At 39.9% G+C, this 144,179-nt stretch overlaps 1 protein-coding gene across 6 annotated transcripts; it reads left to right on the top strand.

The window, feature by feature from the left end:
• The first annotated feature begins 32,755 nt into the window (after positions 1 to 32,755).
• LRCH1 (leucine rich repeats and calponin homology domain containing 1) lies at positions 32,756 to 142,113 on the top strand. Of its 6 annotated transcripts, none has more exons than XR_015913176.1 (21): positions 32,756 to 32,993; positions 84,586 to 84,730; positions 88,630 to 88,756; positions 94,260 to 94,365; positions 94,915 to 95,051; positions 96,124 to 96,251; positions 98,030 to 98,114; positions 99,505 to 99,610; positions 100,707 to 100,822; positions 103,117 to 103,184; positions 104,167 to 104,250; positions 105,291 to 105,327; positions 106,030 to 106,143; positions 107,794 to 107,841; positions 109,087 to 109,159; positions 115,032 to 115,136; positions 122,372 to 122,481; positions 124,339 to 124,476; positions 126,368 to 126,445; positions 132,578 to 132,835; positions 141,987 to 142,113. XR_015913176.1 is itself a non-coding variant. In XM_088521027.1 (20 exons), exons 1-20 carry the CDS (start codon positions 32,756 to 32,758, stop codon positions 142,098 to 142,100), a joined length of 2,160 nt encoding a protein of 719 aa, XP_088377153.1. In that variant the 3' UTR covers positions 142,101 to 142,113. The 6 variants fall into 6 exon arrangements, 3 of the variants coding, with proteins under 3 accessions (XP_088377153.1, XP_088377152.1, XP_088377154.1); XR_015913175.1 differs by having other exon boundaries at positions 115,029 to 115,136; XR_015913177.1 differs by lacking the exon at positions 115,032 to 115,136.
• The last annotated feature ends 2,066 nt before the right edge of the window (positions 142,114 to 144,179 follow it).

Raw genomic sequence — 144,179 nt, 5'->3', positions numbered from 1 at the left:
GAGTACTCTGCCCACATCCATTCTGAAAAGTTCTAGCAGACTCCTGATTAACTCAAGGTTCTCATAGGAAAAGAATTCCCTGTGCAGTTTGAATCTTGTTTCTTAGATGTTTTACTGGAAACTTGTGATGTAAGAACAGGAATATCAGCATTACAACCATTTATATCTCCTTTGATGTTCCTAACACTCTAGCTGTGTATGCATCGTGCCCTGAAAGCAAGCAAAACTGAGAAGTAAATGTAAGACAAAATGCATCCTGACAAGAAAGAGTTACAGCAAGAAATACCATGATTATGAATGCAGTGAGACATGGGGTTTTCTTTTATTGCATCAGTGAGATTGCATTAGGTCTGGACTCTGCGTTCAACCTGCCCAAGGCAAAGGCCATTTATACACATATAGGGAAACATTAGTGACGAGCTGGAGGAATATTTTTCTGGAAGAGCACCAGCATAAACACTGGAATGACAGATCTATTTAACATCAGGCCCAAAGGAAGAATGAGTTTCTTCTGCTTCTGTTGTGCTGAGCCCTCAGTTTACATAGTCACAACACTGCTGAGGGAAACACAAATACGTAAATGTACCTTGAAGACAGACCACAGATGATCTTCTCATCATAAAATGACCCAGCAGGATCTTTTGGTCTGCTGCACCGTTTGGGGCAGCTGAAAACAGTCCCAGATCCCTTTTTATTCCCCAAATGCTTCAAGAGAGGATCATCACTCTAATGAGAGGGTCCCTACAACAAGAAAATGCTGTCCATTCTTGTCGCCACTTTCCCAGGATACTGGTTTATGGTTTCTCTCTTATGGTGAGGTTATTTATAATGCAGCATTCTTTTGCTCCTGCTGCTTTGGCTCTGAGGACCACAAATCCAGCCCTGAGCCCTTGCTCCTCCATGGTTCCAGGCAGTCTCCATGTGGCTAATCTCTTGTCCAGAGAGATTGTCCCAGGAGGCAGCAGGCTACTGGGTCAACAAGTCTTGCATGCAAGTGGATCTTAGTGATGAGTCAAATATGTCTCCATGGACTTTGACAGGGAATTTGGGTGGTGGGCAGGTAGCCAAGTCACATCCCAGCTCTGGCAATGCTGTTCCCTAATTAGTTTGTCCCAGGTCAAGTGCCCTCGACCTGATCCTCCTTCCCCTTTCAGCTGTACCACCCACGGCAGCAACCACCCAGGGACCATCCCGTGTCTCTTTCCCTGATGCTGACAAGAGGAGAAAGCGTGATGCATCCACAGAGCCTCAGCATAGGTTGGTGCTCAACATCATCCAACTGTTGGGGCCATTTTACAGTGTGATTCCCTCCAGTGAGTGCTAATCGTGCACAAAATAACCAGGGAGCTTTGAAAAGCTCCTCCTGTCAAGTTACCCTGAGGTGGCATGGGGTAACACGGGCGAAATGAAAGCCAGGGGCTTGGCTGTATGTTAGATGTGGTGCCTGTTACAATCCAAAGCGAGCACCTCTTTTTTCATTTGTGAGCCAGAAAAGAAATGGCCTGCGAGGAGGAAGACTTTGGCCAGGTCACTACAAACACGCGCTTGTGACTTTCAAGAAACAATCTGTTTTATTGCAGCACTCCCATGAGCACAGAAATGCAAAGGGAACTAAACTGAAAGGTTTTGAAGTTGAATGGTTTATTGCCATCAGCATCTGATAAACAAATGTTAACTTTGGCAGATATCTCTAGCTACAGATAAGCAGAAAAAGAAAAGCATTTTCTTCTAACTATTCCCACCTCATATACAACATAATACAGTAAAGTATGTTATAGAGGTCATCATTTGATTTTAAAAGCTGCTTAAAATATTTTCAAAGACCTTTTCTCAGTTCTCTAGCGTTTTAAAAATGCAGGAGAGATTTCATTTTTTGTTAACTTTGGATACATGGAAATGTCAAGGTATATCTCCAGATAACATTTTTTTTCTCCATAAGCTTGCATTAAAAGGCCTTTTAAAATATTTTCCTTTTTTAAAAATTACTTTGAACATTAGATAAAGATTTCCCAGTTGCACTTTCCGCTTCTTGAAGGATTGCTTTGATGTGGCTGACAGAGGGATATTATCAAAATTTATCAGAAGTTTAATGTTACTTGTATTTCTTCCACAGTGCGCCACAACATAGTCTTGATGATAACCTTAAAAATGAAATGACCTTATAATGTATGTGCTGAAATTAATTATAGCATGCATTCATTGAGAGGTAAGTCACAAGACAGAATTGACAATTCTTCAGTCATAAATCTAGCTTTTATCTAAAGCACATCTTAAAGAAGGGGAAGAAAAGCATTTGGTCACATGCTTAGCTACTTCACATCCTAATTTCAGTGAAAATAAGTCCTCTGACTGATTAAAAATGTTGACTTTGGCTCAGAAAAAAAAATACTGACTTTCAGGACACCGTAAGTACTCCTGAGTTGCTTCAGTCTGCAGAAAGCCGGATATGCCACATTTGCCTAAGGATTAATGTACGCTGAGAGATTCAGTACAGCCGTTTGAGCAAGTTTCAGGGATTTTGTATCAGGAAAGAGAGTGAATCCTGCTGCTATCATGATCCTAGACCTTTGAAAATTCATTATGTCTGTTCCTGCTTCATACGCAAACTAAACGGCATATATTTTCTTTACATGTGAACCTGTTAAAAGTTGGCTGCATTAAGACCGGGTTTCAATCTGAAGCTCTCCTGGGAGAAGCTATATTAGCCAGTGTCAAGACACAAATGATAAGCCGAAATGTCTCAAATCTAATCAGAAAGAATTGCTGCAGCAAGGGCTGGGCTGGGGCTTGGCTGAATTTCTCTGGCAGGATGAGGGCGGCCCTAGGGCACCAGGGGCTCATGTGGGACCTCTGCTATCACGGAGGTGGCCAGCGGGGACGTGCCTCGCTCTGCATGCAGCATTGCTTGTCAAGCCATGGGAATTCAACAGCTTGCCACTGCGGGAGCTGTTCCTGAAACAGAGAGGAGCTAGGGTGCTTTTTTGCATGTTTATGCAAATATGGGATGGCACTTGGTTTGCAGTTGGGTTTTTTGATGGGTGTAGTTGGCTTCCTTGGTGTGTGTGCGGATTTTTTCCCATAGGAAAAGAAAAAAATAAAGAAAAAAAAAGACATTGGTAAAATGTCATTTCTAAACAAAGCTTACAAGGGATTCTGGATAAAATACAGTGGCACTCAGTCTTTTTTTTTTTTTCTTTTCTGAAAGACTGAATTTTAAATCAATTACCCTTAAAACGCACTTACTGGCTCCATAGGAATCTACTTTGGAGTCCAGGGACAGGAAGCAACTACTGCTAATATTTTAGTGGAGCCTGAGGGTTGTCTGCAAGCCCAGGTCCTTCTATAGGCAAGGGCTGTGCTGCTTGCAGTATGACTTTGTCCTCATGTCGACATGTGACTTCTCTGACCAAGCCAAAGCATGATAAGACTCACAACGTGATTTAGCAGCGCAGGAAGAGGGAAAACAATGACTGTTTGTGAGAGTGTCAGGAAAAGAACTACAGCTCCACGGAACTTTTAATTATTATTATTATTGTTTTTCCAGAGTAAATCAAGATTATAAAATAAGAGCTTGTTCTCAGGGTAACTTTTTTCCTGTGGGTAATTATTTGGACATAGATAAAACTAGGTCAGTGGTTCCCACCCTTTCCAGTCCATGTTTGCACTTACTGGATTTTTGCCAAAATGTTCAGCAACTCTCATTACCTTCAAGTGGACATGAACTGTGACAAATCAGACCTACGTAGCTCTGTCACTTCAGCAGCAGTCATACCAAGAGCACAACTGTCTTGGTGACAATCCAGATAATTTTTACTGATCTACAGTTGCTGGGACATGGCTGAAAGCTTGGCCTCCAGTCTCCACATCTGTCAGGGTGACTTAAAATACATATATATAAGTGATGTTTTAAATGCTGAATGATAGGTGCTTGCAGAACCCAGTGAACATCCAGAATAAAACATTGAACTCTCTTTGCTTTGACGGATCTTGTCCCTCAATGACCTTGCAGTGCTGATGTCTTACGAAACTCTAACAGGGGGATATTTGAGTATTTCTCTGGACAAAAAGAGTAGTTTTTTACCTGTGATTGGACATATTCGATGCCAGCTGAGGTTGTGATCATTCTTGTTAAAACCCTTTGGGCTCATTACACCTCAGGAAAGATGGGCAACATTCACAAGAAGAAGCACTTGCCAAAGGATGAAATTAGCCTAGGCACAGCGTTATTGCAAAAGTGTATGTATGTACCTATCTATCTATTGCAGGGATATAAGTAACTAACAACAGCATTGTAAGGTGACAGTAGATATATCCCAGACTGTATATCTAAATTTGATAGAGCAAATCCCCTAATGGAAAACAGTATCAGTTTAGAGATGGATGAAAAGTAATATGGGGAAACCTAGTTCCACTCCAGCTTCAAGGCTAGTTTTTCCATCAGTAGCCATTGCCCTGTGTGCCTTTCTGTTTCTCACTCATTCAAAGAAGTGACCCAGATAAGACTATATGTGTCCATATTGTGCCATCTGCAACATGAAACAACCTTGGAAAGATAAGAAAAAGTACCCAGGCTTTTTACAACTCTGCCATGGATATTTTCCAGCTCTGACAGCCCATGGGGGCCACCTTGCAGAGAAACAGTCCCTTATCTAGCATGTTCTGTAGGATTTGACCAGAGGGGAAAGTTGGATTCCCTTTGCCACCCGACACAATGCATCGCTCTCATGCAACTGCTGCGTTTCTAACTCTCCAGGCATACACAGAGCTTCATTAATAGGGGTTAATACCTTTGAAGTCATGAATTGAAACATACTGCTGCCAGCAAAAGTCAGATGTGGGAGGCAAGACCGTGGGACACAAGCACCCTACAACCAGTAGGTCACTTCCTATGAACAGTAGGGTTAGCTCCTACAGGCAAAGTCATAAATCATGAAACTCAGCAAACACCAAGTTGAGAAAGCCACATCTAAACTTAGAAATTGAGTCTTGGGCTATGCCATCTATCACTATTTGCTCTGTTTGAATTTGTAGAATTTTTTTTTTTTTTTTTTTTGCTCATCTCACAAAAAACAATGTCCTAGGTGATCAAAGCTCTACTTTGATCTGCAGAACCTTTTCCTTTGTCTCAAGGTACCAGCCTCAAACAACTCAAGGACATCTGTTAATGGACTGAAATTAGTCTGCACTTCCTGTGCTGAGCAGAAGTAGATGGAAGAGAACAGACAACCCACAAGCCAGCTTCTGTAACGGCATGCCGGACAGTTTTTTGTCCATTTCAGGTGTTGCAAGACATCCTTTCTTCTGCTGACCTATCCAAATTAGAATTGTTTGATTTAGGATTTCATCAGTTATTTTTAGTCAATTGAAAACTCCAGTTAATGTTGCAGGAAACATTTCACAGAACAACTCCCTGGGCAGCTAACCTTGGAGAACCCTTTTTCCTCACAGCCAGAAAGACCTCAGAGTGTCCTCTTTTTCAAGAAAGATCTTAACAGTCCTCGGGCACAAGTTTCTGCAAATCTTCACCTTATTCAGGTGGAGAATGTTTGGACTTCAGGTAACCTGTGCCACTATGTGCAGTGTGGATGCTCTGGGAATGCTTTGTCTGCCTTAGATACTCTCACTGCTGTCCTGGTTGCACGTCACATAGTGATGGGAAAAACCCGATCTTTCTGGAAAGGATCCTGATATTGCCAGCCACAGGGATAGCTAGGACTTATAGACCCACGAATGCAAACTACTCTTGTGCAGGAGAGTCCCTACTGCCACGTCTAATGCATGATAGGAGTATACATGGACTGTGTGTGAGGAAGCACATCAGGTTTTTCTAATCTGACCAGTTCAACTTGCTTTTGGACTTGCCAAAAACTACTGGGCCTTGCTGCAAAATGTCACCACCTTGGTGTCTCTCCCATCAACCCATGATGGCTTGAAGAGCACCTGGGACTTAAGAAGATAAGAACAAAAGAGGAGGGTATTTCTGTAGAAAGAAATGGGTCAGGGAAAGAACTCAAAAGATGGGAGATTCCCATGCTGTCTAATGCTTTAAAAAGTAAGTAGGATCATGGTGCAAACTCTTAGCTGTGTAGGGGGAAAAAAAGTAGAGGGGTGGAGAGCTGCATGGCTGGTAAGTTCCCAGATTTGCAAATCTAATAAGTTTGAAAACTTAAATGAGGAAATAAAACTGAAGCTCAGAAGAAACCAAGAGCTAGAATACCATGCCAATAATGTAGAGTTTTTTGTTTTGTTTATTTGTGTTTCTGGTGCACAAGCTAAAAGAACTACCATTTGGGGCTTTAGAGAGCTCTGAAATATCCTAAATGTCCACTAGGAGAAGATGTATGGCCTCATGGAAGTGTGTCCATGCACAGGCTCATGACCAGCAGGATGTCAGCAAATTAAGAAGGCACACAGGTCATACAGAGGCAAAAAGCAGGCAGATCCAGTGATTCTTGTGGCTCTCAAGCTAGCAGAGAGAAAAAAAGAAAAGAGCTGGGTTATAAAGGCCAAAGTCAAAGCACTACCTTGCTTTGATGCAGAGGTGCATATTGCAGCGCACTGCAGAGGAACAGCTGGACATTAGCAGTTAACTCTCCGCTACCAAATCTGATGGGTGTCCAGGGTTTCGCTCCCCATGCCCAAGGTCTGCCCAGCACCAGAGGGTCATGTTTTTGACACAACGATCTCCAGTGTATTGTCAGACTTTTATCACTGAGGTTTGTGTTGCAGGTACCATGGAGAGAAGAGTTTTGCTGGGAAGTAGAGAGGGAGTTAAATACAGGCTAAACACACAGCAAGGATCTGCACAGTATTTGTGCTACATTTGCAAGCAGTTTGTTTGGCTCTCCTTGATTAAATATGCTTTTTTTTTCCCCAGACCAATCATCGGGTTAATCCATTCACTTTGCCTTATCCACTTTGGTATGAGCACATCTATGTGCGTGTGTGTATTTACATTCAAAGGAGCACCTGCTTTAACTTCTTATGGAACCTTTTTGTCACATCAATCTACATGCAGATTCCCAGTTCAAGACAGGTTGATATAATCCAAATTTTTAATGTTTAATGTAATGCTCAAACATTAGACAGTATTAGGAAATGGATAAAAGGCACAGTGGATATAGGCAGTATTTCTCTGACAGCATATTAAATGCTGAGGGGATTTTTTTTGCTGTTGAAGGGTACTGACTTGGAGGCATAAAATGATAATACAGGAACTGCACAGGTGTCCGGGGGCACGGAGGCTGGAACATCAGAAAGACACAGCAATCTCTGTATGTCTTTAAAAGCTTCCTGGGCCAAAGGCAGGTGTCTATGTAGGAAATGGGCCTCAAGAGGCTTCCTTTACAGTCAGTGGAGAGAAATGGGCACTTCAATGGCACAATTTCGGACCTATCTTGGGATGAGGTGACTCACTCTCTAAAAACATGTGGTTCTCTCCACTGGACATAGAGGGAAGTGGAGGTGACTAGCTCAGGCGGTGACTAGTTACATTTGATTTGGAGATGTCTACTTTTCATCAGACGAGTGAGAAGTCTGTGGTGTTCTCTAAACAACTGCTGGCTTCCAACTGTGCCCCATATCTTGAGAAAACAGCTGGAGAAAAGTGATATAATTTGGAAGTGCATAACTGATAAGGCCAGTCTGATCATTTCATTTCTGCATCCATCAATGTAAAAATAGATCCACAGAGCTGAATCAGAACTAAAACCATCAATCAAACAATTTATGTTTCATTTTATTCTTCATTCATATACATAATCCCCTGGAAGATATGCCATTTTAATCCTCTGTCAGCTCTGGCTTTATGCTCTAAGACGTTATATCCTAGCAACACCAGATTTAAGCGAGCTGTGGTGAAACAGGAAAGCTCCAGGAATAAGAAATACAAGAATATATAAGAAATAGAAGAAATACAGCTGCTCTCAGTTTCAGACAGCCCTGTGGCCAAAAGAAGCATCTGAGCAGTGGCATCAATCAAACAAGGCTTAGACCATTCTTTATCATCACATTTCCATATCTCTAAATTTGCCTTTGTTACCTTATTTTACTACCTTAATTGCCAGAGACACTGGCACACACTTATACAGTTGTGCATGACACGGACCTGTCTCCCATTGCTGTCCTCTCCCACCAACCCTCCTTCACCTCCAGGGCTACAGAGGACCTCATTCTCCATTACCATTTTGAGTTATTTTTGTGCACCCCTGCTTTGCCCTCCTGCCATCCTTCCACCTCCACAGGTCTTTTCCCTGCTCCCTCTTTCCTTCTCCTCTTGCTCTCATTGATTTTTATTCAATGCAAAAATTATGCCAACATCATCTGGCAGAGCTGAGTTAAGACAGAGGGGTCCATTTCGTAACTTAATAACCATTAATAGCTTTATTAAAACAGATAGTTATGTTGAGCAGACATCACGTCACACTGTAGTTGTCCTCCACTTCTCACCTTGCTCCCTGATTCCCACCTAAATCAATGGGCTCTGCCCATGGTTGCCTAGAAGAGACCATCTAACTCTGCAATTCATTGGCTTCTCCGGCATCTTCTATCCCAATAAAAGACTTGTCCATTGAATAAAGGGTTTTGCTTTGTCCTGAAAAAAACAGAAAGCTTAATCATTTATTAGATGAAGTTTCCCAGAGGTTCGAGTTCACCTTTGTCCATGCAGTCTGAGCTGACACCCACCATATGGGTACTCTCTTCTCTGCCTGATGTCTTCTTACGGGGGATCTCAAACTGAAATAAATGAAATAAAGAAAGGCTGCATAAGAAGCAGCTCATCCAATTGGACCATCCATTCTTCAGCATATCGCGAACTCTCAGTAATTAATATATTAAATATATTAATACACTTGTGGATAATAAACTGCTATATCTGCAACATTAGGGGGCCATGCTTATAGCACTGCCCAAATAGTGTCCTTGTCCAGAAGTGTTTGATTGTTTGTATTAATGATTAGTATTATCACTTTGCTAACTACTTGTTCTTCAGCAGAAAATTCTTACCAAATTTAAGTTTTCCCAGCTTGCTAGCTTATAATTGCCATCAAAATATCTGGCATTTGGCCACTTTTGGAATGATTTGAGCCTGAGAAAATTAGAGCTTTTATTTAAAAAGAGCATTTTAAAAGGCTTGAACTGTTATGAAGTAAGACTTGAAAATGCAAATTAAATAAATAAATAAATAAAAATGTCAAGCTTTCAAGATTTTAAAGCTGCTTTGCTACTACCCTAGGGTCTGTGGTTTGAAACTCTGAGCCTGGCAATGTTGCTAAACTCAGCAACTTCTCAAAAATAGAGATTTTCTTAAATATCCTTTCACGGGGACCCTGCATGCCGTGTGAGCTCTTTCTTCACAGATGCAGGACAGCTCCCCGTGCGCTCACGGTCCTTCGCTCGGTTCCTCAGTGTGAGGCCCCCCTGGCTCCGTCCCATTCGCTTTGGCTCTGCTCGCTCAGACTTTCCCCACGTCCCTTGCACATAGCTGCAAGGGAACGGCCACCTGCACAATGACACTGAGGCAGCCCAAAGGGGAAGGCGCACTGGCTGGCCAGAGGCGCCAAGGGACCACGGCCACCCCTGCCAGCTTCTCCTGCATGCAAGGGATATGTGCAGGCAGTCAGCGCAACAACCCTCCTGTTCATATTTGTCCTATTTTGTTTTTTAAGGGAGTGGCTTTGGTAATATCAATATCCCTTCCTGTAACCAGTCAAACTATGCTGGCAAAAAAGTATTCAGGGGATAAGAAGTGCTGGCCATGTGAGACAAACTCGCTCACCCTGAGTGCCCTGAGAATCATAATTTGATAGACACCATGTGAAATAATTGCCGTGTCACTGTGATGACTCCTTGGAGCCTTTGCTGCAAATTTTTACAGTGCTGTTCCTGCCAGCATACACTTATCACCAAGATGCTGCTTTCCTCTGATTTTCAGCTTTCCAAAGGAGGGCAAGAATATCCTGCTGTGAGTGGGAGTACACATTAAATCCACACACAACTTCCTGAAATGAGACTTGAGGACAAAACCAGGTCTGACTATGCACTATAGCAGAGCTGGCTTGTCAGCACAAATTTCTGCAGCTAAGCCTGCCTGGTATGCCCTGCAATGCCGTGGTGAAGGTACTGTTATGGAGATGCTGGTTAAAAGTGCATCTTCACTACTCCAGACCAAGCCTATTTCAAGTAAATTGAACCAATCCATCAGTCAGCAAGAAGTGGGGCTAGAACCACATGTTCATCTCCTGTGTGAATGACAACCCACTGCTATTCCCATTTCAGCGTTTGAGAAACATCCAAATTATTCCTTGGCATATTCAGTGCATGACAGTGAAGCTGTACTACCACGGATATTGGGTTAGTGCTTCTACTTCGATTGTCCCAGTGGCAAAACAACAACAACAACAACAACAACAAAAATCATCTCTGAAAACCTCCCCCTGTGATAAATTGTTGTCTTCTGTAAAAGGGAGATCAGCAAGTCATTTGTTCATCCTCACATGTCTCTCAGCCAGCTGATAGGAAAGAGCAAGAGAGAGTTTGGCGCTGAGTGGCTCGAGGAAGCTCCATCAGAGAAACCTTGGGAGGGTTTTCTGTTTTGTGTTCTGCAGATGGACCTGATACACTTCACACAGGGTTAATAATTCTCTTCCAAAGGAGAAGTCTTCTCTTGTTTATGTCTTTCTTGCAATGATTTCACTTGAATGGTTCATTTTTAGTGCTGTGAGAAGGCTGATGGAACAGATTTTGTCTTTGGTCCTGGTAGTCAATGGCAAAACTCTAGGGGGTATCGAGGACAAACTAGATGCTGGCCTTGCCTCTGCCTTTCCCTTTGCTCCTGTGTGTTGAGCTGAGGTCGTGCTCTGCTCAGGGCTCCACGCTGAGGCTGCCTTAGAGCTCTCCCTCCGGCACTGAACAGTCCTACCTGCTTCATACAGACACTGGAGTGCTGGTACATTTGTGCCAGCCTCTAGCTTATCTGTAGTGTCATGTGAATTTTCTTTCCAATGTCTTTCCCTGAAAGGGAGGTTGTCATTTCGTCGCAGATCTCCACACCAGAAAGAGCCTCTGTTCAGTGGTGGGAAGTTTTCTGCCTGGGTATTGAGAAATCTCTAGAAGTTAAAGGCAGCACTAAACTACAGTGTTATTTTCTATCTAAAATGCCTAAGAGGAACTAAAATATCCTATCTCTCTGCACTGCAGATCTGTTTAATATTCCTCCCTTACCCGCAAGCAGAACTTCTACAGACATTAATTGGAACTTTAGATGCAAAATACAGTAAATTGCAGAGGCCTTAATGCAAGCAGAAGAGGAAAATAAAAATCAAACATAAGAGAAAACTCTGCATGTTAAGCACCCAAGATGAGAAGTCACCACTGAAAACTTTGGGGTGATCCTCCTGGACTTCTTTTTTCTTTTTTTTTTCCACCATTAAATGGGGCTGCAGCACTGTGTGGCTAAATTCATTTGTGTCTGGCTCATTCAGATACGGTAGAGCATCAGATGATGGCTTATGAATAAATACATAAACTTATCTTGATAGAAAGTCCCAACAGATGGCAGAGCTTTGAATGCATGCCTGACACTCAAAAGAGCATCCCGTGTGATTTTACTTGTGTTGACTCATGGTCCAAGCGAGGATGCACATATATGGGAAAAGACATTAGGTCATGACAGCGTGCATCATGCGTCCTAGTGCACAACCAGCATGACTCGTGTGTGCATAAATAGCGGGAAAACTTTAGTCTGCTTGTGAGCAGGTGAATCAGGAGCTTTCTACGAGGGGGATGGGGAACCATGTCGCTTGGGGACCACTCTATGCAAGCTGCATAGGAAGATGCCCTCCAGGGACTAAGCGGTTCCCAGAGGCTGCTCTGCACTTGCTGGCCTTGGAAGGCCTGTAACCTGTCCAGGCAAGCTTTTCCATGTGGAATGCAGACTGGTTTGTGTCAGCAGGAGCAAAATGTGATGAGAAGATAGATGCACAAGGTAGGGGCACAGCAAGCCCTCCCTGGAACTGTGATTCTGGCCTCCCCTCCAAGCCCGAACTGGTTCCACCGAGCCCTCACAAGTGTGAGGAGAGGAGGGATGATTTCTATTCTTGCACTGAATTGCCACAGGGACATTCCTGTCCGCATGTCACTATCTCCCAGACATCGCACAGCATCCCTTCCAAGTGGGACCTCAGGTGTCTCCGTGTCAAACTGTGGAGTGGGTGATGCAGCTACGGCCTTTTCTGAGACACATTGCTCTCCACTTGGCTAGCTAGGTCGCTTTAGCCTCATCTATTCTGGTGAAGGAGCTGCGGGATGGTATCCGCACAGCTGACTCATTCTGACAAAAGAGAGGTCTTGCAGCTGTAGCAGCCTAGCTCCAAGAGGGAAAATTGCCTGGCCACTTCCCAGCATGTCCAAGTGTGCCCTCCATCCCAGTAGCCGTCACAGCCTGATTCTAATCGACGAGGCAGGTTTGGCAGCTCTGGGGCAGCAACGACATGCCTGGAGTTCTGCTGTTTCTGTCCTGGAAACCCATGATTGCTACCGCGTCCAGCTCTCTTTAGTTGGGGGGAAAAAAGGAGAGAGAGAGGGAAACTTTTTTTTTTTTTTTTCCATAAGCTTGTTCCTTTGCACCCAAGGTCGTCAAAGGAGGAAGCCACTTTTTTTTTTTTTTTTTTTTTTTTTTGCCTGGCATGAGAGGGCAGGTAAGAATATTCTTTTGAGGAAAGCACAGAGTCAGGATTTTCCTAACCAGATCAGGCAGGTTGAGTCTGGGCAAGATAAAAGTTTGCTTTGAAAATGGGATGGAGAGCTAGGGAAAACTCCCATTTTCTACAGGGAAAACTCCCATGGACTTCAGAGGCAGTTTTGCTTAAACGTAGCCATCAGGATGTGGCCCAAAGCAAATGAAAGGTGCATGCAAATGAACGTCAGAGTGGCCGGGAGGTCCAGGAAGGCTTCGGATGTCACGGATGGAGGTGGCGCTGAGCAGGACACCGAGGCCCTGGGTTCACGGACCGATGCGACAGAGCTTGCTGCAACGCCTGCTGCGATTATCGAGCTCCTGGCGAGAATGCAACAGAACTGGAAGAACCGGGCTGAGCCCAGGCAGGGAGGCGAGGAGCCGCGTGCCTCTCGGAGCCAGCAGCGCTGGAGACGGGCTCCAGAGGGAGGGCGCAGCCTGGGAAGCCGTGCGGCTTGGGATGCCAGCCCTGAGCTGCAGCAGCCCGCACGGGCTGCACGAGGAGCTCCTGCTGCCGAGGACTGACAGGATGCTCCAGCTTTGCCCTGCTGGCTTCCGTGTCCTACCAGTATGGGATGGGCCATGGTCCTACGGCTGGGACTGAAGTGTTCCCCAAAGGGTCTATATTCCCCCAAATCTAGCTGTGAGGTATCTGCGGTGCCAGGTGAACACAGACCCTGCACCATTTCCACAGTGAAGACCCCAGCTGTTCTGTTCACAGCTACTTCTGTAAAACATACCTCTCCAATCTGATCCAAGCACGGGCAAGATCACATCACCCTAGCGCTGAATGAAGCAGGAGGTGAAGTGTCTCCATAGCTGTGAGAGCCACTTGCTCTTTGGCCTGACCTCAGGAAAATACTCTTCCCCTAAAAACCCTTTTGGATGCTTTCTCAGCTTCAGAGGGGGATCAGCTGGCTGTGGCATTGATCCCTTTCGATTTAATTATTTACAGGCCTTTCAAAATCCATTACTGGGTGGAAAAGCGAGCAGTTGTAGGAGCAGCAATAAGCCAAGCCTTCCATACTTCTCTGGGGCAATTTAGGAACATCCTGGGAGTACCTTGGATTTCACAGAGCACCAAACCCTCTCATGTTTCTTCTCACCCTCTGTGGATGGGGTGAGCTTTACACGCAAAGACAAGAGCTTTTCTTGCAGTTTCATCCAAGGCATTGCTCAAGACAAGCAATATAAATGTAAGGTCAGGAGGAACGATCTGGGAAGGGAGTCACCAAAGACGCCCTCAGAAGATAAACAGGCTGTCAGCGAGAGCCCGGAGCACAACCAGCTCTCACCAGGCATCAACAGCTGCCAAGAAACAGCAAGAGAAAAAGCTGAAGAAGGCAGAGGGATGTAGGAGGATAAGAAGAGCCGGGTGGGATAGGTGGAGCTGGAATCTATCAGTAAATATTTAGCACTTTCTGATGGTCATCAGGTGCAAGGGTGTTGTTACAGAACGTATTTCATGTTCATTCCATGATTAACCCTTACAGTTGCCAGGTAAACCTTGGAGCTCTGGCAACCTGGCTTGGCAGAGGTGAAAGGATGGTGAAAGCTGGAGGGCAAGTCATGAAGAGGCAGAAATCAGTAGGTAAAATGAGATAAGCTGCATCTTAGATAGGCCTTATTTTCTCCTTTCCTTACAGATGTGGCTGTTCAAGATAGGCACATCCTCCTGGACATCTCAAATTAGGTGACATGAACCTGCCCCAAGCCTCTCGCACATTCCCTGCCATGGAGGCAGCAGTGGCCCTGGTCTTTTGATGCACAAAACGCTTCTGCCTTGCTTTTGGCATCAAGGGAGACTTCTAGCTCCTGCCATGTCCTTGCCACTTCCCTGTCAGCATCAGACAGTTCGGTCAGTTGCCTGACCTTTCACTTCCAAACCTCTTTCAGGTGAAATGTGTGATGTTCAATAGGAAATGCCTCTTAATGAGACTTTTAAAGCTAATCATGGAGTCACAGAATGCTTAAGGTTGGAAGGGACCTCTAGAGGTCATGTAGTCCAACCCCCCTGCACACACAGGGTCACCTAGAGCCCGTGGCACAGAGCAGATCATTTGGACTGAATGGGGAACAATCTTATGGGCAGTGCACTCCTCTCTCCCAGAAGGAGAGAGTGGGCAGCAAGTATACTGAAAAGGGTGGTCACTTGGGGTCCAGGTCAATAAGGGACTTACTTAAAATACTTGGCTGGGCTTAAAAAAAAAAAAAAAAAAAGAGTGTCATCTCCGCCAGGTTTTGTGTGGAAGGCTTCCCATGTTCTTGTGCCAGTAAGGAGGTCTTCAAGCCTCGGTTGCTTGCGAGGATTAGGGGAATTTCCCTGCTCCAGGCTGAGAAAGGGACGCGGGGAAGGGAGGCGGATCTCCTGCAAGTGTCTGTGGGACAAAAATGTGTTTTTTTCTGCTCACACAGACATAAAACCTCCGTTAGCCCCGGGTGTTTTGAAGTTGCTAACTGCCTATGTAGGCTGGGATGCTTCCAGAGTAAGTGGGGACTGGCCCCACTTTTCAGCGTGGATATTTTCAGCAATGCTGGTCTGGATTTGCATGTCCAAATGCTGCCGAAGGCCAGCTTCAGCCATCTGTGTCTCCTTCAGATCCACCCCTTGGTGAACTTCATAGTAATGCAGCGCCAAGGGATCTGACCTTTGAGGTCTGCTCCTGAGCTCTCACAGCAGCACATTTCTCACTTTCGTGTCTTTGTTAAGCCAACAAGAGAATGTTTCTACAGTAACATGCAAATTTTAGAGAGTTTTTAGCAAGGAAATTTTAATTTGCACTGCACTAAGATTAAGTAAATCCCTTGCAACAAGTAATTTAAATTCTCTGTGCTGTTTTGCCACTTAACAAATGTAAATAAACTTCCAAATCCTTGAGCTTTCTCAGCGCATATGCAGCCAGCAGTAGGAAAAAAACAGAGGTCTTGACAACTAAACTTCATCAACATTTTAGTGTGACACAAGCTATTGCCTAAATAAAACTGCCCAAAGCACTAAGATATAGAAAAAATGGGGAGTGGACAATGATTATCTTTATCACTTATGATCTAGAATTTTTTAAAGCATTCTCATTGCATTTTATAGGCTGGAATGTATTTTCAGTGTCTTCTAAACTTACACACTGAAGTGGTGACATTTTGTGGGGGTGAGGAAATCACAGTGAATATCAGAAATACAGCTCATAGTGAATGAACTGGGACCTGGCCTGCTGTCATCAGCTGACCTCTCTGATTAGAGACGCAGTTTATTTTACATTGATAGCAATGTAAATTCATGGAGGTCAATGGAGTTCAGTGAGAGGAAGCGAGGGGAGACCTGAGCCCTCTGAGTATCCGACAGCTAGGCAGCCCTTTTATATGACGGAGGCATAATAATATCATGACACATTCTCACTTTTTATATGCTTTTTTTTTCAAGCAGATGAAAACTTTCCCATAGCAGTCTGTAAAACTAAGGTGTGAACCCATGTATCTTCCAGTTTAGTTCAGATTCAGGTTGAGCTGTGACTATGAAGGCACACAGTGTTTTAATAACCACATTGGTACACCACAACCTGGTCAAGTTAACTTATGGTTGGCTTTAGAAGGGCAAGCTGAAGGGAAGAAAAAGGCAAAATTCTCTGTCAAAACATATCATCTGTGTTGCATCACTGCTTTGAACTGATGTCTAGATACAATTTTTTTTTTTTGGTAATAGCTCCAGTTCTGATTCCAGGAAGACTTTGGAAAAAAAAAAAAAAAGACTCAGGTTTAAATCCAACTTGCAAAAGGATCAAGCTTTTTGATCAAGACACCGTTTTACTCTTAGCTCTGAGATTTATTGCTCTTGAAAATTTATGAGCTAGAATATATATTTATTTTTAGATGCAAATCTAGTGTGCAAGAAGGCTCTTTCTTCTTTTGGCCATGGCCACATTTCCCAGCTAATGAATTGCGTATATGGGACAACTTGCTGGAAGTGCTTGGAGCTGACACCATCCTGGAGTCTAGAGAGAAATCTCTGCGTCAAAGATTCCCGATGTCAAACTAGAGTCCTGCCTCTGAGGACTGATGCTAACTAAAACAAGGTAATTTGTTCTTTCTGCTACTTTTTTTTTTTTTCCTTACTGCCATGTTCATAGGCAGTGAACAGTGAACAAGGCCCAAAAAGCCTTTCACAACTTGTCAGACCATCTTTATGGGAGGGAAGCTGACACATCCCCCTGTCCCTAGTGAATACGTACAGGACAGTGTTCACCCAGGCAGAGTCCTTAGCCAGCATTTAGTGAGCTGGAACATTTCTAAGCAGTCATTTTTATTTAACAAAAAAACTGAGCATTCTTTGGAAAACTGAAGCCAAGTGGAAGACTTAGAAATACATACATTTGGGGCAATGGTTGGGAATGAAAATGAATTACTAAGAGGTAAAGTAAATGGCAGAAATAATTTCCTTATGGCAAAACTGCACATAGCAAGGCAAGAAAATGCTTGCTAAGCTTGCCAGAAAACAAAGCAAAACAAAACCTAATAAAATGTGGTACCATATGGAAATGCACAGCTGAGGCACCTAATCGATCTTACCTTTGTCCTTGTAGTGGAACTTGGCATTCCCTGTGCTTATGAATTATAAATGCAGCTATGTTTACTACAGATCAGTATCTTTGGTCCAAATAACATTAAGCAGGTTGTTAAAATAGACTGCTCTCCTTATCCGGGAAGAAACAAAAATGCTAAGTTAAGGTAGTTTTACCTACAGATCTTTAGGTTTTAATGTGCCGTAAATATCCCAGTTTTAGAAATCCACAAATCCTACCGTATAATGAGTCTGTTAGGGGGACCACAGGGCATTGCCTCCAGCAAAGCCAGGCTCTTTTGCGCGACGTGGGTGCTTTGGGAAATGCTGGGGAGCAGGCGGCTGTCTAACCCCGTCTGATGGCTCTTTGCTCTTCCCCAAACCACTTATTCCATCTTCTCCCCCAGAGCAAACACTCCCCCTGGAAGAAGAAAAATAAAGTGATTACCTGAAATCTCAATCAGTTCCCTTGTCTGCTTCACTGCATGGCTGCTTAGATAACCTGGAGGAGGAGGCAGAGCAAACAGGAGCACCTAAGCTGTCACCAACACTGGGAAGGAGCTGCTCCACAAGTGACTCCATCGGTGGAGTGGCTCTCTGCAGAGCTGCAGCAGAATGCAACTATTAGAGGCCTTTATCCCTCCAAGGAACTGGAATTTCTGTGTGTCTTGGTGATGCTTGCAGTGCCTTGCACTAAATTTGGGGGTGGATTGCATGGTGTAGTTGCAGCCTTGGTCTGCCTCGATATGAAGAGGGTCCACCTGAGGACCAAGTCCTACCTTCCTGCTCTTCCTCCCAAGGAGCTACCAAAATGAGCCTCGGGAGAAATACTTGGGAGAAAGATTTGAGGAATGAGCATTTAAACTCTGACCAACACTCCTGTTATTAGCTCTGAACTTAGCAAAGCTGAAGGCAAGGCAGATCCCCTTCCCATAGGGATATTTTTGCTTGGTTCTCAGTCCTGCCATTCACATCGTGAAGCCTCCCTTACGCACCCTTGGTGGCACTGAGGAGGAGGTCCCGTGGCTCGGAGAGGGCAGAGCGTCCTGTGCTCCTTACAGCTGAACCACACTGCAACATTCAGAAGGTTATAAAACTCCAGTTTGTTGCAACATACTGGAGACATGCAAGGTTGGCCTAAGAGGCTTGTGCAAGAAAGATAGAGAGAGCTGCATGCAACTGTGAAATGTAATGAGGGGGAAGAACTCGAAGCTGTTCTGTTCTCTGCCTTCCTGACTGTGTTTGATTCATGCAGCGTGTGGCAAGTTTTCCACAGATTCATTGCACGAAGTGGAATCTTACCCAAATTTCTACTTCATGACTAAGTCCTTTACTTCTCTTTAAATGTATAATTTCCTTCCTGAAAGTTCTTTACTACTTGCATCTGATACTAATAGGGAGGTATTTTCATACTTTTATTTGCATTACTTATTCGCTAAACTGAAGGCTGCAAGGTCCATGAACTACTGAAAGTATTTCTTGTTGGATGCCTTTAGCTTGAATTTCAAGCTGATTTTTTGCACAATGTGGATATCATCAAGAAAAGAAAGTTTATTGCTGTCTTGGACCTTGAAAAATGTACTAAGCAATAATAAAAATTAACCCTTTTATGACTTTTCTTCTAGAGGATGCAGTACAAAAAAATAATAAAACTGCATTCTTTAGACTAGCACTGAGTCCTTTAGTTATAGACCATGGTTATTTCTTGCATAGACAGAAACATGGAAATGATGTTCTAGGTCTCTGAGCTGGAAGCAGTACTGTTGATTCTGGTGAACAACAGCACCCATGTCCTTTTTTTTTTTTTTAATCATGTATTATTTGCTTTTACCTCTCCCTCATTTCCTCAGGAGGCAAACACAACTACTTTTTTCCTCAAAGCACATTATAAAAAATACTTGAAGAAATTTTTTTTATCAGCATAATAGGTAAAGAATAGCCTAGTCATTCAGATCTCATAACTTTGCAGTAGCAAAGCTTATGCAAAGTATAGATTTTAAAGATCCAAAGGATGACAGGAGATCGGTGGCTTTTAAGATTGCCAAATTTCTGCCATCATTTTCAAATTCTACTGCATTCAGCTGTAACCAAGCACACGCATAATCCACCTTTTGCAAGATGCTGAATGTTGGAACATCTATTTCTATTATATCCTTTAAACTGCCTCACTGGAAACAAATGGGGACTGAGTCATTTTCATTGAGGAGTTAAATGCCGTGCTGCTGTCTCTGTTAAAAATTAACAAGAGATTATCAGTACCCAGACTCACATTTCTATTGTTCTGAGTCTATCTGTACTCATAATCTACATTACTGATAAAAGGCCTAGACGGTGGAATTAAATATTATGGAAATACAAATGTTGAACATTGTTTCCATGTATTTTGGCAGTAATGACTCAGAACTAAGCTGCTAGATGTATCCTGCTTGTACACTCTAAACTATGCCCTGCAGCTCTGCCACGTTAAATGTCCGGATCCTCGACCTGCTGTTCTGCAGGAGACATCCAAGTCAAGCATGGGAACACTCCCAGGAAAAGTGGACATAGCCAGGCTCCGGAGCTCCAGAAGGAAGCGGGTGGAAGTGTAATGAGAGTGGAATTACGACTGTGGGAGGGATGTTGTAAACCACCACGTCCCTGTGTTGCCAGGGCTGGGAGCAGTGGGATGACACCAGCTGATGGCAGAAGGTGTCTCACAGTCCTGGTAAGCAGTGGCTCATCCGCTCAGACACATCCAGCAGAACTGGACATCACTGCAGAACTGTGCCTGACTATTTGTCAAACCAGAAACGTGCCTTCAAAGTATAATTATTAACAATGCCTTCACTAAGAGCTGCAGATTGGGTGGCTCTGGAAGATTGAGCTAAAAATAATTGCATTGGGACTATATAAAGTAGGAATCCTTTTGAATTAGCATTACATAGTCTTCAGTATTATACTTGCGTACCTCTTATTCCTGCCTAAACAGCCTCATTTTTACGTGTCAAAGTGCAATGAGAGCCTTAGCTTAACAAGTTAGATCCTGAGCATAATTGCTATGTGATTTAGCTTTCATCACGCCTATCACCATGACACACTTTTGGAGCATCTGCCTTCACTGCGTTCGGGGCCTTCAGGGCAACAGAGATGCACCCAACTGGCCTTGGACAGAAGTGCTGGGGTGTGAAGGAGCCTGCAGTCACCTGGCTGAGGCGGCAGCCAGCCCGAGCCCAAACGCTTTGATCCCTGAGCGGGATTTGCAGCTCCTCACGAGGGAGGACATTAGGCTGGGGCATCCCAGAGGCGGGATCTGGCACCTGTTCTGTGATCTGGGGATTCCAGGCCAGATTAAACAAAATACGTGAATGATTGCCTGACTTCTGCTGAAGGCCTCCCCACTCACGGGTCTAACTCCAGGTACAGTATCTTGGCCTTGGTCTATTACATTCCCAGCTGCAAAATGAGACTTCCCAATGTCTCTGAGACAGGCTGCTGTCAAGAAAAATAGTGTGATGTGGGCTAAAGGGAAGAAGGTAGCTGAATTCCTAAGGCAGATAAATACAGTAGGCTGGATCATGCAGGAATAACCAGGTAAGTATACTTGAGATTATAGCTCTCTGAGAAGACACTGAGAGCCCTGTTTGATAAATTTGTGGAAAAAGTAACCCTTGTCTATAATCTTCTGGCTATTTACAGCTCAGAGACTTCCTGAGAAGCAAGTTTTCATATATGATAAGCATTGCATTTACACGTTTTCTCTGTGATTCTTAACCATTGGTGGACTTCTCTTCCATGAGAGCGTTGGTCAAGCAGCCCGCTTTCAGGTTTTCCTACTGAAGGAACCTTCTACAAGCAGCTTTATTCTTCTGGAAAAGCATCTGAGCTTCAGACAGAGAGGAGAAAGCGTTTGAAAGAAGTAAAACATCTTTACAAAGAGATGCGCAGAAGAACCAGTGACAACATGTGAGTCTGTTTTGCTTAGGATCTAGGGAAGATGGAATATGCAACTTAGAAAAAAAAGCAGTCCCTCGTGCTCAGCTTGCACAGAGTGAGGCCAGGGCTGCGTTTGGCCGCGACTGGCGCAACTCTCGGCGGGCTGCACAGCCCTGATCCGACGCAGCGGAGCTCGCAAGAGAACTGCATCGGTGCACATCTGCTGCGGCTTAACGCTCCATTATTTAGCAATTACTGGAACATGGAAAGTGAATGTCCCAACCCTTCTTCTCTTCTTTTTGCTAAGCCTCTCTCCATCTGGGTAATTACTTTAGTGTATCTCTTAGGGTACAAGGCTCTCTCCCAAGTTGGTCATTCCTATAAATTTCTCTTATTATTCGCTATTCCTTGTTAGCTCTTTCTGTTCATATCCTTATAGTATTCTCATTTTTATTCTTTTTTTTTAATATGCATATATGCATTAAAATAGATCTTCAGTTACCATAATGGGGAGTTATATGTGAATCTAACTAAAACAAAAGTATTGAGGTTTTACTTCCCTTAGATTTCTCGTGTGTTTTATCTTTCCTTTAAGTAATTTTTAATCAGTAAGCACTATTTCAAATTTTCAAAAAAGCTCCTGGTTTTTATAAAGTGCAAAAGCTCCTTGTCCTCTTTCTACTGCAGCAGTTGTTTTGCACTTTATTGATACTATTTGCTCTCACTGATTTCCCATTTATTCGATTAAAGGTCTCATGTAAATCAGGGGAAATGGAAATATTTAGCTCTATGTGGAACATGGAAATAAATAAAAAAAAATCATAAACCTTTTCATACTTTATAAGGATTTTATAGGAATCCTAAAAATAAAATATTTGTATTAATAGTGTCACTGTCTATTGTTCTTTGTCCAGCGCTTTCCATGATGGGCTCCTGGGCATTTACTTATAGCTTTGCCAAATTGTAACAATTGGGGATTAAATTTTCCCTGCTGGGCATCTACTAATTTAGCTGAAATTTAAACGAGTAAATAAAAAAGCTCAGTTACTTCCAAGAATGTGGCTAGAAAAAAATAAGTATTGTTTTGGTGATGCTGATTTCTGTCTTTCATTTTGGGAGCTCCAGCCTGCTCCCATAGACTGAAAGAGTGAAGAAAGACAGACTAAACGCTAATGGTAGATGATCTTTGTGCATTTTTTTTTTATTTATCTCCAGAAAAAATAAATCTAAACATGACCCTCTTTTAGGGGAAAAGGCAGTTAGCACAGGCTCTGTAGATGATCACTGCAGCTGTGAGCTGAATACCTTAGAGAGTCCACCCGAACTGGACACGACTTAGGTATCGGAAAGTGCGATCACAGTTCTGGGCTCCCCTGGCCTTGAGTCCTGAATTTCTTGGCCTCTCTATGTCCCCTTTCTCCCCCAGCTGGTGGCAGCAAGGAGGGGGAAGTTGTCTGGTTTAACACGGGGGAGGAAAGAGCTAGGGATGGAGGGTGCACATTTTCTCTGCCCTCCTACCATGGCTCCATAGCACCACTTTGAAAGAACACCGTGTCTTGTTGTAAAATCAGATATCCAAAAGGTAGGAACTTCTGGAATTAATATCATTTGTGTGACTTGAATTTAGCTGTTGGCTTTGGCATTATATTGCAGTCTCTGTTTATGAAAAGGGAACCAATGGCTACATGGGAAAGCTTTGGTTGCCTAAGGGCCAGTGATCTGATTATGTTCGATACAGGCAAGCACTGTGTGCTGGCCACCAATAACACTTGCATTGGTTCTCCTGAAAGTTAATTTCCTGAAGCAGGAGGAAATTATGAGCAAAGTGTATGGGAGGTAAAACAGAAGTGGAGAAGTGAAAATAAATATGGGAATTTATTTCAGAAAAGTTTATTTAGATGGAAAAAAAACCCCCTTTTGTCAAGGAGGGAGCATTTGGCTGAACATCCCTTTGATTTAGTAGGGAAGGAAATCAGCCTTTGGAAGGACCTGGTTTCTGCAGTGAACAAAAACAGGGAAAGACCAATCAGTATAAGTAGGAAAGCATTAATTGCTGAAAACAGGTAAATAAGGATTTCAGAGAAAAAACGGCAAATGGCAGAGCTATGAATAATATGAAAGCACTCAAAGCATACTGGGAACAAAAGAAATTGTGGCCATGCTTCAGGTCTACCGCTAAATGCAGTAGGCAAAACTGATAACAGTGATGTAGAAAAGGCAGAAATATTTTAAAATACACTCTTTATTCAGAGTGGAGCTGGATTTGTATTTGCATGAAAGGAGAATAAAACAGGACTTGCAGTGCATTAGCAATTAAAATAGATGTTAAGAAAATGCCTTGGAATCAGGGCTAAATTCCAGGAGACTAGAAGAATAATGAGGCTGTGCCAGAATTTGGAGGGTAAGTGAGATGATCCCCTAATGATAGGCTTGTTAGCCTGACATCAGTTGCAGGCAGAATGACAGAAAAATGACATGGGGTTTCAAAGGAACTGACATCTTCAAATATAATTAATACCTTACAATATAAATTAATGAAAATTAGTTCTTGTAAGGCAAGCCTGATTGCCTTCCTTGAGGAACTTCTACACTTGCCTGATATAAAGTACTACATTATATTTAGATTTAGTAAGACCTTTGACTTAATACTCGCCGGTATTCGGGTTAGCACATGAGCATCTCTCTGCCATCTCTCTGAGTTTTTATTGCAGTGGAGTTGCAAATGTGAGGCAGACCTGGCAATTTGCCTTTACTATCTGACTTGATGGCGATCCTACATACTGATCTGGTTGGATATCTACTAAAGTCAGGATGTGTTTGAAGAACTAGATAATTTGGAGATAACATGAATGAAATATGCAGGCCAGCTGTCAACAAGTGCCTGTCATACATAAATAGGTAACTCCAGGACAGCTCTAGAAATTTATTTTATATTTTTCCATTGTATCTTTCTTCATTGTAGTTTTTTCTCCCTGAATCCCAATTTTAACAAACTTCATAAATGAAATGAACTGCACTGACTAAAATCAGGCAGGCGTCTCAGAGAAGACATCCAGATGGAGACAGCCCACGGAAGACCTGTGGAGACGCAGAAGGTTGCCCCATGCAAGCCAACCCCCCTATGCCACATGTTTCTGCGTGCCAGCGTTAAGGGTAGTGCTTGCATGAGAGCTGTGGCTCGTGTGAGGTGACACCTAGACCACCTCGGGTGGACAACGTGCCTCTCATCTCAGCTGCCCACCCTCCCTGGAAAGGTGCGCTCAGAGACGCGACTGTCTGCAGCTCCAAGTCAGAAAGCAAAAAGCATCCCACAGCTTCCTAAAGGGAAAGAAGGGGATGGAGGAGGAAGACCCCAAGTGGAACAAACCTCTTCCTCGCTTTCTCTTGTCAGGGTAAAGGCACAAAAATCCTGAAGCTTTCTGGTCCCCTGCTCCCTTTGTGTCACCATGTGAGCCCTGTACTCTTTTCTCAGGTACCAAGAGCCTCCCCAGAGCATTTGGTCATCACTGAACCCAAAGGCAGGTAACCCAGCACCTCACAAGTCTGCAGTCATAATGTCCATGTTCTAGGACTGAATGGCTAAAATATGTGTAAAGGAAGGCTTTTAACAGCGAGAATGAAAACACGGCCACACAGGCTGCTAAAGCACGGCGAGGTAGGCATAACTTCACCACATGGGGCTTGCTGGGAAAACCCAGTTCTGATCAGCACTGCGACTAGCAGGCCTGAAGGACAACCAAGTGGCCACAGGTGGAAGACAGGAGCAGGTTGCTGTTGGGCTGCAGATGTTTGAAGAAGTGGCTTGTACACAAACTAAGAAAGGTGATTTGTGACTTCAAAACAGAACTTCTGAAATGGTTTATGAAGCACGTCTCGTTAATACAGACCTGAATTAGACAGAGGGGAGACTTTTCAGAACAGAAGGTATTTGCATTGCAGTTGCAATTACTCTGGCAATTTTCCAGTTAAGTATGTTGGAAAAATCAATTGCTTCTTTGCAAACATGCTGAATGGAGAATGTTTTGAAAAAAAAAATCATTAAATTGCTGATTACCATCTCTTAATTTCTCTCTCCATTTTTACTAAAAAATAATCTGTATTCTCTGGCTGTCTGTCATGCAAGACCTTGAATGTTTTACCTGCTGACTTCCTACTTCTTATTTTCTTTGGAGTATTAGGAACACTTATTTCACTTTGTTTGCTAGCTGTCTTCCCCCTCCCTGGACAGCTATATAGGCTCCCATGAAACTGGTAAAGGACATATCCTCCTTCCTGGCCTATATACCCAAAGGCATTCAGGGAACGGCAGCAAGATCCCCGAAAGCTTTTCCTCAGGGATTGCTGCTGTTTCTCTTTCATTTATTTTGAAACACTGAGGAGCAGTGATTTGCACTCCTGCTTGAGTGTGTTAATAATAACAGCATTTTCAGGGCCATAGGCGACACATGGAAAACAATTCTTATTCTAACTGCTCCATGCAATGCAGGCAGTGCTGGCTGCACTGTGTTTTACATATTAACAAAGATGTACAGCTCATGGACGGGGGGATGGGTGGAAAATTGCTTTTCCTTCCCCTTCCCTCCACATACACTTCACTTAGCTGTGCCATTGCAGCGTGCAGCCTCCACCATTAAAAATAGAGAGCAAAAAAATCAATTCAGAGCAAGCATTTGAAAGTGCAAGGGGGAAGGTTCAAACACCATCATCCTCAGAGAGAAAACACAAAGGGACATTGAGGTGAGAGTGTCCTTAACCAGATGCGCATTGAGAATACAGCGATTTGCACCCACCTGGGTGGGCTTTGTGTAAAGGTGAGCACTTTCCCCCACTCCAAGCAGCTTCTGGAGTGAGAAATCCTCCCACTGCTCCTTGCCTTCCTGGCCCTGCTGTGAGCAGGATATGGAACACTGCAGCGCACCGCGTTGCCTTCGCTTCGACGTGTCAAAGATCGGGCTGCAACGTTGCTTGCCAGCGAGAGGGAGAAGCAACCTGCAGCATTGCACTGGGGGAAGAGCAGGAGGGGAGGGAGGAAGGAGTTGTGCCGGCCCCAGCACCGCAAGGCGCTGGCTTTGCCTCGTGTAAACAGATCTGGAGCTGTCTTTTGCAGTCAGTTGCTAGAAACACTGCATGCCATTTCCTCCCAAGGGAAGCTATTATTGTGCTCCTTTGAATTATGCCTCTTACTTTGCCATGTGTGCAAGCCTGGTTGTATGAAAAATGAGTTGCTACCTGCCTGCCGTGGAAGAGATCCTGCCCAACTGCTCTCCTACTGCACATGGTGCAAGGAGGCCTTCGTCTCCTGATGGGCTCCCCAGGCCCTGCTTTAACAAATGCAAGAGGAACTTGCCCTGAACAACAGTCAGCTACTGCAGTCATCTCAAGTATCTCTGTTGCAGAAGAGTGAGACACGGTCACGTTGCTGTGTGATTTGGGAAAGGACGGTGACAAGTTGTATCCTGCTGTTTCTGGGCAGCAGTCCCCATGCTCTCCCTGCAGTGCCCTGGCAACATTATCCCTTGCAAAGTGTTGCTTTGGGGATACAGCCTTTCCAATACAGCCTAAAAAAACTGCTGTCTTAAGAGACCTAAGCCCCTTCTGGAACACAACACTACAGGCACCATGTCGATATAGAAAGTATTTCTGTTTCTGGTCTTACCTTCACTGTTGAGGTTTAAGGCTAAGCAAGTTTTGGCATAATGGAGACTTTGTTAGGTGCTACAAGAAGATAAGACTGCTCTAAACAAAGTCCTGTATTCTGCAGCTAACTTGGAGTAAAGTGTCTCTAAAATATTGTTTATGTGCTTAATTGGTGCAGGGTTATTATAGTCGTTCAGGATGTGTTAGTGGCTTTTGGTCAAACAAGCTGAACCTTTGTCTCTCAAAGCAAGCAAGAGTGATATTTCTTGGTAGTTATGTCAAAATTGTTGTGGGATGTTTAATATGAACTGCTCAGCATCTTGATCTTTATGAAAGGCCATGAGGACATAAAATTTCAGTTAAACTGGAAAATTTGATCTTGATTCTTTGCTTCTCTTTTCCAAGATCTGTCCCATTAAGACATGTAAGATATCAGGGGAAGGATGAACATAAATTTGTTTTCGAGCAGCCCGGGATCTGCAGAATGCTATTGCCTGCTCCAGCATCATGTATTAATTAGAAGAGATTTGGAGGCTGCCCTTAGACATGCTTTTTATTTTCCTGTCATGCAGCCCATAGTTCTTGAAATATGAAGTGTACTGGGTACCCCCCCTCCTAGTCGAGCACATTCCTTGGCGGTGCATCAAGGCAATGTTCCCCCACAGGCCAAAATCTGCCTCTCTGCAACAAATGCAGCTTCACTTCCATGAAAAGTGATGGACTTAAAATTGAGGCTCCGTGTGACTTGAATGGCAAGACTTGGTCTTCAGTGAAATGTTATGCACTGGCCTCCTTACTGATGCATGGGGTGTTGCCGGGACATCCAGGGAGGAGATTACTTCTTGCTGGTAAAAGCTGAATTCTGCTGCTTCTGTTGTAGCAAATAATCCTTGTTCTGGTGACAACAGTGACAATGTGACAGGACAGCTACCCCAATGGGACTGCAGGCAGCTCAGAAAGCAAAGTTGTCCCTTAGGGGTGAGATACCTTTCGATAATGAGGTACTGGTGCTAGCAAAAATCCGCATTCGTGTGTATGATCAAAGCATTATATCTGGCTATTAACTTGCTCTGTGGATGCAATTCCCTCTTTGGGGGTTGCATGTGTGCCTTATTTCCCAATGGCTGGGAGCTGATACCCGCTTTGCAATTTCACCTCCCAGTTTATTGTTACCATCCCAGCTGGTGACAGCAATGCAGCTGGAGAGAGGGAAAAGCATAAACACGGAGCCGGCAAACTAAAATTACTTACCTGAATCAAGTCAGGTAAGTGGTTTTAAACCACTGGGGTGGCCTTGGCTCACTGCTTTTAGTGAGTAGCCAGGTGTCTCAAGAAGTTGTTTATACCAGAGAGGTTGTTTGTGTGGTTTGCAAGGGAAAAGAGTTGGAATTCAACTGAGGCTGTATTTCATTTCCACTGCAGATTTTGGATGTTAGGCCTTCACTTTCCCCATATTTTTCACAACTGGTTGCCAGGTCGTAGTTATCTTTGATCTCACTATTCCTGCTGTTCTTAGAGGAATATGGAATTCTGTCTTTCCCAAAGCCATAAATATGGGATTTACAAAATCTCTGTCTTGTGTGCCCCTAACACTTTCTAGGCTCTGTCTAGAAACTGGTGGTTTACTTGATACCTTCTATCTTCTTGCATCTTCTGGATTTTGCAATAGGTGGAGGATTCTGTATTCCCACCCAGTTCTGTATGTCTGTGCTGGTAGTCTGCTTGGGGTAGGAAATCAGATCTGCATAGTTTTCTCACCAAGCAGACATATTAACTGTAGCATTTCAATAGCATACACTGCAGGCATTGTGCGACTGCCAGCAGCATCTTTACATAAATGCTGTCTCATAGTCCAATGACAGTAACCAATTGTCTTCTCTATTTTATGAGAAAATAGATGATCTCTTACTCTGATATTTCTTCTCCTTGCAGATGCTGTTGCAAACGTTCATGAATGCAGACTCCTTCCTGTGAGACATCCCTTCCCCACCTTAACTAGGCCTTTGTTCTGTTGCTCTTGGTGCAAAAAAAAATATTAGCTTTTGCTTTTCTGAGAGCAAATCTTGTACCCTGGTTACAACCCCAGGAATCCTTAATGACGCTCTGTGGAAGCTGTATTTCAGGACTGGATCCAAGATCAGCTTGGATGTAATTACCTCTCTATCAGGTTCCACATTTGTCATCTGGAAAGTTTGGAAGAAGCTCTTTAAGCTCACAGCTGCTAATAGTCTTTGAACTAAATTATTATCTTAGCTATGGACATGTTATTAGGTTGCCTTACATGTTCAGTCAGGTCAGATGTTTCAGGGATACTAAGGCACTCAGCTTCATTTTGGTTTTAGTTTACCCTCAGGTCTATCTTTACGACTTCTGGGTTGAGAGCTGAGGTTTTGGCCATGCTCTCTCGCAGCTGCCGGCGCTGTTAGCGCACGCTGTGCTGTTTGGGATCAACAGTGCTGAGCTGACCCGCACTGACAACCACTCAACGTGGGTTTTGTGACTACTGCCCACTGGGACCAGCGAGGGTGCTGCTTTCCTCAGACCCCAACGCTTGCCATGAGGAGTCCTTAGCACCAAGACGTGAGGTAGTAACTAATTCTGGTGGTGCTAATTCTGCACCACTTAACGTGGTGCTTCCAGTTGCTTGGATGCACCAAGCAACCTTGCATGTCTTCCTAAATTTTTTTAATTGTTGTTGTTGTTATCTTGTGATGCAGGTGCTATATAAATGGACTGATTTGAGCTCCCTCCTCATATGCCTGGTCTGACAGATATTCCGGTTCTTCAAAGGCATGATGACACTCTCTTTAGCAGTTTTGCTGCAAGGAAGCTAGAGCGCACTGTCAGTTCTGAGCAGGCTATTCATATTGCCGGTGTCTATTTATGACCCATTTGTCCTAGGTGGAGTGTAAGCAGGTACAGGAGTTAAAAAAGATGCTCGTTACAATTAAATCATTATGTGCCCCATCTGAAGCTTCAATTTGTGCGATTTTACTCTTGGAATTTGTCTGGTAATTTTCTTTGTCCTGGTGCTTTTTGCAACCGTTCTGTCCAGGATCTGTAACGTGGCTTTCCTTCCTTGTGGCTGCTGACCTGTGTTGCGCTGACCTGAGCTGCTCTTGCAACTCGTGTGATGCCCACTCTACATTTGGCACTTGACTTATTGTGTGTGCTGTTTCTCATCTACCTGGGATATTCCTGCAGAGTAAATCTTGCTGTAGCCTGACTCTATATGAGCTACTCCCTGCTAATGCCTCTTGAGCATTGTCTTAGTGCATATGGAGCAGGAGGTTAATTTCCATGTTTTTAAGCAAAGTTTGGTCTCTTGCTGCACACTGAAAAAGTCCTGTAGCAGCTTAACACTGAATAGCTGTTGTTTGGTAAATTTATATGCCACCCTGCGATGCACCAGCTCCCTCCGGATAAGATAAACTCTGATCTTCACAAACAATATGGGCGTTTCTTTTTTTCCTCTGCTAATTTAGAGCCCCAGATAGGTAGGTTCTTGCTCTGTGTCTCTAAGGCTCACAGTCTTACTCAACTATGATGCTTTCTGTACATCTCTGAGAGGATTATTTTTCGTCACAGTCATTATGTATGATTGGATTAGCAGAACAATCATCACCACAATGTTTTTCTTCTTATACACCCTTAGGTCTACCTTCTGCAGTTTTTTTTCTGTGTGCACTTGCTAAAGAGAATCCCCTTTTTCTTTTTATTTTTTTTCAGCTGCTTTAACTCTCCATAGTGGTTCACTGAAGAGTTAGACAAGTGCAAATACCATCATATACAAAATGGCCAGACTACATAGCTGGAGGCAAGGAATGGACCGGTCCCTTTCAGTGACAGCTTGCCATTAGGTCAGCTTAGCTGCAGTATCAGACCGTACCCACTTTTTGATTCAAAGAAAGTCAATATATAGAGTGACCTTCTACATGCATCTGCATGGGAGCAGGAATTCAGTGTTGCTGTGATTGATTTCTTTTTTGTTTGGTTGTATTTTTTCCCTGGTGTTTTCCTCTGACCCTCTGTATCTCAGGGAACTGAGTTACATTTGCTGCAGTGTTCAAGCATAGAAAGAGAGACTCAATTTATCTTCAGTGCTGTATTTTTTTTCTCAACAATCTTGGTAAGTGTAACATCTTTTAAAATGCTGCTTTCAAGAGTTCCTATGCAATATTTAACAAGCATAGGTCATGCTTGCATTGTAGCTCAGCAGCTTGGAAAAAAAGAAGTTTAAGCAGATCTGCTCCTTGATGACAGCCTTGTGTCCTCGTGTTGCTGTAAGGGGGAGCCTAGACCTTCACCCCAGCTACAACGTGTGCCAGGAGAGCCCAGGGTGCCTCTACACCCTTGCTCTCCTCATCCTGGGAGCATAAAGAAGACAAGAAATAGAGAGCACAAGAAAAAAAGCCTTTTGGTTTTAAAATCAGTACCAGAAATCACTTTGTCTTATCAGAAGTGCAGGAGGAAGGAACACAGTGTTCCTCGGATGGGAAGGCCTGAGGGACAGTCCTCTTTCTTACCTCCGTGTAAGTAGCTGCTGCTGGAAGATGATTTCTTTCTTCATATCAATCAGGTTCAAAATAAAGTTTCATGAGGATGGATGATTTAATACATAGGAAGTCTCCCAGGCAAGGTCATATACTGAGTCATAAAACCTCTGAATCTTTTAGACCTCTGCAACTCTTCATGTAAAAGAAGATAATGTTTAATTTATTAGATTTGCATTTTTTCGGTAAATTTCCATTACAGCAGCTGCTCTTATTCTCAGTTTACCTCAACTTGAACTACTGTTTGACGCTCTCTTTTTAAACACTGTAGAGATGTAGCATTCATCTGTCTCCTTATGCTTTCCAGCAGCAATGAAGAGGCTGCATGCAAGCGGGAAGCCTCTTGGAAAACCCGGAACGTGCCATGACTCGTGGAAATTGGTGGGAAATACTATCCTACAGCCTGCTAACAAGCTAAAGTGACAAGCTTTGTCTAAAGTAATGTGATATGTGGATGTAAGTACCTGAATACCTTTCAAGTATCTTTCAAGTACCTGAGGGGTGATTGTAGGGAGGATGGGGCCAGGCTCTTCTCTGTGGTGGCTGATGACAGGATGAGGGGTAACAGCTATAAGCTGAGATACAGGAAGTTCCATCTCCATGTGAGGAAGAACTTCTTTCCTGTGAGGGTGACAGAGCCCTGGAACAGGCTGCCCAGAGAGGTTGTGGAGTCTCCTTCTCTGGAGATCTCCCAAACCCACCTGGATGCCACCCTGTGCCACGTGCTCTAGGTGTCCCTGCTGGAGCAGGGGGTTGGACTAGATGATCTCCAGAGGTCCTTTCCAACCTCAACCATTCTGTGATTCTGTAACTGATAATGTAGCGCCTGTTGTTTTCCTTGGGGAAGCTTCCTGCCGCATCCCAAGGTTGCTCAAGGAAGTGGCATTGAGAATTGCTCCCTGATGCCCCTGAAATTGCCTGAAAAAAACACCGGACGCTGGAGCGGTCATGATGAAAACTCGAGGTCTCTGGGCACAACCTGAAGAGCAGGTGTGCAGGGAGCACAGACTCGAGCTCAGCCGGGGCCTGTATCCCACATGCAGTTCGGGTGACTGGGACAGCCCTCCTGCCGTGCGGCCGGGGCAGACGGGCTGGCCCCCACGCGGGCCCACGAGCGCGGCCCGCGCGGGACGACCCACGGAGCCCGGCTGCTGCGCCGCGCCAGGCCGCGCCGCCAGGCGGCGCCGCAGTGCGCGGCGGGGCATGCGCAGTGCGCGCGGCGCGCCCGTTGGCCGCCTCCCTCCGCCCGTGCGCCCGCCCCGCCCTCGCTGCTCCGTCGCGCTGCGGGCGGCGGCGCCGCCACCGGCCCGGCGAGCGGCGGAGGCGGCGGAAGGGGCGCGCGCGGCGGCGGCTCCGCGCGGGAAGATGGCGGCGCTGGGAGGCGAGTCGCAGCCCTTCGCCGCCGCCGCCCTGGCGCTGTCGGCGGCGGCGGCGGGCGGCCCCGGCTCGCTGGGCTCGGCGGCGCCGCTGGCGCGCGGGCTGGAGCGGGCGCTGGAGGAGGCGGCGCACTCGGGCGCGCTCAGCCTCAGCGGCAGGAAGCTCAAGGAGTTCCCGCGCGGCGCCGCCGCCCTCGGGCACGACCTCGGCGACACGGTGCGCGCAGGTGAGGCCGCCGCGGGCAGCGGGCCGGGGCCGCGGCCCCCGCCGCGCCGGGACGGGGGTCCCTGCCCGCCTCCGCGCGGACCCTCCCTTCCCTCCACCCCCGCTTCTTCTCCCCTTGTTTTTTTCTTATTTTTTTTCTGCCTTTTTTTTGTCTTTTTCCCCTTTTTTCCTTTTTTTTCCTTTTCCCTTTTAAATTATTTTTCCTTTTTTCCCTTTATTTTCTTTCATTTTTTTCTTATTTTTCCCTTCTTTTCCTTTTTGTTTTTCCCCTTCCTTTTTTTCCCCTTATTTTCTCCTCCCCCCGCCCCTTACTTTCTTCTTTCCTGTTCCTTGCGTTTTCGTTGCCCTCTGAGGTAGCTGCCCGGTGGCTCCGCAGTCCTTCTCCCCGCTGCTCACTTTTGCACATCCTTATAGTGGCTGCAGGGGCAGAGCTGCCCTGCTCCAGCGGCACTCGTGTACTTTTCTGGGGGCTTAATAACTCGCGCCCATCCTGCCCGCCCCCCGGGGTGTCCCCTCTGTGTCCCCCGGCCCTGGGTGCCCACTGGTGCCACTTTCCTACCTGAAGGACCGGCCTTTTGCAGCGGGTTCTGGCTATTTCTCCTTCCCTCGCCCCGTCCTTACGTTGCGTGTCCAGGTGGAGCAGTGCAAGCCCTCCCCAGAGGAGCGTCTCGCGTATCCCCGAGCTCCCGAGCGCGCTGCCTGCCGAGACAGCCGTGCTGTGAGCGAGCGGGAGCCGGCGCGACCCGCGTGCTGCTGCCCTGGCCCCACGGAGCAGCGGGCGCGGCACCCACGGGTGACAACGCGCGCCCGAAGCCTCGGTGTGTGGGGACGGCCCCACTTGCTCCTGGGGGCTGCGGAGTGTTCCCTTCCCACGGGGAACGGGGCGCATCGCTGGTGCGCCTTGGGTTTCACGTTTAACTGCCCTTCAGCTCTGTCACTCAATGGATTTCAGGGTTCTGTCTGAGCACCCATTTCGTATCAATCAAAGAGGAAATGTGAAGGAAACCACATGAGCTGCCATGCGAACAGGTCCCTCGGTTGCAGGTTTGACAGTGACAGGGGTAAAGCCTGTCAGTGGAACAGTGTGCACTCGCAAGAGCAACTTCCAGCTTGTCTCCAGGAGCATGAGATATTCTCCCTTTCGTTTTTGAAAAGCAGCAGTTTAATGAGGACATCCTGTGATACCAGATAGGTACTTTAGAGATTTGCAAAGTTAGCTTGTTTGGTCTAAGCTAATACCAATCCAGGCTGTTGGCAAACAAGCTTACGTACTGCAAGGCATTTCTTTGATGGGTTTCGAACGCGTGCTGGTGTCTACGTTGTGTAAGCGCGTGTTGTATAAGCTTGGGCTGGGTGTTTTGTGTGGGTAGTACACCCTTACTGTGGCTTCACTTGCTGGAATAAGTCTTCTATTTTGAGGAGCGCTCAGGAAAAAAGCTGGCTTCACCTTCAAGCTTTAGAGTGCTCTTGTCAGAGCTCATGTAGGAGACGTTTGGTTGGAGATTAAATAGAGAATGGGATTTTTGTTCTATTTTTGCTTGGTATAGAAGGCATCGTGGAGCAGCTTGTATCTCAGTTTTATAGCAACCACAATCCTTTACCCCCTTTTAGGAGGGCTGGGTGTGTGTTAATCTGCAGTTAGTTTGTATTTTTATATGTAACTGCTTATTTTAACCCGTTAAGGTGAATTGTGAGTTAAGCCATATGATGATATATTTCTGAAAGATCTGTGTTCCTTTCCACTTACTACATTACATGAGTAGACTATATAAACAGAAGATACACTTGGCTTAAGCTCAGATTTCTGAAACCCAGGACAAAGTCTTGTTGGGAATCTGTGCTCTCGCTCCCTTTCCATAAATGTACATGGTGTAAAACCAGAGCTTTTCTTTGCACTGCTTGGAGTATGTTCTTGCGATGGGGTGGCTCTTGCTTTCAGATCTGATGTACAGACGTGTCTCTGAGACTTTGATGTTTGGGGAAGGGGTAATCATTCACTTTGTTGTTATTATTTTGCTAAGGAAGGCTAATCTCTATGAAAAATAAGGACAATCCCTGGTTTAAAGAAGACTAGTCTGGGGGATTGAGTTGAGGGATCTGAGAAGCAGGGGACTTCCAGAAAGCAGAAACCCTGTCTGCATTTTGACAGTGTTTTAGTATTAGATTCTGACAGTGCTCTTGGACTGAGAAGACTGAGTGTGGATATTTTGGAATAAAATACTGTATAGGCTGTTTTCTGGGAAAATTCTGAGTGCTAAATGTGTGTGAGGAAGATAGTAGGGTTAGACTTAAAGTTCTCTCTCATAGACTTATCTCTCTCATAGACTTGTGTTTCTGAAGTTAGAAATCAGATTCTTATGTATCAATAGATGCCTTTAGCAAAGGGACAGAACTAATAATGGAGACTGGCTTGCTCATCTTTGCTAGTTTCTATTGCAGTTATTAGTAATGATAGTTTTAACTGTACTTGTTCACTTCCTGTGTATGCAGCTTTTCATAAGCTTTTCCTTTCCATGACCCTTCTGTGCATTGAGTGCACCTTCGTTACACAGCTCAATCCTATAATTCGAGGCCCAGCTTTCCAATGTTCAAACACTTCTTACTCATTCACTTTTGAGCAAAGCTCTCCAAAGTTTGCATGGTGCACAGTGCTGTTAGAAGAAAATATAGCCTCTATGTAAAGTGTCTTGAGTTTAGTCAGATGCTTTAAACCACATCAGTGTGGATGCCTTGCAAAAGCCAATTCAGAAATAATAAATGCTATTCTTATCACTTTTATTACAGGCTGGGTTATGCAGAAGGCAGTGGCACAGTAATCATATAGTTCTTAAGTAATTGTATGCAATTATATTCCTCAAAACCACAGGGAATGCTAGAAGCATATTAGTTTATAAAAGAGGAAGAAAAAGCCCCAAAGCTGTTACTTAAATGCGTAACCATGGCTGCTTGTTTCACTCCAGATCTTTCTGGAGGCTTTGACTCTATTTCTGATGACAGATCCTGGGCGCTGTCTCCACTGAATATCTCTTTTATCCATTTTAACTGTGCGAGCACAAGAGAAAAAGTTACTTGCGGCTTCTTTTTGCTTTTACATGCAAGAGAGGTAAATATTTTTCAATTAGATATTTGTTAGGCTGTTCGAAAAGTAATTGAATTATCTGAAGATTAGTTTGGCTAGTATGAATTTCTGGATTTTTTTTTTTTTCCTAATCCTTTGTAATACTCCCTATGACCATGAACTCCCAATGCTCTTTTTAAAAATGTTTGCATCTGGTCTGTGCTCTCTGAATCGCTCTGTTTTAAAGAAACCTGTAGCTCAGCAGCATCTTTGAAATAGTTTTTGCACCATATGACTGTGGCTAACTGTGGCCATGGATTTGTTTTCAATATGGTCCAAAAATCACTGTTTCATCTGAATAAACATCTCTGCATACGTAAAACTTAAAATTTAGTTTTGGGGGTACTTCAGGTTGAAGTATCCTAGTGTTTCCTGCTGGATTATGTTACAGGAGAGAAAACAAATGAACAAGTTCAAAGTTGTTATTTCCATTGGAGTTTAATCTGGGAATGCACTTGTTTATACCCAGTAGTATGAAGTGTTTTTCTGTTCGTCTCTCCGAAAAATATGTCTGTTCTGGTGATTGTTATCAGTTATTTCTAATCTTCTTGGTTAATAAAAGCTTTTTTTCCTACAAGATCAGTTATCCTTGTTCTATTTTTTTTCTTTTTTCTTTTTCCTTTTTTTTTTTTTTTGTAAACAGATACCTATATTAGATAACCATAATTAAATATCACTAGTTTTCTTCAGGCCCTTTATGAGCTTAGCTCTTCCCCCACTTCTGGGAATTCTCATGATTACAACAGTAGATGCTCCCTTGGTTTAGCTTGCAAATGCAGTTTGCTCTAGGGAGAGTGACACGGACACAGACTAGTTCTTCTGTTCTACCACGTGCATAATCAAACCAAAAAAGAACCCCCAAAGACTCTCTTCTTTAGGGAGCTGGTCATTATTAGTATGAAAATGGGAGATTTCATATGTCTTTTTCCATTTGAGATTTTTCTCTGTTATGGACTCGAATTGGTTAAATTAATCAGTTTGAATTTATAATGTGCTTACATAGAAATTTTGGGAATGAGCCTTCTTGAGAAGCCCATTGGGCTCATTTTATCCTAACTTCATGTCAGTAAAAATAATCATAAAGCTGAAGAAAAAAAAAAACATGTTCTTTTTTTCTGCTTCGTGTTCAACAGCCGGTTCCCTTTTGCAACCTCACTGTGTTTGTTGAAGATTTCTAACACTACTTATTTTGTATTGTACAAAAAATACTGCACTAAGTCTATTGGTATGGGGGAGAGGAGGATGTGAGTATTATCCGACAGCCAAAACTTACGGATGTAGGACATAAAATGCAACAGCTCCAGGTGGTACCTTTCCTGGGTACTGTGTCTCAGGCAGTGCCATAGGAGGTGTGCGTGCTGCTGTGGTGGCAATTTGTCCCTCTTTCTCACAGTATTTTTTCCTCCCTTTCCTCCTTTTTTTTTGGGCTGGCTGCTCTCGCTTGGCAAATCCTGCCCCAAAGCTGATGGAAGGACGAGGGGGCAGCAGGGATGGCAGCCTGGTTATCACAGCGCGGGTGGGAGGATGGAGCCTCCCAGCAGCAGCAAGCTCAGCAGATCCTGGACCTTTCCCCTTAATGCTAATTCCCAGTTTATTTAGGGTGGCTGCTTATCACAGGGCTCCATGCAGAACTGCCAGAAGAGCACGTTTGGCCGTGCCGTGCGTGTGAGGGCTGCAAACCCCTTGGCCTTGTGGAAATCCTGTTGCCTTGTGGGTGCTCGGCCGCCTTGGAAAGAGACTCAGAGCTGCAAGGCTGCTCTTAGCGTCGTGGAGGTGCCACAGGTTTTTTCAGCTGTGCTTCCAGCTGAACAGCTTTGGTTTTTGGAGGCCCACTAGGCTGTCATCGGAAGCGGTGTGGGAAGCAGAACCCGAATGTTCCGGTGTGGTTTGTGCGTCTTCCTCTTCCGCTGGGCTGGCTAGTTTGTGTCCTTGGCGTAAGAGGCGTCTTGGTTTAGGGCCCTGGAACACAGGAGGGGCAGTGTGGACGTGAACACGGTCGCTGAGTGTGGAGTGCTGAATCCTCCAGAGAAGTCGAAAAGCACAAGGGTGGGATCAGCTGTGACGCAGTCTGATAAGTACCTGCCCCTTGGAAGTGGAAGGGGGCGAGTGCCTGTGTGACATAGGATCGAAGGAGGAAACGGAGGAAAACAGGCAGGGAGAGGTATTATTCCAAGTCAGAAGGTAAAGAGTTGTACAAAATGAAGGGAACCCTCTGAAGTACTAAGGGGAAGATGCGTGAGGAGAGAAAGAATGAATATAAAGATGGTAGGTGAGCGAGAGCTGTACATTCTTAGTTGAATATTTATATATATTTTGTCCCCAAAAGTGAGGGAAAATGAGTTTCTTGATCAGCTACACATTAATGATGGTGATTGGAGTTTTGTGAACAGTGGATTCCCCCCTCAAAAAAGGACAAAAATATTTGACTATAAGATGCATGGCACAGGTCTTGCACTTCAGATCATGGTTAACGGTTGGATTTTGGTCTGGGAAGCTTAGCGCACGTCTGCTTGCAGCGGGGAGAGACTGTGGCTTTCTGGCAACTTTCAAAGAGCTGCAATAGCAACCAAGACCCAAGGACTGATATTCTGCATGTTAGAATAACCATCCCGGAAAGCATGGAATTGGGGACTTCCTCAGGCCCATAAACTGTGTTTTTTGGTGACTCTGTTAGCAGACCTCTCTGAGGATTTATGAGCATCCCTAAGCAGATTAGATTTAGTTAAAATCAATATGATTTAAATACTTCACACTGCACTTTTAAAACCAAATAGATGCTGATCTTTGCTTCATTCCGGTGAGACCAGAATACAAAAATAACAAAACCAATTTGTCATTCTCCTATCAGATCAGTGGCACAAGTGGAAATGCAAGTTATAGCTTCTGCCTTCAGAGTCCCCTCTGCCGACCGTATTTTGTGGCACATCATATACACATCAGGATGGTTCCCGTCCCTGCAGGATCCCTTTGGAAAGGCACTGAGGAGTTAAGCTTCTGGAGCAGCAGTTACTTTGTGCTGAGTTTGTGGGTAGAGACGTCCCTGTGGGAGGAATGCAGCTCTGAGCTGCTCCCACCCTGTGCCCTCAAGGGTGTCTTGCTGGCCAGCTTGCCTTTTTGTCCCTTTCTTTCCTTGTATGGTGCAGAACGCCATAATATCTGCAAACCTCCTAAGTATTTAAAAATAGAAGTAACAGTGCAATCTCCCTTTATTCTATCCCAGTTCATTGGACAAATACATTCTAGGGGAAAAACAAAGAAATTGAGTTAAATGATGATCTTGGCAGAGCCAAGTGAGTTAGTTTTGCATTTAATTTGGAACCTGTGGCTTGGGCACACTTCTGAATCTGCATGAAACATTTCAGGTTAGCTGAACTTGAATGTTTAATATCAGGATAGAGCCCTTGAATTGGGCTTTTCAAGAAGCAGGACAGCAGCAAAGCATCTGTCTGTGTTAACATGACCTTTGCTGCTGCTGGGTTGTGTTTTCTGCTGGTTTTCTGTGGTTTCATCCCTCGCTGTGACTTGCAGGAATAGCAGTATCTGAGTGTGGAGGAGGCAGATTCGTGTGGAGGTTTTCTTTTTCTTGGTTTGGAAATGCTCGAGGTAGTTCGTTGGAGGGAGTTCTTTGTATTCAATAAATATGACGATATATCAGAAGATACTTGTTACCAGTTACCTTTTTTATCTTATAATAAGCCGAGATACGGAAATACACCAACGCCTTGTATTTTTTGAATTAAACCCTAAATTTAGCAGAAAAATTCTTCCAAGTATATTTAAACATAGTGTATTCATTGATTTTTTTTAATATTGAGAATTATAATAGTGTATTTCACAAGCAGTCAAGTAACTACAAATGCGAAACCTTCACTTTGGCTTATCATTGTGTGGTTTTAATATTTTCATTTCTTTTGTTTTGACCTACAAAGTCTTCATCTGGGGCTGCTTTGTGTGTAGTGGCATTGTGCTCTTTGTAGCATTGTATCAGACAGGCAGGAGGAAAAAATATAGAAAAGCAGGTAAGAGAAACAATGAAAAAGAACATTCTGCTGTGATGAAGAGGAAGGCATAAGTGACACGCTGGATCTGCTGTCCAGCGAACAGGAGAAAAAGTTCTGTAAAATATGTACAAAGATAACTTCATAATCACTGAAACTGATGGAAAAGTTTTAGAAGGGAAGCAGAAAGTAAGTTAGGAGAAGAAAGCTAAATCAGGGTTTAATCTGAGGAAAGGGCTGGGGAAAATACCTGCCTAATTAAGAAAATGCCTGCCAGCAAGTAAGACAAGATGCTAAGAACGTGAATGTATAATAAAATTCATGTTCATGTATAATAAAAGCTTTGATTCAAAATTTAATGACAGAACTGCTGTAGCGGTAAGGGCAGATATTATTAAAATTACTTTTTTTTGTAGTTAACTGTATATAAATGCAATGGCATATGGGATAAATAGGGGCTAAAACATTTGAAAAATTGCCATGTAGTACCAGTGCTGTCTTTGCATTAATGTACTTTGAAACCAGTGAGGATTAGCTGAATGTGCTCAATTCAGCCTTTTTAAGGCAAAGCAAGTGCAGCAGCAGCAGAGCTGTCTTTATGCAGTGGAGGAGGAGGAGGAGGAACACAGTGTCATTCATATGCCCTATAATTAAAAAAAGGCAGTGATAAAGATTTCTCAGATGGAATATATGGTCAAAGATGAAGGGAGAAAGAAAAGCAGGCTTCTTGGAGCAGAAACCTAAATCCAGGTTTCTCATGCTTGTTGGATGCTGCATTGGTGGCACATGAATTTTTCTGGGGTTTCTTGGTGGTAGTGGTGGTGGTGAGTTCATCCCAGTTCAAGAGGTTTTTATTTATTTATTTTGTTGCTTTCTACTGTGCACACAGTGTTGTTTCCCTACTTGGTCAATGTTGCCTGCATGCTCTTTTCCAAGATCCAAGTTTGAGTTTGGCCAAAAGCCTGTGGTTTGCCTGGGTTCCCCCCTCCAGGCAGCTCAGCTGGCTCCGTGTTAATGAGCTGGGTTTTGTTTCTCTCTTCTCACTTGCAGGTTTTATCAGAGCTGTTATTTCCCCCACTTAGTGGTTAAGGAAACATTTACTACCAAGAATTTGTTCACAGGGTCCATCTAAAATGATGTTTCCTACTTACAGATGTATTTCAAGATCTATCGTACTGCTATGTAACTTCTATACATTATCAAAATACTTGGCTGTCATGTTCAGTGCCTGGCATTTGAGCTCTTAATCTCTAGGCAGAAGATGACTATGTAGTTTCTCAATCTGAATATGCAGAAATGAGATGTATTATAATGGACCTTTTCATTCACCTGAAATTTCAAATTTGATCAAACGCTACCATGCTAATTTGACAGTATCTAGTTTCATATGCTATTTTGCAGTGGTCTTTTGGGGGGGTGTGAGGCTGGGAGAAATTGTTTGTTTTCCTTTCTGCCTCTTTTTTTTTTTTTTTAATTTTTGCAAAAATGCCCATGTTTCACATCTTTGGAACTGCTTTTTTTCTTTCTTTTTTTTTCCTCTTCTTTCTCCCTATGTACATATTAAAATTAAACATTAAAAAGTGCAGAAGAATCTAAGGCAAGCTCTTTAAAGAAAATCTTTCATGTAGGTTATGTGGACCTTTTGATTCAAATGAAAAGATGAGCTAATGCAAACCTCAATTTGTCAAAATCTTAAGGGAATTTGAGGACAAGGCATCTGCTCCCTGGTAAATCTTTTTTTTTTTTTAGCACAGTATTGCAGCTTTTACTTTATGTGAAAATATGCTTGCGTTCAGCTTTTAAAAGTTCCTGGTTTGCTGCCTGAATCTAAGGGGAGAAAAACTAGTCTTCTTAATTCGTTATATTTTGATTAATTGCAAAATGTTTTATGAATTATATTGAGTGTTAGTTAAAAATTTAAAATATGGAATTAATATATATGGAACTAAATAGAACTAATTTCTAGTTTTAGTTGATCTAGCCATCTTGAGGCATTTTAAATATAACCATCTTGGGAAGATGATGGGATAGGAGTAAAGGCAAAAGCTCTGAAGCTTTCGTTGTGATCTTAAGTCCTGCGAGTGCATTAATGCAATGCAGAATCAAGGAGCTTGCTTTATAGTAATACCTGGTACAAAAATGTGATGTTAAGATTCAGAAATGTTCAATCCATTTAAAACTCTCGCTACAGAAATGCTAGCAGCTAAGATCAGGTAATATAAATAAGTATGAATTTAGGGGGTGAAAATCACTCTTTTGGCAAGAAGTACTGTAGTCCCTTCTTCCGTTTTCCTATCTTTGTACATTTAGCTTCCTAGAGAGCTGAAAAAATTATTTTTGGCCTTGTGCCCAAGGCTAAAAATGGCTTCTGGAATCTTATAGCTCAGTTTGCTGTTGAGCAGTCCTGGGTGGTAGTGCAGTAACTGCAGTTACTGGTAGTCTGGCTGAAGCATTTTAGTTATGCGCTCAAATGTTAAGCTGTGGGAGCTGTAGCCATGGGATGCTTCCAAGATCCAGTTTATCAGAAAAAAAAATGTGAGCTATGTTTATCTATGAAGCAATGGTAGCCTGAAGAGAAGGGCTTCTCTGCAAGGCCTCTTCAAAGGGGAATGGGAATGAGTGTCGAGTTTAGCCTCTACAAGGAAGGGCTTTCAAGTGAAGAAATGCTGCATGGTGTTAGGACGATACTGAGCAAAAAAGCCTTACGTTAGCAAAGGTCTGAAAAAAGGAGGACTGTTCTGAAGGTGTTGCGTATAGCTTCCCTCCCAAATCAGAGCATTTTTCCCCAAACTTGTTTCGATCTGAACAACTGGGAGCCACAGTTGGTGCTGCATGAAAGCAGAGCTCTTGTAATTGAAACCTTTGATAAAAAGTAGCGTGATATCCCTGTTTTTTGTGACATCTACATGAGCTTAATTTTGCATGAGAATCATTACTTAAAATAGCAATAGCTCATAAGTGCCCATAAACCATTTGCTCTGAATCTCTTGAGAAATTAGTACTGTTTTTAATAGACTAATTTTGTAGTATATGACTTTGTTAGCACAGCGCTGTGCAAATTCACCGAAATAAAATGAGGTTTTAGTCAAAGTTGGGTTGCACAGATTGGAAATGGCCAAACCAGTGGTTGGCTCTACAAAGACCATCTACCTTCAACTTTACTGGTTTTAAATGACCAATCCTTTTCTTCTAAATGGTCTAAGAAAATGGCTCATTCCATATGAGCTTCTGTAGCATACCTTTTGGTATATCTTAAAATAAAGGTTGAGTTTTGCTTACCTGGACTCATCAGAAATCTCATTAGTTGTGCCTTGCAGGGACAGAGGTATTGGAGACAGTATTTTATTAGTTTTGATGACTCAGTAGGCTTAAGGGTACGTTCCTTGCTGGCAACCTCAAGCCAAATAGGTTTATAGAGTTTGTTTGTTGGCTATGTTCAAAAAATACTTTTTCCATGGTAATTAGTGAAGGTCAACTAGCTCGTCAGTTAACTGTATTTGAAGGAGTTAATGACGTTTTTAAAAAAAATCTTCCATCTCTGCCTTCGTAACAAAACCATATTATTTTTCAATATTCTTATGGTAGAGAAATAAAAATACTTACAGTTAGTAGATATTCTGCTGCTTGTAATCAATTCAGCTTGGAAAAAAATCGTGTACCTTTTGTGTTCAGTCTTAGTAGTTACCATATTGCACTGTATTTGCATGTGTTTTAAATACACTTATATTTTTAAAAGGGTTCCATTCCATCTGTTCTTTATACATGGTACAATTTACTTTTTCGTGTATTTCTAAATCCTTCCTTGCTACATGGAATAGCAGTGATCTGAGAACAGACCAGTTGCACGTATGTAAAGGAGGTTTTGACATGAAGAGAAATAGATTACTTTGGGCATTTTTTTCTGCTTATGCTATTAAATGAAGAATATGTGAGTGTAACACTGTGTCTTTTGCTGAAATAGTATAATTAAATTCCAATTAAAACAAGAAACTGGTAGGGAGCGGTAATGCTTAACAGAAACTGTTTTCTTTTAGAGAAATTTCTTTAATACTTTAAGTCAATTCTGTCATTCTATACCAGATGTATCTTGGCATATTTTGTGCAGCTGTTTTTATTCTGGAGTTTTTGGACTGTCCATGTTGAAGCACGGAGTAATTGATATATCCTAATACTAAAAGAGACTTTTATGTTGATATTGTTTGACCCTTTCCCTAATGCTGGTCATAAATTTTACTCGCCGAGTCTTTCTATCTAGACCAAAAATTTATGGCTGTTATGGACTGTCTTGATTGTAAAGTATGCGAGTGATATTAGCATGATTAATTACATGTTTCCTTTAAAAATAAATACAAGAAATTGCACACACTCCTCTGTATTTTAACGTCAACTTCTGACTGTTTGTTCCTGTTTTTTCTTTAACTGCTAGATCAGTTAATCCACTATATCAGATATTTATTCTGCAGTTGTTTATAAATTACTTTTTAACTTTTTCCTTAGTAAGCTAATGGCTCTGGCTAGTGAGGGGTAGTCCCTATTGCTGTAATTCTGGATGCAGCTGCAGTTGTTGGCGTAGCCATCGCACGGAGGACACTGCCCATCCAGCAAGGGTGACAACGAAAGGGGCCCAGCCTTTAGGGCCTTCATGTGATGGGGTCCATCATGTGTTTGGCTGTGTCCAGCCTGCGAGCGTCCCCGACCCTCACGTATCTAGAACTCGTCCTTGCTGTTGTTTCTTGCACCACAAACGTCTGTCACCTTCAGATGTCGTCAGCAGTGGCTTTGATTTCTAGGGAAATCTTGAATGGTGTTGGATTGAAAACAAGTATGTCTAATATTTCCGTAATACTGTATGCTTAATGACCTGCTTTCATGAGAATGTTGTGCAGTTTCTCTGACTAGACATTGGATTAACACACTACACCCAAGTCAAAATGACTAATATTCTAGTGGGAACACAAAAAAAGTCTCATTTTTAGGAGACAGAATATTAATGTCAAATTACAGAATCTGTTTTGTTTCAGTGTTATATGAATTTAAACTTCTGTTGGTATTTTTAAGCTATACAAGTATTTTTTCTTGTTATATCCTTATTTTAAGTTTTTGTGACGTGGTAACAAGAGAACAATGATTTTAACTGGTCATACCATAATTTGAGCTGTTGACCTCTACGCGCTTCATTGTGTTTAACTCTCCTGTTAAGATAAATGAAACCAGGAATGTTTTTAGAAGACCCTTAAATTCATTTTGGGGTTAAAATGTGACAGATCACCTGTCTCCAAAAAGCATGCGTAGTGTAAGAAAGAAATGTAGTCCATGGGTTGCTTTCTAAAGCCCTGTAAGTTGTTGGCCTTGATTCAGCAAACACTTCAGCTTGTCCTTTTGTGTTTTGCTGTATGAGCTAGGGATGTACAAGAAGGGTTGTTTCTCAGTGCTGAAGAAAGTTTTAAAACAAATAAAAGCTACTTTTTTTAGTTGAAATACAAATTCCTCCTTGAGCGCCTACTCTAGGACATAGTGGCATGGCGATTCTGTTTATAGAAACAGGATGTTTTGGTTTCGTGAAACGTGGATTTCCTGGGAACTCGCTTTGAGAAAGTGCCTGCCTGCCTCCGCCCTCGGTGGAATGCAGATGACATCAGATTATTGTATGTGCTGCGGCTGTGGCCAGTGCATGAAGAGCAGCTTTAGAGGTGTCCGTAGCCCAGAAGGGCCTGGACACCGAGCTGGGTGACGGCTCAGGCAGAATCGGTGGGGGTGGTAGTCGGGTGGTCGTGTCTGAGGCAATAGATAGTGAGATGGGAGGTTTCTTCAGGATGATTAGAGAACATCTCTCCCAGAAAGCACGCTGGGGATAAAGGGTGTCTTGGTGTATCGTAATACAGATGTTGGGATCAATGGAGATGCCAGTATGTGCTGGTATGTGACAGTTGCACCCAAACTGTCACAGTTTGGTTCAGCTAATGGTTATTCCATACTAATTTTTTATACTAGAATGTGTTCAGTTGGCTTGTTTTTGAGCACATCTCCTGAGGAAAAGCCTACTTGGGGGGTTAGCGAAGAACCCTTACTCAGTACTGTAGGCAGTTTGCATTTTTACCTGTGACACTTTTAGTTGAATGAGTGCAGCATGGGTTGCACTTTACACCACTTGGGGATCTTTCTGAAGCCTGTCCCTAATGCTTTGCTTGGATGGCAAAGCTCTGTGATTCAGTTCACTTAATCTGCATCTCTCTGCTGTTTTCTGTCACTTCTTGTAATTTTGGTTAAACTGGTGTTTGATTTTTAACAGTAACTTTTTCCCTTTGGGACCTTTTGGTTAAGACCTCTTAGTAGCTTCACGGACAGAGCTCATTTGAGAGGAGTGCCTGTTAGTTAATCTGAAGGCACGTATGAGTTAAAATACAGGATTCAAGTAATAGACACCTCCAGGCTGGCTCAATTTCTTGGGAGGGAAGGGAGGAGGGAGGTTGGAAGGGGTGCCTGGAGGTCTCCTCCAACCCCTTGTGCAAAGCAGGGTCAGCTCCGAACCCGTTTAACCTGGCTCTAACCCAGTTAGAGCCTATTTAGTTTAGCTCAGGTTTTGCCCCTTATCAGGAACTCCGAAAATTTCTTTCCACAAGTGCTGCACAAGAGACTACCTGGAGCGCTCCTTCTCAGCATCTTCTTTTTTTTTTTCTTTTTTTTTCCCCTTTAAATCAGAGATTTTGGTTTGTTTGTACGTCTTTATAAACTCTTTCTGTGGTTTCAGGATAAGATTTTGAATGGGGCAGCTGAATTTTGTCCACCCTCCATTGTATAGCACAGATGTGAAGCTCTATATCCACTGCTGTAGTGGAGTCCTAATATTTTCTTTGGGAACCCAAGGTGAATAAATTCTGTTTATAACTTTTTTATATTTGTTTTTATATTTATATATATGTAGTTTTTATATTTTATATTTGTTTTGTATTTATGAAAAATTTATTACTTGGACACTTTCCCCACTCATAAACCTAGTTGTAAAAGTTTTTCCTAATGTTAAGTGTCACCATAAGTTCTCATACTCTTTGAATACTCTTTGCATATTGTCATATGCAAAATCTCATAGTTTGTCACTGGAGGAGGGCTCAAGGGAATATCTGGGAAGTGCTGAACAAAGCACTTTGGGAACTCTAGAAGAGACTTTACAACATTTTAGGCAGAAAGTGGGCTTAGTAATCATTTTGAACTTGGTACGGTGGCCCCAGTATTTGCAAATGTTCATTAAGGACTTCGAACACTCGAGTGATGAAACACTTATTAAGGATGTTAAGAAACACAGCTCTAGTAGTTTTGTAGTAGCATTTTTAAAGTTCTGATAGCAACTATGCAAGAAAACATGTGTTTATGATAATATACTGAAGTGTTTAAGTGGTATGGTTATAAATTTTAAATATTATAGCAGATCCTTTAAAATGTCTCGGGGGACGATTGAATCATCCTTACTCATTTTGAGCCAGTAATGATTTTTTACTGCCCTACTTACTCTGTTCTAAGGAGTTAATAATACTTTTTGTTTCTGTTAATTTATTTTAATGCATGTTTTGGGGCTTACTGTTGTTTGGAGGAAAAAAATGTGGGGGAACCCAGACAGAACAACAAAAATAAAAGGTAAATACTTGTTTTCCTTGGGTTTCTTCTCTTTGGTTGATCAGAAATCAGAAATGCAGCTGTTAAAACCAAGACGTAAAGCTAAAGAGTTGGTTTAAAGACAGAGTCAGAGGCCAAGTTAAAATGCTTCCCGAGTCTACCAGCTGCAAATCAGCAGGAAAATTTGTCTGTGGCAAACTGCTACTAGACTACCCCTATGATTCAGTCATGGAATAGTGTAAAATTCATTATGTAATCAAATAGACTAGAGGCTCCATGCAAACTCCTCTGTGGGTTGTTTCTTTGGTGCAGGGTATTACTAGCCTGAACAGCAACATTTAATCAAGTGATGTCTTAGAATGTAATTCTCACAAAACTCTATTTGTGGTGAACACTTAAATCACAAAGAGGTATTTTAAATTTGTTTGAGCATTTCCTCTTTTAAAACCACATCAGCTTTTGGTATTAAATTGTTTTATTTTATAAATACATGTGGGTTACCTTGCAGTTTTTTTTCTGTGTGGAGTTCTCCAAAACTCTTGTCTGAGGTTTTAAACATTGTGGAAAAAATTGCGAATGATCAGAGAGAATGGCTTTTAAAACTGAATTAGGAGTGTGATGCCTTAATTCAGTTTTTATATTCCAGATGAAAAACTGCTATAGTGAGAATCACATTTCTAATACTGTACACTTCTAAAATCTTTCTGCAGAATTATGTGCTAGCTTTAACTGAGGAAAAACTGCATTTGTAAATGAGCTTTAACTCTTATGCCAGTAATTGTGCACTTATCAGCAGGACATATCATTGGAAGAACATTTAAAATACGCTGAGGATTGCACGGGGTAGCATAGGTTTGCAACTTTTCAACTCTTTATGATGATTTTATTCAGTATTAGTGTTTTCCATTTTAATATCTTAGGACAAAGTCTGCTACTTCATGATGATAAAATCCTTCTCTGATGTAGCAGGTGAAATTATTAGAAACATAGAACTTGAAAATGCCCTTATTTGCTTTCTCCTTAGGTGCTGGCAGACTTGAAGTGAGCAAACAAACAAAAACCTCTTGTGTTTTATTGTACTTTGGACTTGTTTGTCTGCTTGGCAAGCAGGGTGGATGTTCAGATGTTGAAATAGAGATAGAGCATCTATGGTAATTGTTTGGACTGCTTTTAGGTGTTTAGTCTCCTTAAGTAATATCTAAAATAGAGCAGCAGAATCATGCTCTAAAAAAGTTATGTTTCTCAACTATAAAAGGATCCTATGTTGATAAGATGTGGATGTCGAGGGCGGTATCACTCCAACCTCTGCTCCCACGGGAGGGTACCTGACACAGTTAGCTGTGATAAACTAGGTTTAAAGGTGCCTTCGATGGCAACTTTGATCTCCTCAGGTTTGCCCACCCTTGGGATGCAACAGTTTTTCTTGGTCTTGGAGATGGATTTGTCTTCCTTGCTGTTTTCTGTAGCTGAATTTCATGCCTCCTTCCTCAGTCTGGATCCTGGGCCTTGGGTTGATACCAGCCATGGCTGCAGGGAATCTTCTTTCTTCTCCGATTTTGGGCTTTTTCTTACCCTGAGTGACTCGGGATGTGTTCAAGATAGTAGCAACATCTATAAACCTTATGTCTTAAGTATTCACAGTTCAGACATTTAATCAAACTTGGTCCCCAGTTCTCCTGCATTTTTTTTTCTTTAAAAAATTCCCATGAGGCAAAATAATGTAGGTAACAAAACTGAAATTTTAATTATTAACAAAAAAAATATCTTTTGGAGCTGCAGGTTACTAGGCAGCTGAAAGGATTTGTTCGCTGAAGTCTTAGTTATTTCCCAAGATACTATTTCTTGATGCCAATAAAATAAAGGCATCTGGACTCCTTAAACTACTTCAAAAATCTGGCTAGCTTATCAAAGCTGTTGCTGATTGCAAATATAACCTCTTATGTTAGAACAGATAAAATGTGATGATTGTGCCTTTAAATACCCATTGCCTTTCCAGCCTCCATCGCTTTGGCAGTGCCAAATGTCGGATGGTTTTCCAGATTGTCCACCTTCCTGGACACAGCAGCTTTGAACCCCCTGCTCTGCCTTGGTCTTTGGGGAAAGCTCTGAGTGGGGGGAGCTCTTTAGAAAGGAAGAGCATCTCAGGAATGAAGGCTACAAAAGTCAAGCATTTCCTCTTCTCCTTGTGAAACCATCGATGCCTCCTGAGAACTCTATAGCCTGAAAAATATGTAGGTGCCCAAGCTGAGTCCCTGCTGGTTTTGAAGTTATCTGGTCTCTGGGCTGTTGTCACTCTGTGCAGGAATAAAAAGCTGATTGGGGCATTGGCTCATAAATGTTTGTCAGCTGAGAGGGCTACAGATTTTTGGTTCTCTTGGGTACGTCTCAAAATCACTCTCTTTAGAGCCGCTGTCAAAAGGGAAGGCAGGTGAGATGGAAATGTGAATTACGACCAGAAGTGGTTAAAGATTATCTACTTCTTAAATACTTAAGAAAAACCCATGGCACTCTGCAATGTGAAGTACTGAATTATCCATTCAGTACTTTGTATCTTTTTATTATGCATGTTATTTTTGTACACTGTTCGCATGTATTAGAATCCTGAAGTATTTTTTCTCTAAAAAAAATACTTCAATTCATTGGATTTGCTATTCTAAAACATGCTTGCCAAAATGATTTCTACCTCAAATATTAATGTAACCTTTAACAGTTTCTAATGTTATCTTTTGGTTTTTAATTCCTGTAATAGTGAGCCATAAAGGCTGTAGACTTGAGGAAAAGTTTCTGAAAGGTGGATTTGAACTGGTGAGAGCTTTAATGTTATATAGGAAGAAGCAGATGAGGATTGGAAAGGAACAGGCAGCATTTACATAGGAGGATTTACTTACTCCTGAATAAGGTTTCACTGTAGCCCTTCGCATGCCAAAGGGAATGGGGATCCAGGAGAAGGCTGTGTTGTGCTTCATGGTAACCTTTATGGCTAATAGACTGGAAGCAAGGAGGAAGAAGGGTGCATTAGGCCCCTGACCAAAACAGTAAATAGAGTTATGATTTATTGCCATTTTCAATATTGAATGTGTTTAACATGGTTATGGTTTCATCTCCTTTGATTGTCCCTGGTACTGTCCTCATAAATATAGTAATACGCAGTTATAAAGAAAACGTAGTGAAGCTACTCACCTACTTAATGCCTTATTACTATGTATTTCTGCACTTCATCAATATGTAATTGCTCTTTGCTTTCCAGAGTGCTTTGTGTTCCTTAACTTGAACTGAAAGAAGTGTTTGTCCATCAGTTCATCTTGCAGGGGATTATCTGGAAGAGGTCAAGGTTTAAATAACGATACTTGGCTGCATCGCATGAAATATTTTTTAGGGACTTTCCACTGGATTTTCGCTGTTGTAAATAGTTTTTTTTTTTTTTAGAGAGTGGGTTTTGCCTTTTGTTTCACTTCTTAGGAGATTTTGCCTTTTGTGCATAAAACCACTATGTAAACACTGTCCTGCGAGTGCCCCATTAGTTAGACATTTGGACCGTAGCTTCCTAGTTTGGAGCGCGTTTTATGGGTCCGTTCTGCATGGTGTTTGAGTGCCTGGAAGGGCACGGGGAGCACAGCTGTAAAATGAAATGCAAGCAGAGTGACAGGCCGTGCCTCGGGGCACCTGTTGGAAACGAGCTCTTCCCCCCTTCTGTTTCAACCTTCATTTTCCAGGAATGAAACTAGTTAATTCGCAGAAGAGTCGGGTCTTGGTGCAAATGCCTGATGGCCTCTTTGTGACTCTGAGCAAGGAAAAAGATGATCAGGCCGATCTTGTCTTTTTGTGGAAAAAGGAGTTTTGAAACATAATCCCTTGAAAAGGGACCAATTTCTAAAGAGATCAGCTGCAATTTTCTAGTTGTTCTTTCTTGCACAACATGGCTAGAAAAGAAAGCAAACATAATCCTTAACTCAGAATGTTCTGTCTGATAAAAGGAAGTTTATGAAAATGAATGCATGACAAGCTTGTTTTTGCCAACTTTGTTTTAAATAGCCTCTGTTCCTAAGAAGTCAATCTTGCAAAAAAAAATAAGTACTGAACAGTAGCTTTTGATTCCTAGCAGAGGATGGTTTGCATAGGTATCAAACACGTTGCATGCTCACTGGCTTTAGTAATTTAAGACTGTATGAAAAAAATGGTTTGCTACTTCTGTGTCCTGTTTGTACAGAGGGCACCAACTGATGCATATTTGGCTTCCTAGTACCTCTTTTAGATTTATGAAATAATAATGGAAATCCAAAACGAATTAATTCAAGGAAAAAAAGCAGAATGAGTAGACTTACTTGGGATAATATAGGCCCAATATCACTCTTGACAGATGATTCACGATGCCACAAGTTTTTAGAAAACGGCGAGAGTTGCCACATAATTGTGTTTTCCAAGGTGCTAAATTCAATTTCAGAGTATCTCAATGGGCGTGCTGTGAAGCCAGAGCTCATCTTTTTGCTATAGTGAAAGCTTATCCTGCCAGGGTTAAGCGAGTCACAATTTCTGAAGTCCTACTTAGTAATTTTGTGGGGTCCGATACGTTTCTCCCTTGCATTGGTGGGGTTTGCTCTTTCTGCCTGGCTCCTTTTTAGTTGCTGTGAATGGAGGCATCAATGCTTCTGTATTTGCTCTGAAAATCGTATTTACCACTTAGCTCAATGGCCTGTTGCACAAATTTATTGGTATATTAACTCCTAACACTGGTAAGGTTGGATATTCCTCTAGTAAGCCACTGTTTTGGGTTTTTTGAGTGTGGGTGTATATATGTTTTATTCAAGTACAGTCTCTTAAAGCCATTGAAGGGGAGGTAGGATACTTATATGCCAGATAAAGGCACAGTTAAATCCTGAAAATGTATTTCAGTAAAAGTCTATTCCCTGGGGTAACTACTTGTATAAAAACACATTTGGTTTTAGTTTTGTAATTATACGCAGGCAAAATATTTTCAGTTTCAGTGGCCATGGAAATTACTGTTTACCAGCTTCTTGTACAGCAGTTTCTCAAGAAGGGATGTACTGGACAAAACTGCCTCATTCTGTGTGGTGTTACCTTCTGCACTGGGGTGTGCAAGCAAGCACAAGTATGGTAGGCCTGAGAGACAGTCTATACACTAACTTTAAGCTTTTGCCATCTGGATTTTCTTGTAGTTATGAGGAAGAAGGGAAATTTCATGTGAGTGATTTCAAAACCGGAGGTCTTTCTGGTCTAGTTGTAGGAGTCTCTTTTGGGGAAGAGTTTTATGACAAAACTTTGCTCTTATTTGCACACTTTGTTAAAGAAGTTGTGCTGTATAGGTTGCATTCTGGACTTTTTGGCCATAGCGTATGTACATTCTGTGCTATTTCTGCTGTAGTTTCTGCATGGTAACACTTTTGTATTGTCAGATAGCAAACTTCTTATATAAAGGTTGCCTACTTATTTAAGGTGGGCTATTTACTCCTCGTTTAAAATCCTGTACTTTATTTTTGCACAAAAAGTAAATTTCAGCAGATTATTAGTGTCTCAAAACACTCATAATCAAAAAGCTTTTTATTTGCGTCCTGCAAAAAATTTATTTGAAAAAAAAAAAAAGTATCATTATTGTATCATTATTTCCAAGACTGCTGAGAGTTGGAGAGTCGGAGAGGAATTAGTTACCCATGTCTCAAATGCGTGCTGAGATATTTATAGCTATTTTCCTATTCCTCTTTTGATGATTAGCATAATATTTCGCTTTTCTTAGGCAAAATAAATCTCTTCTTGCCTTTCAGATACTTGATTGCTTTCTGTTCTTGTGTGTGATGGGAGATATTAAAAGACAGTATTTTGAGTGGATTTTATTTTTAATGCATACAAATGTTAATGATTTTTTTCATCTTCTGTGGTCTTTTAAAAAAAAATCATAGTTGCATTCCTTAAAAATCATGCGCTACAGCCATGAAACCTTGCTTGCGTGCACACCGAATAATTCACTTTTGAGTGTCAGGAGATCAGTGTTGCTTCCCGCGTGCAAGATTTACACGAGCTTCAAGTCTCTGTATCCTACAGGAAAAAAAAAAAAAAAACACGGATGGTTTGAGAAGCTGGAGTAACCTTGTGATCTGCTAAATGGTGAGGTCTTACCAGAGATGGATTTTACTTTTGGATATTACATACTGAGACACTGGTAGTGGATGAAATTAAGAATAAAAGCTTATTTTAAAAAAGTTTTTTTATTTTTTTCCCCCCCTCACCTGAATAAAACTCTATCAGTTAAAGAGATCTGGATATGTGTGCATTAGCATTGGCACAAGCTGTGAGAGTGGATCCAGGAGGCAAAAGAGGAGCTGCTGGCGCTGCAGTCACTGTGCTGTGACACACTTTGTGGGATTGGACTTTACAGAAAAAAAAAAGCGACTTCCTATTTGGTAGAGACAGGAAATAACTATCCTTGTCACTGCTTTAAGGAACAGAATAATTCCTAGGGTAATTCTTTAGCACATTTTTTGATTTGATTTTTTTTTAGCACATTTGGAAGAAAATACCTCCGGAATCTCGTGGTTTTGGAGCTGCAGTTGAGTAGCTCACGTTTGGCCGTTGTCTGTATTTTATTAGCTAGTACCATCTTGGTGCTTTGTCGTCTTTAGTGTGTAGGCATCTCATGAAAGGGGATGTGGACACCTAGGGCCATGGTTTAGCATACGTGGTGGTGATGAGTTTGCAGTGGGACTAGGTGGTCTTGAGGGTCTTTTTCCAACCATTATGAAGAAATAATTAAAATAATTAAAGAAATAGAGACAGGTGTGCCCGGAAGAGTTTAAAAAAGACTGTTGGCCTTTCTTTCAAAGTTAATTCGATAGGAGGAGATAAATCAATGTGTGATGATTTAATGCAATTCCAGAAATACTGTGTTGGCTCCAACAGGAATCAAGTTGAACATAGGCAAAAAGATAATTTATAGATTAAGTGCTAATGAAATTGTGATACAAATTAAAATTGCATTGTAGTCACCTTTTAAAAAGATGCTGTTTGTGACAGAATTGCTTGAAGAAGATGGGCATGTTTCTAATTCTTCTGTTTATGGGGGATGTTTTTGGTTTGATGCTCTGTGGAGACATGATATTAAAAGCCAGGCAATGTGTAAAAAGAATGTCTTAATTAACACCTCTTTATGGCTTACTCCAATATCCTTTATGATAAACTGGTTTTGATGCTTCAATGTTGTTTCTTTCTAAGATATTTTGATATGGAAATTGGTGAACAGTTATTTTTATGGATGCAAAGTATTTCACAAAGCCTCTTCTGTACTGGTGCTTATTTCAAACAAACAAAAAAAACAAACATGAATCGTTGAGTGAAAACAGTAACTTGATGGCAAACCCTTTTTTAAAAACAAGACCAAACGCCTGTAGCCCTGAGCCTGCAAGAGCGCAGCCCCGTCTGCCCTTCAGTGAGCAGGAAGCGTCACCGTGAATTCCCCGTTGTCACACGACAGGGTAACACCAGTGTCACCCGGACTGTGTGACATCCTTCCCCCTTACTACAATGACTGGAAACTGCATGTTTGTCAAAGAACTTATCGGAGAAAGCTTTTGCCTTTCCAAGGCTAACCTTTGCTTACATAATTTACATTTTTAAAAAATATCATTTAAGCAATTATAGCGAATGTTGTTGAAAATATGGGTAGGAGGATGCTGATGGTGTCCCCACCTGTGCTGGCTCTATTCGCTTGTGGTCCTTTTAGATGGCCCTGATGTCTTGGAGCTGCCAGAACGGGGGTGCAAGAGCCAGGACATCCCTGTGTCTGTGTAGAACCAGGGTGTGAGATGTCAGTACTCCAATGTTTGCCTAAATATGTGTAAACATGTTTCAAGCTCCTGGTAGTGCCGACTTTAAAGCCATCGGTCTGGCTGCAATGACTGCCTTCGTGCTCTGTTATTGCACCAGCAATTGAACATCCTTTGTGCAGAGTGGTAAAGGGTGAAGTTAGGGTTGTCTGGGGTGTTATGGAAGCAGTTTGTCTCTGCTGGGCTGTTATTCCTTCCTTTGCATTTGTAACAGCTCACTAAGAGTCAGTAAATAGAGGTGTCTGCCTTGTGTGGATGTTGGCAGCTTGAAGACAAGTCAGGGTTGTAAGTTGGACCTGAGAGTTAAGAGTGTTTCTCATTAACCTCAGAACTTCTGTGGCCTTTTTATTATCATCGTTGTTGTTTGTAGTAGCAAAGGATAAGGTCAGCAGGACCTTTCTTGGAGTTGCTTGCAAGGTTGTCAGCAAGCAGGAGGGAGCAGAGAAGGTTGAGGAAGGTGCCTCTGTGGGACAAGCAGAAGGCAGCTGGGATGCAGAATGGAAGCAGATGAATTTAAACAATGCTTTTCAGCAGGGGAAAACGCGTTATGTTTTGGAGGTGAAGATAAGTAGAGTAAGCAGCCCTTCCATCCAGCCCTTCCTCCGAGTAGAAGGGACTTAAACTTCCTATGTGTGACGTTGAGGCTGGGTGCTGAGTTGCAGTCAGCTTTTGAAATGTGCAAGGGAACTTCTGCATCCTCGCACACGTTGCAAGCGGTTGGTCTTAGACCCCGAAGCAGTATTTAAGTTTCTTTTCTTTTTTTTTTTAAAAAAAAAGCAACTTATTTTTCTTTTGTGATTCTCAGTGTTTTCTTAGCTCATAACTATTTTTATTAATGTGATTGAATGCAGGTTACGTTTGTTTTTCCTGCATCATTGAGCCTGGTCCATCCACTCCTATTCTTTGCACATGTGTAAAAGCAACCGATCATTTGGAATCTGACACTGTGTTAAACTGTGTTTTCAGATTCTTAATTTTCATTTTCTTTATTTTATTACTCAAAATGCTTGTCAGGATGTTTTTCTGGAAGAAGTTCAAGGAGAATATCCTAGAGGATGGCCTCAGGCTTAAACAAGATTTTTAGTGTTTTTACTATCTGCTTGACTTTCTGTAAGTTAACGCATTAAAATCTTCCTGGCATCACTTCAGTTAACGTAGGTATGTACATAGATGTATTGGCTTCGTGATGTTAGCCCTGTTTGCTCCTTGTGTTTGCAGTTAGTTTGCATTCTCACCTGTGGAATTTGTTCTTTGTTTGCTAATGCGTTTCATGTTAAAATATTTTATTTAATGTACTCAGTGCATTTCTTCCTCCCCCCTTTTCTTTTTCCATCTAGTAAAAATAACATATTTGAATATGGAACTTCAATTGAGAAATCCTTAATAGTGGGGCCTGGTGACTGATGGGTGCTCCTCCCTGGGCTTGGCCATGTTGAGGTTTCCTTTGTCCCTGAAATTTTCAGGTGTAAGATGGGGAACATATTACTACCACGTCAATTCGTCTGACCTTCATTAGTCCTCTGAGAATTTTCTTTATTTGGTTTCCTCCACAGTTTTATATAGTTAAGGGTTCACTAATCTTGTCAGCAGTCGTCACTTTTCCATAATTTGAGTAGTAAACTGGGAGTTTGAATATCTTAGTTCCCGAGCTTAAGGTAAATAAATATGGTTGATTTCAAAAGTTCGTAAGAAATTGAATTTATGAGTGGTGATGTTAACAAAACATATTAAACTTATGAGTAGATTATTCTTATATAAACTTATGAGTAGATATACTCAAAAGTATATAATGATTTTATGTTGTTAGAAGTATTGTGTTTATACTGAAGTTAATATGAATTTCATTTTATGATACAAAGAAAGTTAGTCTATTGGTGCCACCCTATCTTTACTTGCATCTTTATTGGTCTGAGAAAAATTTTACTCTTTGTGTGACTGTTTCAAATCCTCAGGCAAGATGCTTTGTTCAAATACGTCATATATATTTAAGTTCAAAACTACTTTGTGTGGAAGAAGCTGTTTATGTTCCTTAAATGCAATCAGATTTTTTTTTCCTGGACTTTTTATTTGAGAATGGAAAAAGTTCAGAAATCCCTGTTTGTTTTCATCCTGGCTTCTGAGGCATTTGCCCGAGTTGTCGTGGTTGCAATGCTTCATTTGCAGGGTTTTGCACCAAAAACAGGGAAAGGAGGGAGTTTCCTGCGAATGAAGTGAATGTCAGTGGAGATGGGACCGCTGCAGGAAGAGGAAAAAGGGGGAGAAAAGTTCTCCATTGAAAAAAAGGCAACATTTTGAGGCAACATTTCAAAAACATAACAAATTAGTGGCCTGCAGTTGGCGATAATGCACAGACTAAGCACTGCAGAGAAACAACTTCTGGCTGACGCCTTTAGCTAGGGCTAGGCCTGAAGAAAGCCTGGTTTTCTGATACATTATGATTCAATGCGAAATCTAAATTCTTGGTAGAACTGAGCCTTTTTTTTATTGTTGGCTGCCATTTAAAAGAGAAAGGCAAACATTATTACTAATTAAGTGTAGTTTAATTAGTCTGGCCTTTGCTTGTAAGTAAAGCAATGAAAAACACTTTTAATTGTAACAGAATTAATAAATAGTGTAATTTTAAAGCTTTTTGGCCTTATGTACACTTAGAAAAATGATGAGCAAATGCAAGCTAAGCGAGGGAGGTGTTTATTTCCAAACTCTGTGTGCAATTACCCACCGGGAAAGTATCTATATTGGTGCTTATTTATGATCTGCAGTGTTACTGCTCTTGATGGATTAGTCCCAGTGAAAAATAAGAATCGAACTTTGCCACTTTGCCTTTGCTCGACGTATTCTGCAAACATTAGATTTTCCTTTTGCATCGAATGAGCGCTGGGCAGCGTAGCTCTGCAGCAAAGCAGAAACGAGCTGTGCTTGGGCCGTGCAGACAAGCCTGGCTCCCTGCGCTGGCGTTTCGAACAGCCCGTCTGGGAAGGAGGGGGGTATTTCTGTTCTCTTCTCCCCCCTCATCCTCCCCAGACACTTTCAGTAGTTACTGCCATTCACTTTTTTATTTCCTCCCCGGACTCTGTTTGCAGCCTCTGACTGATAATTCTCCGTTAGGAAAATAAGATGTCACGTCAGAGCAGACGCTGGCAAGTTGAGCCAAGTCTGGCTTTGCTGGCTTGCAGTGCCTGCTAAGGATGGGGAGCTGATTCCCTCGGCACTCACAGCAACAAATTAAACGTTCGGTGTCTTTGGAAAACTGCTTCTGAGTACTTTTGGTGGAGTAAAAACACACAGTTCCGCTCGGAGTCAGACTTTGGTTTGCCGCTGGGTGCCAAGAAAAGTATCTCTGTCCCAGACTTTGTAAATTCTGAAGGATTTTCTGAAAAAGCAATAGTGCCAGTTGAACGTTGGCCTGAGAAGAGTTGTCTTGCCTTCACAAAGGGGCTTTTTCATTAATTATAGTAGCGAGCAGGAGCACCTGCCAGGAGCTGTGTAGGAATTGCATAAAATCAGTACCTGCAAAAGCTTCTCGGGGAACTGCCTTGTTTTAGGTCGTGTAGTTTAATAGAAATATCTGCTCCAGCTGAGATAGTTTTTGAAAGGGCTTTCTAACAGTGCAGCAGGGGATCCTGCTAATGCTGCTGTGCTACTCGGTGAGCCCCACAGAGCAGCAAAGGTTCAAGAGCTTTTACTAGTCCTACGTAGCTGTAGAGCAGGGAAGAATGACCCTGCACTTATGGCAGTAGCAGGAGCCTCTAAGGACACGATCCCAGCTCCTCTTTGGAGCTAAGCAAGGCAGTCCCTGTCTGTATCACAGACATAATACTCATTTTCGCCCAGTAGCAGTGTAATGAGGACAAGCATGATAAAGGAGGGCCCCCTGGTATCTCAAGACCCATGAAAATGTGTTGGCAAGATACAAGAACAAGGGGTGGCATGAGTAGGGATGGTGGAAGGAGGAGTGGAAACGGCCACGGAGAAAAAGGAGGTCTGTAGTTTGTTGAAAGGAGGTCTGTAGTTTGTTGAAAGAGGAGCATTTTTGCTTTATCCCCCAACAACAGTTCAGTAATGATCAAAACTTTTAATGTTAATGATGAAAATGCTGAAGAAGTCAGGGAAATAACTGAGCTGTCTCAAAACTGTTGTTTTTTGAGATCTTATGTGCAAGGAAGTATGACTACTCGGATAGAAAGGTGGTGACTGGAGGGACGGTGGCAAGGTGGGAAACTGAGCTGTCCTGATGGCCTCCGCAGCAGGTCCTGCAGCAGTGAGATTTCAGCTGTTATCCGGGTTATCCCCCCCAAAGGATAAGGTTTTGCTGCTTGAGTTTCCAGTCGGCTGCGGGAGGTGGGTGTCTCCTCCGCGGCGCTTGGCGCTGCTCCCGAGGCCGGCTGCTCCGCGCCGGGATGGTGCCCGGAGCCGGGCGCAGACCGTCCCGATGGGGAGCGGGTGACACCCTTAGCTCTGCTGGGAGCTGATACGGCCTCCGGGAGCCCCTCAGCGTCCCTCAAACACAGCCCCAAGGTGTTCCGGGGTTGTTTGCCTTCAGCAATGCTCTGCCTTGCCTTAGCGCCGCACACACGGAGCAAGCGTCCCGCGGGAGAGGAGCCGAGCGGGTTTTAGATGAGAGCATGAGAGACTATTAGGAAACTATAATGTAAACTCAGGTAAACGTGGAAACAGGGCCAGAGATAAGAAATCTGTCTCCTGCTTTCCCCCCATTCCTAACCCTCATTTCCCAACCATTTCCAGAAGGGCTGTCAATGTACAGTTTGCTTTCTGCTGAAAACCAGCAACAGACAAATTTTCACTTATCCTTCTGATCCAAGTTCAGCGAAATGAGGAGCTTGGCTTTCCCAAAGGGATCAAGCTGCAGCAGAGCTGGCTAAGGAAACACCATGCATCTCAACAGAAAGAGAATCCACAAGATATAATTGGATGTGAGGGTTTTTTTTTTTTAAATATGATTAGCTATTTAATATTTTGATTCTTCAGTGGCATCCCTGAAGATTGCTCATGATTAGCTTTGTTAGTAAAGATGATGGAGGAAGACGAGAGGCCCTCTAACATGACGCTTATCTTAGAAGCCCAGATGATGTATATTAGCTTTATGAAAACCAGTATTCGTAGAATAAATGTTATTCTAGGTAATCTACTCCTCTCTAGCTTAAAACATAATGCTTTCCAGCTCCATTCTGCTGTTTACTTGCTTGTTTTTGACTGGGTTTTTGTACATCGTGCAGTAATGAAGGGAGGTTGGCTCATATTAGTCCTTTAAGTGATTTATTTGTTATTTGTTACTATCGTGATCGAATAGTGTTTGAGGCATCAGGGTGCTTTCTTTGATTCTAGAGGTTCCTTGTAGCCTTCTAGTACTTCGTTTCTAGAATAATATTGCAAGAAGCCTGAGCTTTACCAGCTCCAATGAAGACTTTAAACACTCAGTTTATTATGAAGTTGACATAGAGCCTTTACATGATCTATAGACATAGCAAAACTCTGGGATTGCCGAGATCTATAGCCACCTCCTTGGCATTACCAACTTAAAGCAAGTGCCTGTGTCACAGGACACAACAAGCTTTACAACACTTAACAGCACAGCAAGGGCTGCTTGCAGTTGGAAGCAAAAACTTTTGAAGGATTTGCTTGTTTCCGAACACAACTTGATTGGCAGCTGTGCAGTGTTTGGGTGTCTGTGGGAGGTTCCTTCTGTGTTCTTGAAGCAATTTTAAGGGACTTGTCAAAATAAAATAAATAAATAAATAAATAAAAAACAAACAAAAAAACACCTTTACCTACCGAGGAGGTTGAAATTCGCAATATTTCGGCAGTTTTGTAGGAGACGTAGCTTCACTGCTACTTTGCTGTTCAATTTTTCCCAGCTGTGGGCATGCTAATTTATCCAGGTTTGTATTGCATGCTGTCCTGATTCCTGCATGATGAACAAGCTGCGTGTTATCCAGTGCCAGCAAGGAGTTCAAAAGCCTCGGTAAGACAGCACATTGAAAAACAAAAATCTAATAATACTTTCCCTGTTTGGCAGCCAGGCCATTTAAAGGTGGTAGGTTGGGAGGTTCAGTCACATTCTGTCACTTGCTTTGTATAAAGAGCATGAAAATTTACTGGTAGCAAAAGATACAGAATTCTTAGGTCTTTAAAAGATGGAATGTGGAAGTTAAAGGATGCAGTGTTTTCATAGGCACACAGAAACATAACGCTCAGGTTAGGAAAACGGCAGTGGAAGACGAATGGTGGTGGTTGAGTCACGGTGGCAGTGACTGCTATCCAGCCGCTGGGAAAAAGAGGTGACCCAAAAGACAATAAGCAAAAACAGAGCCTTTAAGTCAAGCTGACACTTGTTGCCATATTTAAGAAAAACCTTCTTCATAAAACGTGGATGTTACTTTTGCCTGGGTTCTCGCATGCCTGTAACACATTAGGGGTTGGCACTGACAGCAGTGAGCGATATGGGCTGGTTTTTTTCCCGTACGATTGGCATCATTTTTCCAAAAGGGAGCTCATTAGGGCACACTTGGGGCTCAGACTCACACTGAGTCTCGCTGTAGTCGGTGCAGGTTCACTGCAGTTCTGGGGGTGCAGTTTGAGTTGCAGTCTCAGCTTTCTCTTAAGTTCCCCTTCATGCAACTGGCCCTTGAGCCTCTCTTCTCTCATAAGGTTTGATCTCATTTCTGACTATTTTGGTCATGTTTTTGTAGCATTCTCTAAGTGAAAAGCAGTCCTCAGACCTCACACTGAAATACGGGATGTGATGCTCGTTTTATTACAGTGTTAAATTTTCTATTCAGCCAGGTAGAGCCATGAGGGCTGTAAAAAGATATTTCCAGGACTCTCTTGCCCCTTTTTGATTTGGTAAGTTTAAAATAGCATTTGATTTTAAGGAAAAATAGACAAGCTGTTTTAATTTTTACTGCATTTATGCTTGCATTTATGCTTGCTCTTTCAATAAATGTATAAATATTTTTATGGATTGATGGATATGTTTTATTTGGCCAAGAAGAGTAGAGATGATGCAGTATGCAAGTCTAGAGCAATTACTTTAACAGTGTCAAGGGAAAAATGTCCTTTTAGAAGGAGTAAAACTGTGACTATTCGGCTTTAGCAAAAAATTAGTTTACGGAAAAAGAATGGAAGACTCATAAAAGGGAAGTCTTATGGGAACATGAATTCAATCCTTAGTTTGTGATAACTGCATCCTGAAAAAGCCTCCTGAATGTTGTGTGCTTTGAATGAAGAGACTGATGCAAGCACAACATTTTAAAGTATTAGGAGCAGTGCACAAAGTTGTACTTGATCATTTGTTTTAAGCAAGTATGTATAATATAGAGCTGTTGTATATAATTAATTTCTTATCAAGGAAACCTAAACAGATTTTGGAAAGGTTTTTTAGTAGGTAGTTCTAAGTAGGTATGGAGGAAAAAACAGGCAAGAGATCACTAAATCTTCAATCTACAGGGAAATCCATGATGGTTGGCTGCTTTAATTCTTCATTTTTTTTGATCCAGGAGTTTTCAGTGGGGAGGATTTTACTTTATAGGCTGTTGCACAAATTGTCCATCCTGTTCCTCACTTATCCCCAAGCTCCCTCGCAAGAGCTCTAGAAGGTTCAGAGATGACTCTGGAGATCTTCCAAACCCTCCTGGATGCCACCCTGTGCCACGTGCTCTAGGTGTCCCTGCTGGAGCAGGGGGTTGGACTAGATGACCTCTAGAGGTCCCTTCCAACCTTAACCATTCTGTGATTGTGTGCCCCTTAGTTCACCGTGCACATTGGTGAGCTGGGTGGGTGTTTGAGGCTTCTCTGATGTGTACCAGTTTCTCTAAACCCCACTTGTAGGGCTTTTGTGGGTTTGGTGTGGACACAGAAGTATGCAAGATATTCTTTCTCCCCTTGCCTTTGCTTTTCCAGAGATAATAGCTGGTTCTTCTTTCTTTGTTTTACTGAAAGAAATTTAGTGGTGTTGGGGTTCTGTTTGTTTGCTTTTTCCTCAACTTCACAATGAGTTGAGATTGTGATTAAATTCATTTCCTTAGAGGAAATTATTTATAGGAGTTCAAATTGAGCTGATTTTTTTCAAAATACTTTCACATTCCACGCCATGTTCTCTGGTGGTTCCAGAACTGCAGATGTTACATTTAACCTTAATACTTTTTTTTCAGACACTAGGCAATTCTCCTTCTTGGTGGTTTGTTGGAATTGCAGCCAAGAAAAATGGAATAAGGCAGGCACATCAAAAGCACCACGTGTGCTGCTGCTTCGGAGGAAGACACAGTTTTCACTCATTATATTGTTGTGCTGCTTGTGAGGGATGGAAGCTTTCCCACACCGAATATTCTCCAGTTAATACCCCTCTTGAGATAGGCGACGGAATGCCACAGTCACATAATATTGCAGATAAGTAGGGAGACTCAAATTGTGCTCAAGTGTTCATGGGCACGCATGTGTTGGAAAATAGGGTTATTTTTTCATGTGCTGCTGGATACCTGCCATTCGCAATTTACCATCTGGTTCTTTGTCAAAATAGTTATAGCTGTATTGGTTCCATAACTGAATGTCTTGCCAGGGTGATAAATATTGAAAGCAGAAATAAAGGGGATGGTAACAAATGTTCTGTTGTGTCTGCTCTGATTTTGGTAGAGGATTTTGTTTTTTGGAGTCCTGAGCATTGCAATGCCAGGATTTACCTTGCTGTCAAATTAGGGCCCTGTCTGAGCTTCCAGAGTTTGGGTTTTTCTTTCTTTTTTTTTTTTTTTTTTAGCTGTAAAACAGAAGGAAAAAAAGCCTATTTATAAGTGTAAATTGTGTTGTTCTATGAGAAGGAAAAAAAAACCTAAGAGACTGTAGAAAACAACAGGAAAATTGTGAGTCTTCCAATTTAAATAGGTTGCTTATGAAATTACTGAATAACCTAATGCAGCTAAATTATGGGTTTAGTGTGCATGAACTAGTATAAAGAAGCAAGTCTGTTTAACTAAGGGATTGTGAACTTTTTTTTCTAACTATATTTTAATAACTTAATATTATGTTTGCAGAGGTGATTGCAAAATACTAGAAATTAGGCAATTGAAGTTTCCTATTGGCATTCTGTGTGGGGCTTTTTGCATGTATTGCCTTTTTATTATGTATATTGTATGCTTAATAGCTTAAATATAGTTTCTGTATTGAACAGTCAGCAAAGAGAATCAGTAGTAGAATGAGTAACCCTACTGGTCTCTTTTAAAACACTTTATTTTTGTCATAGCTTGGTCAAGTGTATTTGGAAAATAGTCCAAAGTTTGATGAATGAACATCTCTTGAGTTTGGCTGACATTGTGCGACATTACCCATGTCTTGAAATAGTCATGTTAATACCATGTTATCTTTTTTTACTTAGCAAAATAGAGGCTTGTTAGCCAGGTTGGAATTTCAGAATTCTTAGAGTTTATCCAAAAAAAAAATTGATAGAACATAGTTTTTTTAATTTTTTTTTTTACTTTTGTAAAAAAAAAAAAAAAAAAAACACACATATATATATATATATATAAAAATGTATTTGATCAAAACAAAAGCATAACCGCTTTTTCCTTGGAAGTAAGTAAGAACTCATGCCTGCTCCAAAGGAGATTCTGGAAACTACTGACTTTTCATCCTTTTGTGATATATAAACAGTTCATTTCTACAGTTTGGAACAGATTCTGTGTGATTTTTTTTTCTTTCTCTTTAATGAAAGAACTAAAAAGAATATTTCTCAGGAATTGCTTATCATTTTTAGAATGAGCACAGACCATCTCCTGTTAGAGAGAGACTTGGATTTTACGGAGGTCCAGCTTGCTCAGAACCGGTGAGTGAGGCCTCAGTCCCCAGGCACGTGTTGCGGTGTCCTGTGGTTGTTACAGGTGCCTTGTGCAGTAAATTTTACAGTTTAAATTCTCTTTCAGTTTTGGGATGTTTTTTTCCCCCCGATAAATGCAATTTGTCTCCAACTCCCAAAGCTAGAAGGAAGTAGTAAGTTTGATTCCTGCTTAGTGTTTGTTATGCAGCTGTTTTTGACGTATTGTCAAAAGCACTCGTGGATCTTTCCAGTACTATAGAGATTTTTTTCATCATCATTTCTGCAGTTTTGTTTATAGTTCTGTTAACTCGAGTTAACAGTCTGCCCTTGTCCCAGAATTCCACAACTTAATTACATTCCTCAGGAAATGAGGCTCTTAAACATGCAGAGAGGTCCAGTGCAAAGGAACTAAATCTTGACTTTCGTCGACCTCTCCTTCTTTTACCTTGCTTGGATCCTGGAATGCCAATGCCTTAAATACATTTGCAGTAAGATTATATTAGAAGATGAAGGAATTATTTTATATTTTTTATAAGGAGCACCGAGGCTGGCTGGTTTATATTCAGACAAGCCTTGCACTACTTGGAAGGAATTGAAAAAGGTCAAGATTTTCAGCTACACAAATGTTATTCTTCCAGCCCCCAACATTAAAACATTATAAAATAATGCATACATATGTTCTAGTAGATAATACACCTAGGATTGATACCTGTTTTGCAGATTTGCAAAGGAGGGGTAGGTTGTCAAAGTAAAGAATGTGCTTTTTGTGCAATATCAGCTTCTTTCCTTGCTTTCTGTCATTGCTTAGTCCAGGAAGGACTACACATCCTAATTTCTAAGCTGTTAATAGTTAACAGCAGCTGCTTAGGTTCTTTTGTTTCTTAAGGCTGACCAACCTGCTATACGGCTTGGAAATGCCTCCTTCCTTCCGACGTAAATGGAAATGTGTGCCTTGAGTGATTTTTTTTTCCTCTGTTTATACTTCATGCTAGAAATTACTAGAAATTCAGGTGATGCTTTATTTCATTTATTTGTTTATTTATTCCCTCTGTTCTTCTAGAAGAGTTTGAAAGCGGCTGTGGTCGTAGGATCATGAGGTTGGAAGTACAGAGATGGAACCCTGAGTAATTCGGAAGGGAGCTGGGCCGTTATTTTGGGGTTTCATGCACTTAAAATTGTTGTTGCAAAAAAAAATCGGAGCTTCATGTTGAGGGAGCAGGGCTTTTGACTTCTTTGAGTCAGGTACAACTGGCAGTATCAAAGATGCTCTGGGCATGGGATGTAAGGGAGAGGAGGACTTGATTGTTGCAGTTGAACCACAAGACACAAAGCCCTAGGAAGCCTGGGCTTATTTACTCTCCTTTGCTCTCCACCTTACAAGCAAAAACTAAGTTCAGAGGATATTGCTGAGTGCCATGGTGACAACCTGCTCTCGCTTGCTTTGGATGATGTTTTATTTCTGTATGCTGTATTTTTTTTTTCTTCCACACTTCTAATTTTGGTATGCTTTTGAGCTGTGCTGTCTGCTCCTGGCCAGCATTCCTCAGGTGGGAAAGCCGTGTGGAAAACGGCGATTGGTGTTGCTTGGGAGCTGTGGATGGTGCTTGCTTGCTCATATAGCCTTGTTTCCATTAATGAAGATCCTAAGTGCTAATTGGGGAAGATGTTGGTGGAGATCAAATACTCTTGTTCTGTACAGTCAAAAGCTTTATGTGGACAATGAACAAGTTCTTCAGTGGAGAGAAAGAGCCCCACTTTGAACTCGCTTTGAGATGGAAGAAATTGGAGGATTTATAAAGGTACCGACTGCGTCTTGGGCTCTGCTCTTCCAGGCTGAGCCGTGCAGGAAGTTGCATGTCCTGAGCTGATTCCCTGAGTTCCCTCAAGGAACTTTCTTTTTTATTCTTTTTTTCTACAAATGAGTATGTTTGTTCTTTCTTATCTTTGTACGCTTGCTAAGGAGTTTTAGAAACAAATGCAGAGTGACGTATTTGAAGACTTATATTAATGACTGTTACAGGGAAAATCCTCTCAGTTCTTGTGGTTTCATCCACAGGATGAAAAGCAGCTGATTAATATATTAATATGTTGTAATGAACCAGTGATTCATCATCAGCAGCAGAGCAGAGAAAACAGCTTATTAATTTTCTTCAAAAAGTTAATACACTTTATAACTAATCCTAAAAAGCTCTTATCCCCCCCCCCCCCCCCCCCCCCAGCATCCTTAATGCCCACCTCATGTGTATCTTGCATTTTAACTGCTGGGTTATTCTGTTTTAATGAGAAAATATTGACCCTGTAAAGCATCATGGACAGGGTAAGGAAGCCGTTTTGTAAAATATACCTGTCAGAGACCAGTTATAGCTGTGGTAATTGAACCATATTTGTTTTTTCCAGCTGCGAAGGTAGGAAGCATCTTCATTTACAATGAACTTGGAATTGATGATGTTGCAAGTCTTTTCCAGTCTCAACAATTTTATGATTCTATTTGTGATTCTGTTGTGAGAGAGAACTTCTTTCCTGTGAGGGTGACAGAGCCCTGGAACAAGCTGCCCAGAGAGGTTGTGGAGTCTCCTTCTCTGGAGATCTTCCAAACCCACCTGGATGCCACCCTGTGCCACGTGCTCTAGGTGTCCCTGCTGGAGCAGGGGGGTTAGACTGGATGATCTCCAAAGGTGCCTCTTAACCTTACTCATCCTGTGATTCTGTGATCCTCTTTCTTAGTGCGTTAAGTATATTGCCAATGAAGGTGCTATATTCCAAAATGTTAGCGAATAGTGTGTCTGTGTTCCTGTGTGTGTGTTTTAATCTAGATTTTCAATCCTGTGAAAATTGGAGGGTGGGTCTGGCTGTAGTAAAATGGTGATTTAATCCAGTTTGCTCCTTCATAAATGCCTTTATGATGAATTGGTCTGAGGCCCTCTTCACTCAGCATTCAACTTCCCATTCTGCTGCAGCCACGTCATTGTAACCTGTAGGGTTATTTGGAGTTGACGACAGTGTATGTATTAATGTCTTTTTTATTTTTTTTTCCTGAGATAGTTTCAGTGAAATTGAGTAAAAAAAAAATTCTCTATCAGGGCAGTCAATCTTTGAAACAGGCTGCCCAGGGAGGTTGCTCTGTGTCCATCCTTGGGGGTATTAAGGATATTATTGCTCTGTTCCCATACAGGCTCTTAGAGTTGGCCTTGCTGTGAGCAGGAGGCTGGCTCAGGTGACTCCCAGAGATCCTCTCCAAGCAAAAATATTCTGGGAATTCATGTAGCATATTGATGGCATTGTTATCAAGTTCTGTCTTTATTTAAAATTATGACATATTTGTTACTGGGTTTGAAAAGATCATGTTTGACCTCATTTATGTACAATATTTTATTCATATAAACCTTCAGAGTTTGTTGTTGTTTTTCCGGGTCAATTAAGTTGCATGCCAGGTAGCCTTAGTTTTTTTCCACTAAGTGGTTTCTTCTGTCAGTCTGCAATAAAATCATTATATGTTTTTTTAAAAAAATCAATAGTATAGATCTTACGGTAAGCAACAAATTGAGTTTAAAGAATTTTCTAGCTGGTCAGTAGCTGGCTTTGCTGGAAGTGCAGTTGCTGGTTCCAGAGCTTTGAAAATGTAGGGAGAATGGTGAAGAAAGCAGCTCAAACCTTGTAGAGGCCTCTCTGCCTTAACCACACTGCTCTGCAGATGCAGCCGTTCTCAACACCAGCATTCCCCAAACAACTGTATTTATTATCTGTTTAAATGCAGGTATGTTGGTGGGAAAAGAAACAGCTCTTTTCCAAATCTGTTCTTAGGAGACAGTGTATATGACAGTTTTGGCTTGAATGGGATTATATGGGCAAAGTGGCAACAAGCATTTTCCATCAGAAGTCCTTTTTTTCATTCGCCTGTCATCTTAAAATGTGAAGCTGTCATACATACGTGTGTGTCTTATGTAAGCAAAAGCTTGCAGTGATAAAGGCCTTGAGGAAGTTTATCGAGGCATATTAAATATATGCGTCAACTTTAAAAACATTTTAATTGTCATTTAATTAAAAATGCTGGATGCCAAGTTTACTGAACTTATGTAACACAGTGAAATGGGAAAAATATTATTGCAGTGAAATGTCAAGTAGTAGGTTCATTTTCCATTTTTGTGCAGCTAAGGAAGTATGGTAAATGAGTGACATTTAGTCCAAAATCTTGTTATACTACTGTTAATCAACAGCTTTAGCAAAATCATCACTCTGACTTTGAGCAGGCTTTTTAACTCGTGGCCTTTATGTTAGCTTTTTCTATCCTGATGATAGTATGCTTTATATAAATAACTGTCATTTAGCCCGTAACACGTCTCGGTGTGTGTGCCTAGGTTTTTAGTGTGTGCCTAGGCCTGGATTTGCACGGTGATGGCGTTGCTTCCAGCACAGTTGCTTCTTTCTTTGATTTGTGTTTGATTGATATTGAGCACTGGGTTGTTGTTTTCATGAACCTATTACAACCTCAAAATCTCTGTCCTCTGCAATCCCAGTTCAGAAAGGAACTGAAAGGCTTTTCCAGTCTGGCTCACTGTGTGCCTCCTCTTAGGCTACAGCCAAGCATTAAACAGGCTGCGGAGAGGGCAGATCTTCTGGCGATACTTTGTCTTTCTCCAGGAATTTTGGATTCCACTCTTGTATCCTGTGTTGTTAGGTGAAGGTTTTTACTTGCTGTGCTGTAGAACTCATCACTTTATATGTGAAATAACATTGCTTTCCCCCATATACAGTATCTTTACACTTAAGTTGTCTTCCAGTGTATCACCTGGTTATTCAGTGTCAAAAAGCAGTTTGACAGCATTTAAACTGGCCTTTGCAGCCATAAAAAATCAGTATCTTCAGCTGTATAACTGTAGTTGCGGGCCACTGTTCCACTTGAAGAATGACTGCAAAGAGAATTCCCAACTTAATAGGACTCCCCCGATATGTGCCGCTGAGGAGCTGCTTTTAGGTTTTCCCTTTGATGGGGTTTAGTTACTCCACAGCTTGCCAAGGAAACATTGAAGCTAAGGTAGTCTGAAAGCCTCCAAAGCCTCCTCAGTTAGACTGTGATGCCGTTATCATACCTACTAAAGATGCAGCTAATGCTGTTTTTGCGTTCGTGGTTCCCGAGGAGCAAGGCAGAGAGTGAGCGGTCTGCCCTTTCCAAGGCCCACGTGCAGCAAACATCATGCAGGCAAAAAATCCGGTTGCCAGTTTGAACAATTTAAAATGCTGCAGCAGCCCGAAATATTGACTGTTTTTGAACTAATATTCGTGGTGGATGAGCAATATTTTGTGGTTGTTAAAAATAAAACTTTAATAGTAAAGCTGTAGAGAGGGACTCCTCAACTGTAAGATTAGACCAAGCTGAAATGAGGTAAATCAGTTATTTTATATACCGTCCCTTCTCATAATGTTTACAAGTTAGTTTTATATATTAATTTTTATTTTCAAACCTTTCTACAATAATTCCATTTGGACTTTCAATATTGTTTCAGTTTTACTACATTTTTAAGTAAATTTTCAATTTTATATAGTCAATACAGTAACTCAGACACTTGTATTCATCTGAGGGCTCTCAGTAAAGCTGTTTGGATCGGGGAACAGTTCTGAAGCTAATTTATTTTTTAAAAAAATCATTTTACGGGAATCAGTCCTAACAGATGCTATGCCTCGAGAAGGCACAGGACAGCTTCCTCCCTTCTGCCAGGAAGGGGGGATTTGTTGGTTTCTGTTCTCCAGCGAATAAATGGGAGACTACAGTTTGTCCTCTGAAGCCTCTTGCTCAGTGTAGAATTAGAAGCAGGGCACTTTGGATGTGCATAGTACACTGTAGGCAATGACCTTGGAATACTGTGGAAGTGATGGTATAAAAACCAAGCTAGGCTTTTGTCGTGTCTCACGTACTGTGAAGTTCCAGATGTCTCTGCTGTTTTTCCTTTCCTATATTGGACTTCAGCTGTATCAAGAGCTTCTGTCTTCTTTCCTTCTCTTGAGCTGTTGATTAGCTGTGTTTGCTATAAATTATTCACTTAAACTTTCAAAGCAACAGCTGAGACCATTCACAATTCTGTCAATAAACATTTATATTATTAGTAATAATAGCATGGTTAATGTCTTTTTTTAATGCTTGTAAACTCCTGAGCCTGGGTAGGGCTTGGAATTCAGAATTCTGAATTCAGAAGAATTTCAGAAGTTTCATAGTTGAAGCCTCTATATTGCAATAGGCTTACCCATGGTTGAAGCTCATATACTTAAGTAGCCTTACCCATGGTTGAAGCCTCTTTATTGCAAGGGGCTTCCCCTGCTGCTTACGTGTCAGCTGCTGACTGTGATCCACAGCGAAAGCGTTTGGGCGCTGTCAGGACTCTGTTAATAGGGGCAGTTGCCTTTGACTAAATATGATTTAGCTCTTATGGGAACCATAAAATAGCCCAGTGAAGTTCTGGTTTTACTGAAAAGAGGAAGAAAAAGGTGGAATTAAAAAGCAGGCTGAAATGATTTAAAAATTCCTACTTTAAGCATATGCCCCTATCCTTTCGATTCAAATTAGCTTGCAGTGTTTTGGGAAAGCAAGAGTGGATTATGTTGCACTGTTGAAAAAGCTTGGGTAATTGGTAAATTAGTAAATTGTTTGGTGCTATTCACAGAATGGCACAGATACAGCCGCAGGGTTTTCCTGCAAGCCAGAATGGGGTGCAGTGGTCTATGACTGTGTGTATCAAAACACAGATTTTGTTTAGGCCATGAGTGGAGCTAAACTCGCTTGGCCTCTTGCCCTAGGCTAGGTGTCCAGCATAGCTGCGTTGCAGACCGAGTTTTGGAGTAAAGTAAGCATGAAAAAGAAACCCTGTGAGCTCTGTACGCTGGGCTTGAAAGTATACGTTCTTCTATACGATTCCTTCATAATATAGGCCTCTCTAAATTGCTTCAGTTCTCTTGGGCTTTTTGTTAGTTATCTTTGCTTAAATCTCCCCTTGAAAATGAGAAAAAAAATGCACGATTTTTTTCTCACTCGAGTTCACTGAAGCAAAATATTTTAATATTATATTTTGACTGCTAAGATGGGTAATTCTCAGTGGAGTCGGTGTAATTCTTCCCATGTTTATGCTGCACAGATAGTGCTTTCGGGAAGTTCTCGGTGAGCTTTGCAGTGGGTTAATGAGCTTCACAGTTCAGTAAACCTGGAACACTGTGAGAAATAATGTTTAGGATTTATAAGCAGTATATGGTTACTTGAACACTTCACAATTTAGGGAAAAATTAGGGATCTGCATTTATCAGTTTATAAGTTTACTCTAGATTTTTAAAAATCTGTATCTGATTTGCTGAAAAATGTATGAAAGATCCATAGAAATCTTAAAAGGCACACTGCAATACTACTGAGATAGCTAAAGTGGGCTAAAAAGCTTAGAATAGACTTTTGCTTGGTCAGAAATGGTCTGAAAGCTACTAAAAAACACTGAACGAGAGCTAATGAGTTGGGTTTAGTGGGATTTTCTCTTGTTTGCCCCTTAGAGAAAGGGCGTATTTGTGTAAGATGATATATAAAAATATGTATATTTAATGACACAGAGGTGGCTTTTGTGTTTGGTAGTGGTTTTGGGAAATACAGCTGCTCACTGCACGAGTGTCAGTTGAAAGGACGGAAAGTTGGGGCAAAACAGGAGCAAAGAACAGCTGGAAGTGGCATTTGTGCCCCATGTGCAAATCATCTGCTGGTATGGACACGGAGAATGCAGAAACCATTTAGAAAATGTAGGCTGCTCTGGCTGGCAATATACTCCCTTGTCTCCAACTCGTCGCAGCTTGAGGCGACAAAGCGGTACATTCTACCAGTTGCTTAATTGTCCCGTTTGAAAAGAAATATATTCACAAGAGACCTCCAGTATCTTAAAATCTTTTCATTTTGTGGTAATTATCTTTTGCATGTCTAAAAGATTAATATGTTACTGAGAATGGGGCTTTTGAGAGGTCTTTGCCCTCTCTTTGCGTGTTTAACATGCATAACATTTCCGTAGACCGAGATGTTTTCCCATTATGTTTCAGTCAAAATAAAAACGTTTTTGTAGCAGTTGCGTACTGTCCAAACTGGAACTTATTTTCCTTTAAAGAAAACCAAAGCACTTTGAGTATATCCAGGCTGTGGAAAGGGCTGCTGAAGCAAGGACTAATAACTATAAAAAGACTTTTTATAATCTTTAGTAACAGGTGTGCTCATAGTAAGCCATCAACTATCTGTGTGCAGCAGTCCTTACAATCTTTGATTCTTAAGGAACAATAAAAATGAAAGATTTTCAAGTAATGCCCTCTTATTTGTAGAAAGAGAACTACTTCTGTTTTATTCGAAAACAAATCTCTGCTATGTTTTGTAAACGTATTTTTTTGAGATTCGTCTAAAACAGGCATAGTTTACACAGTGACTTTAGGCCACCAAATTACTTATCCTTGAGAAGAAAATACTTTGCTGTTGGTGACAAGGAACTGCCTGCCAGCATTCGAGAGCTCAGCAATGGAGGGAGGTATTTACATTTTCCCCCTCAGGGCCAGTACTATGAAACAGTATAGTAGCATAAACTCTGCGTCCTGAAACCAAAGAACAGGAGCTGTGCACGTTGTGCGTCCGAAGTGGAACGAACAGAATTCAGTGGAGAAAATGCTCCTGCCCTGTTGCCTTCCTCAGAGGCTGCATTTTTTTTCCAGTTGCAAATGAAAAGCGAAACTGTGTTTTTATGTCCTGGGAAAAATAAGGAAAAACAAACAAACAAACCACAGTCTCCTCTTGAAGGCAAAGCACCCTGACTCTGCGTTCCCTTCCTTTCTCTTGTTACTTAAGTGTCATTTCACATAAGATGTTCGTTGCAAAACTCTCGTGACCACATACTTCATTAAAGTAAATGTAATTCTGACTATACTTAGTAAAAGTAGTTTTATGGCATACAAATTGTTCAAAAAAGGTTTATCTAAATCTTGTACTTCAAGTAAGGAAATAGTCTCGCTAGTGGACAATGGGAAGAACTGATTTTTCTGTTGGTAATCAGAGATGTCTGCATCAGGTGGTGAGGAGGAAGGGCCTGGGCCACATTCTTTTCAAGCACTTTGCAGCAGCAGAGCTACGAAAGTGCAGTGACAAATGGCAATAAACCTAAGAATCCAAATGACCCAAGTATTTCATACAAGTGCTCTGGTTTTTGGCTTAGCTTACCAATATGCTAAAGCTCTGCTCCTTTATAATGCTAGGTAGCACTTAAGGCAGTGTAACACTTTTATAAATTCATAATAAAAATGACCTTTGCTTGCCTTTTTACTTGCTAGCAAAATTCTTCATTTACCTTTTTTTCTTTAATTTCAACCATGGTACCTAACCTTGTTTCTGTAACCTCCTTTCTTAGAAAGATTACTGGTGTTAGGATTTTTTTTTTAAAGCTCACTATTGTGTTTCTTAGGTATTTTTACATTTTGTTGGTGAAAATAGAGACTTATGATACTGATGAGGGAATACTTGGTGTTAGAAACACTCGTTGGTCTGTGTAGAATGGTCCAGGGAAAAGGCAGTCAAAAAAAGTCAGGTACTTTAGAGTCAATAACTCAAGCCTGTACTGAAAGTCATGAATTTATCAGTTGCAAATAACAGAGGAAAAAATGTATATGACACTTGTAAAGATGTTCATAAGCCACCAATGCAGCAAATCTTAAAAGTCTAATGTGATGCTAAGACTATATCGGGAGATTTCAGTAGGAACAAGAAATTGTTAACAACGTTATACATGACAATAGTGAACCCTTGCATGGAGGATTGTTGTCATGCTTGTTTAAGAAAGATGAATTTATACTGCACAAGGGGCAGAAGAGCTTTACTTGGATTGTCAATCCTGCAATTTTGTTTTGGATAGGTGGCAGGTGGACAGGAGAACCTGTTGTAATCTGCCCTTGGATATAAGGCTTGGAGGAGAGATACAGGAGAATATGGTATCTACACACGATTCTGGAGAAAGACTTCAGGTGTAATATAGTAGACTTTGAAGGAATATATCTTAAGTTTGCTTAAACATGTTTAATTCTGTCATTTTTAAACATTGAGATGCTTGATTTATAGTCATAAGTCTTGCTAATCTCACCACCCTTTCAACCTTTCCCTTTGGAAAGAGCATAGCACATGATAGTTATTTCTATTCCCATTCAGCACTTAAAAATAACTTTCTGTGAAATCAAATACTGTTGTATTCAGAAGGCAGATCATCTGTGAAGAACAAGCCACAACAGCCCTGTACTGTCATGTATAGGGTATATAGCTGGGATGCAATAATGTGGCCTCTTGGGTAGCATCTCCCACAGGACTGCGGGTGATCCTGGTAGAGGACCCATCACAAGCCACAGTAGAAGCTTCTGGTGTTAGTTAAAATTGTTTTTCTGTTTTCTTTATCGATCTTGAATAAACAAAGTCCAGATGGGACTTTTCTTTAAGAAACATAGTAAATACATGAGGGTGTATGGTAATGCCATCTTTCAAGAGAAGGGTTTGCCAGTTGGATGCTCCACTTTATCATATCAGAATAGTTGGGCCTTTTTTTCCTCCCCATATAAGTCGTATTTATGTTTGTTTATGTACATATTAGCTGATAGAGAGTAAAGAATTGTGCTCTTATTCATCATGACCTTGTTTTGTAAGAAGTTCAAACCAAAACTGTAGAAATTCTAGGAAACTTTTGGGTATTGATTCTTAGAATAAGAAGAGGCTGGACCAAAAATGAATTATGTAGGGATGCAAGGCTGGAGAATGTGCTGTACACAAAAGAGTTGTAAGCTGATCAGAAGGCCATACAGTTTCCAAATTAAAACCACAATTCCCTCAGATGTGTCCTCTTCTTCCTGGGCATGACTAAAGAATCTGGTACTTAAGTATGGTACTTAAATATGAGTCATGAAAAGGCATTTGTGAAGAGTAAGTGTCTGCTGAGAATAATTATAATATTGAGGGAGATCAGAATGGTGACAAGATCTATTAAATCACCAGTGGATCATTTTAACTGCCTGCCTGTTGACCAAATTGTTATTAAAGAGACATTTAAAAAATGTCAGTTATTAAGCAAGGTAGTTTTGGAGGGCATTAACAACTTCACAATTGAGTTGAATCAAAATTGCTGATTTAGATTTCAAGATATTAATGAAAGTTCAGTCACTAATAGCAATGGTGCTCTCATTAGTTCAGTATCCCCCATGGAGCTGCGCAACTGAGAGTTAATATTTCAGCACTGTCTCCTAGTAGAGGTTTGTAAATGTATCTGCTTGTGAGACAGACCAAACTAACAGGTTAAGTACTTAAAAATCTTTCCTATTTTCCATGCCCAAAGTGCAAGGTGAACTCCCCAGATCTCCAGTTCTAGTTGGGAATCATTCAGTTTGGCTCCTCCTTTTGCAGGAGCTGCCCTGGGTTGCAGCTCTGTGTGTTTCACACTGTGACTTGTCACCAGTTTCCACAGGCTCACAGCTTGTGCGAGGAAGACTTTTTTTTTTTTTCTCCTCCTCCTCTTGGCCGGGGTAATTTAACTCGAACAGTTTCATGTGAAGTATTCTTTAATTTTCCTGGACTTTTAAAGTAGATCTGAATTGTACTTTTTCTCCTCATCAGGCTGGTAGCTAATGGGGAATAACACAGCCTGTTCTTCTCAGGACTCCATTTCATCCACCTGTAAATCTGGAGGGCTTATAGTCTATGGGGGAGCTCAGAGAAGGTGGTTCCTTGTATTTTGTTTTCATTATTGCTGAGAAGGATGTGTGTTGGTGGGCTTAGGGACAGCTTCCTGTCCTCTTTCCTGTTTTATATGCTGCCTGTCCCATGCCTGTGCTAATGCTGTTGTTACCACACCGGGAACACCTTAACCATCAAGGAAATGGGAAGACATTGGGTAAGGTACTCGTTAAATAGAGCAAAATTATCTCAGAAAGAAAACAGTCCAAAATGATTCTTATGGAGGAATATCACTTATTAGTAAGCATATGAAGTGGACACTAGGGCACCTGAAAGAGAATTTGAAGAGAAAATAATGAAGGCAGCAGAAATGACTCTATTGGAATCAGGGATTGCCAGGCAGCCTCAGTAACTTTGATGGCTGTATGGTTCAGCTTTTCTTTTTTCTTTTCTTTTTTCCTTTTTTAAGGATTTCATAAGATGGTCTGTGAGGCAATTCCAAAACAGAAAAAGAAGGAATGTCCCTTCAAAGTGCATACTGCCATGCAGCTGCTAACTAAATAGTGATGTTGTTGGTGCATCTAGTTGGAGCCTGAGCCCCAACTGCCACTGGCACCTGCTGCCTCGTTCCCACCTGTGTTCCCAAGAAGTATTAGGCAAGGATAAGCTGCTTTTCCCTGCCCACTCACCACCACTGAATTGATTATATGGGAGGGAAGGAAGGGGGTTTTGTCTTTTTTTTTTTTTTTCTTACAGTCTTTTTTTTTGCAGTCAACATATCTTATGTGTCTCTTGGTAAAAAGATACTCTTATCTCAGTTAAAGTATACGTTAAAATTGTAATGTTACGCCTGTAGCATCAAGGCTGGACTCTCTCCTGAGAGCAGCGGTACCGTAGGAGATATCTATGTGGTTTTGCTTTTCCTCCCAAAAAAGAGTATTGAGAAACACTGTCTTAAACTAAAAATGAATCTTGGAAACTGTTGCAGAAGCTAAGGATCTTGATACAAAAAATAGTTTATAGTTCCAAAGATTCTAGGTAGGTGGGTTTTCTGTTTGTTTGACTTTTTAAGGATGGAGACAGTATGGTTTATGTTTATTTTGCTTTCAATGAAAGCTAGATTTATTTTCTTTATTTCAATCTAGGAATAACCATCTGGTTTTTGTTATTTATTACAATTTAATTTGTTCATTCCAGGACTTTCTTTCTTGGCACCTCTACCTTTGGTAATGTCTGAGCAGATTCCTGCAGTATTTTTTAGCCGTTTCTTTCAAACCTTGTAGCTCCTGTGCAATAACCACAGGATTAGTTCGTTGTTTAAGGATGTGCTAAACAGCATAAACTGCCTTTTATGGTACAAATTTGTGTAGATAAAGCATAATTATGCCATGCCGAGCTCAAGACTAGAGGGAAAAGGAGTAGATGAATAATTTACATAATACACTGGCATTTGGGGGAGATGCTCAGACAGAAAGGGAAGTGATTAGATGAGTAATGCGCTTTTGGTGTCACTGTGAATTAGCATCAGATACCTTTCCCCACATGCCTTTCATACAGTGAAAGATCAAATAGCTTCTGTTCCCTTTCCAGATTGTAACAAATTTTCTTGCAGAACATGACACAGTTCTTGTATAAAAATGAATTAAGAATAAATGTTCTATTGTAGTCTGTCGAGTCTGGAAAGTAATCATCCTCAGGGTGCAGCAAGTGAGAAGATGTGCTTGCAACCGTGAGGTACTTCACCAGTGTGGAGCTAGTGTTCTAGCTCCTATCAGATGGTAACTGTGTGGTGCCTCCTCTTCCAGAAGGTCACTGGACTTATGTTAGATGGCATGAAAAGCCTTCTTGTGTTTGCAGCCATAGGGAAAATAATAATGGTAGCTATTAACATTGAGGCTGCAGTGAAAAACAAACACTGACATTGCTTTTGGCTTGTTCTTTCTGGTAGTGTTGTCTGTGGACCAGGAACGGAATTCCCCTGTGCAAGTAGAAAATGTTATTTTCCAACATCAATAGCTTTAAGAAAGCAGATTTTTGTGACTGAAACAAGAGAATCTTAACAGAAGATGCTGGAATAAATCTTTGCTGGGGTCTCTGTCTTTGGGACAGAGAGCAGTTCATGTCTTGATTTCAGGTCTGTCCTCATTCTCCATTTCAGGCAAGAACTTCATAGTCCAAGCCTTACTCTGGTGCCCTCAAAGCCTGCAGTTTGCCTCATCTCACAGCTTTCCATGCAAATAATTCAGTTGTACCTGTGATGGCCGAGGCTCATCCTGAGGGCTTTCTGGTTGCAAAGTGAACTTTTCCCTGAATTTCATCTTTCCACAGAAGAGCCAGGGCAGATACTACTTTCTTATGAGTTAAATCTATTGATCCTTCTCAGGTTTGTCGTTTATTAAGGAGGAGGGAAATTAATGGCTTGTATCCTCCTGCCTGAGGACGGCGTAGGAGAGGGAGGAATGTTGCATGGCCCATTAACTCGGAGTTTCATACCACATGTTATTAAAGGTCATTCCGTTGATGGCAGGTGTTTACTGCCTGATTATTTATTTATTTTCTTCCTATCTTGGGATACAGGTGTTTGGGTTTTGGTTAATTGGTTAATACCTATCTGCAGATCTACAGGCTGAAAGGTGCTTAGCAAGTTTATTTATAGGGAGGCCTGGGTCCTTCCACGGCAGCTTCGGCTTTCCCATGTAAGCGGGGCCTCCTCAGGAGCTGGATTTTTCTGCCAACGCTAAATCCCGGGTGCCTTGAGGAGGGAGAAGCATAAGATAAAAATGAAACTCGGATGTTTTTATGTTGGCATCTTAATCCAGATGTGGTAGTGGAGGAAATAGAGTGAAACGGTAGGTGAGGGTCTTTGGGCAGAAACGAGGTTTTAAAGCAGTGTTCGTCAGATATAGTGGCTGACCCTGACGTACTTGGTTGGCTTGAACAGGCCAAATGTTGCTGTTGCAGGAGCTGAGCTACCTCAGACTGTGTACATGGCTGCCTGCAGAGGTGAGCCTTCCCTTTCCTGTCCTCCTCATGCCCCATGGAGTGTGTCTTTGGGGGAGCAAGATGCTGAGGAAACGCGGCTCGCAGTGAGACGCTGGGGAAACGCGGCTCGCGCCAGGGCTGTGTCTGCGCGATCCGGCCTCCCTCTAGTGGCTGCTGCCCCAGCCAGGCCTCAGCACGCGCCACATCGGAGACCGCGGCGTTGTCCTCTGCTCTGCCCTCCCTGCGCCTGCTTCAGGTGTCCTATGGTGGCTATAACGAATGTATACAACTGCTATAGTGTCGTATTGCTCTACTTACTAGATCAATAACCGCTGTATTGGTGTGGCAGTTAGGGTCGATGAGAAAATAATGTTAGACGCAGGCTGTATCACTAGTGTTAGCTGGTGAACTTGCCCGTTAGTGTGTTGTGACAAGGAGGACTCTGGAAACTCGCTTACACTGTGTAAAATCATAAGGCTAAGGTGTTTTTATCATAGCAGTAATAAAAACGTTTGACACAATACATGTATGAGTAATTTTAGCTATGCAGAATTCTTTTTACTGTATTCTGCATTCTTTGCCTTCTGCTGCTTTGTGTTTCCAACCGCTAAAGAACACATACAAAAACGTTTCTGAGTTAAGACCATTCATTCTTTCCGGCATAATTTTCATGAACAAAATCGAATGCATTAGGTACCAGGCTTAATAGAGGTTTTTGCTCCCTCTTTCCAAAAGCTGGCTGTGCATCTTGCAGCACCTTAGTCATTAACCTTTCTTATCAGGTAGGGACAGACAGCAGGAAGCCCAGGCAAAGTGCACTACAACACCACAAGATGAAAAGCTAGGTGGATGCCTTACAGTTAAATAGTATTTTATAGCTTCGCATTGTTTTTTTGCAAGTAAAATATAGGATTTGTCTATGGGATGATACTTTTTTTCTACCACCTAGGGGGAAAAAGTAGATGGAAGATGTAAGCAGATATCATGTTATTCTGGCTATTTTGACAGGTGCCAGTTTGGTCCCTCTGGTGGCAGAATGCTTTACACTATGTCTAGGTGTATATACCAGAGCTGTGCTGATTCTCTAAGAGAGATCTAGAGTACATCTACTATTTTTCTAAGCTGTATTGCTCTTTTTTTTTTTTCCTTCCTTTATTTTGGAATTTTAACAAACTTGGTATTAGCAGGAGGTAAACAAAGCAAAGGCAAATGTGCTTTGAAATCTCTTGCTGTCACAAATGAAGGAATAGTGTGTTGCATTTACAGCACACCAGAAGCTCGTTCTAGTGCTCCCGCTTTCCTGGTGGGATGGTTGTCTGGGCGGATGTCGCCTGCAAATTGAAAACGGGCAGTTTCCTGCCCTTTTTTTTTTTTTTAAAGTTTATTTATTTAAGTAGCTGTTATTTCTTGTGTGCTGTGGATATAATTAATTTTTGTTATTTATTTTTTTATCAAGCAACAATAGATATAACAGATCAGAAATGGGCTTATTCTTAATCTGTGACAACTTGACACTAACAGACATAACATTTTTATGATATAACACGCTCACATGATAGCAACATGAATGATTTTGTATATAATCATTTGTGGTTTTGTTTTTCATCCTTTTTCAGTTTAGCAGTGTTAAAACCCTCAAGAACAAAGGATAATCAGGAAAAACAAAAACATTAAAGTTGATTTTATTCTTGAAGTGGTCGGCTGTGCTTTCTTTTACATCACTGCTTTGTTAATTTGAAAGGTCCCGTCTGTATATAAGAAGTATACGGATTATACCCATCTATATATTATACTGAAAATTAGGTCTGATTGATTTATATAAATAACTTAAAAATTACTCTGTTCTATGTGTGAGTAGCCTCAAATCATAACATTTATTTATGAATTGTGAAGCATGGCTAAAATTGAATGAAAAACAGAGAACTTGAAGAGTAAAAAAATATTTGTACCTGTTTGGTACTTTTAAATTATGCTCTCATGGCGGTTGATGTTTCTTAAGGTCAGATCCAAATGATAATTTCTAACCAGATGTCTGTGCGCTCCGTCAGGAGCCAACATAAGCTGGCTACTAAGGTGGCATAGGGAAGATGGCAACACATTTGTATGTCTTTGCCCTCCAAGGATTCCTAGCCTGCCTGTATCCTTAGGACAGATGCCAGATTGAGCAGCCCTTGATCTGTTTTAAGAAAAGGAGGAGTACAACCCCCCCCCCTTTTTTTTTTTCCTGTAATTTGGGATCTCAACCATGCTTGTAGGATACAGACTTAGTTAAATATAGAAGACTAAAATTAAGGGTATGGGTATACCCACACTTTGGACAGCTATAGAGCAAAGGGTCTCATTATCAAGTGTTCACTTCTGACTCTGAGTGTTTTAAAGAGTATTATATGACAGTCTTTAATACACTGATGAGGTGAAAACTAAGCATTTAGTTGAGAAGGAAAATATCAAAATGTAATATTTGGAAGATCCTAGCAGTGATGAACTCACTTGATAAATAAGTGTTGCTTTTCCTGGGAAGATGGTGCCCAGTAGTATTCAGGTGTGTAGGAGGAGACATTTTTGACATAATTCTTGAAATATGAGTGCTCAGATACATGGACAGGGTCATTCCAGAGGTGGCTGCACTTTTTCGGGAAAAAGTCGTATGTTATGGTAACATCATCTTTTGTTGGATGTGAAAAGAATTGGGAAAGGTGGTGGGGGCAGGTGATAGGCTATAGTTTTAATACTGTGACAAGAAGTCACATTCTTGTGTTCCCAAGTTTTCGTTTCGTTCAAGAAGGACGATGTGTCAAGGGTGAGAGGTTGCTTTTTGTGTAGCGTCCGTGTCCGTGGAGGACTCTCCTCAGTCTAGGCTGAAATTTAAATTCGCTGTTTTGCATCTTTACTGCCCTTTCTTCCTTGAAGAAGGGAGGGAGGGTAATTTAATAGTGATGCCAATGCAGTAAAGTGTTATTTTAAGGAAAAAAAAAAGGCCAAAGACTTTTCTTTGAGACCAGGTTCTATGAAGACCCTCTGCATGACACTGGTAGTTTAATCACATGTCAACCTGCTGTTAAGAGTCTAATAGAAAACCTGGCCAGAAAGGCAGCAGGAGAGGGAGGCAGCTGCGTTTTTCTGGAACCCTGGATTAATAAACAAGGATTCTGGTGCTAACTGGAAAACAGTGTGGTTTCAAAACCCTGGAGCAAAGGAGCTTTCTCTTCCTTTAAAATAGGGCATCACCAAAACAGGGAGAGCTTGAGTTGAATTGCAGAAGTGGAGGAAAGGAGAAAGTGAGTTAATGCTCCATGTTATTAGCCTTACGTAGTACTAAATGAGACCTCCCTCACAAGGTTAGTGTTGAAGTCCTGCTCAAACTGTGCCTCTGCACAGCAAGTGGACAAGCTTGACACCGCAAAGAAAGTTCAATGCGTCTTCAGGCTTCTGCTGTCTGCTTAAGAGAGCAACATTATTTGATGGTCTTAAAGAGAGGAGGCAGAGCATCAGCACTCTGGGCATGGTTCTCCTGTCCTTTGGCTGTATTTTCCCTTCTTGTAGATTAAGAAAATAAGCTTTGAAGGATCAGGGAGAAGGCTTAAGTAGCATCAGGGAAGAAGAGAGAAGGGCGTCATGTCATTTTTCTTGTTTTCTTCCCACCAGACAGCTCTCTCTTCTTGCCCAGGTGCATACCTGTTCCTTCCACTTGACGCAGGTGACCATTCTTCAGGTCAGGTTTTCCATTTGGTGCTGTGGGGAGGTTTGTGCTGTTCCTAATGGTTGTTCTGCAGCTCTGTTTAAGCATTCCTTTGAACTCCATTAACTCTGTTACACACCAACATACATTAGTATTTAACTTGGATGCATGACAAAACTGTCTTTTACTTGGATTCCTGTCAGAATTGTGATACTTTTTTTCATATTGTGGTATTGCCAAGGAGTAAAGCTCAGTCACATTTCTTCGTACTGATTTTCCTTTGTGTGCTTAAAATGATAAATAAACAGCTACTTAAAAATCGAAAACTTTTGTTCTGTGTCTGCACGGACTTGAGGATTTGGAATCCAGCATTGTTTTCTTGTGTGTATTTTATGCTATATATGCTATATATGCATCCTCAAAAATCTTCATCATTTTTATAGGTAGTATTCTTTCCTAATAAATTGAGGTATTGCAAATACAGTTTAGTTTGGATAGGCATCTAGGGGGCTCTTTTGAAAGCTTACTGAAAATGTCTAGCTGTGTATTGGTCTTCAGATATATATAATGAAAACTTTGAAAGTTATACTCACTTCTGTTTGCATGCATTTCCTCAACAATACTGCATCTTGTGAATAATTACTTTTTATTAAACTGAATGTTTGTTCTTTTACACACTGTGTTCTCCTTTTGAAGGTTCCAAAGGTTAGCACTGCTTTTATCTTGTATAAAGAAAATATTGGCAGAATTTGCTATCTTAGTGTGTGATAGCATTTATCTTTATTAAAGAAGCATAGCTTCTCAAAGTAAATATGCATTTCTAGTGTTCAAAAATGTATCGTCTCCTTTTTTTTTCTCTTTCAGATCTCTCCAAGAATAGATTAACTGAGATTCCTATAGAGGTGTGCCATTTTGTGTCATTGGAAACACTAAATCTCTACCATAATTGTATTAAAATTATACCGGATGCAATAGTGAACTTACAAATGCTAACTTACTTAAATTTGAGGTAAGTTTAAGTTTACCTTATTTTTTGTTTATTTGCAAATGTGCCATGTCTGTTCTTAATATGTTTCTGGAACAACTGACACTTCTTGTTTTATTCGAAGGAGTAAGTCAGAAATTCACTGCCTGTAGGTAGAACGTTGTACAGAGCCATCATGAGGACCAAAATGTAAAAATAATGATTTAAGGAAAGACCAAAAATACATTAATCTCCCCTACCATTATAGCAAATTCTGAATGCAAATTATATCAGCACAGATTCTTTAACTGCATTCTAATGACAAACATTTTTTTGAACTGTAACATATGCACTTGTAGTCAAAAAAGTGAAGGGACAGAGGCAGAAGAGTGATCTTTTTCTTGCTGAATGGAAGGGAAAGATGTGCTGCTTTGTTACTGTTATCCTGTCATTATGCAAGAAAAAGTATCTACTTTTTTTAAGAGGAAGAGGCAAAAAATTAGGCATTATTATTTCTTTTCCAGGAAAAGAGACCATAGATGCTAATGTTGTAGCTTAAAATCCAAAATACGAAGTATTGGAAAGGGTGAACACGTTGCTCAAGCCTTCCTTGCACTGTCACTATGCTACAGCTTTGGGTTCAGTGATACTCCAGTTTTGGCTCTATAGAGTTGTCTCTTGAGCAATTCCTACTTTAGGAGTAGGACTCTTAATTTATGAAATAGCATCATAAATAGATGTACATAAAGAAATTGATATTGGATTAAATATATTGTTTCCATAAAACATTTAAGTAATTTTAGAAATTAGAATGAAATAACTCACTGGCAATGGAATTTGTGAGTCATATCACAAACCCAGAATAGCTGCAAACAGACGGAGTATCACGTATCACAGTAAATTACACAATCAAAACAAAAGGATATTTTTCAGGCTTTCCTAAGTAAGGTCATTTCCCTCAGTTTAAAGTTTTGTGAAATAATTTCCTCTTCATGTGGATATGCCCTTCCCCCATGTTAGCTGAACAAAGTAAGCAGCCCCTGGACGAGGGAAATACATCCTTGATGTTCTCAGTGTTTCGCTTCTTGGCAAGAAAAACATGATGGATGAGAGCTGCAGATTTCTCACTCTGGTGCCAGTAGAGCCTGTATGTTGGGTAGAATTAGAAAGGGATGCCAAGAGACAAAGTCTTTGGGACTTGGTGGACAGTGTTCTGTCTTTATTTAAAGACCTTTTCTTATTATTATTAAACAGACATGATAAATTCTTTACCTTGGGATGTGCTATTCATTATTTCGTAGTGGATTGTTCCTGAGTTCTCTAGAACTTAAAATTAATCCCTTTGTGCGTGTCCAATCTGATGAATAGTTTAATCTTTTTAGATTTTCATCTTCCCCATTGGTGTGGTAAATAAGTATATGTTAGTCAGACCACTTTTAACTAAGGTTTTTGAACTCTTGCAGATGAAACGGAATAGCACAAGGGATTTATTATTTTCTTGAGTGAAGTTTCACAAATCTGACGCTCTTGTGCTTGCTGTATTGGCTGTAGAAAATAATTGTAATCAGTTTAGGAGGTTATTGGCTAGCGGGGCTTGGAGAACTCAAAACTTATGGATATAGGAAGCATTTGCTCAGTGAAATAAATAATCTCATTCCTTTTAATGTCTTCTTGGATGAGATGAGACTTCCTGAGAGTTTGAACTCTGTGGTCTGTTCTGTTTGGCCATCTCGTGCATTGCGTTATGCAGCAATGTTCTCACTTATTACTTGTAATTTAAGGATGACAGTTTTGGGACAAATTTGCCGAGGCTATTTTTGCAGTGGATTTAGTATATAACTGTGATAAGATTGCACAAGACAGCTAACACTCTGCAATGTGCCAAGCACATTTGGCTCTTGAGGTTTGGATGTTAGGTTTCTTTTGGTCCTTAGAGGATAATTTTACAGGACCTGAACAGTTGATGTTTCCTTCCCAGTGCCATTATTGTTATGATATAAAGGTGGCTGCTGTTGGGAACAAGCTCCTAAATGCTCTGCTCAGCTGTGGAGATGGAATAAGAATGTTCTGTGGTAAAATTTAGCGTAGTTACCTACAGAGAATAAAAGCTTCCATTAATTAAGAAATGGAGGAAAACAAAAAAAAGGGAAAAAAAGTTGTTGCTTACACAATATGATATATGGAGATCTCAACTGGGCTGTTTCTGCCCCTACAGGATCTGTAGTTTTCTTTGAGATATATAATGCGGGGCCCATATAGTGCTGAGGTTTGTATGCGACATGCAGAAGCTGGGGGGACGAGGACAGATGCTGCTGTGTGGATCCTGATATTATGCAGAAGTTGTTCCTTTATTTCCTGTGTTTTCTCTGTGGGAGTTGAAGGTCAACATTTTCAGGTTTCATTAAAAGCAAGCAAGCAAGGTAGCTATGAACATTTGTGCTAAACATTTTCCCCACTGAGAAATTTGAGAATCTTTACATAAACTGACTCTGTTTATTTAGCTGAACCTGAAAAAATGACCTAAAAACATTTGAACATTTGTACATTTGAATTTGTGACCAAAAAGCATAACAGAAAATAGTTAATATAGGTAGGTCATCATTTTTCTTAGAAAAAAGTCTCCCCCTCGATGTCCTCTGCTGGTCAGAGCTGCCACTGGTGTTCAGGCAGGTCCCTGACTGAGCAGCTTTAGAGCTGATCCTTTCTTACAGGATTCATGTGTTGAGCATAGTTTATACCTATATATACACACATATATATGTATATAATCTATACAGATTAAATCCTACGTCCTCCTAGCTAAGGGGCACCTTTCCTCTGAACGTTCTAGCCTGCGTCAGGCACTGCTGATGGAAAGGAAAATTAAGGGATGAGGGATATAAGAATCTATAAAAGACTCGTCTTGTCTTGTCTCATAACTGATTTCTGTGCATGACAGTCTGAAATGTTGTCTTGTGAGGTCAGGAGAAACCTTTTCCTTATTATTAGAGTAGCCTGGGTGCAAATTAAAATTCTCCATATAGAAGAGCAGAGAATGAGTGAAAAGGAAAGTATTTTTTTAAAATGTGAATTACAGGCAGAGTCATAGGCTTTGTCTGCGTTTTAACACTTCTGTGAACTTTCTGTGAGGTATTGAGGACATGACTTCCTTTCCTTATTCCTTAGTTTTCCCATCTGCAAAATGAGAACGAAATTGGTCCCTAGTGCACTGAAAAGTTGAAGCTGTGTTAGGTACTGAGAATGCAGTGATGTGTAATGACAATTTATAGAAATAGTTTCTAAATTGGGTTTGGGACCTGCCTGCCTTCTGATGCTCGTGAGAGGGATAATGTTGTGGCTTATACCCATTGGCCAGCTCATGGAAAATAAACCTTCTGCAAAGAGAATGCACTTTTTTTGGGGGGGGGAGCGCTTTGATTCTATGCTAAGAAAAAAAAAAAATCTAAGTTTGGATTGTCTGGGGAGAAAAAAAAATGTGGAACGTACCAAGTAATCTTCAGCTATAACCTTACTGAAAAATAACCAATAACTGCCAAAATAACCATATCTTCTGTAATTAGTTTATTTGTTAAGTTGGAGCATACGTGTCTTCTCTATACTTAGTAAAATGATAAAACAATGTAAATGTTTGAAAAACGCTCTATTTTAATCGACTTTCCTGTATTCATTATGAAGGAAAAAAGCTGTTCTAGGTGACACTGTTCTTGAAGTGATATCAGTCAATTTTTTCTAGAGTGCTAGTATTCTCTAATACTTCATTAGTAATAGAGATATTCTGATGTACAGATATTTCCTTGATGATTGCAATTTCTTAATTCCTAAGTTTACATTTAAAATGTCAAAATGAGAACCATTTTACAAAATATTCTCAACATTTTAAGGTAGCATGCAGTAAAATGTCACTTGTATTCTTAATGCTTGCTTTCTTTTTGTTTTTGTTGCAGTCGAAATCAGCTTTCTTCTTTGCCACCTTGCCTATGCAGTCTTCCTCTCAAAGTCTTAATTGCGAGTAACAATAAGCTAGGTTCCCTTCCAGAAGAGATAGGTCAGCTGAAACAGTTAATGGAACTGGTAGGTTACTGATTTTGCTATTCTCTTTCTGTTTATGTTTAATTAGAAACACTTTGCAGCTTTCTTTGAACTAATGCCTAATACTGTAATGCAGGTTAAAAACAAACAAACAAACAAACAAACTTGTGGTGAACTTTTTAAGAGTGTCCCGTAGTAACAAAATAAGTCTCCTGTATGTTCTCCTGGGCCCTTGGTTCTTTCACAACGTTCCTGGTAATTCCATCATCTTTACCAGTTGTCCTCACGGCATTTACTGGCTCCCTCTTTTGCTGTTCTCAAGTTCCCGGTTCTGGCATCCGGCTCCTCAAAGCTCATCCCTCTCTGTAACCTCCTCCCCTTCCCCTTTCTTTCTCTTAGCTATTGCTGCTTATTTACCTCACTGCGTCCTACTAAAGATACTGGTCTTACCAGTCTGTTTGCATTTTGTTGAAATATATTTTCCATGCAGCCTTCCTTGCCTAAAAATGCCTGTATCTAAACAGATTTACAAAACTACTTGTCCTCTTGTTTTCAATGCTGTCCCTAAGAGCTACCGTTCCTGCAAGCAGTAGCTCATGTAACATATATATATAACATACGATATATAACATATATCGTATATCTGTAGCATATTGCTTGCTTAGTGAGACTAAAGAGGCAGAAATTAATCAATACCTTAATTTCCATGTGCATTTAATTGTGGATGCCTTTTAGGAAAGGTTGTGTGTGGATACTGTATGTACATGTTTCTCTATCTCCCCTGTCCACCTTCTTTCATGTATCCTAGGCATGTGTTGTGTCTTCTGGTTATTTCTGTTCATTTTGACCTCTTAAGAAACAAATTGACAAATCAAATCTGTGCAGTGATATCTGACTGATATAATAATAGAATCATTATGGTTGGAAAAGACCTTCAAGAGCGTGGAGTCCAACCTTAAGCCCATTGCTATCATACTGCTAAACCATGTCCCTAAGTGCCTCATCTACAGTTTTCTTGAACACTGCCAGGCAGGGGGACTCCACCACTTCCCTGGGCAGCCTGTTCCAAGGCTTCACCACTCTTTCCATGCAGAAATTCTTCCTAATGCCTAACCTGAACTTGCCCTGACACAGTTTGAGGCTGTTTCTTCTTGTCCTATCTTTCTTCCTCCCGTCTCTGTTAACTGCACTTATTTTATACATCATTTAGATGTATAAAATCTGATAGTGCCAGCTTATCATAAGGTATGTCTTATAAAAATAGGTGATATATTAAATTCTACAACAGAAGGTGAGCTGGCTTTGCTTCAGGTCCTTGTTCTGCTGCTGATTCTTCGTTTGTAGAGCAAGGCTGTGGGGTTTTGTGTGTGTGTATGGGTCTTTTTTTTTTTTTTTTTTTTAATCTTTTTGTACAGTACCTTGATGTCAGGCTCTTATCACAACTGATCTGGATGTGGGTGGACAGTTATGTTTTTCTTTTATGCACGAGCTAAAGACTAACATTATTTTTGTGTATTTTGTCTTGTGAGCTCAATTAATTTACTTTACCAAAGAGTTTTAAAGTCTTTTAAGGTAGATTTAAATAGGTTGTTTAGATTCAATTAACCTTAAAAGGAACAGGTTTTCTATAGCAGTTTCTATATTGCTTAAAATAAATTCATTAAAAGTTTATGACTCCAATTTTGTGTATAATTAAAGTTGACACTATGAAACTTCTCTTAATACAGGGAATAGGATGACTTGGTAGGCTTCAAACTTAGTTAACAACATTTCATCTCCTGGTCACTTCCAGGCTAAATGTAGCCTGGCTTGGTAATAAAAGGATGCAATTTTTAGCTTGGGGGCTTATGTAAAATAAATTGGTGTTTTTGGCCTGCCAACTTCTGTTCAAAGCTGAGCAGAACTGTACATCTTATTTGATACTAAGTGAGATTTGTGATATTTTTAGTAAAGACCTGCTGAAATGTCTGTTACTTAAAAATTTCCCCTACTGCTTCAAGTTTGTACCCTCCCAGTAAAGGAACTATTATTGATGCTGAAGTGTTTCAAGAGTTTGCATATCACTTAGAAATAGCCTTTATCCTTGCTTTAGAAATCTAAAAGTTAGCAACTAAGAGCTTCAAAAGAAATGTCCCAGGGCGATGGAATTTTGGAATCTTTTTGTATAAATTATATGTTTATGTTAACTTCTGTAAATGCAAAGTGCATTTATGAAAACGCAAAAATCACTTCCCAGTTACAGTGTAATTTCAGCATTACTCTTTTTCATGAGCACAATTCCTGCTCTAAAAATGTTTCAAATGAGGTGCCACAGCTACATGCCACTTTTGGGGCCTGCCTTAGGGAACTGCTAAAGCTCAAAAGGGCCTGATGTTATTTCTTTGCAATTTAAAAAAATGTGAAGAACAGATTATTATTATTATTATTTTAATTCTAATTATATTTATATGGGGCACGTTTCAATTCAAACTGAAATGGTGGCACCGTAAGTGTTTGTTGATGCCACCACAGGTGTTTGTTACAATCCCAGTTAAATGAATTGTGTTGTTTAGCTGGGAGATGACTACACGGTACGGGCAGAAGCAAATAGCCAGTATCTGTACTGCTCTGACTGTGAAGCAGTGTTGCAAAATAAGGTGACTATTGTTCTAAAAAAAACCCCAAAAAGCGAAAACAAAAACAGCAGAGCAGAGAGGCTGAGGTCACGGCGCGGCTGCTGCAGGACGGCGCGTGGCCACGGGGCGACGTCTCCGGGCCGAGCCGGCCCGCGGGGCCCGTCCCGAGGGGCAGCGGGTGCCGCGCGGCGCCTCGGGCGCCTCCTTGGCCGCGGCTTCGCGCGGCGCTCGGGAGCTCCCCGGGGCGGCTCTGCAGGCTTTCCCAGGCTGCGGGCAGTGGAGTCTGGCTGTACGCGGCGAATCCTTTTATTATCTTGCTTTTGGAACAGGTTTTACCCCTCTAGTCGGTCCAGGGTGATGTATGCACAGGTTGCAGCAGATTACATCAGGTCTTTCCAGCTACCCCATCTTCCTTCCCTCTACCCTCCGAAATAGAGTAGGCACTTTTTTCTGTTACCTCCTTTTTCTATTATATCCTGTATAAATTGGATACACTTCATACTTGTGCCATGACGTGATGTAGATATTGCATGCAGGAAATTTTCAAGTATTTTATTTAATTTTGGGGTTTACTTCTGCATTATATAGATCTCTCAGAGCTGTCTTGCAAGCATCAAAAATTCTTGATTTCCCTCAGGGTATGTTCAAATTAATTTCCAAATTTGATTGGGAAAGTTATTTGCAGTTGCACAACCTACTCGTAGCACTGCTGGAGTGGCCAGAAGAGCAAATTTAACGTGAAAAGATCCTGGTTTGAGTTTGGCTTCCCACCACCAAGCTTCATGCCATAGTAGTGGATGTACAAATAACTTAGACTTACGCTTCTCTGCTCTTGAGCAAACATGTCTATTGTCAGGGCAGGAAACGAACAGGGGGGACGTAATTGGGTTAATGTGATAAGCCCGACCTCCAGCACATGCCAGTCCCTGAAGCTGAAGGGGTTAGACCTCATTCCGGGGGTCTGCAGATGGCCTCCACGTGAAGTTCCCAACTGCAAACTGACACACTTCTTTACCAAAATTAAGAGTTTGAAAACCGCAAGCATTTGATTTTGACACTTTTACTTTCATTGTTGCTGAAACAGTTGTGAAGTTTGAGCTTAGCATCATTTCTGTCATGAAATCTAATAAAAAAGAGCAGAAATAAAACTAGAAATAAGCTTGTAGCATGTCTTTTTTTCCACAGCTATTCAATCAAAGCAATAAATTGGAGGGGAAAAAAAAAAGTTGGACGGCAGCCTTTAGTAGGCTAAAGGATATTGTGGTCCCTAGAGATCTTGTGAGTGCTGACCTGCCGTCGTCATCCCTCAGTCTTATTATGGATGTTTTGAAAGGACATAAGTGCATTTTACTTGACTTACGACCATATTTTTGCAGCCTATGTCCATGACCATAGATTAACTTCTCATACTTTCTTTCACATTCTCTGTCCCATCCCTGACTTGCTCCATGTGCATCACTGTACTTGAGCTCAAGTTTCCTTGGCACAAGGTGACTTTGCATTTATATCTGCACTCCAGAAAGTGAGTGCTTCATTATGAGCTTGCGTAGAGTCTGTGTAGATTAAAAATAGGACAGTAAAGCTCTTAAAATAGAGGATCTGGGAACAGTGCAATTAATCAGACTTTGTAGCAACTTGGGCAAAAGGGACACTCATCAACTAGGATTTTTAATTTCCTTGTCTAAAAGTTAAAATCATCTCCTGACTCTGTTTTGACAAGGGAAGGAGCTTTTGGCAGCAGGGGTTTCTGTCGCAAGAAAAAACTTGTCTCTGTGGAGAGCAGCATTGTCACGTCATGTTTTTACTTTTGTTAAATGTTACCTTTTTTTTTTTAAGGCTGATAGACAAGGAATTAACCTAACACCGTTAATTAGTGTTAAAGCAACTGTCTTCAGAGAGATTATTTTGAAATTTGCCTTCCTTTGATAAATTCTGCAGTGTAGGGGCTCTTAGGTACTGTGTTAATCCATAATTTGAAGCAAGATGTAGGAGTGCACGTGCTAAAAGCGTATTCCTTTGCCACTTCAGGAAAATTGGGCGTTACCATTTAGCTCTCGCACTATGAAGCACTGTTTCCTTTGGTTAATCAGCAAGAGAAGCCTAGTCAGGGCACTACTCAAACTTGCAGGTTATTTTGGTTGTAAGCAGGGGTTTCAAGATCCTTTTGATTTCACACTGGCTATATATCATCTTGTTTGCCAGCAGAAGGGACTGCTTGTTTGTGAAGAATATCTTGCTTCAGAGTGACCTGATGCAAGACGTTGATCTTTAGTTGCGTTGCTAGCATTTAAGATTTTGCCTAAATTATCCATTGTTTAAGTATTTCTACAGTAATATGAGCGTATGTACATTTGTTTGTTGAAATGACATCCTCTGTTGTTTAACCCTGCTTTATATTTCATCTCAACAGCAGATACTCCTTTAGAAACTGAGATAAGCACAGGCTCCAGCTTTACCCAGATGGTTAAACCAGTTGAATTTAGCCATCAAATTCAGACCTGCTTAAAACCTGTCTGGGCTGTTAAGGAATAACTTCTATAGCAGTATGTCGAGCTTCCATATATTATTAAGTAGCCCTGTCCTATTTAATTAGGCCTGTTACTTGATGTGATAATCAGATTTATGCCTTCCTTGAGCATCACTGCAGAAAGGTCGTGCTCTTTTGTTTTGAAGTTTACTTAACAATTGCCTCTAGAGGCACAAGAAAGTTTTAAAAAATATTTATTAGCTTTTCCCTTAGACAAATGTTCTGAGTTTTAAGTAATATGCAAACATTTCTCATGGTTTTGCACTGTAAAGAAAGCACAGAGATGGTTATTTTCAGGTAATAAGGTGTTACAGTAGCAACAGCAAAATATCCAGAGTTTGACGTGATTATTGTTTAACACCGAGGAGCCAAAAATTCACTGTTACTGTTACTTGCACTGCAGGATGTCAGCTGTAATGAGATTACAGCTTTGCCACAGCAAATAGGCCAGCTGAAATCTTTGAAAGAACTGAATATCAGAAGAAATTACCTCGAAGTTTTACCCCAAGGTAAAAACAAAACAAAGCTATTTTTTTGAAAGTGCTTTTTAAAAAATTGTTAAAGTAAACATGATTTAAAAAAATAATAATTTCTTTATGTTTGAATTTATTCTGGGATCACTATGCCTTTGCAGAATATAACATTCTGCAGTAGTTATTAAACCAAAGTTTCTTTTTTTAATGAGTTATTTTTCTGATAAAGAGATAAGTATCTTTTAAGCTACACACACATATAACTGTGAATATTGAGTAAAAAAAAGAGTTTTTGAAGATTTTTAAAGATTATTGTTCCTTGTATAGCAGTAACAACCTTACCATTCCTCGTTCTAGAATGGAGTTAAATGTTGATGATATTCCTGCCTTTAATTCATGGCTTTTATTTAATCTTTTTCTATGCTTGAAGCATGATATATGGATGTTCTCTCTTTGTGACTTTCTTTGCCTGTGCAATATTCCTTTTGTCCTTATTGCAGAAGAGTTTGATTTGGAAATACGTTAGTCATTCAACAGCAAAAATTAATACATATACAACGCTTTTTTTCTCTCTTTTGTTTTTAGAACTAGTGCAGCTCCCCTTGGTAAAGTTTGACTTTTCCTGCAATAAAGTGCTTGTGATTCCACTTTGTTTTAGAAAGATGGTGCAATTGCAAGTATTATTGCTTGAGAACAATCCTTTGCAGTCTCCACCAGCACAAGTAAGTAATACTGACAGTTGAAATTATGTTTTAAAATGGGATGAACAGTACAAATACTAGCCTATAAAATGTTATTTTCTCATAGGTTTCTGCATTTGCAGGCTTCTAATTTTAATCACTGCAGGCTTTAGTTGTGGAATGGTGGTTCATGGCATCTGTATTTTATGTATTGGTTGGCACACCACTCAAAACAGCATCATTCTGGAAGATTCCATCTTACTAGCTACCTTTAATATGGCTTTTCTTTCATTTCTGCCTGCATATGAATGCTACAATGTGTGTATAACTGAGAAGGAGAAACTTCTTTCCAGAACTGGCCTCTTTGTTATTGATAGAAGGTTATTGTATGATGATAAATGAATGCAACTCAGGCATATTGCTTTGAGACATTGTTTTTCATTTACCGGACATGAGTGTTCAGACTACATCGTCTGAAAGCTCTAATCATTCTATATTCACTGGCATGCCTTTCATGTGCAATAAAAAATGGTAAAATATTCTGCATTTTTCATTATGTAGAATAAATGTTTTCCATTTCCCACTAATGGTGGTGCTGTTATTATCCTCACAGCACATAAAGCAAGTTCCATCAAGCATTTGAGGTAAAGAGTGCAATTAGAGAAAAAAATTCTAAAAGGAAAAGGAAATGTATTATAAAAATGCCTAGACACTTGTAAAAGCAGTGTGTCTAAGTATATCAAAATATGCTGTTTAATTAAGTGTCATTGTTGACTAATTTTAGAAAATAACTATTCATTTTAAAACTAAAAATTGACAAAAAATATATTTTAATAACCTTTATCCTTTTTCCATAAAAAGTGCATGTGGACTTGTTAAGTAGAATACATTTTTTTTGCTGTTTTCTGTCCTGTTCTCTGAAAGTATTTAACGTAGTACACGCAAATCTATGGCTGACTCATTACACTGGTGTTTTTTTAAGATAATATTTGTTTTCTCTTAGATGATATCTATGCAGTGATATCAGATTGTTTTCAGAGTTTTACACTGAGTAAAAACTTGAATAAATTATGTCTTTCTGGTTATAAAGCTGAATTCTTTCCTTGTCTAACAGATTTGTACAAAGGGTAAGGTGCATATATTCAAATATCTGAGTGTACAGGCCTGTCAGATTAAATCAGCAGACTCACTGTATCTTAATGCCATAGAACCACCGCATTTGCCACAACCTGTGGAAGAGAGGTATGTGTAAAATTTTCAATATATAATATAATACTTTGCAACCAAGTGAGATTTATTGTTATGTGTGATTTATATATTGTTATACATTGCAGTGACTTAGCTCTTAAAAGATTCTTTATTCATCCAGAGGCTTTTCCATCCAGCAGAGAAAATTGGGTGAACACTGAAACTCTTTCAAAGTGAATTCGGCTAATTTGTTAGCAAAACGAAAGACAGGCTCTTCCGTGTCTTACAACAGCTGTCTAGGAATTGCCATCCCATTTGGTATTTTAAGGACAAGAACTGGATAGGAGAGAGTTGTTTTATAAGGATCTCTATAGCTAATTGGAACATGGTTCTTAACCAGTTCTTTGTTAACATGAGAAATTTAATATAGCTGATTGGGGAAAGTGTGCTAGCAAGGCCTCGATTTTGAAGAGAAGTTCCCAGTAGAAAGAAGGCATCAATGGAAATAAAAATAGAGATATTGCTGCTAACATCCTGAAAAATGTGTGAAAGAATTGTCAGAGAATTTTCTTCACTTATATTTGAAGACAGCTTTGGGCATTTCTATCAAATGCTAAAGTTAAGTGGGAAGAATCTAGGATATAGAGCAAGATTTCCACTTGGGAAACACCTGCTGGTGATTTTTTTTTATTGGGGAGGGGGGAATTGCTTTTTATCATCTCAGTATAAAATAAAATTGAATTTCTGATCTTGGAGAAAAATGAATTTAAGATTTAACTGTAGGATTTTGTCCTATCATAAACCATTAACAAAGCTAACATAGATGCTTGTGGATCTATTGCTAACTATTTCAACTCTTTCTGCATTTGTTTCATAATGTAGTTTCCTCATTTAATGTTTATACTTGAATAAGTAATTTTTAATGTGATATTTCTCATAGCCAAAATGTGCAAAATATCATAATTTATTTTTGAGATTAATTTCTAATTTCCAAAGAAAAAAATTTCTGTTTAGAATTTCCACAGACAGTTATATATAAAAATCCTTAGTGTTTACTGATAACATATTATATAAGATTTGACTTAATCGGATGAGTATTTCATATAAAGACAACTAGAATAAAGATTTTTTTTTTTTAATTTCTGCATCAGTCTAAATTCAGGATTGCAGCTTTCAGGTTTGCACATGGGAGAAAAATAAGCATATATAAGGAAATCAGATGGTGTGCTGCATCTAATAGTGTACTTTAAAATTAGTAAAGGTCATACTTGGTAATGAATCAGGAGAGAAAGCAGTTGCCATTATTACAGGGATTTTCTTAAAATATTAATTTTCAAAGTCTATTTTAAATCGCCTGAAGGAGGTTTCTGTGTTAATAATTACTCCAAACCCTGGGGAAAAATTGGTTCATTTCTAATGCGTCAGTGGTTGCATTTAATTCAGCTGAACTCTCACAGGAGTCAACCAGTTTAGTTGCTTATCACACAGCTAAATGATTATGGTCCAGCCAGGCCCTTTCACTGCTTGGTTAATAGAGAAGCAGTCTTTCCTAGCGTGTGGGCACAAGCAAGCTTTCTGGCACATGATTTCTCTAGTTCCACAAGAACTTAAGGAAAAATTTCTTTCCTGTGAGGGTGACAGAGCCCTGGAACAGGCTGCCCAGAGAGGTTGTGGAATCTCCTTCTCTGGAGATCTTCCAAACCCGCCTGGATGCCACCCTGTGCCACGTGCTCTGGGTGTCCCTGCTGGAGCAGGGAGGTTGGACTAGACAATCTCTAGAGGTCCTTTCCAACCTTAAGGATTCTATGATTTATTTTTTTGTTTTCATCTAGCATCGATGACATCTTCCCAAGTAAGAAGGACTCTGATTCAGGTGTTGGCAGTGATAACGGCGATAAACGTTTGTCGGCAACAGAGGTAAATTGCCTCACTTTTGTGTCCGAAACCCATAATTCATTAGACCTTTACTTGGGTAGCCATGTGAATAAATTTTTAGTCCTCTAAACTATGCGACCCCATCTGAGCATTAATTTCTAAGTAATGACTGAAGCAGAGATTAAAGGGAGCAGGATTCTTTATTTCATTTGGTCTTTGCTCTTCATGAAGGGGCCACTGAAGTTGGCTGCAAACGGTCATGGCTCTGCCAGTTACGCAGACCATTTTCAGGCAATGATCTAGACAACAAGGAGCAAAACAGAATCTAAATCTGTTCTTGCCAAAGACATAAATGTCCTGACAAATTATGTGTCTGGCTCCTTCTCACCTGCTCTTGCTCTGGCTGATGACTCTTTCCTGGTGGGAGTTAATGGAGTCCATCACTCCATGGGCCGTTTTTCCAGCATGGTCCATGGTGTCATGTCTAGGGCAGCTTGCTGGAGAGTAGGAACTTCAGGAACATTGCAGGTCTCCACATAACCACGCTGATAGTTAGGCAGGGCTGGAAATGAGCCTTCAAAAGGGTGAAAATTACTACGTCTCTCAGCAGAACAGGGTGCTAAATCCTAGAAAAGTCTTTTCTTGGATATCCAAATGAGCGCTTGAACCTAAACTGAACAAATAGTCGTAAATAAGGAAATAATCTTCAAGATAGTTCATGAAACCTACAAATAACAACAGGATTTCCAGTCTGACTTAATGGGGAAATATTCAAATCAAAGTTAAGGAAGGTACTTTGTGCTGCTTAAGATGATTTTGCACTGATTCTTCAACCTCTCTTTCCTCTATTGAGGAAAATGTGTTTCAGTTACTTTTGAAACAAAATGTCAAAAGAATCAAGTTTAAATACTGAATTTTTAGTTATTGCAAAAAGGAAATTGAAAATAAATGCACTCTAAAGAGTATACATTATTCCTCTAATGCAAAAACACACAGATATTGCAGGTTTTTTTTTTTAAACTGCAACAATTGTCATCTACATTTACAAGTTTCCTGCTAGAGAGGAATGTAGCACAATTACTGTGACTTCCAAACAGATTTCTGGTAGTTTGCCTTGACCATATATTCCATTCAAAGAGATTTGCAAACTATTTTGCCTTTCTTAGATTTCTGAGTTTGCTCATTGATGACACTGTGTTATCCAGTTTTCTCTTTAGCTATAAATAACACCTTTAGAAAATAGATCATCATAGTCTGCTATGAGGATACCCTCAATGTGACTGCAGCCTCTTAGAGCAGGTTTGGTCACTTCAGACTCTCTGGTGGCCTCTCCCACGTTGCCGTTCTACTCAGTACCAGAGTTGATGCTCTTAAATGAGCTTTTAAAGGGTTATGGTTTGAGCTGAAGCCAATGTCTCTTGCTTCTCTTTAGCCATCTGATGAAGATACTATTAGCTTTAATGTACCCATGTCAGACATTGTGGAAGAAGAGCAGTTTGTGAAAGAAGACTCAGGTCACCATGCTAACTCAAGAAAAGGTTGGAATGTTAAATATATATAAATATATATATGTGTGTGATGTTGTAAATTCAGTTTTTAAAGCTCACAGCCTAACAAGCATTGGTCTTTCAGGAGTCTACAGACATCACCATTACATTAGATTCTTTTTTGTTTAGTGCTTTTTTTGGATTTTTTTAAGTATTTTTTTGAGTTTTCAGCATTGCATATATTGCTGAAATTCTAGTCAGTAAACAGTTATTTTTACTATCCTGGTCATTGTAATTTTTAAGCTTTCAAGTATTCTATTTTTTATCCAAAGGGCTTCAAGCATGCATATACTTGTGCTGCTTAGAGCAGACTTGGCTAGCTACTGAGTAGAGATCCCTATAATCCTTTTCACAACAGTCGCAAACAGGTTTTTACAATCTGTCTCAAGAATTAGTAAGGTGTGGGTCTGACTGGGAGAGTCAGTTGGAAAATAGAGAGTCAGTTCAACCCATGCTTCCCAGTCAGTAGTATCAATGTCTGCTGATTTTTACCAAATATACCAGATTCTTAGCAAGTAATGTATAAAAGCAGAGACCTAAAGCATATATAAAGCTTTATAAATCCAAGTCAGCATTACATATGGAAAGAAATGACCCTTTTCAGATTTTGAGAAAAGATGTAATTTTATCTAAGTTTATTCAAGTTACATTTTCTGGATGATTTCTACATGCTGTTAAAAGTTTTATCCAAGGTCTACACATTTTAATGGTAAATTACAGGATGAGCTCAATGACTTGCATGCGAAGAGTCTCACAGACTGACATCCAGCCATTCTAAAATACTGTTCAGCTGTGTTTTTTATGGGTACTACCAAGACATCCTTGGTTTAATTCAAAAATTAAGTCTTATCAATCCCTGTTGTGGTGCTTCTGATTCACAGCTGAACGAACTCAGAATCCTGGTCCTTTATTACAACTTTGAAATGTGCTGATATCACTCATTAGAAACTAAGTCTTAACTTGCTTAGGGTTTTTATAGGCTTTGAATTTAAGCTTTGCTTGTATTTGAGTTCTATAATTTAGATGTTGTCCAAAGTAATGATAAGCTGAACCAGAAATCATTTCTCTGTCTTGTTTTTATTGTTAGTGGAATTCCATCAGGGATCTGCTCACTTGGTTGTCAATGATAAGTCAAGAGAAACGGGAAACCAGTTTGTTGATGAATCGGATACTCTTACTACTGAATTTATGAGTTACATCAAGGCAAGTTTGTGATTTTTAAGTGAGATAAAATAACTTGACTACTTTTGTAAGTACAGAGCTGCAGGAATGGTAAAAAGGAGACAGATCAGTCAGTAGGAAACTATAGATTTGCTATGTTAATTGTCATGAGCTGCAGAATGCAAAAGTAAGTAGATAGGTTTAAAATGATGATAATTATTTTAGAAGATTATTTTTTCCCCATGACACTTTCTGGTGTGTGTGAGAATGCTCTTTTTATTGTGTTTAAGGCTTTGGGGATAATATGATTGGTATATCCTACACCAATTGCTTTATATTTTGAATTAAGTAGTTTTTGCATTTGTTATGTTATAAAATGTCAGAAAATTTTGATAGGTAATAGAGATATCTAAAGTTTTACATATATATATATATATATATATATATATATATATATATATATATATATATAAAATGCTAGTGTACTGAAAATTCATCTCTTATCTGTTAGGTTTAGTAGATTTTGTCCACATATATGGGATAAGTTTAAAAAAAAAAATCCAAAGAAATCCAGTGATTGCTGTTGGCTGTTAACTTACGAAATTCAATTGGCTCATTATATAACGAGAGCAGCATAATTATTGTTTTTTAATGCCATTGGTTAGACTGATGGATGTAACCTCCCACCTTCTTGAAGGCAGAGGGAAGAAGACTTTCTTGTTCTCTCTCCTGATCTCTCAAATGATCTCTCTCCTTTTTTGAGACATTATTTTTCTAGCAACAGACCTTTAGTAGATGCTGTTTCCCTATATTCCCTAACATGATAGCAGTTGAGATCAGCATTTGGTAGCTTGAAGAGACAGTAAATTTACAAGGAGTTTGAAGTTGAGACAATTTTCTTGTTCTACTTCTGGATCTCTTGTGTTCTTTGATTTATATTTAGTAGTGTATATACATATATATACACAGTGTATACACAGTTGAATGCATTTTGGGACACTGGGGGAATTCTAATTTTGAAATTCAGGCTAACACTACAACTGGCAGTGTAAAAGGGCTTTGACTCTAAGTTTTGAAGAATTTCTATTTTCTTTTTCAAATGTTAGTCCTAATTGGTATGGCTTTATTTATATAATAATTATGCAGGGACCGAGAATCTCCTTCTAAAAGTAGCAATACACTTTTTATCATCAGATGAGATGTGCCTTTTTTACTGGAAAAAAACCCTCACATTTCCTTGTGCATGTAAGGGAAAGAAATGGATGAAAAGCAGTGTTTATTTTCCTGGGGAATGGCCCAGGGAAGGGGGGGTAACACGTGAGAAGCTGGCACGCTCCTAGGGACACGTGTTTGACAGAGCAGGACAGTGTTTGTTGATGCAGGGCGATGACGGGTAGGCCAAACGCGTGACACACACAGGGGGACAGACACCTCTGTCTGTGGCTCCTTCTCTCCTTGGACAAACACACATCTATTCAGAGCACTTCTGCCTGTCCTGGCAGCTCAGTTCCTTCAGTGTTGCTGCTTATCCGGCATGAGAGAGCACAGAAATTTGCACCAAAGGGATGCGTGAGTGAGGGATTCAACTTTCCTAATACACAGTGGTGCTCCATAATTATGGCTTGGGCACTGTGTGAGGGGGCTCCAATTTATGCTGGCAAACCCCCAATAACCAGGAAACTGATGTGAATTCTTGGGCAGGGCTTTTCTTCTGATTATTTTATTTTATTTTTTTTTTCATGCAGAATTGTTAAAGTAGCCAAGTACTAATTCTGTTAATAATTACAATGAAGTGTACTACCATGGGGCCTTTTTCCTTATTCTTTATAGATTCATGTGTGCACCAAACTTAAAGATAACATATGAATATCTTTCAAGGGGAAAGATGGGTGTTGGTTTGGATTTACCCTTGCATATTTTTAGGCTACTTGTTTGCATGTTTGGAATTTCCTTGCTCTGCAAACAAATCTGCTGGTGGGAGGAGAGCAATAAGATGAATGTCAGGGTCAGGCTTAATTGAGGAATTGTTTGCATGCACCAGAAAGGGACAAATGAAATCTGGGGCACTGAATGAAGAATTCTCATGCTGCTTGACTTTTTTTTTTCACAGTTAAAGGAGGGTAAGGGCTGCTGACCTCAATAAAAATCTGAACACTGAGTAGAAGATTGTAGAATGAGTATCTTAAATGGGGGTAGAGGGTAAGGAGTGGAGCAGAGGAGTTGGGTTGCTTCAACTAGCTGCACTAAACTGTTAAATAAACTAGGTCAGTGCTGAGTCTGAACGGGAAATTTATCTGCGTACGTTCCCATCTCGATACCGGTCTGTCTGCTTACAGAGCAGAGCAGCAGAGTGTGACGAGTTACTGCGAATAGAAGAGGACGCACAATGGCAGACCGAGGAAATGTAAGTATGTTTCTTCATGTGTCTAAAAATAATTAGCTCTACCTTCTCATTAGATGGCCACACTGGCGTTTCCTTATCAGTTAAGGACTTGATAAACTAAGAAACATGACAGAAGCACAGACTTACGCTGTATATGTATGCTCAATATTTATACAGTGTTGTTAATACTAAATGGAAGTTGCATTAAAACTGGTTTGTATGCCCTAATAATGCTGTAGTGTTTTAACTGATGAAGAGTCCAGGGTTTTTAATTAGGTATTGATATTTACTATGTTCTTAGTAAAAGGATTTTACTAAATTTTCTAATGCTTAAAAAATAATTACCTGGAAAAAAAATAATCCTCAGTCATCTTCTCTTACAATTTGCATGACCCTGAAGTAATCCTTAGCTTATAGACATTATTTCAAAGGCAGTGCAGGTAAACATTGATTTGGAGAGTGCATAGAAAAGGTGATCTGGCATGATTTAGGAGCTTGGAGTTGTCACTAAGCAGAAGAGTGAAGTCCTATGTAATTAAAACAAAAGCTGAAGGCAGAAATGAGAATTTTCTGAAAAACATCTTGTTAGCAGAGAACTAGCAGGTGATTGTGTTTCTAAACTCCTGAGAGAATTACGAATGTTGAAAAGCAGAAGAGAACATGTTGTCAAATACTTGTTTTAAGGCAGTATACATGATGAGTGAAGTTAATAAGTAGTTAAGTATTCCTAAATAAACTTTCAGAAGTCAGCCTGTTCAATGGAAATCTTGGAAGTTTTAATTCATCATAAAGCATGTGTTAGCTTGGAGAGCTGATAAGGAAAACATACTGGAGAGCTCTCTTTCTTTCTGTAAATTCCACACATATTGGTGCACACAGAGACTTTTTTCTTTGCTAATATTTGAGCCCCTGTTTGAAGATGTAGCTCACAAATGGAAATTTAGACTATTTTTGACAATTGCTGTGGTGGTACTTTTTTTAATCTTTTTTTTTCCTGTTATAGAATAAATCTGTCAGAAGAGCAAACGATTGATATAGCAATGATAGAACAACTACGAGAAGCAGTAGATTTATTACAGGACCCCAGGTATGAAGCAGGTGGTGTCTTAATGTCATGTAGTCATATATTTAAAATTATTGCGAATAGCTTTTGAAATTCCCTTTTTTTTTTTTTTAATGCTGATAATTGAAAGTTGCCTGGACTTGGCTGACACTGCTAACATACTGATGTTTTTCTGCAGCTACTTTAGTATAAAGGAAATGCATTCTCTCTCTGAGTATCTTTACAAGATTCTTATTATATCACTTGGTATTTCAGATATGAAGGAAATCTATTTTTTTAGAGGTGGAAGAAAGTTTTCAACCCTTTTTCTGATTGTGTGCCCTACTGTGATTTTCTGAAGTTTAGTCCCGAATAGTCATGTTTGTTTCAGGGTGCTCTGTTTTTTCATACTTCATGTATTTTCAGATATGTTCACTTGTATTTCCCATATTGACTGCCTGCTTTCAGATTGTTGGCTATTGTAATTTGTTGCTGCACTACTATATTCTTATGTACTATATATTAAATCTGAATATAAAGTTAAGGCTTTGGGTTCTGTTGCAACACCAGGAAAATACCAGAAGTTGGACATAGGACGTTGCAATATGTTAGACCATGACAGAGTTGGTAGTGCTGAACAGGTCCATTTGTTTTGATACACAATACTGCTCAGGAGGATATTTTGCAGGGGAAAGCACTAATTTTCCTTTGACAAAACTGATGGTCAAGAAAGTATCAAGAAATATTTCCATAGGTTGTTATGGGATAATACTGAACAAGTTAAAAGCATGACTGAAAATATTTTACATACCCATTTGTATGAAATGAAACACTGAGCAGAATGGTTAACAAAGCCATGCTCTCAGTACAATGGTTTTATTTCAGCCTTCCAGATCAAGCATGGATGTTTCAGAGAGCAGTGTTGTAAATCCATTTTCAATGGAAAAGGCAGCAATTTTAGAATTTCAGGAATCTACAGTAATGTTTGTTTAGCTAACTTTTTAAGAAAAATAATACATTTGTTAGGTTCATCATATTTAAGTTTCTCTCAATAACACATTTGCATTGTTTGTCTTTACACGCAGCAGTCAAATGCAGATGGAGATGTCCTCTCTTGGTCAGGTAAGTCAATGGACACTTTATTGCTAAATACCTATGCTAAAGGCAGGAACTGAGCCAACAATTTAACAAATTATTAACCTACCAGATAGGGAAAGGAAAAATTCAGTAGACTGGAGTTCACAATTAAGTCTTTTGAGTATTTTTATAGATTTATTCTTTTTAAGATTGCTGGGATTATCAGTTTCTTTTTATCTTAGCTTTTTTTCCCCTCTGTGTGGCATTTCTGGTTGCAGACCTTAGCTACATTTCCCTTTCCCTGAAATCTCCCTAGTTCAGTGTAAGAAAACAGTGCATGCATTATGAATAACCCTGAAATGTTCTGTAAGATAAAGATTACTGTTTACCTAAGGCACTGACACTACAGTTACAGAGATTATAGATAGCATTATTTGGATTTTTACAGTGTAAATATAACCAGCATAAAGTAATAACCAGCATTACTTTATCTGTATTCTGACTGGTGAGCTGGTATTCTTTATTAGTAATTTGTTTAAATTTTCAAAATTATCTACCTGTAAATGTTGGAATTGCATATATATATTGTCTGGCTACTTCTCTTGTTGGCTTTCCATCACAGTATTTTTAAGGGCTACTCTGAGATAATGTTATATAAAATAAATAATTAAAAGTAAAAAAAAAAAAAAAAAAAAAAAGAGTTCTCTTTCTAGTGCTATGCAGTCTAAAGACTCTGTGTATTTATAGAAAGAAAATGCTGAAGAGGAACTAGAATTTCAGAAGAGGAGGGAACTGATTATGGAGAAAGCCAAGACAGAAGCCAGAACATGTGAACAGGGCAAAAGCTGGTCGTTGAGTCAGGTATGGAGGATAGAATAGATGTGGAAAACACTTGGAATGAATCGTTACCTTCTGTATGTTTCTTTATGGAAATAATAGTGGGTTTAGACCCTTGGTAAAAGAAACATCTGATTCCTCTTGCCTCTGCTCTCCAAATATCCTGGCCCTTGTATACGGTGCTAAGTTGTTAAATAGTGGTATGTTGTTATATAGGGTGCTAAGTTTACATGAACAGCAGCATTCTTAACATTCTAAAAGTTACAAAAAATATATGTAGGTTGAGATATACTTTTCAAGTTGCAAATATACTTTCTTTTAAACAAGTTAAATTCAAAAAAAGTGAGTTTTCATACTTTTTTTTTCCTTTCATCCAGAATTCTACCATCATCCTTATGTGCTGGGGTTAGCAAACTGTATTTGAAAGGGTCTTTACAACAATTTTGAGATTACACATAAATCTAACTCGGTAACAAAGCGTGTGTTATCTCTGTATTCTAGTGAAGTTGTTTAACAAGGACACTGCTGACTCTTAAGAACTTACTAAGAAGAAGAAATAAAACCTTGGGCAACCTAAACACTTGTAGAGGGGCTAGTCTGAACTGTCACACAGGTGAAAGCACTAGCGATTTTCCATAAGGTGAAATTAATAGCTCCTAATATTTTTGCAGACAGCACCTACACATCTACTAGGCTCTAGTACTGGGTTCTGTAGTGCAGTGAGTATTTGCATCACTGCAGTTAAGCCTGGTGACCTGCATCCTGTGAAAGATTGGACCTGCAATGCAGGCCTGACTAGCATCTGTTTATTCTAGGGAATATTATGGTTGAGGTAAGATTATGAGAGAAATTCTCAGCTGAGAAACTTCTTAAGCCTGAGAAATAGCCAAGAAAGGTTCAATGCAGCAAAATGGGTGTGTAGCCTTCCTTCCCATCCTGGTAACTTCTGGAAAGTTGTGTGACCTTTGGGACCAAGTGTTCTGAGCGTGTGTGTTTGTTCCCTTTTTTTTTTTTTTTTTTCCATGACACAAAAATTGGCCCTCACAAAAGGAGTTTGGAATTGAATTATAATTTGTTTTTACCTGTGCCAGTTCTATTTTTGCTGCCTAGCCATCATTATGATGAATTGTTTTCGGTTTTATTTACTTGAGTTAAACATTTTCAGTTTAACTAAAGCAAAAGCATTAACAATTATGTTATAGTGCAATTCTAAAATGAGTATCTCTTACTTTCAGAGTACTTTTAAAATCTGTGTTAATGTGTTAAACTATTGGTGATAGCTTAATTATTACCTCTGTGAAACAAGTAAGATTAAAATATTGTTGCCAATGCACTTCTGAATTGCTGTTGAAACTACGAGATTAAAGACCATGTGTTAAAAGTCAAAAGTGCAAATAATTTCCATTAGATCTTTTTAAATGGTATCGTCAGTTCGTATAACAAATTTATATTATTTCTTTGTTTTTTCAGCTAAAGATAATCTAATGGTGGGGAAAAAAACACTTTAAAGGTGGTAGTAGTGGTAGGAAAGTAATAAATATTAATGTGTATTCGAATATCTTGAGGAAGAGACCCTGTGGTGGTATATGACTAATACCCTTGCTGATCTAGTGTTTTCTTTCTTTTTTTTTTTTTTTTTTTCTCGCCTTTCTCCTCCCTCACGCTCCCCTATAGAATGATCTAATAGTGTGGAATACAAGTGGGCAAAGTGCTCACAATGAGGTAAGATACTAGTTATCCTTCTTACGTCTGTGATTTGTAGATCATCACTTGGCATGGTATTTTTTTTAACTTGCTGCATGAATACAGAACATACTAAAGTGAACCAAGTAGCTGAATATCACAGGAAACACGACTGAGCTGTTAAGTGAAGACTGTTTCACTTGGCCTGTTTGTTTCATTCGCATCTTCATAAGGATTTAAATATAAAAATGTAATTTCTGAATTTCTGTTAGGGTTCTTACTTATGTATATTCCATACTTTTTTTTTATTTTCACTTTTTGACTCTTACTGTGTTCGACAAGAATTTCCACCCATTTTTAAAAATTGGTTTCCTGTGCAGAAGCAGGGTTTGCTCCTCTGCAGAACATGTGTATGAGCATCTTGCATATTCATGAGCTACCAGATATATGCATATGTATATACCAGATACAGTAGAGGAAGACCCTTTTCCTCCTCCTGCTGCAACTTCCAGCTGCTCTCTGCTTCCTTACACGCAGAGTCCTCCAGCCACCTTCCAGCTGCCTTGGTGATGGAGCTGGGTAGCTCCTGGCTCCACAAGCAATCAGGCTTTAAGTAGAATTCCCGTTATGGAGTTGGCTGTACGACTTTCCCAAAGTTTCTGTTGGTGGTATGATGTATGTATGGTTGTGTGTGTGTGTATATATATATATGTATATATGTATGTGTATATATATATATATATATATACACACACACACAGTCCTATATGCTCTTAGCCGTTCTTTGTGTTTCATCCTGCTGAGGCTCAGGGGGTAGCCCGCTCTGAGGTCTATGAGTAACTTCCCACTTTTGACTTTTTAGGCAGAAATTCAGTGTTGCAGGGAACATAGTTACGCAAAACAGGAATGAATGCAGTACAAGAAACACACTTATCTATGTTTATGGTCTTTGTTTTATTTTTGTGACTGTACTGCTACCACAAAAATGTATGCTTTATAATAACCAAGCAATTATGTGAGAATACCGAGAAATAACGGGTGTAGTTACAGCTAGGCAGAAAATCCTGCAGTCTTTGGTCAAAAACTTTTCTTTTCCTTTGAAGGAATGGGATGGAATAAGAAAGGGAGTGTGTATGTACAACATGTTTTGAGAATATATTGTGATCAGGTTGGGGCAGAATCCTTGTAGTGTGAGTGCTGTTACCTCTGCGTTTTATGCAGTCACTTGTGCTGAGATATCCTGGGTGTCACTCTTACTCCAATTCGTGTTTTTGATTTGCACAGAACAAGGATAAAAGTCCGACGTTGTCTCCTACTGCAAACAGCACAGTCCCTTTTGGCCTGAAGCCACGATCAGGTAACGTAGGAAAGAAATGTGACTGTTTAGGTTGGGAACTTCCAGAATACTTCTCCTTTTTTACTCTTTTACTTTAAATTTTTACTCTTTTACTTTCAATTCCATTCAGCAAAAATCAACAAATTTCTATGCACTTCTTTACATACGTCATTCAAGGGTGTCCTTTTTTTCTTCTGTGAGAGGTACTGTTAAAACCTTTTTCATACAACAGCTTGAGGAAGGCTAGAACATTTTCAAGGTTATAGGTTGAACTAGAAAATGAATTTGTAACACCAGTAAATAATTGGCATGTTTTATGTGGATCGCTTTTCAGTTCTTACTAATAGTTTTATAAAGTTATATGGATGTCTTGTTTATATGTAGGCTTATGAATATGTATGCATATATGTATGTGTATATATACATATGAATGTGTATGTTTGTATGTCGGGATGAAAATACAGTTCAGGTCTTTTTGAAAAATTTCTGTGAATAATTAATTTGGAAAAATGAGCTTATGCATTGCTCTGAAAAATATGTCATTGCATCTTCAGTAGTTATGCTTGTTATAAGCATTAAGTGTTATCGGAAGATTAGATGTTCATTTCAGCTAGAAGCTGAGTTGAGTTTAAGGAATTTTTAATGTCCTAAATCTGCATAACTCTCAAACTTGTATTTAATGTTCAAGACTTTATTTAATATTAAAAAATATTCGAGAGGATTGAGCAGCTCTCTTTGAAAACAGAATTAGGGTTAAATTAAGTTTTTATAGTAGTAGTTAATGTCGTTGTCATCTTTCATCTTCTATACAAAATACAAACCTAGGTTTTTCAATATGTTTCAGCTTCCTAAGACTGTGATCCTAGTTTCTTTCATTCACCGCAAAGGCTTTTAATCAAATGCTGGTTAAACCACTATAACCCTGCAGTTTCCATCATAAAATATCTTTGCAATGATGGCAGCAATTTCATATTTGAATGTACTTTAAGAAACTGTACCCATAGATTTGTTTAAAGACAAGTTTTTAAAAAAATAAGGAAAATACTACTGAAGTGACCTTTTTTCATGAATAGGGTAGCTTATGTTCCCTGTGCAGTTATGGTATACAAGGTAGGCAGAGTAGCAAAGTCCTGTGTTTGTTAGTTTGAGACTATTATATTCCTAACACTTTAGATATGTTATTAATTTTTCATATATACGAAATATGAGATAAATAATGAGCAAATGAGTCCTTTGTGGACTTGACAAAACCATCGGGTTTCTTTTCCATTGGGTAATATTGCACAGGTGGTGGAGACAACAGGATGAAATCATTAGGGGAAACACATGGGGGGAAAGGGCCCAGGGCTGCCTGGCTGCCTGAGCAGGATGTGTTGAGCCCCCACTGACAGCTGCTGTGGGGACACGAAGCAGGGCTGGCAGAGGGCACCAAGACCTTGACTTCTTGTTCAAGTGTCAGTTGAACGTGGACTTCCTAATCTTGGCATGTTAATGCACCTGTCCTGTACGTAATGCCAATGATATGGAAGGGCAAATGCTTTCTCAAAAGAATTTTTTTAGAGGGTTTCTAGAGGGATTGGATTGCAAGGGTTGCAGTTCCCTGCAACGTGTCTTGCAGGTCAAATGATGGAAGAACCAGATGTGCAACTCCCCCAGTTCTTCCCCATGGACACTGTAGCTATGTGTAGCTTCATTAAATACCAAAATCTATTTGATATAAACCTTTTTGTTGTTTTTCTGCACTGTACTACTACAGAATCATAGATTATAACCACTTTGAGTATGCTCATACGAAAGTGACTTTTGGTTCCAGCTATGAGTTGTGGAAAAACTGAAGTTACTGTTTTTCCATGTCTGAATTTATTTTCCCCTGCACATCATAGACTAGACCAGAGCCATTAGTATAGGATCATCTCACCACATGCAGTTTCAGTCATGTTACATAGGTTTGCATCATGGTAAGATACTAATTTAGCAATTACAGCGCTTTAAATCCAATTTGACATTTATATATAAGCTATGTAGCACAATGTGCCCAAATGAGACCTTGCAAAGGAGAAATGGCACTGAAAGTTGTTTCCTCCCTCGATACTACTTTCATGCAGTATTCAAATCTCTAGTATTAAATACTATTAAGTGTAGTATTCAACTGTGGTTTGTTAAGACAAGAGAATATTTTTGCAAATAAAAGCAGTATGTAACTGAAAATGCCAGTATGTTTTGTCAGTCTTGCAGATTTTTCTCATTAAAGCTGGTTAGTTTACTGAATCTCTTATTCCTTCACTAACTTCCCTTTAAAAGCTTTTTGTGCAAGGTTTGTACAAATGTGAACCTCTTCATCATTAAGCTTGTGCTTGGTAATTATATACTGTTTTATTGCTGCAGAGCTGGTCTTGAGGTCCAGCAGTTCTGTGTTCAGGGAAGTTCTTCAGCTCAGTTTGTAGCATATCTTAATAGCATTTTCATTTACGTTCTGCATTGCCTTAGGGAATGAACTTTAAAACACATTGAAAATGACTTCTAGCTATACAGTTCACTAGCTTTTATATTTGAATTACTTGCTCCTATAAATCTTTTGAACCTGAGTGCAGGAGGGAAATATATATGTTATATATATTTGTGTGTGTACGTATATGTGTATATATATATATGGTAGAATTTCAAGCAAAATATAGGCAAGCATACCTTTCTGAGATTGGAGAGTTTCTTTTCGCAAAGTTTATTTTCATCTATTTTAAATAGATGTTGCTTTCTATTTGTCTTTTTTCCCCACTGCTTCATACTGATTTATGCCTTGGGGAAAGGTAGAGGTAAACAGTACTAGACTTCTGGCAGTGATTCCTGTTTCTTGAAGTGCTCACACAAAGTCTTCCAGAGCGTAAACCACAGTTGCTTAAACTTTCATGCTGGTATGTGTTCAAGACTAAAGGCTCTTTTATTCTTTCATTTTAAAGTTAAGGCAAAGTATGGGAAAAAATTGTATTTGATGGCTGATTTGGTATCCAAAGAAAATGTTTTGGAAGGTAATGAATATGTGTATTTGACCTTTTGACAGATTCTTTAAAGGGTCACGTGTTGCTCAGAAGGTAAAGATAGGCTTTCTGATTTTTCCAATTACTTCTTTCTGCCTTTAAAATAATTCATAGCATATGGACTTCTTAAATCCACATTAATTCTGAGAATCCGAACTATTACTGTTGAAAAGAAGCAAGAATTACGAATTTTCTTAGAGACGTAGTTGTTCTGGGGAATCCTTTTGCTTTCTGAAAAGGAATTGCTCAAAACACTTATGGAATAAACATCTCTTGCACTTGATTCATGAATTTATCATAATGTTAAGAGTGCTGCCTGTGGCAGAAACAGAATGCTGCAAAGTTCTTGCCATAGTATCTTATAAATGGCAGACCTTAAGGTCCAAACATCTACTGTTACCTCTGGCAATCTTCAGAAATATTAATTTCTGTCTTTTGTTCTGTGGCGTTTTGATACTATCCTCCTTCAGAATTTCTGCTGAATGTAGTGGCAGCATCACAGACAAAGAAATAGTAATTTAATAATTGTACTTTTAGAAGCTAGAAGAAGCATGGACAAAGCTGTGATTCCCTTACAAATCTCTTTTCTTAGCGTAATTTCATTCCTCAATGAAGTGCAACTTGAGGAGGATTTGAATCACAAAGTTAATGTTTGTGGATGTGCCTAGCTTGCTGGTGTTTAGGTCTGTTGGCGCATCATGATTATTAGCAGTAAACAGAACCTGCCTTTTGAGGGTTAGTTGCAATGTAAAAATAGAGAGAGATTAGGAAACTTTTTTTTTTTCTCCCAGTAAAACAAATTGGATTCTGTGTGTACTTTGGAAAAGCAGGAGAATCCAAATTGCCAGCATAATTAAAGACTGTTTGCTATTTGCCATAGATCTGTATCCCTGTTCCCCATTCTTGGTTCTCCTCAAGGTTCAAGTTTTGCCGTCTCTCACACGCAGCTGAGCTGCCATCCCCAGAGCCCGAGGGGTGAACTGGCTTTTGGAAAAGGCATCTCTTGGGAGGAAGAGCTTTTGAGAACAGCTGAGTGTGAAGAGACGTTTGAGATGATGTTTTATATGATGCTGTCTGAATTATCCTCTTGAATTATCATACGGATCTCTAAATTGTGGGGAAGGACTTAAGAAATCAAGTCCTTCTTAAATTAAGTAATTAAGTTCCTATATGATTGTTGATTCAGGATGGAATAGAATCAGGACTTTCTCTGCTTACTAAAACTTTACCTTGGCCACCTTCCCTTTTAATATTAAATAGTTTATATATATATATGTATATATATATATACACACACACGTTTTTATTTTTATTCTTAGTACTAATTTCCATGCTAAATTGATTGAAGATTAAAATTTGATGCTCAGAATAGAGGTAGTTTATAATCTCCATCTTCATGTGAGGATTTGAGAGAGTTGTTTCTGGATTCCAGAATATAAATCTTGGAAATATTTGTATAAAACGGAGAAATGAGGGCAGGTCTCATTATTTTGATGGCAGAAGTGGCAAGGAAGAATGTGATCAGATACAGGAGAAAAAAAAAAAGTGAAATTGTTATGAAAGACGGAGAAGGAGAGATTTAAATTCTTTGATGGAGAGCAGGAAGCTGATGGGAAGTTTTTAAGAGTGGTGAGGTGCAGAAGGTAAGTAAGAAGGAGGTGATGTTTTAGGGATGTCCCTGTCCAGTTCTGAAACCCTCTAGAAAGAGGGTTTGGTGCAAGCACAAGTCAGGGGACAAGTGCAGAGCAGACGTTGCAAAAACATCCATTGAGGAATCTGAGGAGCGAAGGAGCCGTGTTGCCAGGACTAGCTGAAGAAGCAAGGACAGCAGATAGAGAAGAGGGCTTGTGCTGCTGTAGAACTTTAGCTCCTGAGTCGGTTGCTGCATAGTCATGCAATGGAAGGTATGTTCTTAGAGTCACGTTGCTGTCTCGTGAACAGCCCCCGGCCCTCGTTGCAGCCTGTGGGGACATGTCCAGCTGGGCACACTCCAGGAAGCCCAGTTGGATCATTTTGAATTTGCACTTGTTGACCAGCTGCCTGCAGAGCAGGCTGGCCAAAGCTCGTGGTGCAGCACGATCATCCTTTGGAGGCACTGTGTGTCTGTCCTTGTCCTTGGAAAGCTGCAAAGGCTGGCGAGGAGCAAGATTTCCTGAAGGTGGTGGGCCTGTTGTAGGTGTAGGCTTATGGCAGGGGAGTCAGCAAGCAAGAAGTAGTAGTGCAGCTTTTGCTATTATGTTAATAAATCAAAATGAAAACATATACAGGACGCTCGTAGGACATTTTTCAAATAGAAGGAGAATCCAAGGGGTAATGCAGTTTCTACTTATTAAAATTAGTTAGCAAATCATAGTGTAGGAATATTTTCATATGGATATATTTATCTGTGGTTAAGGAAAACTTGTTCTTATGAAGTTACAGTGTATAACTAAATTCTTAAGTCTCTGAAGTTTTTATTTCAGTTGCTGCAACTTCACAGGTGACTTTCCGATATTGATTCACAGAGTCAAGTTTTTCTTTAGGCTACAATGTAAAATCTATGGGTACTTTTTCTTAAAACTTGCTTGTAAACAGTTATTTGAAATGCTCTGGTTATGTTAATCTTATGACGCTTAACAGCCTTAACTGCACATATAATGTATGACTTGCAAGTACTAACATCTAACTTTTCTTTATTCTGCATCACGTTTCATTCTTTTCTTCAAAAATTTTGTATTAATCATCTTTGAACTGCATCTTCATTGTTACCATACAATCCTAATGCCACATATGAAATGCTGCTGCCCCTTCCCCCAACTTTTTTTTCTTTTCCCGGTCCTTATACTCCCATGGTTGGACTGGTTATCACTCCTCTCCAGCAGACCCATCCCTCACTCTTCCTCCTATCTCCTTCAACACACTTACACAGGCACAAACATGGGACAGCTATAGCTACAGTATCCCCTCTGAAGGAGACAGTGACAATGGTAGGTGCTCTGCGAATATTTCCTTAATCTTATGCTTTGAGAAAAATAAATATACTGCCAGTGTCCCGTGTGACTAAGGATGAAAGACTGTTCTCTCGGGGAGTGTTTAATAAGACCAAATGCCTCAGTGGATGTGTGTTCACTTACTGTAGAATATGTGCAATTAAAAGTAAACGTGCAAGGAGTGCCACTGTCTACAACCCAATCCTCGAACTGCTTCCAGGGCAGGTGTATTTATTTGCTTTAATTTCAAAGCTTGTAAAAATCATGCTCAGACATCAGTTAACTTTGTTTTTAGCCTATTAGTGCATTTTTCATTAATGAGTTTTTTGATCGATACTGACTTTGTTAATTAAAATGTCATGTTCCCATCTGCAGTTATTGATGCAGGTGCATAATTAGCTTAATTACAAAAGGAATCTATGAAGTCAGTGCTTCATGGGTCAGAAACAAAGCTAAACAAATCAGATAGACAAAAATAGTGGTGTCTGTCTAACAACTGTTAGTAATCTGTCAAGCTTCTCTGTGCAGAGGGAACCCAGATACATTAATGGACGTGGCTGCTGCTGCTTTTGTTTTATTTTTCTCTAAGGTCATTGCTGTAGTAGGTTGAGTCTTAGTGCAAAATGCAGAAGCAAGAGAAAATTGGCCATATTTTGACTGTTGAGGTTTTATTAATAGTTAATTAACAGCTGAATGTCAGGTGGAAGAAACAGAAACTGGACAAACCATTTAAAAATATTTAATACATAAATGTACTTTATGTTATAAGTGAAACTACTTTTCTTGCAGTTGTGCCAAAATTGAATGGTGTTTACATGCTGGAAGGCAATGAAATACCCCAAAACTGGAATGAATGTAAATCATCAGATAGAAACCAAGAAAACAAACCTTGATAATAAATGCCTGCATTTAGTTTAGAATATCTACATTATTAGTTTGGTTCATTGCTCTTGCCCCTTGGTTATAAAACCAGGAAATAAAGCATATCTAGGACACCTGTTCTGTAAAGGAAGTGAGTGCACGATGTTCGAAGTCTGTGATAAAAATAAGTTGGAAAATTGAATCTTACTGCCATGATGGTACTAAGTGAACTTGATGTTTCACAGACGAACAGTCTGTCAGGGAAGAGAGAAAGGTAAAAAGGCTTCTGATACTGCAGGATTTTCTTTGTCTTCTATGTCAAGATAAAAGTAAAAAATATATATTTGTAGTACATATATGTGTATAAATGTAGAACGTTTAATGTTTATGTGTGTAAAATCAAAAATGCCACTGCCGATTTTGAGAAGCCATTTCCCTGATAGCCTGTTTGCTTTCTCATCAACAGCAGATTGTCAGATTGTCCTTGTGCTGCCAGCAAATATGGCTTATGCTTTAACCTGACATCATGTCTTGTGGGGTCACTTTCAGGAACCTTGAGTCCCAGGCAGCACAAATATCAGTCAAGATTGCAGCTAAAATACAGTATGACAGATGAGTATTTAAAGAATTTTGGCAGCCCAGAACAAACAAGTTTAGTATCCATCTGTTAGTTTAGTATTCATCTGCCAAGGAAAAAAAAAAAAGGCACCAAAAAAAAAAAAAAAAGCATGGCCTCGCAGGTATCCAGAATGCTAAGAGCAGGATATCTGTGATTTTCTTTTTGAGTATACTGGAACTGTAGAAGCAGATTGTAAAAGAAACCTGTCCTTTCCAGTCATCTTTAAACCAGGTGCTGTCACTTGTCTCACTTCTGAGGCTGTCACAAGGGTGAGACACCTTTAGATGGTATATTTCAATCATAGTTTATAGAATAGTTATCTAGAAGATTGCTGAACCAGATTTTCTTAATACTCTATGTCCACAGTTTAAATGGAAACAAGCATAAAATTGGATTAAGGCTTTTATACATACTTAAGTGCTGTTTCTACTATGCTTTGCTTTTGCTTTCTTCCTTTAAATATTGCAAACTTGGTCAGGTCTGGGAAGGCTTTCTGATTCTGATTTTCTTCTGATGCAGCAAATTCTGTTCCTTTTTTCATACACCATATGATAAGATCTCAAATTTGGAGCATTCTGCTTTGTAGAAATGATGTTCTTGAAGACATGAAATGGTTAGGGGAGGGCAGCACGGCCAGATGCATCTCTTAGAGCATCTGAATGCTCACCTTGACTGGCAGGCTGGGTATTGCTGAAGAAAAAAACTTTAAAATTTTTAAATTATTCTTGTGTGAATAATTGTTAGCAAGAAGCAAAATTATTTTTTATTATTTTGTTTCAGTATAGCTTTGTAACATAGATTAGTCAGGCACCTTAACTCTTTTAGGTTGTGTTTCTCCTCTTTGTGAAATGTTGGTCAGTTCATAAATAACTTGTATGAGTTGATTTTGTAGTATATTTTTCCTGCATTTCCTTTCCCCAGACTGCTTTGTTTTTAGAAATAGTCAATAGCGTTTACAGTCTGCTAACCAAATTGTTTAAACTACTCGGGTCCTTTGCTCTTTTATTATACCTCAGTACCTTCAAGTCTGGTGGCACATACAGAATTTCGTGTTTGGAAATAAAATGCAAACGCTGAGCTGCTAAGCCTTGTCTACATAGTCTTAATTAAAGCTTTAAAATATATTTTCCAGTCACCACACTTCCTAGAGGTCACAGATTTCTTCTACACTAGTCTTTGAAGTCCTAGAAGGAAAAACATAGAATACTTTTAGGGTAATTGTAGGCAGAAGACAGCCCACAGCTTATTCTGTATTTTAGCAGGGGGTCTTTTTCCCTCTGCTCATAATTCTAGTAATTGCAGAAGTAATGTTAGAACTTCATGGGCTCATTGAAGTAAATAAGAAACACATGTATAAGGTATAGAAATTGTATCTTAAAGTTGAGCTAAAACATTCACCCAGATACAAAAAAAAGTTTTCAGAGAAAAAAGAAAGCCATTAAAAAAGTCTTATAATTTTAGTACCATATTTGCAACATTCAAATATGTTTTCATTATAGAGTTCTTTGACTATTGAATTTTTTTCCGTGATAAAAATTTTAAAATACTGTAAATAGTGTGTGTGTGTATATAATTTTAAAATTCTCTAACAGATAAGAAGGAATTTCATTAGTAGAGCTTTTTTTAAAGCAAAGCTAAGGGGACACACAGTAGAGTGAAAATTACACTGGAAAGCTATTTTGCTCATCAGGTTTTAAGTTAACAAGATTACACCTTCCTCTTTAAAATTCAGCTGGTTATTTTTAGTGTGTTTTAGTGTTTTTATTAAAAAAAGCATGACAGTCTGCATTAAGTTGTATATGTGTTAATAAATTATATTGTAGCAGCCTGGCTTCGAATAATGTGGCTCTTCTATTATCGGCTGTATCTATTTATTATTATTATTATTATTCTCCTCTTAGCTGAAGAGACCATGAGTCTCCTGGTCACAAATAGAAAAAAATCTGCATGTTGCCATAACTCTTGTTACAAATTCCAGTGGAACTACACCAGTTTATACCAGCTGGCAATGCAGACTTAAGCTTCGTTATGTTTTAAAATGAGTTCAGTAAACAAGATTTGTGTTATTCCAAATTGGCCACTGTTTTACTTCTGGGAATAAAATAAGCTCAGTGTAGACTGGTTTGTGCATATTCATTTGGAATAGGTAGATCTTTCATGTCACTTATATCTTAAGCCAAATGCAAGTATTAGTGTTTATTGGCTTAAGCTTTTACAACAAAAAAAGCTTTAACAATTTCTTTAAAAAGTGTGGTTGCCATTTTTATTTAAAATCTGCTATCTAAGTTTATATCTGACCTAGGAAGCAAAATGGACCCAAGACCGTTCTCTGGCAGGGAAGTTAGTTGGCACAGCATGACACAAATACCTCGACACTCTTACTTTCCATAACAGGATGGCTGTGTTTAAGCTGCCTTTTGGGCATGTCCTTGGCCTGTGCTCTTCCCTGGGCTCTGCTCGGACATTGTTCGGAAGAGAGGGAGCTGGCACGGAGCAAAACTGCGCACGGAGCAAGGGCCTAAGAATAGCACGGATGTCCATGGGCCCCACTCTGGCCCATCCACCCGCCCCGTGGAGCTGGCCGCTGTAGCCTTTCATACAGAATTGCCATCAATCGCTCTAGCAGCCTAAAACTTTGTAATCTTAATGTAATTATCAGGCAATAGTTCTGGCCATTAGGAGAGGCTTAAACCCAGAGTGTCTGAGAAAGGATAAGGCTCTCGTCTGGCATGTCTCCCAGGACTATTCTCTGTACCACTGGGACATTTTTTATTTAAAAAATTGTTGCTATATTAAATTTAACATTGTTTACATAAATTTGGACTGAATACGTAAATAAGAGTGAAATCTTACTGTATATATTCTTCTTCATTTCCACCTGCAGTTAGTCCAGCGTTTTGGTTAAGTGCTCGTAGATGCAGGTTAGATATTCTGATTGACCACCTAACAGACAGTGCCAAATAAAGTACTCCTTGATTTGTGCTGTAGCTAAGTCCATTTTTTTATTTATTTTTTTTTCAGGGAAGTTTATCCTTTATCGCAATATGTAGAATATAAATGTGTTGCTAGCTCTTACCCATTTAACTAGTCAAGGCATGCATAAAATAGATCATAGAATCCTTAAGGCTGGAAGGGACCTTTAGATAAACCCTCCTGCACATGCAGGGCCACCTAGAGCACGTGGCACAGGACTGCATCCAAGAGGGTTTTGAAGATCTCCAGAGAAGGAGACTCCACAACCTCTCTGGGCAGCCTGTTCCAGTGCTCTGTCACCCTCACTGTTAAGAAATTTTTCCTTAAGTTCCTGTGGAACTTTGGGTGCTTCAGTTTCCGGCCGTTTCCCCTAGTTGTATCAGTGGCCACCACTGAAAAGAGGCCAGCACCATCCTCCTCACTGCCTCCCTTGAGGTACTTATAGACACTGATTAGATCCCCTCTCAGCCTTCTCTTCTCCAGGCTGAACAGGCCCAGCTCCCTCAGACTCTCCTCATAGGACAGATGTTCCAGGCCCCTGATCATCCTTGTAGCCCTGCGCTGGACTCTCTCCAGTAGATCCACATCCTAAAATTACTGGAATGGGCATTAGCTTACAACCTAGGTTGACCAGGCATGAGTTCCTAAAGCAGAAACTCTGTACTTCTGCCCAAAAAAGGGCAGTGAGGCCAGTGTTTGTGCGAGATACGGGCTCCCCTTGCTGGAAAACATGTGTAATGCAGAGAAACTATCCATAGTGAGCACTGCCAAAACTTCCAGGGTTGGAACATTTTTCACTAGCAGAATTTTGCAGCCTGGAATCTGAGGCCTGCTCAAGACACTCATAAGCAGTGACTTAGCAGAAGTTGAAGGAAGCATAACTAAGGCCAGACTGAATGAAGGCCATGATAAATACGCCACACTGCTTGCCAAATAGAACATAAATATGAAGTAATGATTTTTATAGAGAATTGTGTGAAATGTTGCTACTGGTAATCATGCTGCAGTGGGGTTATTAACACCATCTAAATACTGCTCAAGTACATTTTTATCTAAATATTTTATCTGTGAGAGAAACCACAGCTAAATTTCTATAGCAGCACATTCAACTAGTTCTAGAATGAAAAGCTTTACTTAGAAATTGGAACAAGTGCCACATGCTCTAGGTGGCCCTGTGTGTGCAGGGGGATTGGACTAGATGACCTCTAGAGGTCCCTTCGAACCTTAAGCATTCTATGATGCTAAGTTTTTTTTTTTAATAAATGTGGTAAGAGATGTTTATAAACATAAAGTTAGAAGCAGTCTTCCATAAACTGTTATAGAATTACTAATGTAAGGGAATAAGTTAAACTCTAGAGTTTTTCTAAGTTTAATAGGAGTCCTGTGGCTGAAGTCTCTACACTTAGAAAAGTTGGGAGCTGATTTTATTTGCATCGTAGCTGTCATGTGCATTGATAAGTACTGTTTTAGATATTTCTGATTACTGTACACCATATTGCAGTCTGGCTGGAGAGGAGGACTGAGCTGCTGTCATTCCTGGTGCTTGTCCTGCATGGTCTTTCCGGGATACTCTGCCATGGTGCCAGTGGTGGGGCTGATGATATTAGGACTAAAGCATAAACTTTACTAACATAAAACTCTAATATTTGGATTGTTCCATTTAAAAATGATTTTGTTTAGCAAATAGACTTAAATACTTGAAATTATGAATTTAATGGCATCATAGCAAGTTTCAATGCCTTATGGAAAGTTACAGCTCTATGTGTGCATCAAGCAGGAGAAGAAAGTGAGTTTAGTAACTAGTTGTAATTTATTCTGTCTTGTTGCCTCAGTGCGTAAGGATAAGTCAGGAGCATTTTGCCATAAGGGACAGAGCACTCAGTGCCTGTCCCTCGGCACTTACCCCATCCTGCCCTCAGGACTGACTTTCCTTTCCTTGGGCTGGAGAAGTAGCTCAGATTAATAATTTTGTTACTTAACCATCCCACCTATAATTAAAAAAAAAGCCTAATGAGTAGACTTGTCTGGAATTTCAGAGAAATTCTGCACAGGAAACCCTGTTTCCTATTTGAGTCCTATTTGTTTTCCTATTTGAGTCCTGGATGCCAGAGGTTACATTTTTGTATGTTTGCCCTCAACTGATTTTTGGGGCTTCATTAACAAGTTTACTTTCTGTGGGAGCACAGATGAAATTTCCTTCTGCCAAGATTTCAAATTTTTTTTTTTTGCATATTTTGAGGACTTATTTAAAAAAAGAAAAAAAATACTCTTCTTATTACGCGAACCACAGCCTGAATAAAAACTTAGAGCATGTCAATCATTTTAGTGGTGTTATTTATATTTATACCCCTAGGAAGATGCATATTGCAGCTAGTTGCACAACTCAACATCTTGTTGGAGTGGGCTCTGCTTAAAAAGAGTTAGAGTTACTTCTTCACATGTTGAAGGCCCTTTTCTACAGATCAGAATCCCTAAGAGTCAATGATAGTGCTTAATCATCTGACAAAATCTGCCTGTCAAGAACAGAAGATGGATGAAATATGACATATTCACTCCTTTGATAATATATGATGCAGTTCAGAGAAATATTCAGAAAATACGCATTTACACTGCAGTCCAAGATTGGATATATCTGTCATGTTGAGGACAGAGAAATTTTGTAACACCATTTGCTGAGGTCAATGCCTGAGGATTTTGCTTAATTAGGACATCAGGAAATCAAGGTTCTTAAGCTAAAATATATCTTTTTTTCTTTTTTTTTTTTTTTTTTAAATCATAGTGTTCTTAAGACCACAGAGAAATTTGGAATCAATAGACCCACAATTTACAATTCGAAGGAAAATGGAGCAGATGAGAGAAGAGAGAGAGCTTGTGGAACAGCTACGTGAGGTACGTGGATGTTGGTAAAATGTGAAATTTTCAAGGTATGTATTTTTTTATTTTTTCATTGGAAAGGTTATACGATTAGGAGAATATCAAATAAGAAAAATGAAGCAATATATTTCTGCAAATCACATTTGTGAGACCATCTCTGTATGACTTAAGAAGTAGACAGGTCTAGGAAATGTTTTCTGCAACTGAAGAAGTCTTAAAGCTAGCAAGTAAAAAGTATAATAAATCTATTAGAAGCAGAAGCTGGAAAAATATGATAAAATTAGGCACTTCTATAGAAGTAGTCAATCGCTGAAATGCAAAGAATACTTAATCACTTGAACATCTGGAAATACCAGAAATATTGTCTCATATATGTAGAAACGGGGCCCTGATGCAAAAATGGCTGTGTGTCCCTCCATAGTGGAAGTGTTACATAGCGAAGACTCAAGTAGCTCTGTTTGTTTAACACCTATTTGTGTCAAAAAGATGATGTAACCTTTAGGGCAAGGAATGTTGTGAGCCTGAAGCTGTTGAGACGTCCTGTTGTGTGGTGAAGAAGGCCTGGGGTAGCTGCACTGCTAAATGCAGCACCAGTCTCGAAAGTGTAGTAGGTGACTTGGATATCACAACTGAGATTGCTTGTTCTTAGCTTGATGGATTGACCAGTTTCAATTATTTTTCTTTTAAATGTTTTGTATTATGTATTTTTAAAGAAAGAGGGTTTGCTTTTTTCCTTACCAAATAATATTTAAAAGGAGATTTGTTTAGCATAGAACTATGAAGACTTATAGATCTCCTTTTAATACCTGGATTAACCATACTTTTTGTTGATTTTTGTGCACAGAACAGATCTGGCTAAAGTTTCAGAGAAGTTGAGTGAATATGGCATGTAACCAGTCACAAGTTCAGATAAAACCAAAAAGAAAAAATGTAGGAGTTAGATGAGATAGTTACTGGGGATGGAAAAGAAGATGGAAAGAGCAATAACAAACTGTTAGCACAATTCTTACAATCATAATCTAAGCTGCATCAACATAACTTTTTATGTTTATTTTAACAGTTATCACAAACATATAGCAAGTCCTTAGTTGTTCCTAAAAATAGCATCCTTGTGTATTAGTACAGGTAATCCTCTCAGTGCCAAGCAGAACCAGATTAATCACCACGTCAAACATGAGATCGAGATCTCTTTTTACTCTGTTAGTATTAGATATTGCTAGTAATACTGGATTAATTTTTTTGACCTTGAATTACATGCAGTATCCTCCCTTCCATGCCTTCAGTATTCTGAAATACTGTGTCCTGAAGTGAACATTCTCTCATTTCTTGTAACATGTTTGACCACAGCCAAGGCATCATGGCAGAAGCAGAAAATCTGTTGAAGATTGGAGCCCAATTTAGGACACTGATCATACATAACAATCATTGCACTTTTTTGTTTACTGGCACGCTCTTAAATGCTTATGAAAATAAAGGAAATTTTGAGAAGGACAAGTAGAAAACTTGGGAGAATGGTGAAAGGATGGTGCTACACATAGTGTAGTGCAGTTGCCATGGCTGCTCACAAGTAATGTGTTTTTTTTATATATATATGTAAAAATACATGTATATTATGACAGCAGCATTTTAAGGTGATGAGTTCTTTTAAATGAGTAAATTCAGTGACCAACACAAGTAGAGAGTTTTTTTTACCTTTTAAAGAATTATTTATATGAGAAAACAAGTGGCTTTCTTGGTAAACCAAAACTGGACACATGCCTAACTGCCTGGAAGAAGATGGGTATATATATTTGTTGGTTTGTGTATCTATTTGCTGGGGTTTTTTTTTCACTTGTTTCTGTATAAAAGTGTATGTTTATTCTTCATTTTCAGAACATTGAAACGAGACTAAAGATTTGTTTGCCTGAAGACTTGGGGTCTGCTCTGATGGATGGCGTCGTTCTTTGCCATTTAGTAAATCATGTCCGTCCTCGGTCTGTAGGAAGTATTCATGTGCCGTCACCAGCAGTAGTAAGTTGAATATTTGGGGAGGACCATATTTAAAAAAAAAAAAAAAAGAAGCTTTATTTTCACATGATATTTGGTTATATAACACGGGGTGCTGTTTTGTGCTGTTCTTGATTTTTCAGGGTCAATCTTAATGAGTACAAATTCAAATTTTCATAATAAAATTTAAAAAACAGTATATGGCTTTGCAGTCCCACTTATTAGGATATTCTTCTTCTCTTGTTAAATGTAGAAATGATTCTGTTTTACAGCAGATAGAATAGAAGGGAAATATATACCATAGTGATGTGATATTGGCCCATAACACTTAAGGACCTGAAAGATTTCCTGAAACTTAATTTTATTACTATTGCCTCTGTGTTTATAGATGTTTTCACCTAATTGAGACACCTAGTTGTTCCAGATTTCTAATGTCAGTCTGGTTTTGAGAGGATGTTTTTGTTTATTTCTGTTTTCTTAAATATACATATTGGTAAATATTTATCAGCTACAACCTGATGTTCAGTTTTGAGACTGGTCTGTTTATTTCAGAGGTAATATCTGAGAGCTTCCAAGAAGACAGAGGTTAAGAAAAAAGATGTTTTCTGAGATGGTTTAGAGAAGTTTCTTTTGCTGTTAAGTGACTTCTGTCTTTGATTAAAAATACGACATTGCTAAAACATGCAAACTTGAATTTCTGGAGTGAAATCTAGGTTTTATTGCTGGATTAAAATAAATAAATATTGTGGCATTATATTCTATAACAAACACCAAACATTATGCCCATTTTCATTTTGTTTTACCTTTATATTGCTGGCGTTCTCCTGTTTGAAACAATCTTCAGATGACATTAGCCTGGAAAACTAGTTCTTTAAAGTCCATGTACCATTGTGAATTCTTAATTTAAGGGGATATTCAAGAGTTTCCATTACTCCATATATTTTCCATTCCATTTTAGTCTCTTGGTACTTTTGCAAAAATTTGGTAGACAGTCCTGCATGAGATTAAAAACGTCTTTGAAACTTTAGTAATAGAAATCTTATTCTACAGAGATATTAGAATTGTTTGTAGCAATTATACATTTTTGCATATATTGTTATATCTTAGCACTTTTCTGTGTGTGTACGAGCTGTATTAGTCAAATGTGTTTTCCTTGATATATGTTGAAATCCTTTATGGTGTCCTTGCTGTCCAGAAAAGAGATGTATGAAAACAATGACTGCTTGTATACATATCATGTATCTTAAATTCACTAACTGTAAAATTGCTGCATAAAAAAGATATTCCAACTATATCAGTTCTCTATCACAAGTCAGGGCAAGTTTTAGAACCTCACAAGCAAGTGCACAAGTAAAGATTTAAGCGTGCCAATGTTTTCAGTAGCTATTTAAATGGCTACACTGCCATCCAAAACTTAAATATTCAAGTCTTATTGTATGCATTATGTTTTAGAGGGGTAAAAGAAAAAGGTCAGCTGAATATTTCATATAGTTTCAGTGGTCCACTGAGGACGGTGTTATCACAAATTCCAAATAATCATCTAGCCCCTCGCCTACAGCTTTGGGGCAGTAGGTAAAGCAGCACATTCTAAGCAGAAAAAGCTTAGAATTAAGGAGACAGGAGGGAAAAGAGAAATATGTGTTTAAGAGGAAAAGGGGAATTTGAAGAGGAAACTTGCTCTGCTCTTCAGAGGTTTCACTGTCTCCCTCCTGATTATTTCCCTCCTTAGGAGTCATGTTGCATATGTGTGCAGGAGCATTTTGGCTGGGGTGAATTCTACCATTTTTTGTTTTCATGAGAAATATCACTAAAACGGTGCCTTAGAAGTACAGGGATTACATACTAGGTGAATTTTTATGCTGTCTGCTAAATCTTACTGACTTGTTTTGCTTTTTTCTTATTATTATTTTTACAGCCTAAACTTAGCATGGCCAAATGCAGGAGGAATGTGGAAAACTTTCTGGATGCTTGTAGAAAACTGGGGATACCAGAGGTAATTAAATGAAGACTGACATTTTTAAATAATCAAAAATAAAAAACTCATAAGTTATTTTAAAGCTGAAAGATAATTTTTTGTATTAGTATTTTTAGCAGTAAGGGTGCTAAAACATAACATGTTTTAGCACTTTATTGCATTTGCTGATTCATCTCATAGCACGTTAAAATTGTTTTAAGCTCATAATTCATTTTTATTCCCAATATTTCCTTATATTTGCTATGGAAAATAACTAAGAAATTTGGTAATTAGGTAGAAGATCACTTCCTTTTTCCTTGTATAGTTATAACTGCATTTCTACCCAGTGCTTTTAGAATATGGACTTCACTTGTTTTAAATATTGTCGTCTTTTTTTACTTTAAGTGCTTCATAGTATATTTTGCAAGTGACAAGCAATGCTCATGTCAGTACTGAAATGATTTTGCACTGATAGGAAGGTGACCATTTTCTGTGTGTTAGCTATGGGATGTACATGATGAGCAAGCTGCTTTAACAAAAAAAATATGCATTTCAAAAGTTGGAGGCAGGGAAGAGCCACGGTTTTTGGTGTTTTGTTGTTTTACATTTAAGAATGGCAGCATTTATGGATGTCTAATTTATTCTCATGTTTTCAGGAAAATACATTTTTCTTACAACCTAAATGTCATAAAAAATGACATTTGAGTTTGAGTAGTGATATGGATTGGGCCTCTAAGTTTTAATGGTTGATTTAATTGTTGTAGTTATGTAATTCATTGTGTTAGAATGATTTCATAGGATAGATAAAATCTGATTTTAAATCAGAAAGTCACTCTCTGTGCTCCAGTGTTATAGGCAAAGTAGGTGCAGTGTGTTTGAGCTGCCCAGAATACCTTGTCTTTTGAAGAATAATACTTTTTCAGCAAAATAGCTAATTGACTTAAGCTGTGGTTAAGGTTAAGCTAATTGACTTAATACTCTGAATTTTCTTGTTATAGATTTCTACAAATAAGTTTTCTAGAAGAATATCTTTCTTTTTTTCCTATGAACTCAGGTTTTTATTTTTCCTCCTTTTTACAGCTTTCAGTAAAACATAAAACTTTTATAGCTGTTTTTGCATTTTATTGAAGTATATTTGTTGCAACATTACACCCTTAAGCAAAGGCCAACCCTATTTATAAAATTTTGGATTTTATAAATCTAACACCAAGTCTCTTGAGGGGAAAACTAATTTATTTGAACACTGAGTGAATCACTTGCAATTGTTAATTGTAAATAATCTGGGGATATTCTTCGTGCCCAGCTTTTGGCAATGGCTGAATTGTGTTAGATGTGAAAATCTGTTGTGCTGCAGAGCTTGTTGCTGGAAGGTTAAATATTGCTGCATGTTGAAGGGGGAGGATATTAGTAGCCTAAAGCTGCATGACAGGAAGTTGTTATTATTATTATATAACTAGCTAGCAGAGGAGACACCCTAGAAGGCTTGTAAGGAACTGCAGGTCATGTTTGCTGATGCTTCAGACTGAGTTTTGCCTCACCCAGCTACCTCTAGAGGATCCAGCAAAAAGAATAGAGTGATTTCCTTTTCCAAACAAGGATCCTATGGGCAAGTGATAAGTTCCACGTGTGGATCCTAAGATCTGTGTGGTTTCTCTTGTCATGTTTACCTCATGCTTATTTCTGAAAATTACCTGAATATTCAACTGCACAGTTTTGGTGTTTGGTGAAACCCCATAGTTTCCCTCAGTCTAGTTGAGTTCCTTATGGAAGAAGACCAAGTACGGGTTATTTCTGTAATTTCACACATTTAAAAGAGTATCCTGTGAGATCACATAAAAGGAAAACAAGAAAATTACTATGCAAATTATTATGCTGATGTAAATAGTCTGTTACTTCAGTTGCTTTCAGCGTTCAATTCTTGGGTCAAAAACCGTTTTCCCAGAAGAATCCTGGGAAAATTTCTGCAAGTATAGAATATAGGGTAGGCTTCAATATGCAGGTATGTGGCAATAAGCCTCAGGCCTTGGCCTTTTGACCAAAGTCACAAATACAGAACGCAAGAACAGGAGCATCTCTTTCTAATGGCCTCATGGTAGATGATTCAAAAATATTGTGTGCCAGCTGATTTCCAGTGCAGAAGTGAAGCAAAGAACTCATACAGTGGGCGACACGTGGAAAGCATTCTCTGTTGATAGCCTATAATTCTTCTGGTCATATGCACAAGGAACAGGCTTAGATGTGTTTCAGGAGCGTCTGTCTTTGACTCTTCAGTGAAAAAGGAAGCAGCAAGGTTCTTACAGCACTACGCTGGTGAGGTTCACTGAACTCAAAACATCTTTAGTGCACCTGTCCTCTCGGTGTTTTGAGGGTTTAAAAAATAAAGCTACTTTTTGACTTTTGTTCCTCCTTTTGTGTTTTAAGTGTGGTCCCTGAGGTGTCAGATGTGCCAGTTCTAATGCAATTTTTATATTTTAGTTATGTCTCAAGAATATTAAAAATGATCAGGAGTGCCTGAACAGTTATTTTATGATTATGCATGTAACATTGGGGCAGTGGAGACCAAAATACTTCCATTTCTTAAAGCTAGCAACAATATAATGAAAGACAGCAATATTTATATAACATTTCTTTGTCATAAGAGGAAACTCAACTAGTTGTTCACATATTCTGAAAGCATAGTGCCATTTTTATCACCTGCCATATTAGAATTGCTATTCATATTAGTGGAAAGGCAGTATGCTTTTCCATCTTAACTTGCATATCACTAGTTTGGGCTTTTATTCTTGGCAGCTGCTAGTCTTGGTAATCCATGCAAGAGCATTTTTTCTTACGTACTTCTAGTGTTTGTCAAAAGGAAAAAATCAGCTCATTTGTGGTGGACTGAATATGTATGCAAACATGAGCATAATGTTTTTAATTGGAGCAAAGTAACTTGCAGTTCTACTGAAAAATGTTCTGAGCCATCTATTCACTGGCTTATATTGGTGAGATTCAGACAAACACAAAGAAGCTGTAAATGCCAAGTGTGATCTGAAAGGTAAAAGTTTAGTAATTTTGGTCTATGTTTCTTCCGGTTTGCAATTACTGAACAAATTTGGCCTATCAGAAATTGTCATTTCAGTCAAGTGCTCACAGCAGAGACACATATGCATAAAACAGAAGGGAGATGATAAGAAATGGCTTTCTTGGACTCAAATCATCCCCTGAAGGTTCGGGTTATAAAGGCTTAACCGTGGCCATCCCTGTGGCTCTCAAATCCTGCAAACAGTAGCTATGACCACATCTCACCTCCTTCTTTGAAAGCCAATTCCAAAATGTTGGAGTGTGAGGCAAAAAATTATTCACAAGCCCCAGCGTGACTTGTGTTAAGGTCCAAATTGCTATTAAGTAAAACAAAAGCACCAACAAAGAAAACCAGCAGAACATATTAAAAAAAGCAAGCAAGCACAGTGTGTCAAGTAAAGTCCTTTATCTTCTACCCATGTATTAGTTATTCAATGAATAATGTGATTCCTCAGTGTAATGCAAGGTGTGTTTTCATTGCCGCTCACTCTTGTTTTCTAATCAGTTTACATACTGAGTTACTCCGCCTAGTTGCACCGTGAGGCCTAGTTGCACCGTGAGGCCTAGTTGCACCGTGAGGCCTAGTTGCACCGTGAGGCCTAGTTGCACCGTGAGGCCTAGTTGCACCGTGAGGCCTAGTTGCACCGTGAGGCCTAGTTGCACCGTGAGGCCTAGTTGCACCGTGAGGCCTAGTTGCACCGTGAGGCCTAGTTGCACCGTGAGGCCTAGTTGCACCGTGAGGCCTAGTTGCACCGTGAGGCCTAGTTGCACCGTGAGGCCTGAGTGCCATGAGTTGCAGTAGGTTTTATCAGGTATGACATCCTCCTCCACCTGTTCGTCCTGCACTCAGGGATGTACGTACACTATATGGCCTACCCTATGGAGTGAGTAACTCGGCATGCTGTCTATTGCAGTACTTTAGATTGTAATTCTGAGGGCCCTTTAACTTGTGCTTTGCAAACACGCGTGCTTCAGACCACGTTTGTTCCTGCAGTGCTGGGGGCTTTTCGTTTGTTTTTCTCATCCCCTTTGAAGGCTTTGGAGTGTTTATTTTGTGCTAGGGTAACTTTGCACAATTTTTCACGATTTTGCTATGTCATGAGTTTAGTTTGGAAATTTAATTGGACAACTGAAAAAAAATTGGTAGTCAAAATAGCAATGTGTTCCACCATTTCTGAAAAGCTTAAAACTGTCTTGGGTTCCATTACACAAGTTCAAAATATATATTCTATGAACATTTTACCTGTTAAAGTGAGAACATAATAGCAAGTTTTCTATTGGTGCAGAATACCCTAAAATAAGTGAAAAAAATCAGAAATTCCTTAGACTTCCCCTGGTTTCACTGATCTCATGGCATGGCAGCTTGTCGTAGGTGTTGGCTGGTTCTGTGTGCTTTGTCTCCTGCAGGGTGCCGCTTAGTATGCTAGTATCTGGTTAGCAAGTTCCTCACCCTCTGTAAAAATTAAACTTGTTACCAGCTGGGGTTACTATTCTCTGACTTGGAAAACTACTCCCTTCTCCATTTGAATGCAGTAATATCTGTTTTTAGAGGTTATCTTTTCATATCGGGAAAAATACCCTTGTTTTAAAGTTTTGAAAAATATTTCAGTTAAATACATCGTGGATATTTCTTTTGGGATATATTTGTGACAAGTCTGAAATGATTCTTTTGTATGACATTTTAAAAAGAATGCAGTTTTTATTCTGTTTATTAGTGTTGCTAGTGGAAGTGCAAAATATATGTGGTTGAAGGTTAAGTTCTGAATGTTAATATTTTGCTTGCCCTGAAATCAGTTTCACTGGTAAGCATCTTGCATGTGCAGATGTTCTTTAAAAAATCTAATGCTAGTCCTGTTCAGATCTTAAGCAAGATGAGCATATTTTGAAAAGTGACTGTAAAGACAGAAGTGCTGTTGCTAAGCAGGAATTTTCTCACTTCCCTGTTCATGTCTGGATTCATATCTGCTGGGTTAAGTAATAAATGTTAAAATGTTGCTGCTTGAAACTCCTCTTAAATCTAGAACCAAGAATGGTAAGCAAAGTCACTTTTCTTTTGTGTGTATGAATGACAGAACTGTCTGCAGGTTTCGCCAGTCACTTTTCAGGATACAAGAACTGTTTAAATATTTGTAAAGGTTAATTTATTGTGAAATGGACCTTGAAACTTCATCGCAGTAGACAGTAGACACGTGAGCTTCTGTGCCTGTTCTCACTTATTGTCATGGAGAATCATTCCTACCTTGTATAATTTTTATTTCATAAGTATTGATCTCTTTTGTTGTGAGCGAAGCCTTATTTATAATATTAGATGGAGTGATATCTTAGATTACTGTATTTTTAGCTTACTGCATTTTAAAAGTTTTTTTAAAATTTGATTTTAAAGTTAAATATCCTGTGTGCGTATTGGTAGTTTTGCATATCACAATTTTGTGTATTTTTGAATTGCTACATAAACTCTTTGATATTTTCTGAGAAGTTAATATAAGAACCTAAGGAATTCTAGAGTCAACTTGTTCAATTTAGAAATTTTACTTATATGAAACTATAGCCATTGTTCCCCCCCCCCAGTTCCTATTGCAGGGTATCATTATTTAAGATGATATTTGGATAGGAGGTTTGGAGCTATATGATTGTTAGAGATTTTTACATGCTTTTAAACTTCTTTAGGTGCTTTTTCCTGGGACTTCATACTGCTGCTGCTTGTGCTTTTAACAGCTTTCTAACCCACCGTTTGCTATTGTATGAATGAGATTTTACTACTGGTTCCATGTAGGCATTGGAATAAGAGTAAGGCCCAGATGGACAAAGGTGTGCCCATCTCACTGAAATAAGTTGCTTTTATGCAAGTCCTCACCCTTGTGGATCTGGGCATAATTTTGGAAAGATTTGAAGGATTTAATTCTTCTATGTATTTTATGATAGCTTTAGTAGTTAAAGGAAACAGAAGAAAGATCATTTGCCTAGTGACTAAGACAATACTAGAAAAAACTATTCCTACGTATTTAAGCTAGAATATTGTGATACTTTATTTATCAAACTCTTTATATTTTTGTATTTTTAATTTTATGCACTGTTTTTTTCTGTTCTAATGGCTGCCCTTCGGGATAGGCTGACCTCTGCTCTCCGTATGACATCCTGCAGTCGGATATTCGTCACATTCGAAAGACTGTTGACACTCTGCTCGCCCTCGGGGAGAAAACCCCACAATCAACTTCTACCTTTCGCTCCTGGGATCTAATAGGCTTTTGTCTTTTCCACATACTTTTTATAGTCTTGATGTATATAACTTATCACTGGAATGTGCTAACAGCATAACCTGTTCGCATGCGCACACAAACTTTCTGCTTTATCTCTGACAAATTACAGGTACTTAATTTCCTTCCTTTGTCTTAAAAACTTCTCCCTACCCCTTGCTTCCCTTCCGTGTAATATCTTTATTAATCTCTTGAATAGGGGAGACAGGGATTGGCATCTTGAGCTGATCTGAAGGCAAGTCCCATCTCTCCCACCCCAGCTGTAGTCTAAGCACTTAGGTACATCTATATTTAGAGTTTGTTTTCTTTATGTTGCTGAGACTACATGCTAAATATGTTAAAGCAGTGAAGCTGCTCTTATCCCACTTTTGGGGAGGTTGGCTGTGTATCCCAAACTAAGTAGAACCGAGACTCTTTGTGGGAAGAACCTGGAAAGATGCAGGTATTGCAGGAATGGAGGTGGCAGTTCAACAGTTCATCTGAGTTGATGTCAGTTATCTCAGTGTACATTGTGCTAAGAGCACGTCCACAGCCATTTGTCAAATTACTATATTTTTTAGTCCTTTAGATTAATACCAAAACGGTATCTTTAAAGACCGTTGGTCATCCCTGCTGTTCTGATTTAATGGCATCCTGGGGCAGTTACATTTTTCTCCTTATATTTTGTTTGAACCTGTTGCATCAGGTTACCCAGAAAAGGTTTTTTCTTCTGTCACCCCAAGCAGCATAGAACTGCTTTTAAATCCTGGCTGTGTTACACCCCAGAGATAGCTGTAAATTAGTGCTGTAACTCATAATAGGCAAGGGGCTGTAGGATATTTCCAAATTAAAGGTCGCAGAGGACAATGTTGTATAATAAAATAGTTTGAGAATGAACTGGTAGATTCTTTTATCTGCTGTTCTTACGTGTGACGTCAAGCAGGTTGCTTCGCTAGCTTGTCTCTGTTTCATCACCTGTGGAAATGCGGGTAATGTTCGTTTCCTGTGTAACCAAAGTAATCAAGGAAAGAGAGTTAGCAACATAGATCATCTGAATGTTACTTTCTCCACCACAACAGGCTTTGAACAACAGACTGGATAAAAATTAGCCAGGAAGCATTTAGCTGTATTTCGACTTGGCCTATGGTTAGAGCACTGGACTGAATTTCCCTCCTTGAATAAGCCAACTTTTTAGCTTTGTTCCTCACCAATTGAAAATCTACAAATGAAGAATAATTATAGAAAAGTTGAGAACTGATAGCGATAAGAGCTCAAATATAAACCTATGCTGTCATGTGCAATGTCTGCCTAGGTGCCAATGGCTGAATTTTCAGCTCAGCATCTGGTTAGCTCACCAAAGGACCTCAGTGCCATGCTTGTGAAATAAATACTTTCAGTGGTCACTGGCTGGTATATCCAAAAACTACTCTTGGATTTTTAGAGGGTACTTACCATAAAAGCTTGTGCATTGTTATTCTGGTAATGCGGTTACAGGGTTAGTACTACCCTTTATAAATCCCGTTCCACAGATACTTGTAAAAGCAGATAAAACAACTTCTAAATGCAGTTCTGTTCCCAGTTTCTGTGGACTTTAAATATATGTGTGTGCGTGTGTGTATATATGTATATATCTTTTTTAAAGAGTCATACGTGTAATTAGATGTGTATTTTAAGATGGAAAAATTACTTTAAACAGGTAAATCTGACTTTCTGAAATTTGCACTCAATTTCCCAGTACACTTGTGTTGTCAAGAGTATCTTTTGTGGCTAGGCATGAGTTCAGCAAGAGCTTCTAGACTGAATGTGCTTGAGGGAGCTGTACCTGTTACCTGGGCACATAGCTGTGGCCCTGTACCCTCCTTCTGCATAAGCCTGTCTGTTAACTCTGTGCCATTCCAGTGGTGCCAGTAGAGGACACCTGCTTAGTCAGAGTCTGAACTTAATGTTTGAACTTCCACTTTCAAAATACCCTGATCTTTTGTTTTCCTTGTTTTAACAATGTTGCTTTTTAAATGACATAAGTCTTGAATCAGTTTGGAACTGATTTTATGTATGTTTCTGTATAATCCAGTGTACGGACTTGAGACAAAAGCAGGGTCTTATGTAGGGCTGGAGTTTTCCTCATGCTGCCAAAAGAGGGAGGCAGCTCTTCTGCCAATGCCTTCTTGCACTGTGTATTTCTTGCACAGTACCTATGTAACATGGTACCATAGTAACTCATATAACTTTAACATCTCCAAATCAAGCAGCTAAAGCAGTTGCTATCATTTTGTACTCTGTATTTCTGTCATTGTCTAATATGGTGTTTGATTGCCGGTGGCAACCAGTAGCTTTTGGATGGAGGTGCAAAAAGCAATAGGTCAGTATTTTTTGTGCAGAAATGGAAGTTCATGTCTTCAGTGTTTTTTAATGTTTTATCAGACTAGGCAGTGGGTTAGGAACTGATTATTTTAGAGGTATACCACTGGAGATTCATTCAGTAGATCCCAGTAATAGTGGTACATAACACTCAAATTTATCTAAAGGAAGTTCAACACACAGATGTTCACCATGCAAACTTAAAGTAAACTTTCTCATTACTCTTAACTCTAGCAAAATACAGTTTATAATAATATTATTATTTAAATAACAGTATTAACAGGCACTTCCTTGTAGTTATGGACTTGAAGCCAGCTTGAACCAGACTGGAAGACCACCGTACTTGCTTCACACAACTACAGTCTTATCATACGTGAAGCATATCAGTTATTTTTTTCCTGATTGTTATTGGGAACTCTTCCAAATATTCTTAACTCTTTCAGACAAAGGAACAGCAAACAAGCCAACCCTTTAATTCTGAATATACTCATGTTTTTCAAGACACGCTTCCAACATAGAGGAAACGTGAAAAAAGCCCATCCGCTCCTCTCGAGGCTAAGAGCCCTCCCACTAAGTGGACAGGTGGGGGCTGAAGGGGTGTGTAGATGATTCACCTCCACGGTGGTTCCTTCGTGAGGTCAGAGACCTGTATCTGTGCTGCTGTTCCCATGGTGCTAATGCTTAGGAAGACAGCAGTTACCACTGGCTGTTCTCTACCTCTTGGGAAATCCCAGCATTGGGATCTTCAGTTTTATACAGTGGGTACTTACTCCTCACAGCCAGGCACATAGCTGAGTTTAAGACTGTGTTCAAAGCCAAAGATCTGTACTGAGGCTCGTTCAAACCTGCATTTATAGAAAACGTGAAGTCTGTTCTTCTGTGCCTTCTCCCTGTTTAGGTTTTCCATTGCAGTGGCAACATGGTCTTCAGAAACTTTCCAGCTGTGATTTCTTCATAAACTACTTCCAGTTTGTACTGTGCCCCTTATATTAATTATTTTTTGATCCTGTGGAGGTCATGTCATCTGTATGTAATAAAGTAATAAGTACAAATCTTAATGGTTTAATTCATTGTACATGCAGGTGAAATACATTTGCACTGGATTGCAACTGGCATTTTGGGGCGAGGGTTTGGCTTCAATTTGGAGAGCCAAAAAATATATATATATTTTCAAAGACAGAATAGCCCATGTAGTCTAACACAGTGTAGTGGCCCTTCAAATTGCCTCCTGCCTCAGAATTTTTTCAGCTGAAAGCTGTTTATAGATCCTATTTTGTTCTAAGTAAGTTTACTGAAAAGTTGCTTTTCGCTTGAATGGAGGTCGAATTAGCCCTGAGCAAATAGGTATTCAATCCAGTTTTCTGTCCATAGCTACAGTAAGTTCTTTCTAAGTGTTTCCAGTTAGCATTGGGGCCAGGTTTTGTGGACCATTTTGCTTTAGTCTGTCTTAAGTTCCAGAACTTTTCATTCCCTTTTGTTTCACGCTACTATTTTCTTAGCACTTTAGACTGAAGTAGTAATGCATTTGGGCAAAACACAGTCCACTTTAAAATTGTCTGGCCCATCTGCAAATGCAGCTTTGTAAATACTTCTCCATTTGTAAATTATTAGATGTGCAGAAGATGCACATACTTAGTTATTAAATCATCTATGTCTATAAATACAGAATTGCAGCTGCAGTACTGAAGTTTGGGTTTGTTTTTTTTTCTGTCGTACGTGTGTATATTTGTGTGTGTTCCACAAAATAAGACTTTATCTCTGAGAAATTAAAACGCAAAATAAAAAAATACCTATTGCCAGAATTACTGCACTTTTTGATCATCTGCTCCTTTCCCCTGTATTTCAAATGCTCTTCCGGGGTATTTGAACACACCAGTGTCATTCAGAAAGGCATGATGTCAAATTGCCTTCGATAGGCAGAAAGGTAAATGTTTGCTAGAGTTTTTTCCATCTCTGTAGGAAGAAAACTTGGCATCAAACTACCAAAAACGTCTGTGTGTTTGACATATGCTTGCTTAAACACAAGGCCTTAATATTTCCTCAAGTGACTTTTGCTTTCATTTCAAAGTACTTGGCTACAAGCAGTATATGAAGAACATCACATGGGTTTATTTTTCAGTTCGTCCTATAGATTCCAGTATAGTTTTGTGAATATTTTCCCCTGTCTGTCTGAAACGTCATGCTCTACAAACACGAGGAAGAAACAGAACGTGTCTTGCCAAGCTGTAGAATTTCTTTTCTGTGTTTATATTTTTGCCTGCAAATATGGTTGAGTCCTGATGTTGCCATTGGAAAATACGATGCTCTGCAGTCATCTCTGTACTTGTCCATATGATTTAATGGCAACGATTACTTTATTGATGAGAACTTACTGCATTGATTTGCCAAGCTGCTTCCCTAGTATAATCCAGTTTGAACAGTTGCCTTGACTTTGAAGGCATCTGATGTCAAAGAAAATAGATGTATTTATGTTGAGTGTCACGTTTCTGTGTGGGATTAGCTTCCTTTTCTAGGTATTCCTCTTTCTCTTTCACACCAGTTGAATCCCACATTTTGTTGCAGAAAGCTGTTCTGGCATGTGTTTGTGGGTATGCCCGCCTGCTGTCTCCCTGTGTTGTCCTGTGACTTGGCCTCCTGGCTTCTCTCCCCTCTTTGTGCTTGAGTTTCTGTGTGTTTGTTTTCTAATCAAAAGGAGTTTTAGCTTTTGCTCCGCAATGAGTTTGAAAATACCCTCTTAAAATGACTGTATATCAGTAGAAGTTGGCTTCGCTTTACAAGTAGGTGCCTCTGTGCTCATGGAGGGTAAAATAATATCAAAATATAGCTCTTCATTCTGCAGTTGATAGAAGAGAGAGTTATGTGTGCTGCTACAAGTGGACTGGCAGCCCTGTTCTCTGGCTGTTTTCAAAGATTTGTGGCCTGGTCTTGGGAATTGGTACCCAGTTCTGTCCATCTGTCTGGCCTTCGTTCAGTGATGGTTTAAACAAGCTTTGTTGTTGTTCTAGTTTGTGTGTGTGTGAATGTCTTTTGTTTTCTTTTTTGAGGTGATTTATGTCTGTAGTGAAATTCTATGGGTTTAATGCTAGTGAAAAAAGGACAAGAAACTTTTCAAAGGTGAGCAGTATGACAACATTGAATCATCTTAGAATCATGGCGAGTTCTGTCGGTGAGATGTCTCACTACCAGGTTTTATGAAAAGTTCTGAAATTTTGATTTTCATCTTCGCATCTCAAATGTCAGTGGTTTTAAAAACAGATTTTAAAATAGGAATTGTGGGTTAGAGAATGAAAAAGAGCACAGTGTGAGGACAGTAGCTGAATGCAAGCATCAGATACCTGAGGGCTTGACCCCCTAAAAGGGTTGTTATTCAGAAAGAAAATGATTTGGGCTTAGTTAAGAGAATTGCTCATGACACATTGAGATGAAGTTTGTTCTTGTTTAGTAGGTGGGGTGCAAGTCCACTGTCAGATCTGGAAAACTCGTTGTAGTCACATGTTTAACTGCAGAATTGCAAAATATTAGTTCAGTTCCGATAAGTGAAGGCCGTGAACTGGATTTTTCAAGAAATGATGAAGACACTTGCTATAGAACATAATATGGTAATGCACTGTAAAGCTTCTCACTCCAAGAACACAGCTTTACAGTGAATTTACATATTTTTTTCTTTATGGGACTCTTTAAATAGTTTCCGTTATTTGAGGTAGCATCTTGTAAACATGGGAAAATGATGTTTTATGCAAACCAGATTGCTGCACTGCATTTAAAAGGATGGGACGATGCATTCTCTCTAAAAGGAGAGAAAGTATATTGGGTAGGGCTGTTCTAATAGGAAACGGGACACAGAGTCCTTTATGCTTTTAGTTAAAATGTCCTTCTAAATTGCAAAAGACAAAATCTGTTCCTGGAGAGAAAAGATGGCAGATAAAGGAATAGCTCTCTCAGTGTTACAAGGTGCTGCAAAAATGGTAAGTTCAGAACTTCTAAAGGAAACACCTTTAAATGTTCTCTTTTTTTTGCAGTGAATTTTGTCTCAGAAGGAAAAAATAGAATATTCTCACGCGTATCTAGCAAGATAGGTTGTTTTGAGGCTGGATGTTTGGATTCAATCCATCTCCTACAGCCTTGCAACACTCATGATTTAGTTTCCTTATACTTGATTCAACGGGCCTTAATTTTTAAAGCCTTTTGTCTAGATTGTCAACAGTACCTGTTGAGGTACTGCCATATTGTGCCACAGGAGCTGTGAAAGGGTGCTGGGAAGGAACAGAGTGGAGAAAATAACTTCTTCATTTAGGTGCAAACTGTATCCTAATATATTAAATAGTCAAAATATCTTCACTAATGTCACAAATTTGAAGGAGACTTTTGATAGTTGATAGGAATATTTTTTGTCTTTAATTTGATATTGCTATCTCTATCTTCTTTTGTAGTTACTCCGCTACCAGTCAGGTATCAGTTTGGGAGTTTGCATCCTATAAACCACATTAAGCCCTAAATTTTCTTTATATAGTTCTCTAGAAAAGGCTCTTATCCAGAGGGGAAAAATAAAGCTGAGAACCCTCTCTGACAGTGTGCAGATCTGCAGTATCTCCGTGACAGAAGAGGGAGCAAGAATGAGCTGCAGACCCCAGTCTCTTAAATGCCCAGTTTAGGGTAGGTTTGGAGTAGAAATATGGGGGGGTGCATTGGAGTGGCAGCGAAATGGGCAAATTCCTCTGCGCTGCCTGTAGCTGCAGCAGAGGGGAAGAGTAACAGGTCGGAATGGGAGGAGGCTGTTTTGGAAACTGTCCCAGCTGTAAACGTGAGCAGCAGTCTGCAAACCCAGCACAGCGAGCCTGAGTGTGGTCCTGCCGTTGGGAGATCACCAAAAGGCTGCAGCATCTTCCCTGCAGAGAAGGGCACGGGCTGCGTTTGTCGCAGGCCTGCTCAGCCCAACTCCTTGAAAACTGCCTGCTTGGAGACATTTCTTGAGGCCGTGTGCGAAAGGAATCCACAGCGTTTGTTGGGAGTTATGAATTATAGCCATGAACCTTAAAAAAATAAGAATTAAGTGAGAGGGAAAAAAGCACTTTGTCACATAACTATTTTAAACATTAAATATAAAATACAGATACATTTTAATTACCAGCATCAGATACAGTAATACAAAGAATGACTATCACTTAATAGGGTCTCTGAGAGAGGAGGAATTGCACATTTTATCTATAAACTAGTCAATCTTGGGTTGTTTTCAGCCCCGGGCTGCAATAAATCTACCTCAAACTAAACACAGACATGGTTGCAGAGGCCTCAACTGAAACCCTGGTCTTCTAGTAGATATTATTAGCAGTCTCAGGAGATTGGTGCTTTATCTTGGAGACGACTCAGCTCTGTGCTAACCGCAGTCAGGTAGATGGGAGTTTTGCTCTGGGTGCTTTGTTGAGAGCCCCAGGCAAGCCAATTCCAACTCACCATTAAGGAAAACGAGAGGTCTGAGCATCGGTAACACCCCGCTGTGCAGGGGAGGTTGGCTAGCAGTAAAGTCAGTAAATTCCCAGTGTTCCTCCTTGCTAGAGGTTATCACGCCGGGCTCAGCGTGTTCACCTGCCTTGGAAAGGAAGGGGAAGGGAGCTGGTAATATCGTCAGATCATCTCTCAGTGAGGCTGGAGTGGGGTGTGAAGAACTTCACAGCAAAGTGAGAAAGTTAATAATAAACAAACACATTTGAGCACTTGTTAGCAAATAAAAAGTTATAAGTGTTGGAAGAACCAGAGCTTAATGCTACCAGTGATGTGGTGGAGCTGTGAGCCACTAGGGCATCATCACAGGGCAAGGCCTGGAGAACAGTGGAGGTGGCTAGAAGCAATTAAACAAGAGGACATAACTGATTAAAAACAGTGTTATTTGTTCTTGTATGTGCCAGTTCCTGTTCCATCATTCTGAATGTTAGTTTTAAAGTTTCAAAGACAAGTTGGGGAGGGGACAAGAGCTGAAGAAAATGTACGAGAAGTTGAGGAGTTAGGACTGTTTACATGGAGGATACAGTTAATGTGACTATGAGGAAATGTAACAAAGGGAGGATGGTATCATGCATTATGTAAACGTGGGATGTTCTTTGAAATTGCTCCCATTACAAAAGCAAGAACTCCCGTACGAGGCAAGCAATTAAAAGCTAATCTCAAGCTCATCAGTAGCTTTAGAGGCTAAAAGTTTATCAAGCAACTAAGAAAGATTCAGTACTGAAAATGTCAAAAGAGCCCTCCTTTTCTCAAAAAAAGAAAATAAAAATCAGTATCCCGAGTCTGCTTGTGCCCATGTTCAGATGCTTAGGCAAAGAGCAGCAAGGTTAGGTCAGGTGCATGATGCTCATTCACGCTTTTTGCTGTCTGCAGTTTAGGGACTTCATGAGCCATAGGCTGTATCCACGTGTTTGTGTTTAACAGTATCTGATGGATATTTCTTTTTTCCTATTCATGTGTTTTTGTGATCCCATTTACACCTTTGGCTTCCATGTTGTGGCAGCAAACCTCGGTCTAAATTGTGGTTTGTGTGCAGTAGCATTTCCCAGCCCAACTCGTGTGTAACACGGGGCAAACACCGTACCAGCTCACTCTGTAGGCAGAGATTGCAGCGGGCACTCGTCGGCTTTCCCTCGTAGTTGCAGTGTTGCAATGAGCACAGAGCAGAACGGTTTCCTGCGAGGCCCAAAGCATTGGCAGATCTCTCACTCCTTCCTAGACTGACCGAGAGCAATGCAAGATAGTTTCCATCAAAGGCACAAGAAGGTTGGGGTTTTGTTTTTATTATTTTATTAAAAATAGCTCTTGGTTGCTGCTGCTTGGGCTATTTCGACTGTAAATCAAGGTTTTGCAGTAAGTAACGAATAGTCTAATCTTTACCCCTTAGTAAAAAGTCTAATCTTTACCCCTTTGCTTGTCTTTTCTAGGAGAAGCTCTGCCTACCACATCACATCCTAGAAGAAAAGGGCTTGGTAAAAGTGAGCGTGACAGTTCAAGCATTACTAGATGTAACCACAGTGAAACAAGCTTTATTCACATGAGACTACTCCTTCTGCTGTAACCAGCTCCACTGTGCCATCAAAGAATCCAAACACTGCCCATCTTTTCAAACTGCATTGGAAAAAAAGCGAAAAAACAGGCAGACTTCAAGAGTATTCCTGTACTTCTGGTGTTAAAATCGTCTTTCGGACTGTCAAGGCCCATCAGGCTACAAACCAGAATCCAAACGGGAACATTTTATAGAGCAAACGGGGGCTTCACTGCTTTTCTAGCTCACTTTGTACAGTACCTACTAAACCCACCACCTCTCTGCCATGTAAACTTGTGTGGAGTACAACTGTCTTGCAGCAAGATACTTCCATGTTATTGAATGAGGATCATTGTAATCACTGGGGAGAGGGGGGAGGAAGGAGAGTAAATCAGACTGCTGCCACATTAGGTTTTTCTGCAGTTGCTTCAGGCCCTTTTAAAAATACCCAGACATAAAATATTTATATAAATATTATTTATTAGTGAGTTGTTATTCATCCTTTGGATGCAAAATGTAAATTAGGAAACTGTATTTTATTACTGCTTTTTTGTGGTTAAACACTTTATTTTAATATAAATATTTAGTTATTTTTTATTCTACTTGGTGTGCAGTAGCTCTAGATCTCCGTAAACTGTATTTTCTAATATGTAAGATAAAAAGTAAAACAAAAATAGGTGCTTTTACTAAAGAACAGCTAGCTGGGATGACATTCTTTATTTTTGGATTTGTGGAACATTGGTAAGAATCTGTCTGCATTCCACTCTTGTTTCCTACATTCCAGTAGCACTTTCCCTCCCCTAGACTAAATTGGCTGAAAGTGAGAGCACACCCATTTTATTTGTATATAGGTGTTAAAGAGAAAAAAGAAAAAAAAAAAAGAGGAGACGTAAACTTGAAAAGAAAAATAAATGTGAACAAATATTTTTGATTGATACTTTACTATGCACAAGACATTAAACTTTTGCCACAACAAAATGAATGATGTGCATTAGGATCATGTGTCTTGAAATATGATTTTGCACTGTAACTTGATTTTCTTTAAGGACTACAGCACTACAGAACAAATAATGAAAATAAAACACAGTAAGAACATTGATGAGAAGGTAGCCAGAAAAATTGAATATTTTTCTTAAGTGATTCCTCCAAGAAGAGCTAAAATTACTAACCTGGGTCAAGGCGGCCTCAAAGACCTGACCTTCCAGCTCTGCCTGCTGGGCACAGTGCTGCTCCTTGTAGCCTCCATCATTCACGTGAGTGTAGCAGTTTCCCACTGAATTAAGCACAATGTTCTGTAGTGGATGTTTGCAGGATCACACCTCTCATCCCAAATCAGCAATAGGGGGGGAAAAAAAAAAAAAGAGGGGGTTAGAAAAGCATGATTTACTGCAACACTCTCACGCATTTTGGATCCCTTTTTCTTTCACGGGAGAAGCGAGTGCTGTAACTCAGCGAAGGGGCCGGCAGGTTGCGCGCGGTGGAGGGCAGCGGCTGGGGGTGCACGTTGCAACGTGGGCACGTAGGGTCTGAAACGTGTTACGAGACAAGGGAGGCAGCGCGGGGGGAGATAAATAGCAAGGAACATGGAGAAAACAATTGTATAAAGACTGTTCTTTTAAAGAAAGCTGCATAATTGCCACTACTGCACATCTGGGCAGAGTCATACGCGCGTTCGCACTGACACTGCTTTACAAACCCAATATTTCAACAGCAGGGTTTTGATCTTTAATACAGTATTTGAATGTGGACTATGTGTTTTAACATCACAAATTGCCGGTGTATCGAGAGCAACTTGTTAGGAGGAGCCAAGGAGACATAGGGTATGCGCAGGAAAACCAGTCACTTCAACCAAAGCAAAAGCTCTTGTTCTGTAGAGGGAACATTGACTTAAATTGTAATTTTTGATTGGCAGCTAATATATTGTTTCCTATAAAATGTACTGTGCACTTTAAACACTAAATTAAAATGTATTTTAATATTTTACAGAGCTGCACAAATATCTGTTTTGTCAAAAAGCACGAACAATGTAAAGAAAATACATTTTCAACTCAGAGTTTATCAAATTTTAAAAGCATTCAAAGATTAAGTATAA

This window comes from Tinamus guttatus, unplaced genomic scaffold, assembly GCF_059628265.1.
Source record: "Tinamus guttatus ecotype Peru unplaced genomic scaffold, ASM5962826v1 Tinamus_guttatus_pri_ptg000112l, whole genome shotgun sequence".
NCBI classification, from domain to species: Eukaryota; Metazoa; Chordata; class Aves; order Tinamiformes; family Tinamidae; genus Tinamus; species Tinamus guttatus.
The sequence above is the reverse complement of the archived record's forward strand: the minus strand, read 5'-3'. Positions and strand labels throughout refer to the sequence as shown.

Excerpts from the sequence above, each read along its gene's own strand:
- LRCH1 (XM_088521026.1), top strand. The coding sequence starts at position 32,756 with ATGGCGGCGCTGGGAGGCGAGTCGCAGCCCTTCGCCGCCGCCGCCCTG. Across the intron at positions 95,052-96,123 it reads TGCAGTCTCCACCAGCACAA|ATTTGTACAAAGGGTAAGGT; the intron begins GTAAGTAATACT and ends CTTGTCTAACAG. Across the intron at positions 122,482-124,338 it reads TTGTGGAACAGCTACGTGAG|AACATTGAAACGAGACTAAA; the intron begins GTACGTGGATGT and ends CTTCATTTTCAG.